This window comes from Coptis chinensis, chromosome 7 (assembly GCF_015680905.1).
Source record: "Coptis chinensis isolate HL-2020 chromosome 7, ASM1568090v1, whole genome shotgun sequence".
Lineage (NCBI taxonomy): Eukaryota > Viridiplantae > Streptophyta > Magnoliopsida > Ranunculales > Ranunculaceae > Coptis > Coptis chinensis.
This window is the reverse complement of record NC_141462.1, coordinates 16,150,117-16,294,295: the sequence shown is the minus strand read 5'-3', so window position 1 is coordinate 16,294,295 and position 144,179 is coordinate 16,150,117. Positions and strand designations below refer to the sequence as shown.

The window sequence follows — 144,179 nt, the reverse complement described above, 5'->3', positions numbered from 1 at the left end:
GATTTTCTTAAAGGACGAGGCCTTTTTAGCTATCTTCTCTATTATTTCGTAGCCCACCTAATTTTGTCCCATCCAACACCCGCATTACTCACACATTTGCTTTTGTCCACTAATCAATTCTTCTTTTTTAACATTGCTATAATTTTAATATAATCACCATCTAATTAAGCAACCTAGAGTGTGACAGGTCACTAGTTTCTTGTATCTTACAACTCTTTTAAGTACTCCCACTAATTGACAATTTGACATTACTCCCACAACTGACAAACAAGTGTCACACTTCCGTTTTTGGAACTTATATTCCACTAGGGTTCAGGACCCACATTTCAACATTAATTTCTCAATAAAATTTTCCCAGTAAATCATATTAAACAGAGTCTACACCAGCAATGTTTAGATTATTTCTCATTACAAGGACTCTTCTTTTTTGGTAACATATTTAGAGCTACTTCTTACAATCTTTTGAAAGACAACTTAATAACAGATTAACAGTAGAGGATAGTTTACAATAACAGTATTATCATTCTTTCCCCGTCTTTGTCATAATTAGTCGATGCCAATTTAAGCATTGTCGGTGAAAATGACCATGAATTCATGATGTAACTCTCAAACACTAGTCTTTTGGTTGTATCTAAACGGATGTGAACTGTGAAGTCGATTCTTAAGCATGTATACAGCCACTACACAGGTAGTGGACCTGTATGCACAAAACAGCAATGCAATAGCAAGCTTGAATTCACAATTTGAAACAGTACATATAGCAGATTAGCAAAAGAATGCACATGAGGGAAGTAAGTCAATACAAACACGAAAACAAATTAAGAACTATATACCACCGACCATTACTTATTGGAGTTTATACAGTTATACGCACAAGTTTTTTCAAAAAAATAAATTCATCAGCAAAAATATAAAATCAATGTAATGCTAAAGAAATACATTCCACGTACTAAGAGATGATCACCTAGGTGGGCCTCACCATGTGGTAGATATACACCATGTGCAATAGTAGGATCCATGACAAAATTATTGGAATAAAACGCTTATTAACTTATATATATGATGATAAGATTTTCGTATATAGCTGTATATATTCAGGAAATAATACTGAAAATATTGTTAAGGAACATTGCAGACAACACAAGATAAGGATATCCTCTTGATGGGATTTGCTTGGTTGATAGAAACCTTAAAAGGTAACTATTTTGCACTTTGCAGGACTACAATATAATACCTCACTTGAATATTTTCAACAATGCCTAAAATAATTTTAAATGTTTTCATCTACATCATATTTTGTATTTTGTCAAAATAAATAAAAAATTGTCAAACGCGAATTATCTGCAAAATTGTCGACCAAAAACTTTCGTCAATCTCGTTAGTTTGGCTAGGGGACCCTTCATGTTGGACTAACTATTTAGAATAGCATCTTCTATGGCATCTTCAATGAAAACTTAATTAAACTTATATAATCATATATGAGTTTTGTAGGATCGTTGTTAGATTCACATATTGCAACTTTGAAAATGCTGGAAAAGGTTTGCTATGCAATTTGCAGACTGCACAAGGCACAAGCTAAGGATATTCATTCAACTATAATTGTTGTCAAGAATCCAAAAAGGTTTCTTTTCTAAGCAAGTTAAGCTGAATTACTTTGTCACAAATGTCATAAGAAATCTTCATATGAATATCAGAGTATTAGGCTTGATACCCTTGTGTATCAATATTCAAAGTAATTGAAAGGGACAAAATTCAAAAGTGAAACAGAATAAAGTGCTGAAAAATATATAGCACACAGATTCTAAAAGAAGAAGATCCCAGAGAAAAAGTTAATAGTAAATAGGGAGAGAAACATTGAATGCGAAAGAAAGGGATCCCTTGGAATCAAATAAACAAAATAAAGAAAAAGACCGAGTCAATTACTCAATTAACAGATCAAATATGGTTTCGAGAGCTACCTGAGTACAGAGTGAGTGAGGTATCAGTAGTGGAATGTGGATGTTTATGACTCATTTGTTTGCATTATACACGTTTCAAAAAAGGAAATGGGGAATTAGTGATGCCAAATAAAAGAAGAAGGATGATACAAATCTACAAGGAAATTCTTAGATAAGGTTATTCCTTACTGTCCTACATTTATAACTTTGCTCAAGCAATGGAGGGAAGTGATAAGAAGATGGACTACTTTCCCTTTACTCATTGTTTTTTAAGTGCTTAACATTCTATTCACTTATTTGCGCCACACTGCATATCTATTGTCTGCATCGAAGAGCAGAATCCCACACCTGACACCTCTCGTGTAACGGATCAGACTTCAGAGGAGAAAGCAGACATTCCCTGCACCTTCCTTTCTTGAACTAAAAACAAAGACATTCAAGTTTTTAAAAAATGACGATGGAAAGGTCTGTTAGATAGGGATAATCTCTAAAACCAATTGTAGATTATTCATACTTCGTTGCCCACTTCGCTAACTCATAGGCTTCTCTATTACTAGAAGTTCTAAACCGAAAAAAATTCACATTAAATAATGGAATATCATTATATTCTTCAAAATGATGTTGGATGCTCCTGTAGGGCTGTAGTTTTTTCAGAGTTCCAACGGATGCTCCCCTCCTCTGTAGCCCAGTGCTTTCATTAGTTGTGTAGTTGTGGATTGTCACCTATCCGAAAAGTAGTCTTTGATCTATGATACATAACCCTAATGTATTGATCCTCAAAAGAGAAAGCCTCGTATAACAGCAGTGCACCTTGATGCTATGACACATTGTCACCCTCTTCTAAGTTCTAACCATACCACAAAAATATTTAGCTTGGGGGCCAATCTTAAATCAGAATGCACCAAAAATTAGATTCCAATGAGATCTGAATTTACATTGCTTCAGAAAACTAATTTACAATTGAATCTGAATTTGTATTTTCAGAACAAACGAGTTTATTGTGATCCTTGATTACCAGAAAAAAGAAAACTCAAAAAGAAGAAAACAAGTCATTTTCCAAGAATTGTAACAAAATCAAGTTCGATGTCCAACACTGTGATTTAGGAAAACAAATCAGACATCCGAAATCGCAGTCAGATGAATATAACCTTTCTTTGTTTTTTACTTCATTTGTGGTTTTGAGGGTAGTTTTCCATTTCAACTATTAAGGTTGGTAAAAGGATTTGAATCCATACAGGTTGTTACTGCTGTTTGGGCCAGGCTAGGACCTCACATTTCGAACAGAGACTTGCATTCCGAAGCCTAGCATTGGCCAACCCCATGTCCCAAACTCCCAAGTCCCAACCCCAGGCAAACTGTCTTCACGCAGCGATCCGTCGAGTAGAAACCAGTTGCCAGAGAGTTTAGATGTCACACAATCAAGAATTGAAACTAAGGTGCAGGTCTGTGTACAAGGATGCATAACCAGAGAACCAGTTACATAATTGCAGTTGTAAACTGTTCCTTAATAGGTGAGTTAATAGTTAATACCTCTGAAAACCGAGTACCATCAAGTATTGTCGAAATTTAATTGAATGCACAACTATTTAGAAGGCATTGGAGGCTTACACCATGACTTGCGAGAAGGCAAAGCTTATGAATCTCCATTAAGGCTTCAAGGAAATGCCCTTCAACGGCTTACAGTCACTCCGATATGAAGGCAAGCCTTTTAATTTATCTTATTGGTTGTTTGTACAAATTTACAAATAGTTATTTCTTCAAATAGTGAAGCTATCACGAATTATATTAACAACCGAAAACAGAAGCTATTACACACTTTCCACCAAGCTTGAACACTTCATAATACACTTACTATTTTCTTTTACCATTAATCTCTACAAGCGATACTCAAGTGAACCACAACAATCTCAGACCTCGTTTACCTAGTTCATTTTACAATTTTTATTCAAGCTTGACATACTCCTCTGCTTCGTCATTCTTGAAGACAGTGATATACAGTTCTATTTTTGACTGGAAGCATTTGATGGAATAGCAAAACGCTTTGTCATTCATGCAGACAGTGCAGCACACTTTTACTTAACTGGAGGTTATATTTACTCACTACTCCAAAGAGCATCATCCAAAATTCAACTCTCCCCCGACTTACAGACTGAGTGAAAATCCAAAGAGCATGACTACTATCCAAAAGGAATTCCTGAATAAGTTTCTAAAACTGACACAACACGAGCAAGGGCTCAAAATGGTGGCAGTAAGTAAGTAAATAAGAGAAGGAGCTTTCGAAGAGCAAGAACCTTCTAGCCACCTGACACCTGTACAGTTTCACTACACTAGCAAAATGGTGAAAGTAATTAGAGACGGGGCTGATGAGGAAAAACCTCCTAGCCACCCCAATCTGGCTTAGCTATCGACCTACCAAGTGTTCTGTTTTAACCTTTCAAAACAGGAACAAAAAGCAAAATCATCGCTGTTTCAAAGCATTATTTTCAGATCTGGATAATTAACACAGCAAAGCAGTCCTTCTAACAACCCTGATTGAAAACAATTGTTGCCCAGAAAAACAATTTCCCAGTGTAAACTAATATTTGGAGCCCTGACCATATCATTGCCCACCTAACAAACCATCCCAAAAGAGGCCTCCTAGCCTCTGTAGAATTCAATCGAAAGGCCTGAACTACAAGACATGAACAAAGTCGATACAGAGGCCCTACCTGAACTCCTCAAGGCGCCAGTCCAATTAAACATATTTCTTTTTTTCTTTTCTGGTTTTTGCACATGCCAATCCTTCCCTTCAAAACTGACAGCGAATGCCTTGAAACGACCCAAGCAATAATAATTGACATGTTATAATTCTTCCAAATTTACCTGATAAACCAACTTCCATAACCCACATTTTCACTAGGCGTCAGCAGGTATATATACTCACTAACATGCCACTAAAACTTCTCCTACCAAAAAGAACAAAACAGGTTCGGAAAAGATCAAAGAGGATACTCCTCCCATCAACCAGATAGAACACATTGCCTTCAACATCTGGCAATTCGGGATACAAAGGTACAATCTGTTATGTACTCTACTTCTACTTAAGTACAGTCGAGCATTATGAAGAAACTCCGAAATCAATCAGGCCCGTGAACCCTACCATACAAGTTGCTATCTCCCTGATCTCTTCCTCCAGTCCTATGAAATTCATTTGAAAGATCTTTCACTCTCCAATAGAATCAAAATCTACTCCAAGCTCTAAAACAAATCAACCCCCTAGATAAATAAACTTCCTCAAACTGTTCTCTATCGAGCATTAACACTAGAAACCACTCACATTGGAGGATCTGCCAAGTGCCACCCATCTAAAGGATCTGGTGGTTTGATTTCTAACACTGGCATTCCATTAATTTCATACTTGTTATGACCAAAGCCATGAACCAAAAATAATGAGAAGTTTGCTAAATCAGAAGTAATAGTTGGCCTTTCATTCTTTGATATGCACTAGTTTTCTTGTGCCTAACAAATCCAACAAATATATCCTCATCCAAATGAATTCCCACAAAAAGTTTTTCTGATTCGGGTACTGTGTCTTTACTACACCATCTTCCAGCAGATGTAATCAGGCATAATGACAAGGACATCTAGCCCATTCCTCCCCAAATACCTACGGAAATAAAGCACCCATGACTAATCTACATTCCTTTGCCACTACAGTTTACTCCATGCTCATTTAATACTGTAGTCAGGCTTCGCTACTTGTGCTTATTGAGACACCCATCAGGGTTTTTTCTTTTTAACCCATTTTTTTTTATCAATAGCATTCTCATCAAAGCAAAACGCTTAAAAAATACACCTCAATGCTTCACATTATACAACTCCATTCTTTCTGCACCTAGCCAGTAAGTTTGTGCATGACAAATTAATAACGTGCAAATTTTAAAGGATAAACTCCAAGTTTCTGAAAAACATTGGATGCACAAACAATAAATCTATATACACATACCATAAAAGTATTACTGAAAAACAATGTGTTTAATAGTTCCTACTTTTAACCCTATTGGAATCCTGAATGTACACAACTGGCCTATTTTAAGTACTAGACAATTCATACCAAACTAAGTAACAACTAACAAGAGATTATTCAGCAGAGGCATCCTCGTATCTATTACTTTTTTTTTTGGGATAATGTCATTGTCACTACTACAAAATACAGAGACTTGAAAAAAAAATCATGTTTCAGATTTGGAGCAGCAAATGCTTTTTTTCTTCTAAGCCTCATTCTTTTACAAATATTTGACCTATTCTGTAAGCAAATTTCCTTTAAAGTAAGGATTGCATCCTAGTATATCTCCAAATTGCTTCTCTTTCATGTAATGACATAAATAGATTCGATATATATATAAACCACAAAGTGAAACTCTTACCATTCTCAGGTACGCTATCTATTGTCTTGTTCTTTTTAACGCAAACCAAAATTCATATAATAGTAACTATGCAAAGATTGGTAGTAATGCATGCTACATTCAAGTGATTTCTTATATTGTTAGATAATTATGAGAAGAAACAATACTAGTTGTTATACATATACCATATTCACAAACTAGACCACTTATGGGCACAAGCAAATACGAATGAAGTAATGAGACCACAACCTTCTAAATCATGCTTATAACGGCTACCAAATTGTTACTAATAAAGAACAACACTACTATTGGAAACACATCCTTGTTGGTATCTTATAGCACATAATACATTTCTAAGTATTTTCTATTTTTAAGAATATAATACAAATCTTTAGTGCTTATCCTGTCTTAAATAGGTGTCAAACAAAACACGGTATTGTATCGTAAAATGCATTCTGCATGTTACTTTACGCACTGTATCATCATATGGCACAAGGAACACTACAACTTCAAAACCTCGACATGCTTGTACTCTTCTCTACCATCTCGAAGGGTTCTCTTGGACCGCTTTCGCTCTTTTGGGTTAAAAACCTACTAACCATTTCTATATGGAGCTTCTGTGTTTTAACAAGGATGTTACTAAGAAGAAAAGTTTCATTTTCTCAATAGTAATCAAAAATCAAAATCCATGCCTTAGACATATCAATTACATGCAACTGTAGAAAGGTTTTTTCGGATATGCAGAGCGCCATCAAGACAATGCGGAAGATGAGTTCAATGAAAAGTTCATAGAAAAGGCAAGTACACCTAGTGGCGCACACGACAATGACATAAAACATGCAAAAATATCGAGAAAGGGGCCTCACTTTCATTATCTCCATTGATTCTTTTTGTACAATATTAACAATTCACAAACACTATGGAATTAGTGCGTATATCGTGTACTCTTTTGTCCATCGATTTTGATACCAAAACAATTTGAAAAAAATAATACTTCTTTTTCTTGTATCAAATAATGCAATGACGGAATGACATACAAGCCCTAGAAGATTTTTTCATATCAATTACTGTTATATGACTAACTGATACTAGTTATACTGGTTCAGTATTCATGTTTTTAAGTGGTTGCTGACCTGAAGGAAACTTTCAGTCTGACGCAGGCTTAGATTTGGCATAGTGGCATTCTAATGTGAACAGCATAAAAGCTGGACTCTGCCAACCTCAGATAATTGGGATGATAATTTATTATTTTTGTAGTTGTACACTTAGAAAGGCGTAATACAAGCAAAAAGAAAAAGAAAAACCCCACGAATTTTAGAACACGCAAGATCTATTGTAGATGTACTGGAAAATGAATTAAATACAAAACAAACAGTAATATTTTGACTCATTAATAATTTAAAACAACTAAAAGTTAATGATCTGATGGTCTGACCCAATTTCCTAGAAGTTGTGGTATTGGGAAAACATTTATCTGATAGGCAATGCAAGTAATAATACTACGTGTTAGTATGAAGTACTAAGACTCACAGAATGAAACAGTTTTTAAATTGATCTGACTAAACCTTCCTTGTTCACTCAGACTTAGGACTGGCATTCTAGTACAAAAACACTCTGGGGCTATAGAAAATCCACGCGTTTTCCATTTTACAGTGTTCATAATACGTGTACTAATTGTATTTACTAACAATCCACGTTTTTTCCAATTAGATGTTTACTTAGAGAAAAATGAGATGAAATACATGACAAACAACATTTATCCAAGTTATTAAAAGTTTAAAACAATTAAGTGTTACTAATCTAACCCACTTTTCTAAAAAAAGAAAAGTGCAGTTAGCAAAACATGTACCTGACAGCTCAAACCAAACAACACATGCATAAAAGAAGTTTAAGTTGATTCAGTGTATTCCATCACACTGATAAAAGATTCTATCTCATAACTTCTCAGTAACCCAGCAAACATTATAAGATTCCAATATAAATTCCTAAATAGGCATAACATTGCAATTAAATCCACATGTTATATTGAAGAAACATGAAATCCTACTACCAAGTCACCAACCAACATCCTCATTATAAAATTTACATAACTACTAGTATCCTAGAAAACCAACATTGCAAACATAACATGATAAAAACTCATTATTTGTCATTACTCACAGCTTAACATCGCATTTCTTGGGTCCACCAGCCAAGGTCCCCAATCCAGAATTAGACGTAAACCCAATACTAACACCTTCACATAGAACAGACAACAAATGAACTCTAGTCCTCCATGTGCTAGACCTAAACTTTACCAAACCTTTCAACCTGACATTAAAATTGACAGTCCCCGATTTCCTCTCCCGATCCATTTTCTTACTGAAAAAGTCACCCACATAAGCATCCGAAGACGCAAACTTGGCCCCAAACTTAGTCTCATTGAGCGTCCCTTGATAAAAGGGTGCGAGTGTCGTTTCACTCAATAACTCCCTTCCATAAAACACACCACCCTGAATAGTATCATAGTAAACATTCAGTTTCTTGTTTGGGTTTTTAGCTATAAACTCAATATCCCAATTCCCACTAACTTGTGAGGAAGATGTCGAGACATTGAATGGCGAAACGGTAGCGGAATTTATTTGAAATTCCGGTATATGGGGGCGGAGAACTAGCCATAGTATTAAACTTAATGCACCAAAGATTATGCAAATTGAGACGAATATTATCAATACGCGCCGGAAAAGCGCGGCGCGTTGGGTTGTGTAAGCTGGGTGCGTAGGGGTTTGATGTGTAGTAATTGGCTGGGGGTGGCGCAGTATAAGGGTAACCGGAGTTGCTAGATTGAGCCGCTGGTGTTGGGTATGGGTAACCGGTTACCGGCTTGTTGTTTTGTTCTTCGTTTCTCATTTTTGATTGATAACAAAAGCCTAAAGGAGAGGAGAGCAACTTTAAGTTTATTTAAGTTTATTTATTATAAATAAATGAGAAATGTTGAGAGAGAGAAAGTTGGTAGTAAAACGCGTGAATGAGCGGACCGACCTATTTTTAGCTTTTCTTATTTGGGGGAACAAGTCCACCTAAGCTACTTTTTCAATTGACGTATCGTCGATATTTTCTTTTCTTCTTCAGTAAGATTTCAAGTGTTGAGTCAAATGGATTGGTGCCCGGGTCTTAACCTAATAATAATTCAACCATTTTAACACAATTGTACATCATCCAATTAAACCTAGACATTGCCCCATCAAAGGACAAAATAAAACCATCTCAAACCATGACAAGTATATCTATACACACTTGGGAAAATGAATTTACGGAATGACAAAATTTTACTATATAGGTTGTTTTTTTTTATCTCTGTTGGTAGAGTTTCAACTGTTACACCGGCTGATAACTTCCTTCTTCTTTTCATTTAGTTTGCAAAACACATACAACATATACAACTTCAGAACAGCGAAGCCATCGGAGCAACAACAAGCTTCAGACTTCATTATGGAAATCTTCAGTTACTAGTTATGCCCCAATTGCCTAAGCAAATCGCTTCTTAAATAGGCTATGTCTCTTTGATGGATCCTTTGGCTTACTTTTCAGTTGTCCCTGACCAGGACGTCCACCACGACCAGTGCTGCAAACATTCAAACATTAGAAGAGTCAAAATCATTTCAAAGTTGGAAAGAAAATATCAACTAAACTGAAAAAATTAATGCAAAACAAAAGCAACCGTGTCAAATGAAATATGTTGTCCAGGTAAATCTTACTTGTATTCCATGTAAACCATTCCTTTTGCACCAGACATAGCACTCATTGATCCAAAGGAGCGACGGGCTTTTAGCAGGGCTATATCATCTGCATCTTCCTGCAACTGCTCCAAACCAACCATATCATCACCTGCACTAAGCACCTGCCATGCAAAACACTTCCATCACAAATTTCATTCATCTAAATACTGTGCCCCAAAACGAAGTCATGAAGCTAGGAGTATACCTTGTTGAGAAGTGCCATTTGCTCCTCGTGTCTGCTATAGCCCAGATCGGCTCCCGTATCAGGAGGAGGCAAGCTTGTAATAATCTGTAAACATTTGACAGCAAGAAAGTGATGAATCGTGTCATGCATTAATAAGATGAAAAATCCATAAGCCATGTATTCACAGAATCATGGACACTAAGTGAAGTAGAATACACACACTACAAAAATATTGCTTCCCTGTTAAGCAAAGTGGCAACCTTGAACACAAAAATGAAAAACACCTTGGGAATACTTTAAGCAAGATGGCTATAAACCTCCTGATACACCCTGTACGCAGAGGAGTAAAAGTTCGTTCTATTGAATCCAACAGAAAGTGTCTCTCTATTAAATTATAGGTTATCAAGAATCAGTGGACAAAAGTTGAGTATCAAACATGTTCTGGTAGCAAATATTGACCTTCATTTCCGGCCTTGTGTGGGAAGTGGGAACTTTGTTTCCCAGAAGTAGATGGTTGTAAAGAAAAGTTCCGGCAAGAGAAGTGCATGCCAGGTGGTATTTACAAGCGTAATTCCCTCTATAACTAGAAAAGATTGAATCCAGTACCTCATATGTGATCATTATATGCTTCTTTAGTGTACTAATTTATATATATGCAGTAACAGAAGAAGAGATCCCGTGAAGATTAATTTCTCCACACTGAGTTTCCAATACGGCAATACCAGTCAAAGCTTGAATACATCCTTAAAAGGTCAATGTTTGAAAAGAAAAGGGGAAACAAGCCAAAGTGGATAATTACCCATCTCGGCCAGAAATCCATAAAAGTATAGAGAGACCATAACTCCAAAATAGTTCAAAACTTCAAATTTCAAAATATGAAATGGTCCACCAGCACCAAAATGAAAGAGGCCTCAATAACACTAACAATTTCCATGTAAATTATCCATACCAAAAATAAATCTGAAAAGTGAAACAACTAATCGAGGTTATTGTAAGCTTTCACACCCTTACATTGTTTTAATTCGACCAAACATATCACAGTTAATGTTATATTCTTATGTAACCTATTGCATCTGTTTTATTACATTGTTCCCCACAAGGACAGAAAGAACATAAAAGTTGTACCTTAAAGCTATAACCTTGGTCAATCAAAAATTGCTGCCTTTTCGTAGAGTAATACATTTCCTGCATCCGACAAAGGAACAAATGAACAAGCAAAACTACATAAAACAAAGCTTCAATAAAAAAATTCAGCTTCCTAATGTCGAACTTTACTATAAGATACTTCAAGACAGAAAATTTATATTATGTACTCAACGTAACCAAAGACAAGCACATATACAGTACGTAATGAAGTAAAACCATCATTTAAACAAAATCAACAAAAAATGTAGCCATCAATCACCTGTGTATCTGTAGATACTAGGGAATAGAAAAAAGCATTGTACTCTTCTTTCCCTCCAGCCATCCTATCCTGAAGCCGACCCTGTGCAGAAGATAAAAACATATAGTCATATATCAAGAGTCATAATCCACACACTTTCCAAAGACACTGATAGACATCTACATGTATTACTACCAAGTATTGTTCCTCTACATACACGTGAGAATCATACGCTAACAGTGAAGATCAGGTAGAGTGGCTTTCTGTTATATTCCATTTATTTAAATCAATTACACTAGCAAACATTGATTAGTTCATTGGTACATGCTGGTGAAAGACATGAGCTAACAAGACACAATACCGAAGCCAAAAAAGTTGCCCAGACTATGATAGCTAAGGCTACTACAAGAATGAAGAAAGACTTCAGGGGTATGGATTTAAGCCATTAAGGTAGTAAAACCAGTCAACTTGATCTATCGAAGAGTGTCATTGCATGGAGCCATGGAGGGATAATATTCATCCAGCAGATGCAAGATACTTGCTTAAGCGGCAGATGTGGATGTTAATATTGACGTTGATATTTACATATGATTCATGACCATGAATGCAACCATGTACTTAATTTAACATGTAGCCAAATATTTACAGTCGATGCAAGTACACAACTCCCGTAGCTCAAACTTCAAGTAAAAGCAAAATAAACATTAATATAAACCTTTGCTCTGAGAATACGCCCCAATCGTTGGGCTTCCTGACGTCGTGAACCAGCATGAGACGAAATCTGGATTATGACATTCGCTTCAGGGATATCTATCGAATTATCCCCCACCTAGAATAGAGAAATGAACTAATAATTACATGTGTCACGTAACAAATATCTCAAAAGTGACGCTAAAGTATTTTTGGAGAAATATCTAATAATCAAGGAGCCATACAATGAACGTCCCAAATATGACAAAAGGTCGCTCATGGAAACATCAAACTATGATTGATACTTGACCAGTTTGAGCCAAACAGAGATGGACACAAGAAGTCTAAATTCGCCTAAAAAGGTATTGAACATGACATAAAATAAAGTACCTTTGAAAGGAAAACTGTGTTTACATCTGGACTATTCTTAAAAGCATGCAGAATTCTTGTTCTCTCCTGATGGCTGAGCAAACAAAATGCCTATTAGCATTACAAACGTCCACAATACATAAAGCAAAACTCATACAAATGATCTGCCACACGGATGGAAACCTGGTAGCACCATATATCATAGGTTTACGGAGCTTCATGGCATACTCAGTAAGCGCAAAGAGGTTATCAGCAAAAACAATAATTTTGTCACCACGCTGCTGTTCATGAAACCGAATCAGGAACTCACAAGCCCTGAACTTATTTGGATTCATCACATAAAGTGCCTGAAGAAGGCAAGAGAACGTGTGAAACATGAGAGGGGGATATATAATAACACAGGAAAATATATATGTGCCAACACATGCATTTGTTCCTACTTTGTTATGGGAAAGTCACATTTTTTTTCTAACTTACACTGACACAGATACGTATCTCTGTGTCCGACAAGGATACGCAAGGTCCGACACAGAGAAAAACCAAAGTGAGGTATACCGCATACAATATACGTGTGTGTCGTGCCCGACAGTGTCAGAGCCAGGAATTCCCTCCAGGTGGGCACGTTGTTAACCTGATTTTTTTTTTTCCTGAAGAGTTGAAATTTTAGTAGTCAACTAACAAAAATCGTAATTACAGGGTCACAAAATAATGAAATAATTTTTAATTAACACGTAGAGTTAGAATTTCATGGCGAAAAAGTTTTTTTCTTAATATCACGTTCTTTTTAAGTGTAATAAAATTCTTTTTAGTATCACTTCAATTGGAGGTTATAGTTGATAATGAAAACCAACATTTGAGTCTGAATACACGTCTATAAAGCCTACCAGGATAGGAATATACATGTATCTTAATTTACTGAATGATTGTGGATGGAATGGCGGGCTTGTGGTTCAGGGGATCATGTGAGAATTCCATGTTTTTGAGTGTCTGGGGACATAAAGACTTATGTATAGATAACTTAATGTTCTTGTAACATTTAACTAGGGGCACGCCGTTGGTGCCCGACATGGATACGGAACATGTATCTGACAGATTATTTTTCAATATGGCGTGTCCATGTAAAATAGTTCACTTCTAATCAACATTCAAAACAAAATAGGAGGCCAAATAATCCTGATCACATAAAAAAAGACCATATACCCTTTACAATCTAGCAACATTAACAGATCTAAAATTGAAAGTAGATGTCCACACCTAACATAACGATTTCAGAGGTATGAAACATATCAAACAATTTCAATAGGCTCTTATCTACTTATTCAAAATGAATAGATAAATAAATTGGAGCAGAATAACATATATATATGAACACAGACCTGCTTTTTCTTTGAATTTTCTTTTCTCAGATATTCAGCAAAGAACTCCTTTGTCATTGGGCACCATACTTCAGCACACTGAACATTTGCAATGAACCCACCTTTTACCAAATCCAACCAGTTCGCTTCATATAATTTTGGGCCAATAAGGAAGTTTAGATCAGTGATACGTTCATCTTCTCTCACCAGGGTGGCTGAAATTCAAAGTGGTCCTAGTGTTTAGTTCTGCTTATAATAATTGTATTTAGCTATAAGCACAATAAAAATTAACCTATAACTGTAATTGTTAGAATGTTCAGACTAAACATACCAGTGAGCCCAAGTTTACAATGAGATTTAGTTATGTTAATAACTTTCCTGAACATGTGCGCAGGAACGACATGCACCTGTAAATTCAATATGGACAAATGACATCAGGAAAAACTGGCAGACCAAGGTGAATATCTGATCGTGCAAATGAAATTTCTAGACAGTAGACAAACGAAATGTCACAAAAAGTCCATTCCCTTAAAGATGTCTTCTGATGCTAACAACAAAAGATTACCTCATCCATAAGAAGCAAACCCCATTCTCTATTTCTGATCTCTTCAATAATTTTCTCAGACTCTTCAGATCGTTTTCCACCAAAAGCAACCATGTTATACGTGGTGACAACAACGCCAGCATTCCCACGGAATTTTTCTTTGCTATCAGATGTGAAACGGCATATTTGATCCTCTCGGATTGTAGACCAAAGCTGGAACTGGAAAGCCCATTGATCCACAGAAACAGCATTTGTAGCTAGGCAAAGACAGCTTTTACGTATTCGACAGGCTGCAGAAACACCGACAAGAGACTTTCCTGCTCCACAAGGTAGAACAATAATTCCAGATCTTGCCCTGCCTGCAAAATGCAAAAGAAAGACCTATAAATCATAACCAACTTTAACAGGAGGAATACCCTTGCATAATGCCGACCCAGAAAAAACCTTCAACGTGGAAATTGATTCACCACAAAGTATCTCAATAAGTAAACTAAAGCAAAAACAAGATGAACAAGAAAAACAGATAATCTCAAAGTCGCAAAGACTTTAGAAATAAAGGGTCTTCAAGTAAGGAACCTAAAATAAAAGTAAGCAAAACAGGGGAAGTGGCAAGTTAATCCATAGACTGCCACTGTGCCAATACCATCGACTACACACCCTGTCTGTGCCATATTACATAAAAATTCTTTATGAATAAAACTACAAAGCATGCCATATTATCTGCAACCAAGTCAGTGGAACATTTATTTTCTTTACCAATGGAACAGAATTCACAGAGAGAAAGAATGCTCACCGAATTTGGTTGAGCATGCTATAACAAAAGGGGGCACCTATATGAACTCCACTAATACAAACCCCAAATGAACTCCCCCAATAGAGCAATGAATAAGAGGTTGTTTTTTGGTGGAGATGTTCTCCTCACAATTGAGATTATCCTCATAAAAGATAAGCTCATTTGAAGATGTCTACCGTTCTCAAAAGTTGTTCAGAATGTCATGGATTTATCCAACGGCTTAGTTTTTTTTACCCAAAACAACTTATGACAAGGTCAAACATATCCTATTGAGCTGAGTTATGGTGGGAGTGTTCTCCACTATAAGAAGAATATCTTCACCAAAGATCAACCCAATATTCATCTTATAAGTCCACCTTTGGGGGTGGAGTTCATTTGGAGACGATCTAAGGTGGAGTTCATATAACCATCCCCACAACAAAATCCAATCAATACGGTGTCCATTCACTCACGAGAATGAAATTTATTCTTACGGAAAAAAAAAACAATTAAAAAACCATATAGAGCCTTACCATTGCCAAACATTTTACTCAAGCTCTTTTCCTGGTACGGTCGTGGCTGCGCTTGAGGCTTGAGGTCCATGATAAGGTCAGGGTTAACCTGCATTCACAGACAAGGACGTTATCCAAGAACCAACAAATTCTTTTACATATCATTATCCAGTCCTACATCTTTGTTTCATTTTTCAAGCACCAGATGTATCACATTCAACTTAAGAATTAATGAGCATCCAATGCCTAAAGTGGAAAAGTAAACTATGACTAACAATAATAACAATAAAAAATAACAAAAGAAGAGAGAATTCGGTGAAATATAACTCACTGTGTCATTCCTGAAGTCGTACTCCTCCAACATTGGATAATTTAAATGATTTGGCAGACAACGTTCCTTCACGTTTTCAACCTATAGACAATATTTCAAACAGTAATATGAGTACTCAAGTGAATATTCCAATGATATGCATAAACCAGTGGTTAAGAGATTGACTTGCCTTAGCAGGGTCTATTTCAAAAGAATGTGTTTCTTTTTCTTCAGCAGCAGCAGCCAACTGAATTCCAGTCAGCAGCTCATCATGATGACCTTCTATTTCTCCCACTGCTTTGCTAATTGAGAAAGAATCGCTCCCATCTGCACCCTGAACAAGGAAAGTGATAAAGTTTCTTGGAGCAAAGAACACACCAATAGATTATTCACAGTAAAAGATAACTAACCAGTTGTCTTACATGCTACCAAGAAACATTACAGACAAATTTAATCACCAGTAACAAACCTCTAAAGTAATCCTTGCACGGGCTATGGTCTCATCTCGCAACAACGTCCTTAACACCTGTAAATGTAGTAATACAAAAACATTACAAGTTCATTCTCACAATCGCAAAATAACTATATATGATATATGGATGTGATTCTTACCTCAGGAAACGGAGACTCAACAAAATACCGATTCTTCTTAAGAACAAGCTTCACTTTCCCATAGTTGGCAGTAGAAGCATGAATGAAATCAATCATCTCCTTGGGCAACTTAGTCTTAGACAATTTATTCAAAACGCTAATAATAGTCTCCGTCTCAAGTCCAACCGACACAGCAGCATACAACGAATGTGGTGTCAAATTATACTCATGCATCGATTCCGGTCTACATACCACAAATACACATAAAATATTCATTTATTCCAAAAAATGTAGTCAAAATTAATAATGGTATAATTAATACCTGCAAACGGGCTCGGCAATTGCTATAAGGAAATCATAAGCCTGTTTATATAAAGGTGAAAACGTCTCGAGAAATATACGACCGTCAGCGCAAGCCCATAATGGACGGTTTATGTGATCGGGTTTTAATTCTAGCTTTGTGAAGTCTCTTTTCTTCCCTTCTTTATCACCTTCATCAAAATTTCGAATTATTTACATAAAATTATATATATATCGAAAATGGATATATCGAGACTTTACCTTCACGGGGATCTTCTTCGAAATCTTCTACATAATTTACTTCTTCTTCTTGCACGTGTTTTGAGGATTTGTGTTTTTTGCTTGGGCGGCTTTTTTCACCTGACATGATAATAGAGGTCTATTTTTATTTTGTTTTTTTTATAATAAGAGAATGAAGAAAGGAATATAACGTACCATGTCCACCACCAGCCATTTGAGTGTCCCGGTTTTTTCTTTGTGATAGAGAGAAACAGAAGCGAGTTGAAATGAGAGACTAATTGAGCCGACTCTGATATTCTAAAACCCAAGCCCAGAGTTTATATTTTGTCAGAGGCCCATTCCAATGGTCTTAAGTCAAGTTGTAAGAGGTCGCCCTTAGATTATCTTCAGGGCCTATTTGTTTTTTTGGTTTAAGTTATAAGAGGGTCTTATAAGTGGGTCTTATAAACTGGTTTGTTTTTATTTTATTTGTTTTTTTGGGTTAAGTTATAAGAGGGTCTTATAAGACCATGTGTTATAAGAGGGTCTTATAAGATGGTCTTATAAAGTGGTTTGTTTTTCATTTTAAGTTCCTCTTATAAAGACTTGTAAAAAAAAAAAACAAATACATAACATCTTATAGATGGTTATTTGACAAATATAACCCTACTTTACATCACATTTAACATGAATAGATTAATTTGAAACAAAGATATAGTTTGATTTTCGATTTCAAATCAATTTTGATAATTAGAATATCGATTTTAGAAAACTACTTTAAATGGCAGTGGTGGTAGTGGTCTTAATAGCACGGTGGTGGTGGTAGTGGAAGTGATGATATTGGTCTTAATAACACGGTGGTAGTGGTGGTAGTGGTAGTGGTAGTAGTAGTAGAAGTGGTGGATATCTTAATAGCACGGTGGTGGTGGTGGTGATAATCTTAATAGTACGGTGGTAGTGGTAGTGATAATTTTAATAGTACGGTGGTAGTGGTAGTGGAGGTGATGATATTGGTCTTAATAACACGGTGGTAGTGATGGTGGTGGTGGTGGTTTTAATAGTACGGTGGTGGTGGTAAGAGTCTTAATAATACGGTGATAGTGGTGGTGGAGGTGATGGTGGTGGTGGTGATGATGGTGGTGGTAGTAGCGGCAGTGGTGGTGGTAGTTTTAATAGTTTGGTGGTGGTGGTGATGATGGTGGTGGTAGTAATGGTGGTGATGATGGTGGTGGTAGTGGCGGCAGTGGTGGTGGTGGTTTTAATAGTTTGGTGGTGGTGGTGGTGGTAGTCGGTGGTGGTTAGGGCAATGAAGTTATTTGGAGAAGAAAATAATGAAAAGGAAAGAAAAGATAAATGAGGTTAGGGGTATATGGACGGGGGTGTTTGAGTCATTTTTCAAATTGTAAGACTTATAGAATTGAAGTAGATCCAATTTTGGTACTTATAGAATTGAAGCCTCTTATAAGACATTTCTAGTAGAATGCCTCTTATAAGAGGCAAAAAACAAACCAAAAATATGTCAAAAATCACTGGGCCACATCTTATAAGAGGTTATAAGACCTCAAGGTCTTATAAGAGGCAAAAACAAATGGGTAAGTTTCTCTTATAAGCACTTGTAGAAAAAGAAAAAACAAATATACAACATCTTATAGATGGTTATTTGACAAATATAACCCTGCTTTACATACCATTACATAGCACCAATTCACGTCTAATTTCATAACCATTTCACATACAAGCAACATGTCAAAATAGAAATTCTTACATTACATTTAAATCCAAATACAACATAAAAATAATTTTGCTCAACACTCATGATGTTTCTAAACCCCAAACTCAATTCTAATGCTATGAAATGACAATGCATATAACAAAAACATTCCATCATAGTTAAACTCCCATGCTAACCAATCCTGTGAGAAAAATCTTCTTATCCTCCATATCCTCCAATTCAACTAAGGCTTTCCTAAACTCCTTATTTTGCAAACAAGTTTCACCATTGCACCCATATACACATCCATAGTCATCCGCTCATTTTCTTTTTAGATAATTCGGAATACCCATGCATATAGACATAGAATAGGACTCCATGTTTTTCTACACTTCAATCCTTTCAAGCTCCATATGTGTCACTAGATTCTTCACCACACCAATTAACTCTTGCACACCATCAGATTCCTCTTCATCAACTACCTTCTTCCTCTTCTTTTCTGAACCATCACTAGCAACACTGCTAGTTCCACCTTATTCAAAGTGGGGGTGCTAGGTTGGCGCTAATAGGAGGAGTATTGATGTGTACATTATCCCAAGAGGAATCGAGTTACCTCCACATCACGGGATTTGGAATTGGAATGGTATCATCATTCACCTTATTTGAATCATCGTCATCAATCACCACGTGATCATCTGGCAACCCAACCTCCCCAGTAGCATAAGCAGCATCCCCCGTCGCCAAAGTGCCCTCAAACAACTTGTATAACTCTTCTGCATTACTCAGAGGCTTCTTCTTATAGATTATTGCAGCCGGGTTCCTCTATATTAATTTGGACCAAACAAAATAATTCAATAACATAATTAACACAAAAATAAAAACATATTTGAATTACTACAAAACAAATTATGCAATATAATAGCACTTGCCTGAAGAACATCAGCCCAAACTTCTTCTGGCCAATTAATACTCCCAAGTGCAAAATTGATTCCTCCACCACTCTTGCCAACACAATTCCTCCAAGCTACCTACTTCTTTTTCTGCGCATCCCACCTATTTTTGAAAGCCTTTTGCTCAAGGTTTAACTTAAACTTATCATTCAAGGTATCCCTTACGCGTTTCCAGCTAATAGGTTTTAGGGATGAACCTTGGTAACCCTCTTTCGTAACTTCTTCCAAACACAAGTCTAGGAAAGCTTGAGCTAATCCAGGGACATTGGTAAATACATGGTGAACCTTGGCCGCGCTACTCTCAATACTACCCTCAGTATTGCCCTCAGTCGCATTATCGACATTATTAGCCATGATATATATGTTCTAACATAAACAAGCAAGTACCTTAAAAAAAACAAAAAAGAAAAACAGTTCATTATAGATTATTTCAGTACTTTGAAAATCTAAATAACAATGCATATAGTTCATACTTCAAGGCAAAGTGAATTCAATCTCCAAAAGCTCTTTTGTAATTGGAATTTGGAAACTAAATAACGTGGGCTCACACTTAACTGTTACAGCCACTTATAATTTCTTAGCTATAGGAATATCTCCTTCCAAGTGATAATATGATTAACAAATAAATTTAACGAAGATAACAATAAAGTTATGATCTTTCACACTTGTACTAACAAACCACACCCTGCCCAAATGCATTTCAACCCACTTTAGCCTACTCCTAATCTTAATTTCCATTTTACGAGTATGCAGAAGTCAACCATATATACTACTTTTTAAATACTTGAGTTATGAGTTCAGTTAAGATTAAAAAGACATTGAAAAACAAACAAGATAAAAGATGCCCATTGGTGAAAGAGAGTTACTTGGAAAGGGAAGAAAAAAGTGTTGGTCTCAGAGACGTTGTTGTACAAGGAAGTGAAGATAGAGGAGAAAGGAATCTAGACAAGGAGAAATATGCTATGCTACTACAGGACACATTCAATGCAAGCCAATGTAAAGAAGACATTCAATACGGTGACATACAAGGAGAACATTGAAGCTCCAAATAAGATGATGTAGAAAACCAAAAAGAACCAAAACCCAATATCTTTGAGGAATATTCAACTCAATATCTAGAAATCATAAGAAGCAAATAGAAAACAGGTATCATCATTCAACCACTCACATGCTATTTTACAATTCACTACTCACAATTCCTCACTAAGATGAAAGAAAGAAAGGCAGTAGCAGGATCGACATACCAGCACAGCAACGGTTGGATCGACAGCAGCAGCAGTAGCAAAGTGCGAGTGTGAGTGCGAGTGGAGCAGCAGCAGTTGAAGAAAATAGAGGCAAAGAAGAAATGAGAAAGAGAAGGCAGAAGAGAGAACGAGGGTTTAGGGGTAGTGTGTTTGGGCGTTTATGTCTTTTTTCAACTTACAAGACTTACAAAATTGTAGTAGATCTAATTTTGGTACTTATAGAAATCATGCCTCTTATAAGACATTTCTAGTAGAATGCCTCTTATAAGAGGCAAAAAACAAACCAAAAAAATGTCCAAAATCACTGGTCCACATCTTATAAGAGGTTATAAGACATCAATGTCTTATAAGAGGCAAAAACAAATGGCCCCTCATCCTCCCTACATTAATATCTATATTCTTCCAAGATGCTCATAGTGAGCCACGTCAGCAAAGTTTTTTAAAAAACTCATGGTTTTAGAATATTTAATTTCTTTCTTACGAAAAATGCCCTTAAAATTGGTCTATTTTGTAATTTATAGAAATATGTTAGGTCTTTTCACATGTGGTGAGAAAAAAAAACCAAAAACACGCTTCATTTGAATTGTACGTTGGGGGGTAAGAAACCTAAGTTGTCGTCAAACACCCAAACTCTCTCAAAGATCCAGATCAAGAAAAAAAAAATGGAAACCAAATCTCACCCTCACCTACGGGTTCTTCTCTCTCTTGATTCTTCTTGGAACTCTCGCAAAATATGGTGTATATACTGGATGGTTACATTGACGGGGTTTGATTTGTAAGTGGTAATTCTTGATTCTCTTATTGCGCCATTGATCTTTTCAGGGTGCTTCTTTACGACCTCTGGTGGCTTGCAGAGTTTTGAGCACCCTTTGAATGAAGGGAAGGCAATGCCAAAGGACGAGGAGGAGTTACAATTGGTTCCACCCGAAGAAATAAATGAAAATGCGGCAGGGGTGATGGCCGAGGAGGAGTTACAAGTGGAACAAATAAATGAAAACCCACTTGAAACTGTAAGCTGTCAACTTTGTGATCGTCCTGGTCACACGGCTCCATTTTGTTATTTTAGATTTGAAGGTTGTTTTTGGCTTACGTGATCCTCCAAGTATCCGCGTTCTTGCTCCATCAAATGATCCTAATTGGTACTTTGCCTCCGGTGTCACTTTTCAAATGATTGCTGACATGGCCACTCTCTCTGTGCACTCTTAGTATCATGGAACTAATCCAATTCGCATCGACAGTGGAACAGGTATGCTACTGTTCATTTATCCAGTGGTTATTGTTTTACAGTCAAGAACCGAATATATGTTAGCAAATTTATTAGAGAAACAACTGGAAGTAAATGTGCATTGGAATGATGCATCTGCATAAGCATTTCATCGTTGAAAAGTTCAAGTTATCGTAGGTAGCTAGGCTTTATAAGGTTGCTTATAGTTAGCTTAAAGTTACCTTGGCTATCTCTGAAGGAAGCACCATAGCCAGCTTACAAGGGTAGACAGCTTAGGGGAGGTCTGTGGTGCTACATACAAGGTTGATGTGGATTCTAAGAAGGAAGTTGGCATGCCTAATGTTGGGAGTGCTGCAAACTGGTCTTCACACTACTGACCCAACTCTTCATTGTATTCTGACATTAGTCTACCTTCAGTATTTTTGTTGTTTTTATTTTCCCATCTGGATGACATTGCTTCTTTAGTGGGTAATAGTTGCAGATTACAATATCTTTTGAGCTGTGATCTATAACACAAATATTTGAAGTGTTTCTTCATAGCCTTTTAAAACACACACTTTATCAACTTCACAAGACAACCAAAAAAATCCAAAACTTTGGTTCCTCTTTGCAATTGTTCGATCTAGAGATTACCACGTAAGATTCACTCTCCCACACTCATTTTTCTTCAGTCACTTTTATATATATATTTGATGTGAAGAACTACACATGAATAGTGGGTATAATGCGTTTATGTCTTATTGGTTATACATATTTTTAAATATAATTAAATGGGCATGTTTTAAAATTATTAATGATGTTTTTATGGTTTATTTGAACTTAAGCTCCAAGTGAACCGACTTTTTTTTTATCTAATTAAATGGTTGGAAAAAAAAAAAATTAAATTTTGAAAAGAAATGGGTATTGTACAAAATTGTGAGAATGTGAGTCAGATTTTAACAAATTGAGACCATGAGTGGCAACTTGGTATATGGAACAATGATTTCATCATGCAATTTGATTCGTGTTTGACCGATGTTTGTTATCCCTCTGTTCAATTTGTAATTGTTGCAGGGTTCAATTACTAATAATCACTTAATGAGTTTATCAATTGAAGGTGATAATAGTTTTGCTGCAATTTGAGTTCATTCTTGGTAACTGGATTTATTGTGGTTACTCTATTGAATCATTTCTCTTATTTTGATTAACCTTAGTTGAACAATGTCAAACTCTTTTGGGCTCAATTTGAATAGCTTGTGATAATCAGGTGCTTTTTTTAATTTAGCACTATATATTGGGAATTCGATACTGAGAAAATATAGATTCGAAAAACAACATTCTCTATTCTTGGAGCTTTGGCAAGTTTTTCTTGCCATTTGTTATCGATCATATACCCCATAACCTCTTTTTGCTCTCAATGATGTTGATTAAGTTCTTATGTTCACTTGGTGTCAAAGCAAAGAAGGTTAGAATGGAAGATTAGAATGGTAGGTGATCATGAGGTACAGAAGTAAGAACTGTTTCATATACATAGTGATGTAGCTTTGGATTGAATTTCATTTTCCAGGTTTAGGATGGACCATTCTATGGCTATAAGACTGCCGACTTTCTAACGTTAGTGCTTATTTTTGTCATGACATTGGCATTATCTTTGGAAGGTACATCTCAATCTCCATTATGTTATTAAAACATCATTGATACCAACAAAGGCATCACCTTATCAGAAATGTTTGCACATATATAACCGTTTATTGTTCATTGTTCATGACCATTTAAATATCTTATTCATTGTTTATGTTAATGTTTGTAATGCATCATGAGAACCTCAAGGCATTATTTATGTGGAATCTGACAACTACCATGAACTCTCATCCATGCAAAATGTATGTTTTGACACCAATGCATGTTCTAATTTGTGGTATAAATATTACAGGGATTTAGTAGTGTCTTTGAAAAATATTATGCGTTACAAATGATCTTATATACCGCACATGAAAAGAGGAAGAGGATGATCCTCTAGCATTATCAATATTTTATAGCCCATTGCATTTGGTAATGATGGTCATCGTTTGTAAATATGGTGTTTTAATGTCCTTTAATCATATAATATTTGTCTTGCATTATGGTTTAGACACACATTAAACGGATTAAAGCATATATTCTTTTATATGCATGGGGTTACGCACTATGCATTCTATGTGCTATTATAATATGATATGAGAGTGAGACTACAGCTTGGGGGAATCAACTATACGGAAATGAGTTTTAGACCTCTTAGACTGCAGTTTTAGATAATGACTCAAGTAGTAAGAATGTCTAGCGCCAAATATTATGGGGGTCTTCCACTTATAGTTTAAATTTTTTTGTACTAGCCCATATATTATTAGATAAACTATTGTTGTTTCAGGTTTTCAACTTATGCTCGGCAATAAGCACGAAAGTAGCAGAAAGGTGTTCGGGAAGAAAGATTGGACAAAGAGCAGAAGAAACCACTAAAGGAAATACTATTGCAATCAGACAACAACACAGAGAGAGATGAACCAATGCAGTATGAGTGTCTGACAATATGTCTAGATAGAGAGAGAAAGAGAGAATGATTTGTAATAAACAACACAATCAATAGTTATGTACATCATGCTCCTAATACCTGAATGAACACTACAACAGAATTACCTAAGAAAGACATGTACAATGAGTCTTTTATCCTAAAAAACCACGCACAGAAACTGTCGGATGGTGACCCGTTTATAAGCATGTCTTATATTTTAAACCACACTCTGCAAAGCGTCTTTTTCCTTGGAAAACACACTTGCCACTTTACGAAAGAACCACTCCTTTAGGCAGTAGTTTTTGAATGTGATCACTTTTGGGGCGTGGTTTTTGGGTTTTAGTTTTTTTTAAAAAACAGACATTTGACTTGGACATTCAGGCTCAGCAGAGCTTCCTGGTGTCACCCAAGTACTCAACTGAGGCCCTATTTGACCCACTGAATCTGCAGCACAATTCAACTGATGGGGAGTAAAGAAAACAACCGTGGATGTTCAGCTTGGTGCACCTTCCTGCAATCCTAGTAAAGAGAACCTACACTACCATTCAAACACAAAGCAAGAAGAAGACAAGAATCCATGCAAAACTCAAAGTAAATAAAAGATTTCATTACTTCAAAACAATGAATACATTCAATATATTAAAACCAACAACAATAATAAAAGAAAATGACTTTTTTTTCATCGCGACAACTAGAAGATGACCATTGTTTTCTATGAATCATTCTTAGTAAAGTATCAATCTTTACTGTTACTCTGCCCACAAAAAAAAAAAAACTAAGTAGACGATTTCCCACGACGAATAATAAGGTCCCACCTAGTCAATGACCTGCAACATTAAAAAAAACAGAAGAGAAGAAATTGAGTAACATTCCAAGACATAACTGTATATGAACCATACATTAGAACAGAAGAATCACAAATCAATTTAACATTTTATCAACTACTCACACATATTCACAAAACCTTCAAAATCATTAGTGCAACATAAATGAATTATTGGGTTTTATCCATGTAGCAGTTGCCCCTCCAAGCACTCCAGCAGAAATCTTCTTGTTCCTCCACAAGAAAACATCAGCAGCTGCATAAAAGATCGAACAACAAAGTAAATAAAAGTCAAGTTCCCAAGCATACTATGACCCTTTGCTGGTGTCGAAGGACTTAGAGCTTATTCACAAAACCATTTACAGATTTGTATTCCATTAATATACTTGAAAGCCAGTTTACATCAAAAACATTAGCAACCATACAAACTCCATATACAACCATGTATTTTAGTACACTACGAGATTTAAACACATACATTCTAATTACTAGAGCACTTTCTTCTTACGACATATGATAAGATAATATCTAAAGAACCGTGAAATATAATAATCAATTGCCTACTTGATAAGCTAATGTGTGCTTGGTTGTCATATTATAGGGTCAAATCTAAATGGTCGTGTACACATGTACCTGCTATGTCATTCTAAGGACTCAAAAAGTTTAAATTTCCTCAAATTTTACCTTGTATAATTAGCTATCCACGCATGGCAAGTAAATCTCCACAATATGGCAAACATCTTTCCATTCATTTTGTCAAATTTACAACAGATTAAATCGCTCTAAGTTTACTCAGGTTCACTTACAAACTAACATAAAGTCACTCAATTGCAACACGGTCTTCAAATTGTAATCTAATCACTTCCATTACATTTATGTTGTCTAGATGAAAATTGCAAAGAAATCCTATGAGTACATCTTATATGGTTTCAGGTTTTTGATGACCAATGCGTTACCATCGAGCGATATAGATGTAATTTAGGTTGAGCATAACAGACAACTGTTGACATCATCAATGAAATTTAAACGCATGTCAAGCCAAAATCAACTTGTATATCACTTCTCAAAATCAACCAACTTATTTTCCATCCACTACTACTTGTACTAAACAAAAGATAACTCGTTCCCACTATATCAACATAACTTGGAAAAACAGACCAAGGCATGCAAGACGAAGAAACGAAACACCAAGACCATACTAACAGTGCAAGCTACAAATTAATTAATTAAAAATATATCCCACGCTCTAGCTACAAATTAACAAAATTCACATTAATCATCAAATCAATGTCAAAATTAACAATCATATAACAACCTAGGGTATAGATATCAAAATCATAATCAATCAAAATCAATCAAAATCATTTTAAATAAGTAGCTATCAAAATCATATAACAATAATCAAAATCAACATCGAAAGTATAGATATCTGCTTCGATTAAATAAATTCAACAACCTAGGGTTTTACATTAGATTGAGGAGACCGAAAATTCACCTTATTGACCAAAACTCCTTTGACAACGAAAAAGGGAGTGGAATCGCCTTAATCGATAGACAGAGAGAGTGGAATCACTCTTTTTTCATATTTTTTTTGGTTTTCTGAAAAATGAATTCGCCTTTTAATCGAGGAGTGGTGTCCTCTTTTTGGAGAAATGGAATGAAACAAAGAGCTTCCATTTCTTTTTTTCTTTTGTGAAATGCGTTTTGGGTTTTGGACTTCTTTTATTTCGTTTTGGGCTTTTCTTTTCGGAGTGTTTAAAAAAAAACGAACTACGTTTGTGAAAGAAACGGCGCTTGTTACGGCGTCCAAAGATTCGGCATTACTATCGCGTCTTTTAAGGTGTCTTTCATTAGCCAATCTGGTGTAGTGGAACAGGTTTATATATATTTTTTTATTGGATGGTGTTGTATTTATATTTTTCTCTTTGTTCTGTATTCAATGTGTTTTGATGGGTTGTCCGTCACTATATATATAGGGGTTTGCTTGAGTACCATACCACTGATTGTTTCATTTGTTTTCTTCAATATATGTATTAATTATTTCAATATAGGTGAGCATCCAATGTTCTGACTTATCTTATATATAGTTTTTCCTTTTGAATTTTGCAGCTTGGTTGTATTACCTTACATTCAACAATTTAATAGAGTTGACATATTTAGCAATTTTTTAATAGGATTGGACTGACATCTTACGAAGTGGAAAGGGACCTTTGTTGTAGGTTGAAGTGTTAAACCAAGTAGCGCCCTTTGGTGTTTCTGTTTTAGTGTTTGAGATTTTGACATATTCAAATCAAAATTTATTTCACATTTCTTCATATTTCTTATCGCTTATTTCTGATAAGTATAAATATAGTCAACATGTCCAAGAGAACAATACATGTGGCATCAATAATAAATTAGCAACAGTACATGTGGCGTCGATAATAAATTAGCTAAAGAGAGTTACAAAATTAGTAGTACACATTGATAAGGAATTAGGTTCTCATGTAGTAGTTCCTTAAATATCAAGCTCGCAATGGCAACAACCAAAGAAGAGTTTAAATGGAGCAAAGTTGAGCACAAAGTCGATTAACTTGACGTCAAACACACCCACATGATGCATGACCATCACAATTCCAACACACAGACATTGCCTTACGAACCCCAGCTATAACTACTATTACTACTAATCTAATCCATATGTAGAGTGCGAGATATTGGGGAATAATTATCTACATTTGTGAATGTTCTTGGTGTACTAAGTTATATCTGATGCTGTAGTCATATGAGTAATTTTAAATTTTAGAATTTTCCTTCTACAGTGGATTTGTATGTGGTGCTGCTAAAGCAAGTTTGATTTCACTCTCATATTGAAATACACTTTGTTTGTTTTTGTAATTTGTTGTTTGACATTTTGATTATTTTGATATCAGTAGTAAGTAATAACACAAGTTTTAGAAACCATTCATTCTTTCTTTTGATAAATATAGTTGCTCAGTCTCTATACTTCAAACACTCAAGGCACTATGAGTACATATGTGCTTCATAAATTTTAAGATGAATATTCTAATAGTGCACAAACAAGGATATTATGAAAGTTTGAATGGACCCAGTCATCCAAACCTTTTAAGTAAGTGATAGAAAAGCCCAAAAAGATTCATTTTGGCAGATATTCCTCATTTGAAACCCCAAAATTATGTTAATCACATTTTTCAACAAAGTTCACATATCTCTTTTCCATTTTAGTTTAAATTAAATGATTAGTTGATGGTTGTTACAATCAGTGTAGTAAAAGGTTAAAAAGCACCTAAAGGCTAACACCTTCCCTTGCCTTAGGCATAAGGCTGTGGTGTGCCACCGATCGGCGGAGGCGCCAGAGTAATAAAAAAAAATAGATATATCAAATAAAAAATAAAATAAATATTAAATATGACATGAATTATTACTGATTTGTTTAGCCAAACTTTAAAATTAATTTTATGTGATTGTAAACATAAAACCATTGTAGTCATTTAAAAGAAAAATCTTAAGCAATAAGTAAAGAGCAAAATAAAACTCGTATCTCTCAATACAATTTAGCTCAACTTCAAAAAACTAAAATAATGAACCGATAGAATTGAGTCAAATGAGTTTTTCATAAAATAGAACATGTGATTCAATTTTAGAATCCCGTAAAACTTCATTTAAAATTTAATCCATCTTTGTGTTTTCTCTCAATCCATACAACTTAACATAAACTAGTCAAAATTAAGTTTAAAGTGTATTCCACAATGAAACTTACTAAATTTGTACAATTTCTTATATCATACAACAATTGGATCGAGTGTAAATGTGTCACGTATAGCAAAAATTGTAAAAAAAAACAAAAAAACTGTAAAATTGATAAGGCGGCGCTTTGTGCTTCAGCATATGACAAAAAAGCAAAAAGTGCAAAAAGCGACGCCGCTTTATATTACCTCTCGCCTTGGTCAAGGAGGTAGGCACTAAAAGCTTTAAAGCTTGACTACACTGGTTACAATATTTAATTTTCATATCTACTAAGAAAAAAAAATCAAATTAACAAGTAATAATGTAACAAGCCCGTCAGAAGGGCTTTTACCTATGGTTTTTGTGTTTATTTTTCATTTATACTAAATGGAGAAAAAAATAAAAATGAAGATAGTAAGCCCGGCCATAGGACGGGCAGATTAGCTAGTTCTAGACAATAACTCAAACATCAACACCAAATCCTTGAAAATTTACCGTAAAAAAAAATCCTTGAAAATGAATGAAAATCATTTTTAGTGTTTCACCAATCATTTGTCAACATTAAAAAATCAGCAACTTTGGCACCAAAATCATTTATCAACATCAAAAAATCAGGGGTAGATTTTGGTCCTCCTAAATAACAAATTTTGGGTTTAATCTCCCCACCAAAAAATCGTTACATAAAATCTTTCCGTATGCGAACAAACTAGGTCATATCTTCACAGCTCGTACATCACCAGGTCGTACCACGCCACCAGAACGTAACAACGACCCAAATTCAAGTCGTCCCAAATATCAAACACAGCCATATATAGAAGCAAATGATCTACCACAATTCTGAAGCTCAGTCAACGCACCAATCAAGGAGACATTTACTTTGTAATATCAGAAATAATGACGAATCATCAAGATAGCACAAAATATGGATCTACACTTGACAATGTCTTGGAGCAAATAAGGAAAGTCAGCTCAAACATCTATAAGTAGAGAGAGATGACTACGTACGTAAGACTTGATTCAAGTTTACCCAAGAAACTTGATACGTAGGCAACTCTTATCCCAAGAAAGAGTGCAGTCATTCCCTATCAAACTCAACATCAGGTCATAGGTACAAAATCCACACCTCTACATCGAGCGTGCACAATAACTAGTAGTGAATAGAGGAAGATGACACTAAAGACACAGGCAATGCAGCAGGGAGAGCAACAGACATCTCACCGAGTCACGCATACCTATCTCACATCTAGGAAAAGAGAGGTTTCTTATCTTATGCAACTGTGCCCTTTGCCCGCTTCCCTGGCAATGTTCTGCTGTTGCAATGGTTTATTGAGAGGCCCAAAGTCGAATATAGTTAGCCTATTAATTAATTAAGCAACAACTAGTACCATAGAGAAGCGGCCGTAAACAGGAAGAGCAAGGCAAGGTGTCCATCCGGGGATTCATTCCTATCTGAGAACCGCTTCACCGGGAACATATGGCAAGAGTAGTCTTTGGCGGTCGGGGGGAACGGCCTTGGAATTGTTTTATGGTTTGGTTGCAGTCGGGTTCGAGGGTAACTGGGTAAGCAGGTTAAGTGTTATAGGTGATCTGATATAGAACATCAAGGCTCAGAGCAACCACTGTTACCATGAAAGTGCTGCCGGGAAGACAAGGCTTTACATAGATACGATCTAGGGTCATTTAATATATAGACTAATAAATAGTACTAAAATATAATAGAGAATCATGCAGCTACGCATTTCGACAGAACTACAAAATTATTTATTCAAACAATTGAAGCCAAATGCATTTCCGTTTATACTATAGCTATGTGGATTATGTACTGGCATTGACACGCCATGGCACCAAATTCTATAAACTTATTAACTTCGGTAGAACTAATTGAGATCAACTTTGCATTTTTGTGATCCACCTATGTAACTCCCCACTCCAGTACTAGAATTGAACCTGACCTTTACATCCACACATACAACTTTCAAATGTGTCTGTGTCATCCAAGGATTAGGCTTAAACTTGACCCAACCCAGCAGCTTCGCATTCAAACTAACAAACCCATGCTTTACATACCCTTTGAGGGAATTAAGAACACTCTCTTCTACATCATTGAACGCCGCAAACAAAACTGTCTCATTCTTCTTCCCTTGATAGAAAGGCAAAGTAGTTGTTTCACAAAGAAGCTCTTCTCCATAATCCACATAAGATAGTGAAGTATCCATAGCGTCGTAAGAGATTTTCATTTTCTTGCTACGATTTCGAACATTAAAACTGATTTCCCAAGTGGGGAGTGTTTCTGAATTGGAAGTGTTCAAGGAAGGGATCGACACAGAGTTAACATAGAACTCTGGAAGGAGAGGTTGGATAATTAGCCACATGATGCCATATGCTATGCCAAAGGTAATACTGAAGCTAATAGAAACTATGATAAGACGACGGACAAAAGTGGAGCTACGTTTGACTGGAGGCGGGTTGGAGGATGGCTCCGTGTAATGAACAGTTTGCACTGGGGGGCTAGGTCGCACGTAAGTTCGGGTATACTCATATTTGAATTCTTCCCTCATTGGCATGCTGTTACAATATATGCAGTGGGTCATGGGAAGTGACGAGCTTATATTTTGAAGTGTTGCGGAGATCACATGGCACTGATAGATAGAATTGAGGAAAGGATGACTTCCAGGAAATTTTCATTACCAATTTAAAGTTACGAAGGATTATACTATACTGATATTATAAACTAAACGGTGGGAAACCATTTGGACAAACAACATTAGGACAAACAAGTAACTCTCCTATGATTATCATTGTCAGTTGAGTTAAAGCATCGGTACCTCGTTTATCTCTAATGCTTTAGTGTAGTAAGATACTTTCAGGCTTTACAAATGAAAAGCATTACGGATACCACACATATACCAACATCATATCCGGAACGCTAAAAGCATTACCGATACAGAGTATATACAAATAATCAAACTAGGTACTGTGATGTCTAAGAACACCTTTTTTAAATGTTCTAAGATCACACAATCTTATTAATGAACAGAATGAGATGACGAATGAATGAAAAAGATGAATTGAATCAAAGTTTTATTGATTGACTATAGAAGTTTACAATTTCTCTCTCTCTCTCTCTCTCCTATTTCTGAAGTTGTTTCTGATTCTCAACTAATGAATCTTATCTTGCTCTTCCAGTATTTATATAGTATCCTGAATTAGCTTTGATCTATCCAATCTCTGACACGTGTCCCCTTGTCTTCTTCCTCCTCTTTCCTGCTCAATACCTGCAAATGTTTAAACTTTAAAACTCCGAAATATACCGAAACATTGACCCTTATGTCAATGCTTCAAGTTTTAAAATATCAGTTATAATATCTCTAGGCACGATATTTGCCCACTATATCGCCCCTTCTCGAAAATTTAAAATTTCACTCAAAAATTTCAATTTTTCGAGAAGCGGTTATATCAATCTGGGCCCAAATATCAACCCAGTCCATATTATCAGACAAAAATTTAAAACAAAATGTTTAGCTTTCCCATAACTTCAAGCTTCTCCCATACGCTACATCTTCTCCAGAACGCGATTTTCTTTGCTGCATTCTTGCCTTCAAATTCTTAGACAGAAACCCAACTTTTGTAGGTATGTTTGTAACCTTCTGCATTTTGTTAGTTTTGCTATACCATATCTTGCCATAACTCACACCAGTATAATCATCTTGAGGGTTTTTAAAGATTGTTAAAATTTGAATGTCGTAAGCTTGGCTATGTTCGTATTTACACTACTGTAGACAACACTATAGAATGTTTGATAATATTTAAAAGTTTATATCTTTACCATTTTAAGATTATTTACTTAAATATTCCTCATCGTACTGTTTTGCCTATCGAATATATCCATTGTTGAATCCCATATTTCGCAATTTTCGATATAAGACTATTTGTATCGCAATTTTCGATAACTTGATAACTGTATTGTTGATAATATGATATATATATTAAATTGACTATACTAAAAATACATTTGTCCTCGCCTCTTTGTTTATAGTCCTCCTAATGGCTAGTGAAGATACCCTCTCTGATGATAGTATTAGTAGTGAAGGAACTCCTTCTTACAATAGATTTCATAGTCATAATCTTGCCTCTACTTCTTTGAGGCCCTATCGACCCCAGACTTCTTGGGATTTGTCTTATGTTGTAGAAGGGATTTCTTGTCATCCTTTTGAAACCACCGCCTCAGAATCTGAGCGTGAAACTGTTGAAGATACAAGTCAATGGAAACATGGACTCAGCCTTTTCTTCATCAAAAGACCCAATCTAGCGTTAGTTCAGACTGCTTATCAAATTCCCCCATCTCTTTATCTGCAACACTATGCTGGTACTCGGACTTTTACCAAATGTCAAAGTGGCACCAAACGAGCGATCATTGTCACCGTTGGGCAACTCGCCGCTGGATTGAGATTTCTTCTGACCAATCTCGATCACGAAATGTTAAACCATCTGAATATTTCCCTTGGTCAAGGTATGGGGAATTTCTGGAGGTTAATGTTTATCTACAATTATTACAATAGCCACCTTCCCCCAGAAAAGTATGAAGCCGATAAGATAAAATTATCCGATATCCTTAGACATTATAAATTTGGTGAAAAATTTCCTGGATATTTTTACCCTATAAAACATAACAAATCAACCATCAAGGGTACTATCTGTAAAAATTGTAAAAGCGACAAGGAATGGACCAAGTATCCCATCATTGTTTTGGGTGACTGGGAAAGAGCCGATCCTCCAGCGAAACCTCCTCTGAAACATCAAGTCTTCAATTCTTCAGGTATACCCTCCTTTAATTTTGACTTAACTTCGATAATTTCGATATTTATATATATCGGAATTCCACTTTGACCCTAGCCTTTCTGTATATTTTAAGTACTTCTCCCTCATTTTGAAAAAGCTCGCGGGAACTCAGACAAAGTGCTTAAACTCTTAGAAGTAACTGATGAAGAAATCGATGTCCGAACTGGGGCTGACAAATAAGAGAACCCTCGCCTTACTGTTGCTCTTCCCGACATCAAAAATTATCGAGCACCTCTTTATGTTCTTCAAATTTGGGCTCTTCACAAAATGGGTCAGTCGTCAATTCCTACTCAATCCCCTTCAACAAATCCTTTAAACGATCCTTCTTTTCTTATGCCCTCCTTCGATTTGCATGAACTCCCTCCTAGTCTTCCCCAAAGTTTCTTTGATTACTTAGATAACAATCTTACCATGACTCCAAATCTTTTTCCCCATATTAAAAAAGAAGTTCCTGATTTTTATGAATATCCACTTTTACAAAATATAATTGACCAGCATCGTTTATTGTATACAAATATAGCCCCTCGATTGTCAGTGAACCCAAGTGTTAGTCGCCAATTTCCTACTAAAGGAAAAGAGAAAGCTACTGATACTACATCGGCCAAAGCTCCACAGGACAAACATCCTGCTCCACCCTCAGACATTCGGACTTCTTCTTCCAAAGATAAGCATTCTGCTCCTCCTAAAGACACATCTCGTACTTCCTCGCAAGATACCCATACTCAATCTAGTTCCAAGAAACGCAAAAATTGGGGGGAGAGTGGGCTTGTTGAAGGACAAACACTCGAATCCATTCCTTCTGATACCTGTGAACTTTTCAAGCCTGTATTCCATCTATGTGATGGAAACTATATTCCTTTGACCGCCTCTCTTTTTGATGATAATCCCCTTGAAGATTTAGGTGTGTCCCTGTCTTCCAGCTGTGTTCTTCCAAAAGATAAGCTTGCTATGCGCGCTGTATCTCCTTCACAATGCTTAACAAACTTCTGTGATGTTATGGAAAAGGTATCCATTCTTCTTTCTTAACTATATATCCTTGATTTTATTTCCCATTTCTATCTGCTTATCTATTTTCGTTACTTTTTTAGGCTAAAGTAGCTGCTCTAGCCCAATTTGACTCTCACTGTCATCAAGACCGTAGCATTGGTCGCTTGAGAAAAACAGTTGAGAGTCAACAGTTGGAAGTTGAGAAACTGAACCAAGAAATGACTCGCTTGAAACGAGAAAACAATCAGCTGACAAGCGACTTGAAACGGAATGCCGAAACTACTGAACAGACTTTACAACAAAAGATTGCAGCTCATACCGACATTCTGAAGAAAGAACATGCAGAACATCTGAAGAAAGTTACCGAAGACTTTGTTATCACAGAAGCAAAGTATAAAAAAGCTTTAGAAACTGTCGATAATGAATTTAACAATGTTGTTACATCTTTAAACATTCTCACTGATCGGCTAGAAGCCTTCAGAGTGTATGTTCCTCCTGCTATTCTTTTAGAACATGGGCTTAATGTCGATAATGCTCCTACCAAGGAACTTCCAACTACCACTCCATCTATTTCTGCTGCTGCAACTACAACCACCACTTGCATTGCTGCTGATACCACCCCTCATATTGCATACTACTGAGTTTAGTGACATAGATGATTTGCTTAATACCCCTCCTATTTGATTTCTATATCATCTGTGTAATGCTCTGTAATATTGCTACTATTTTCTTTTATCCTTGTCAAAATTTTCTCTGCTCAACCATTTTTGTACTACTTTTTCTTGTAATATCTTTTAATGCCTATGGAACTTGAATCTGTACCATTTTTGCAATATACCATCCATTTTTATGTATTGTAAACAGAAAATTCAAAATTTTCAATACCCTCATCCCAAAACAGAGTATCATCTATACATATATACTTTAACACACTTAGCAAAATAATTTTCTATACTTATATTACCAGAAAACAAAATTTTCGATACCCTCAACAAAAAGAGAGTATCGGCGATATTTGGACTTGTATCACCAGAAAATGTAATTTTTGATACCCTCAACACAAAAGAGAGTATCGGTGATACTTAGACTTGTATCATCAGAAAATAAAATTTTCGATACCCTCAACAAAAAAGAGAGTATCGGCGATACTTAGACTTGTATCACCAGAAAACGAAATTTTCGATACTCTCAACAACAAAAAAGAGTATCGGCGATACTTAGACTTGTATCACTAGAAAATGAAAATTTCGATATCCTCAACAAAAAAGAGAGTATTGGCGATACTTAGACTTGTATCACCAGAAAACGAAATTTTCGATACTCTCAACAAAAAAGAGAGTATTGGCGATACTTAGACTTGTATCATCAGAAAATAAAATTTTCGATACCCTCAACAAAAAAGAGAGTATCGGCGATACTTAGACTTGTATTACCAGAAAACGAAATTTTCGATACTCTCAACAAAAAAGAGAGAATTGGCGATACTTAGACTTGTATCATCAGAAAATAAATTTTTTGATACCCTCAACAAAAAAGAGAGTAGCGGCGATACTTAGACTTGTATCACCAGAAAACGAAATTTTTGATATTCTTAACAAAAAAGAGAGTATCGGTGATATTTAGACTTGTATCACTAGAAAATGAAATTTTCGATACCCTCAACAAAAAAGAGAGTATCGGCAATACTTAGAATTGTACCACCAGAAAACAAAATTTTCGATACTCTCAACAAAAAAAAGAGTATCGGCGATACTTAGATTTATATTACTAGAAAATGAAAATTTCGATACCTTCAACAAAAAAGAGAGTATCGACGATACTTAGACTTGTACCACCAGAAAACAAAATTTTTGATACTCTCAACAAAAAAGCGCGATACTTAGACTTGTATCACTAGAAAATGAAATTTTCGATACCCTCAACAAAAAAAAAAGTATCGGCGATACTTAGACTTGTATCACTAGAAAACATAATTTTTGATACCCTCAACAAAAAAGAGAGTATTGGCGATACTTAGACTTGTATCACTAGAAAATGAAATTTTCGATACCCTCAACAAAAAAGAAAGTATCGGCGATACTTAGACTTGTATCATCAGAAAATAAAATTTTCGATACCCTCAACAAAAAAAAGAGTATCGGTTAAACCCCTGTATTACTTTTAATAACCATAAATCAACAAATTACTTCAAACACCAACATGCATTAAAATAATACTCTATTTAATTTTATTAAATAATCATTAAATGACTTACTACTTCCCAAAATGTCCCTTGCACAAATAACCACAAAATTACTTTTTCCACTGACTTTAGTTACCAATTCCTCGTTTTCCTACTAATCTCCCTTAATTTTTCTTGTTTTCATGCTAAATACCATTTATTTTCCTCGTTTTTATCACCTTTTTACTTGTATAAAAACCCATTTTTTACTTTATGCTTCAACTTACTTCTTACAAACTATTCTACTGAAACACGACCAACGTAAAAACATAAAACACAAATGCATCCTTTCTCCATCTATCTTACCATTCTTGCTATTTTTATGGTTCTTCCAGAGTGGCCCGATTGGTCAGATTGCCCAACCACAGAATACTCTGATGATGATGAAGAAGAAGAAGATGATGATGAGTGGCTCCGAGATCCTTATTGTTATGACTATAACAATGACGGATCTTCCACTGATGGAGACGACAGTAATGATGAGAATGAAGATGAAAATGATGATGAGGATAATGATGAAGATGAAGACTGACTTTACATTTCTGTTTATCAGCTGTCTATGTTATGTATCTGTGTTTTGACAACAACTGTTAAGAATCCACTACTATCACTTATATTTTGACATTCTTATTGCACTCTAATTTATTCTTGGGACACGCCCCTTTTTAAATATGAACAACTACAATTATACATGCAACTGTCGCCAAAAAATAAAAATTTAAACAACGCACCTTTATCATTAATATGGTATATGATGTCGCATTCTTGCTGCCGATATGCCTGGTATCGATCATCGCCTTTTATGCATAGATTCTTGACGATATGCCTAATAGCACTATTGTTGATGATACTAGGACTTTATATGCCTAGTATCGGCCATTGTTTCTGATATCAGGACTTTTGACAATATGCCTAATACCAACATTTCTATTGATATTAGGTCTTTATGTGTCTGGTATCGGCCATTGTTTTTGATACCAAGACTTTTGACAATATGCCTAATAACACCATTGCTGATAATATTAGGACTTTATATGCCTGTATCGGCCATTGTTTTTGATACCAAGACTTTTGACAATATGCCTAATAACACCATTGCTGATGATATTAGGACTTTATATGCCTGGTATCGGCCATTGTTTTTGATACTAGGACTTTTGACAATATGCCTAATACCAACATTTCTACTGATATCAGGACTTATGTGCATGAACACAACACGTCTGTTGGTGACAGAGCTTTTGACGATGTGCCTGCTATCAATACGTCTATCGATACTAGGACTTTTGGCAATATGCTTGATACCAGGACTTTATGTGTCTGGTATCTGCCATTGTTTCTAATACCAGAACTTTTGACGATATGCCTAATACCAACATTTCTGTCGATACCAGGACTTTATGTGCCTGGTATCTGCCATTGTTTCTGATACCAGGACTTTTGACGATATCAACATTTATGTCGATACCAAGACTTTATGTGCCTGGTATCTGCCATTGTTTCTGATACCATGACTTTTGACGATATGCCTAATACCAACATTTCTGTCGATACCAGGACTTTATGTGCCTGATATCTGCCATTATTTCTGATACCAGGACTTTTGACAATATACCTGATGCCAACATTTCTGTCAATACCAGTACTTTATTACATAATATTATAACATCATTGCATTATGAATCAAAGATTTTTATTAAAATGAATACTCTTGATACATAGCTTATTACTTTGATGAAATTGAAAAAAAAATATTTATTGACAAAATGCCTTCAGATTATTGACATTCTGAGGTTTTGGTAGTAACTCGCCATCAGCATTCTTCAAATAATATGCTCTATTTAATCCAACTTTATGTATAATATAAGACCCTTCCCAGTTTACTGATAACTTCCCAACTCCCTTCTCTTTTGTCACTTAAGTCTCCTTCTTGAAAATTTCTTCCTCTAACCTTCTTATTGAATGCTTTCCTTAGTTGTCTGTGATAACGATCAAGCTGAATTCTTGCTTGCTCCAGTTTTTCTTCTAAGTTTAAAATCTCTTCATGCATCGCTTTTTCATTCAATCTTTTTTCCACAAGTAATGTTCTGGATGTAGATACTACCATCCCAGCTGGAGTTACTGCTTCCATCCCATAGGCCAGAGTAATGGCGACTCTCCTATAGCTACTCTTGGAGTTCTTCTGTATGCCCATAGCACACTATTTAGCTCATCGACCCATAATCTTTTATTATCCTCTAACTTCTTTATGATATTATCTATAATAGTCTTATTTGTTACTTCAGCTTGCCTATTCCCTTGAGCGTAATAAGGTGCCGATATGAAGTGTTTGATCTTATATGATTCTAGGAAATCTCTCACCTTGCTTCCAATGAATTGAGGACCATTATCCGATATGATGGCATATGATAAACCATATCGACATACCACCCTTTCAAACAAAAAACCGATAATATCATGTTCTTTGATATGTTGCAAAGCTATAGCCTCTACCCATTTAGTAAAGTAATCAATCATAGCAAGCATGAACCTTTTCTTGCCTCTTCTAGGTATTAGAGGTTCAACAATGTCCATCCCCCATAAAGCAAACGACTATGGGTTTGACACACAATGGAACTCCTCTGCTGGAACATGAATTGCATGACCATGTTTCTGACACTGAATGCACTTCTTTGCATATCAAAGGCAATCCCTTCGCATTTGTGGCAAGAAATATCTCTGCCTTGTTATCTTGTTAGCCAAGGATCTCCCTGCTAAATGATTTTTGCACTCCCCTTCATGTATCTCTACAATGATTTGATTAGCATCGATCGCCGATATACATTTCAAATGCGGTCCACTAGGATTCTTCCGATACAAGTTATCCTCAATTAGCAGATATCTTTCAGCTCCAGATTTTACTCTTCTGGCTTCATTTTTATCCTTGGGTAACTCACCTTTGGACAAAAATAAAATATAACTGCTTAACCATGATGCCCCCAGCGTATCTACCTCTATAATCTCTGAATGCTTTGTATCGATACTTGGATTCTGTTGGACACCCACTTGCAACATACGTCCTTCTGTATTTTCCAGCATAGCAGCGACATATGCCAAAACATCTGCATGTCGGTTTTCTCCTCGATCGAGGTGCTGAAATTTGATTCTGCTTAAATTCTGAAGCTTCTTTCTAACAAAATTCAAATAATCAATCATATTATCGCATTTAGCTGAATATCTTCCATTGATTTCGCTTACCACTAGCTGAGAATCACTTAATACAAATAATTCCTTGACATTTAATGATGTAGCCATTTACAATCTTGTAATCAATGCCTCATATTCTGCTTTATTGTTGGAAGCATGGAATCCTAAGGTAACTACTGATTCCAATCTTTGATTGTCTGGTGTTATTAGAACTGCTCCGATACCACATCCCTTTTAACCTGATGACCCATCGACAAAAAGTCTCCACCCATTTGTACTAGCCAATGGATCATCCTCATCCATCACCTCATCAGGTTCTTTAAACTGTAAACTAATAAGTTCTTCAATATCCCAATTTTCATCTTCAGCTGGAAAGTCTGCTAGAAAATCCGCTAACACTTAGCTCTTCTCTGAAACCATATTCCAATACTCAACTCCAAATTCATTTATAAGAACTGACCACTTCGGCATTCTCCCTAACTTGGCTGTTTTGGCTAAAGTATGTTTTAACGGAAGATTTGTCATGACAATGATTGAGTGGGCTTGAAAATAAGGTTTCAATCTTTGAGTGGAATAAAGAAAAGCTAATGCATATTTCTCCAACATCGAATATCGAGTTTCAGCTTCCAGCATGGTTTTGGATTGAAAATAAATAGGTCGCTCAGACCCATTTTCTACTTTTACTAATACCGAGCTAATAGCAAAATCCGATACTGCTAAATATAAAAATAAAGTATCACCTTTCTCTGGCTTTATCAAAGTTGGTACTTCTTGGAGATACTTCTTTAAATCTGAAAAAGCCTCTTCACATTCTTCCTCCCATATGAACTTTGCATTCTTCTTCAGCAACTTGAATAACGGTTTGCATAAGTAAGAAGTTCTTGATATGAATCTATTTAAAGCTGCAATTCTTCCTATCAGCTTTTGTTATGTTTCCTAGTACTCGGAGAAGGCATCTGCTGAATAGCTCGAATTTGGTCTGGATTCACATCTATACCTCTTTTTGTGACTATATACCCCAGAAATTTTCCTGAACTGACCCTAAAAGTGTACTTCTCTGGGTTGAGTTTCATATTAAACTGTCTGAATATCCGAAACACTGTATCGAGGTCTTTAACATGATCTTCTGCTTTTTTCCATTTGATTACCATATCATCGATATAGACTTCCACAATCTGTTTAATCAAATGCCTAAACATTTTCTTAACCAATCACTGATACGTTGCTCCAGCATTTTTTAGACCAAACAGCATTCGAACAAAATAGTAAAGACTTCCTTCCACAACGAACGCTGTTTTTAACTGATCTAAAACTGCCATGACAACTTGAAAATATCCTGAATGCCCATCGCAAAAACTCAGCAGCTCAAAACTCGCTGTTCGATAGACCAATTTATCAATCCTGGGCATCGGATAATAGTCTTTCGGGCACTCTTTGTTAACATCGGTAAAGTCCACACAGATCCTAACCTTACCATTCTTTTTTGGGACAACAACAATATTTGCCACCCATTATGAGTTATCAATTTCCTTGATGATTCCACATTCCAACATCTTTTTTATTTCATTTTGCACCGCATCTGGGCCGAACCTTCCTATGCTTCTAATGCACAGGAACTGCTCCTTCTCGCATATTTAACTTATGAGAACATATAAGAGGGTCAATACCTAGAAGATCTACCATCGACCAAGCGAATATATCTTTATTTGTTCTTAAGAAATCTACCAAATCTTGTATGACCCCCACACTCAGCTCTGTTCTGATAAAAGTGAAACAACTTTCATCATTCTGACCGATATTAACTTTCTGTACCTCTTCCATTGTTTTGCTTGGAACTACTTCCATCTCTGTCTTCAGCTCTGACGTAAATCTAAAATCCTGTTGATGCTTCATGGTACCGGATTTTAGAGATAAATCTTCTGCTAATTGCTATTTGGTGTCTTCTGAGACGCCCCCAGTATCTATTTTCTTTTCTTTCATCATACCCTTCACAGTAACAAAATTGCATTTCTCATATTCGGACTGATCACCTCATATCTCATGTGGTCCAAAAACAGTCGGAAATTTGATAACCTAATAAAAAGTACTGGGAACCGCTCTCATAGCATGTATCTATTTTCTTCCCATTATAGCATTATGATCCGAGTGATGCTTGATGACTATAAACTTAGTCATTATTGTTTGTAGACCTGCCCTTACTGGCAATTTTATTTCTCCAGCTGGTCTAGTTGAAGTTCCATTGAAACCATACAAATTAAACTGCGGTTCCTTCAGATGCGACTCATCAAATCCGATACCTGTATATGTTTTCCAAAATAGAATATTGACCGAACTTCTGCAATCCACCAATATTTTCTATACATCATAGCCAAATATTCTTAATGTAATTAACAATGCATTATCATGAGGTAACATCACCTTTGACAAATCATCGAGAACAAACATAATAGCTCCAAGTATGCTCACTACACCATAATAAGATATTTGCAACACGGACTTTTTTTGCTTTGGTTATAAAGTGTTACTTTATTTCAGTTAATTTCAGGAATTAATTGCTAATGTTTAAAAATCGTTTGAGAAGTGTTGCAAATTAAAAGCTCGAAATATAAAACATACTTTACTTTCTCTCCTCTCTCTCTCTCTCACCGCCGCTACACTCTCCAGTCTCCTCCCTCTCTCTCTGCCCACACACACACTCCACCAACTCAGAAGAAGAGTTTTCAGATCCAAATTATTCAAAGTAATAATTTCTTAAATTGATTTTGATTAATTTTTTGTTTTATTTTGAATTGGTTTGTGGTTTTGATTTTTTTTGTCACTCATTTGAAAGGGACGATTTCAGGGAGAAAAGCTCAAAAAGAGAATTGAAGAAGCATGAGGTGATGATTTCAAGGTATATTTAACTCAAAACCTATGAATTCCAAATCGTTGAAGCTAGATTTTGTTATTTGTGCTTATTTTAACGGATCTGAGAAATAAAAATTGGATCTTGAAAAGTAAGTGGTCGGAGGAGATGGCCTTGTCTGGAATGAGAGATCTCTCCGTATTTATAAGTGATGTAAGAAATTGTCAAAACAAAGAACAAGAAAGACTTAGAGTTGATAAAGAGCTCGACAACATTCGTACTCATTTCAAAAACGAAAATGTTCAATTTCAGCTTTTGTTTTTTTAGTTGTATAGCTCTACTTTTGAAGCTGTAGCCGTTTGTAATTGTTATGGCATTGTAATTAAAACAAGCTAAGGTTCAAAAAGCATAGTCTTGACTTTGGTATGAATTAGCTGTTTCTGATTGTTAATATTGTCAAGGTCTATCACCATATGAGAAGAAGAAATATGTTTGGAAAATGCTTTATATATGCTGGGGTATGATGTTGATTTTGGGCATATGGAAGCGGTTTCTTTGATCTCTGCACCAAAGTTTCTAGAGAAGCAGGTGAACTTGAGGATTGTCTTCTTCATTATGATGATTTATCCATATCATCTGTATTTTTCTTACTTTTGTGTGCTAGTGTGCAGGTCGGGTACATAGCAACATCATGTTTGCTAAATGAGAACCACGACTTTCTAAGACTGGTCATCAATTATGTACGCAATGATATCATAGGATGCAATGAGACATTCCAATGCTTGGCAATGACCATGGTATGAAGTTAACAAATCATTATTATTTAGTTATCTTCAATTTTTTGATTTTATTTGTTCTTCTTCTTGGTCAAAGTTTTGATCTTTCTTTACCTGTTCCCCTTTTTAGTTTTTCTTTCCTTCATAAATGTTTATTTATTTATTATTAGGTGTAATGAGGTTTATATTCGATAAGATCGTAAGAGTCTAATGTAAAGTTGTGTAACCTATGAGACTAACATGCTATTATATTCCATAGCTATGTTACTACAGCTATAAGGACATAAAACTGGTTGTTGATATTCACACCTCATTTATGGCTCCGAACCTTGGCATGAATTTTAGCTATCTGTCTAATCTATAGCAAATGTTTCAAACTTTGGGTTTGGAAGTGGGTATTCATGATTTTTCCTTTTTACTAGGCCCTGTTGGGGGTGGATCAGTGGTTCTGAAAAGTCTCATCAGGAAATTTGTGATTTCTAAGTTCAGAGAGATGCATTATGGGTGGGCCAGTGATAATGTGCCATGTCCTTGTTTATTGGTGCCTTACAGTTGTGGTGTTTGGAAGGGTATTTGAAATAAGTTTGAGTTGTAGGGAATAATTAGACATCAGTTGGGAGGAAGGAAGAATTCCTTAGAGGCAAGTAATGCATAACTGTGAAGAACACCACCTATTCCCTGGGTGCCTAATTTCAATGGTGATTCTGGGACAAATTCTTTTCCTTCTCCCCTTCTTTGGCTAGAGCCACTTGAAGTCATCACTGCTTTCTCTTGCCTATGCCCCGACATCGATATTATTGTTCTTACATTAGATAGTGACTCTTTGGGCATTGTGTGTCATTTGGAACGAGAGGACTGGTAGAATGTTCAGTTTGTCCGAGCATTCTATAAAAGACTTCATTTTCATTGTCAAAGCAACTCTTTTTGATTGGTCAAGGGGTTGTCCCATGTTTCAGTATTATTATCAGAATTTAGAAATGTTATAGGCAGGTAGAACCGTAGGACTATATAATTATTTACATTTGTAGCTAATTTAGCTTCTCGAGTATATACCATACTCAGCATCTTTGTTTTTTAGAATTGAGCAGTAAAATCATTTCTTTGATGTCCAAAATAGGCAAGCATGCACACAGATAAATCAGGTTTCAAAATAGGCAAGCGCCTTGTTACGTGCATGTTTCAATGATTATACTTAATCCCATATATAATGTATAGGTTTTAGACATAAATTAATATACTTTCGTGGATTCATTGCATTGGTCATTTTTAGGTGTATTCTCTTTTAATATCTAAATAAACAGGGAGTGGTATTCGGTTTTCCTAAACCCTTCTACTATAAGTTCTTTATTAAGCATCTTGTTATGTCTTCTGTAATTATGTAAGGGTACCCTTATGTAATTCCTTCCTCATCATGTTGGTCACATATTGTCTATTCTCGAACTATTTTGTTGCAACAGGCCAGCACTTGAATTTACAAGTTCTAACATGATTTTTTTTTTCAAAATCTTTATAAGATCAGGCCCATTTTTACATGAAATAAATGTTCAGTTAAAGTATTTTCTGTATGGCGATGTCTGACCAAGTTTTAGACTACTACTAGTTTTAGCTATGAAACTGACTGACTTTTTCCTATGAGTAAGGAGTGTCATATCAGAACGTACTAACTAGGTTTATCGATCATAATCAGAGTCCTTGTTTCTACTAGCTCCGTGAAGTCTCCACAGCAACCCAATGCACAAAAGTTTTACTTCCCTAGGTTATAGTGTATTGATTGGCTTATTTATACAATCAAAATGCCATTATATCTTCATACTGGTGTGTCATTATTAAAAGACCCTTCTCTTCCAGGGTGCCTTCTTTTGGCAGTTTTTCAGATCTATACGCAAGTCCGACTACCTGGCTATGCGTCATGGATTCATTAGTGGTGAGTTTGTCTACAACAAATCGTCAGGTTCCTTCATTTTTGTTTTGTATTGTGCTAACTTTTTATTCTTATTGGTTCATTTATCCCCTAGAAGTAAGTTCAACTTTCAAAAATATATCAAAAGGTCATTAGAAGACGATTTCAAGATAGTTGTTGGAATTAGGTATGACATTACTGGTTGTGGTTATATCAGAAAATTTTCTAGTTGTGTTGGTTTCTGATAATGGATTTCTAATTATGCATTTTAATTTCGTAATTGCTCAATGATGTCAACAGATCCTTTGCTATGGGCTTCGATTGTGGTATTTTTTTGCTTCGAATGTTCTTTGGTGAGCTCACATGTCTTTAATCAAACATTTTTCTAGTTATTTATATTCTCAATTCAAATTCAATTTAAGATGCCGTCTTTTCATTGGATCATATTGTTATTTCGGGATGGCAGCGTTCTTTGTGGATAGCCGTGTTTCCTCTACTTGTAAGCAATTTTATGTATTATGGTAGTAGTTTTTCTAACTAGTCTTTGAAGTTCAATCTCACCCCCCGAACCGCTTGCGAGGCAATCTTTGGAGTGGGAACAAAGCTACAAGCTATTATAACACGATGGCTCTTGAAATCCAAGAAAGACATGCAGTTGTTCAAGGAATTCCCCTTGTACAAGTCAGTGATGCCCACTTCTGGTTTGGTTGGCCCGAGTTGGTTCTGTATCTCATCCATTTCACTTTGTTTCAGGTATTGTCTAATAATCATCTTATACTGCTGGCACCATCTAAGATAATATTCGTAATGACAATCTATGAACTGTTGAAACTGCCTCTCAAGGCAGTCTAGATAGAAGATGGCCTAGTCCGAATTCATTATCTTCAATTTCCATCACATTGCTTAGGATTAGGGCAGGGATCGGGTCGGGTTCGGGTCGGATATGGCTATATCCGAATCCGAATCCGAATAGCTTTATAATATCCGAACCCGAATCCGAACCCGATTATATTCGAAATTTAATATCCGAACCCGACCCGAACCCGATTATATCCGACTAACCCGATCGGATAACACTAAAAATTCAAAAAAAGCCCAAAAAATATATCCGAATTCGAATTCGAATCCGACAGACCCGAACCCGAACCCGAACCGAATAAATAAACGGATACAAAAATCGACCCGAACCCGAACTATTCTGGTTCGGGTCGGGTCGGGTTCGGGTCAAACCCGACCCGATTCCCTGCCCTACTTAGGATGTTTGAGTTGTTTTCATCTTTGGTGGTCTCTTCTAGACGTATCCGCTATTTAGGTTGCCACACCATTGATTCTTCATTTCTTTGAGTTTGGTACAGTCTTTGCATTAGTTTATGTCCTGATTTTTGTTGGTGGTTGTATTTGTTCACTTCGCTTCCTTGGTTTTTCGACTCAGCGTTATGAAATTTTCAGTTGAATTTAGTGTGGTAATCTCGCAATTGATTTCTCTAGTATGGTGATTGTTCCTCTTCTTTTAGGAAGGGAAGAAAATGATTGGTTACCGAATGGTATGCCAATTCAGTTGCAATATCTCTGTTGATGGGTCTAGTTGTGTTTAGCTCTGTATAAGTCTGAAAAGGTTATCTATACTCTTCACTATGTTAAATGATGCACATGACTCATTTAGTAGGTACCTGTGCTTTCCTCACAATCTGACTTCCATTCACAATTTTAAAGGTTTCCTATGATAATCGGAATGTAAAGTTAAGGGGAAGAACTAGTTATAAGGTTAGAGATTGGGTCGCTACAATTAATGATGCTGGATTAAGGCCACCTGAAGGATGGTGTCACCCCCATCATTTTGGTTCTTTTGCTCCACCGAGGGGTTTGACTGAGGACGGTAGTGAGGCCCAATGGTTTGTGGATGGTCAAGCAGCATTTGGAGCAATTGCTTCAGCAATTGAGGAAGCGAAGTCAGAGGTTTGTTTCCTTTAGCACTGAGTGTTTGAATTAAAAACCATTCCAATATTTATCTTTTTGTTTAATCAGAAAAGTTTCAAATGTTTGAACGTTTATTGCAGATATTCATTACTGATTGGTGGTTGTCTTGAACTGTATCTACGACGTCCTTTTGATGCACATGGGTCATCTCGGCTCGATGCTTTAATGGAAGCAAAAGCTAAGCAAGGGGTTCAGGTGCTTTTTACTCCTCACATCTTTAGACCCATCCTTTTCTATATGCTTTGGATATTAAAATGTATTGCATCTTTTTGATAAAAACAATGGTCATATATGTATATATGAGCTGCTAAGTTGGCTACGTGGTACGTTCATTCAAAAGGGTGCCAAATAGGAGAGTGGGGTCAACAGGGCTTCATGTTTTATATAGAATAGTGGATACTTAGATAGGTGTCACTCTGGTGTACACTAGTCTTTTGGTGAAGCCTTGAGAGTCTGGTCCCAAGGTCTTGGGATGGAATGCCACCTTTATCAGGTTTTTTTTTTTAAAGGTTTAGGGAAAATAAAATTGTAACTTTATATTTGTAAAAAAGTTTGTTTCAATCAATAAGATCTCGCGCATGTCCATCTCAGAAATATCAGATTTCGTCTACATTTGAACATCACGAGTTATGAAATTTAAAAAGAATGAAGGCAACAGTTGTTCGCACTGCTAAAATAACACTCTTTGCCCCATGAGCATTGTGCCTTGTTCTTGCATGCTTTCCACCTATCACTTGCTTTGTCTGACAGCATATGCTAATAGGCTGTTTAACCTTGATTTTGTTATAGGGAACAAAATAGTCTGGTTTTTGTTTTGTTTTTCCGTAAACGTTTTTATGTGGTTATGTATACACGATGAGGAAGAATTCAAATATATGAAAGCAATTCATTGGCCTTAAAACAGATTTTCTCGAATTCTGTTGTCTTATGTTACTTAACTAGAACATATAAAGGTTGCACCCTCCATTTTCTCATTTGTTCAACTACTTACTTCCTTTAGATGGATTTTCAAATATTTAATTAATTGCATGAGTTTAATTAGTACTATTGTATTTCTAAGTTCATTATTTGTTTTGTGAATTTTTAGGAATTAGATGGACTTTGTGGAGCCGCACTAGGATTTATAGTGAGTGAAGCCATTACCAATACTTGGTATTGCAATGATTCAAGATTGCTTGGGAAATCATATTGAATATGTTACCTTTATTTGTAAATATGAATTTGTAACTCTTAGAAAATATTTTGAAATTATATTGCATACATGGTTTAACGAATATTCTATTTTTTTTAGTCTTTTGCTTGTGTTTGATATTATTTACTTGTCAAATGGTATGAAAAAGCAATGGGGATTTTCTCATGGAATAGAGATGTTTGTTTCAATATAGAACAAGTAGTGTTATTTTTGCAGGTTAAGTGTGTCATAATAAAATGGGGCAGGTTTAGTTGGTTGCTACAAAATATGAGTTTTTTTTTTTTATTTGCAACGGTTCATAACCGTTAAAAATTGTAAAACGTTGCTAAAATTTTGTACGAAATAGGCATAAACAAGCGTTACAAATAATATTTGCAACACTTAAAAACCATTGGAAAGTTTTTCTTGCAACGCTTAATAAGCGTTAGAAATTTATGTTTGCAACATTTAATAAGCGTTGGAAATTTCAGTTTGCAATGGTTAATAACTGTTGGAAATTTCTGTTTGCAACGCTTATTAAGCATTGCAAAAATTTCCAACACTTTGCCCACGCCATATTTGCAACGCTTTTTTGCCGTTGCAAATAGCCTGTTTTGGTGTAGTGGCTTGCTGCCACTAATGATAGGTTCACTGGTATCGGCTCTATGTTTACTTCTAGCACTTCATTTACTGTCGATATCTTTCGGATTTTGTCCCTTATAATCTTCTTCTGTGGGATAACTCATTTGTATATCATATTGATCACTCCTAAAGGCTTATCATTTACCATAGTTGTTACTTCTGGCCGAGCATCTGCTCTGAACTCACGAAGCTTCCCATCTCGCATTAATTTGTCTACCTCTCTAAGCAACTGTAAACATTTATTGGTTTCATGATTTTTTACCTTATGGAAATTACAGAAAGGTTTATCTGCTATTTCTTTAAGCTTGTGAATCGGATGCTGGAAATAAGGTTCTTTTCCCACCCTCCTTAAGATATCCTCCACTATTGTATTAATGGCGATATAATTGCTAGGGTCTAGCTCCTCTTTCAGTGACCTTTCAAACCTCTTTTTCTGTGATGGTTGGTTTTCCACCTTTGCATAAGAATCTACCGTCTTCCTTTTATCAGACTTGTTGTAGTTATCCTCTTTAGTAGACTTACTTGATTCCACTACCTGTAATACTGACTGATTCGATGTTGCCATAATTCCCTCCTTAACTTGCACATCTTTTTCAGTTTTATCATACAACTCTCTCAGAGTTTTGATCTCCTTCCGAAGCATATACTTGTGCATGTCAGAACCTGGAATAAGTCCTGTATGAAACGCCATTACTGCTGTCATTTCCGATTGATCTAAATGCTCTACTAACTGTGCCTCCACCTTGAACCGAGATAAGAAAGTTTTTAAAGATTCCTTCTTTTCTTGCTTAAGCTGGAACAAGACTGACACCTGCTTCGGTTTTATTCGCTGATGACCATAATTTGACAAAAACTTCTTTTTAATCTCCCGATAACATGATATCGACCCTTCCGGTAGAGAACAGAACCACTTTAACGCTTTCCCCTTCAGGCTTGTAGAGAAAGATTTACATAATAATGAATCCAGATAAGTTGTACCTTTGTATATCGAAAACTGATGCCGATATCCGAATAGATGGTCCATCGGATCTGACGTCCCATCATATTGGGTGAACTTCGGAAGTTTGAACTTTGGTGGAATGGGCATCATCTCGACTCTCTGATTTATCGGATTTCTACTGACATCGTCTGCCAGTTTCCTTATCGACACAGAAGTCTTTTCAAGAAGCTAGTTTTGCATCATCTCCTGTATCATCTCTTTAGTGATGGGTTGTGGTATCAACTTTTCAAGTATCGGGGAAGCTTCTGTAGTTCTTTCATGTCTTTCCGATGCTTTTTACACAAAATGACTACCTGATTTTGAACTCCATTCCTCTTCCTCGTCTCCCTGGATATCCTTTACAACCACAATCGGACTTCCCTTCTTAATTTCTTGGTTCTCTTTTAGCAATATCGTATTTTGCTGTTCCACTTCCCTCAACCTTTTCAAAATTTCTTAAATTGAAGTGTCACCTTCCATGTTTTCCTCCTGGTATCGCCGACTCACGGAAGCTCTTGTATTTTTTGTTTGCGATTGATTATCGTTATCCACTCGTTTGTTGTTTGTTTTCTTCCTTGGAGCCATTATGATTCAATGCTCACTATATTACTCACCTTTCTTCACCCTTATGTTTCTCAAACGTAGAACAAAACTATGGATTCTAAATCGAAGAAGAAGAAAACTTCAAATTTTCTTGTTCTCGACCCACAGACAGAGCCAATGTGATGTCTAAGAACACCTTTCTTAAACGTTCTAAGATCACACAATCTTATTAATGAACATAATGAGAAGACGAATGAATGAAAAAGATGAATTGAATCAAAGTTTTATTGATTGACTATAGAAGTTTACAATCTCTCTCTCTCTCTCTCTCTCCTATTTTTGACGTTTTTTCTGATTCTCAACTAATGAATCTTCTCTTGCTCTTCCAGTCTTTATATAGTATCCTGATTTAGCTTTGACCTATCCAATCTCTAACATGTGTCCCCTTGCCTTCTTCCTCCTCTTTCCCGCTCAATACCTGCAAATGTTTAAACTTTAAACATAACCTTGAAATATACCGAAACATTGACCCTTATGTCAATGCTTCAAGTTTTGAAATATCAGTTATAATATCTCTAGGCACGATATTTGCCCACTACAGGTACTATTACATACTACACAAGTTATAGCTCCGACAGCATCTAGGGAAACCTCCTGGCCTACACCTTCAACCCGGAACTATCACCCAATTAATCAATTTATCCTGCAAAAGAACTCTCCTGCGCTCCTCCAGGAGGCGAACACCCCTAAACTGGAAGTAAAATGTCCATTCCATAGGCTTTCACAAAGTATTCACTATACTAGAGGTATACCAGCAACACTTACATATCAATAAGAGAAATACTTCAATAAATCATGTCTTCACTGTTAACAAAATTGTAGAGAAAAAGGGAGGAAAAAAGGGTGTTTGCGTTTTTCTTACTTAGCCAAAATTTGGGTCGAGAGAAAGAAAAACAGTATTGGACTTTTCTCACGAAAATTTTGTCAGGCGTGCGCGCTCTACTATGCCTGGCTCAAGGCGCGCCCGCGCTCCACTGCATTTGTAGAGCATTCGATCTTTTTCGGAAACAGTATAAACATAAGTTTTTTTTTTTTCTAAAAACTTAACCTAACCAAAACCAGAAAAAAAAAATAGAGATTGTAAGAGAGAATTCTTAGTGAGTTGAGTGTTCATTCTTTGTGAGTGAATTGAGAGCTCTTGTAATCTGTTACTCTGGACATCTAGTAAAGCTTGGAACTCATCGGTAGACGTAGGCACATTGCCGAACCACGTTATATGTGTGTCTTGTGGTTTGTTTTCTTTTGCATTAGTCTATTTACTTTATATGCTAGTTAATTGATATTAAGAAGTGTTGGGATAATACTTGAAAGGTGTTGAAGTCTTGTCTAGAAAGAAGGATCAAACCTTGTATAGGGTTGATCTATTTTGAGTGAATAGCATTGATTCCGCAGTTAGTTATTCACAACAGAAATGATAGATAGCTATGTTATATGCTTCTATATCGTTTGCAACATTTTTTCAAAAATTCATTTGTTAATAGTTCAAAGTACTTTTTGTTAATATCTGCTTTTTATGCTCACCAAGCCGCAACTAAGCAAGGTTCCGACATCAAACTGCATCATTAATGAAAAGGGACATTACGCAAAGTGTGTTTCTTTCTTATGAGTTGGTGAAGAAGACACGAGTTGAGAATAACATTGATGCAGGACAAGGGCTAGTGGCAAGAGGAAGGTCGTATGAAAATGCCTCTACAAGAAATGAGAGATCTAGATCCAAGTCAAAGAAGCCGATGAAACATGTGAAGTGCTACAATTGCGATGAAAAGGGACATTACGCAAGTAAATGTCCTCACCCGAAGAAAAGTGATAAGAAAGATGGTAAGAAGAAAGGTAAAGCTAAAGTTGAGGCAAGTTTTGCTTCGGGCTCTAAAGGGGACGATGTGAGTCTCTGTGTCTATACAAGACTATATGGCCGAAAGGTGGATTCTTGATTCCGGGTGTTCTTAGCATATGCGCCTGAATAGAAAGTGGTTTACTTCTTATGAGAGCATTGATGGTGGTTTCGTTTTGATGGGTAATGACCATGCGTGTAAGACGGTTAGGAATTGGAACTATACGGGTCAAGATGCATGATGGCGTAGTGAGGACTTTAACTGATGTGAGGCATGTTCCTGAGCTAAAGAAAAACCTTATTTCTCTTGGTACCTTGGATTCCAAAGGCCACAAGTTTGTAGGAGAAGGTGGAGTCCTAAAGATTGTTAGTGGCTCTTTAGTTGTAATGAAGGGTCAAAGACATAGAACCTTGTATACTTTGATGGGTAATACGGTGACTGGTAATGTAGCAGTGGGTGCATGAAGTGATGATTCTAAGTGCACTAAGATGTGGCATATGCGTTTAGGGCATATGAGTAAAAAATGTTTGTCTGAGTTGTGTAAGCGAGGGTTCTTGAAAGACTTGAAGAAGCCAAGTATGGGGTTCTGTGAGCATTGTGTCTATGGGAAGCAGTGCAGAGTCAAGTTCAGTTCAAGCAAGCACACGACAACAGGCATCCTTGATTATGTGCATACAGATGTTTGGGGACCCTCAAGCTAGAGTGGTTTCAAAAGGAGGTAACCGTTATTATGTCTCATTCATTGATGATCATACTCACTATGTGTGGGTGTATATGATGAAAATGAAAGATGAAGTGTTTGAGATATTTAAGAAGTGGAAGGCAAGGGTTGAGAATCGCACAGATAGGAAGGTGACGACTCTAAGGTCTGACAATGGTATTGAGTATACTTATGGGCCTTTCCAAGAGTTTTGTGCGCAACAGGGTATTGCCAGACACTGGACAGTCAGGAGCATGCCTCAGCAGAATGGGATGGCAAAGAGGATGAATAGAACCTTGCTTGAAAGAGCAAGATGTTTGTTGTCTAATGCTAGTCTAGGCAAAGAGTATTGGGCAGATGCAGTGTCCATGGCGTGTTACCTGTATAATAGGTCACCAGTTTTAGCTTTAGATTGCAAGACGCCTTATGAGGTGTAGTCAGGTAATCCAACTAATTATAGTATTTTGCGAGTGTTTGGATCGACTGTTTACTACCATGTGGGGGAAAACAAGCTAGATCCTTGAGCTAAGAATGCATTATTCTTGGGCTTCGCAAATGGGGTAAAGGGATATAGATTGTGGTGTCTAGAAAACCACAAGTTCCTAGTCAGCAGAGATGTTACCTTTGATAAGATTTTCGTGTTATCTTTTAGTAAGCCGGAAAAAGCTGGGCAGAATGGTGAGTCTATAGAAGTTCAAGCTACTGAGCTTAAGTTGTCTGATGCAGCAGATGACTGGTTGGTTCATGATGAGGTACCAGATCATGGAATCATACAGTAACAGGAAGAAGAGCATGAGCATCCGCAACTTGTAGTGGCTGACCTTAGGCCAAAGAGACAAGTTAAGGAAGTACACAAGTATGGGCACGAGAAGCTGGTGAAACACTATGGTCAGGTGGATTTAGTGGCATATGCACTGAATATTGAAGATGATGAGCTAGATAACTTCAAGGAAGTTGTTAGAGATGCTCATTATAGAGATTGGTTGGTTGCTATGTAGGAAGAGATGGAATCTCTTGATAAAAATCACACATAGGACCTTGTTTTATTGCCAAAAGACAAAAGGACTATCGGCAGTAAATGGGTGCTCAGAAAGAAAGAGGTCTTTCCTGAGTCTGGTAGTACTGGGTAAAAGGCAAGAGTGGTAGCAAATGGTTTCTCACAGAAGGAAAGAGTCGACTATAATGAGGTATTTTCCCCGATGGTCAAACATATTTCCATTCGTGTGTTATTGAGTTTAGTTGCTCACTTCAACTTGGAGTTAGAGCAATTTGATATGAAAACTGCTTTCTTGCATGGAGACTTGGAGGAAGAGATCTATATGAGACAACTTGAAGGTTTTGTTATTGCTAAGAAAGAAGATCATGTGTGCAAGTTGAATCGGTCATTGTATGGTTTAAAGCAATCGCCAAGACAATGGTACAAGCGCTTTGACACGTTCATGATACAACATGAGTATACCCGAAGTAAGTATGACTATTGTGTTTACTTTCGTAGGCTTCGTGGTAATGACTTCATCTATCTCTTGCTTTATGTGGATGACATACTTATTGCTTCCAAAAGCATGGTGGAGATAGACAAGTTGAAATCTCAACTTAGCTCTGAGTTTGAGATGAAGGACTTGGGTAGAGCCAAGAAGATATTAGGCATGGAGATTGACAGAGATAGGAAGAAGCGACGGATAGTTGTATCTCAGAAGAAATACCTTCATAAAGTAATTTCTCGATTTGGTATGGAGAATGCAAAGTCAGTTTTTACTCATTTAGCTAGGCATTTTAAGCTTTCAGTTAAGTTCTCTCCTAGTTCGGTGGAGGAACAAAAGCATATGGCTCATGTTCTTTATGCTAGTGTAGGGGTGTAATACGGGGCGGGTCTAAGGGATACAAATCTAGTGGTCCCCGACGGGGCGGGGCAGGTTGAAGTGTCATGTCTTAGTACCATCACCCGACCTGTTGGGTCAGCTTACGAGGTAGGTTTTGGGCGGGTCATTCGGGTCGGGTGGAAATTATCATTTTAACCCAATTTCACCCAAAAAAAACTTTCTAATTATGCAACTAATATATTTCCAATTCACAACATAGAGAAAAAAAATATAATCAATCAATAAAAAATAAACAAAAATAAAAAAAACTTGAACTTGAACTTGAACCCAAAATCATATCTGTAAATTTGAAACTTTTTTCTCGTGATTTACCATTTGTAAATTGATTATTTTTCATAGCATGATAAAATGAAGATGGGAGCGAGGATCTATGGTACAAAAAAATAAAATATAAACTAAAAGAATTCGAAATTAATAAAAGGATGAATGATTCATCTTCTCAAAAATTCGAAAGTTGAATTTGAACTTCTGATATTTGCCCAATGTTAAAACTTAAATATTTGAAATTGATGTTAAACTCATAAGTTTGTGTTCATATCTCCCAAATTCATACAAAAGTTAAAAGAAAATATAAACAAAATACAAAAATATTAGAGTTAGAGTCTTGAAATTATGTGGGTCAATGGGGTTGGGTCAACGGCTTTTGACTCGGTAAGGGTTGGGCGGCTTGACGGGTCGGGTTTGAACATAGAGCCGACACCCATAGCCCGACCGCGTAAAAACGGTGGTGGAGTGGGGTGGGTCTGTTTTCGGGTCGGTGCGAGTTTGGGTGGCAGGTGAAGACCGAGTATCCTACCGGATGATGGGTCAACGGTTTTTTTTTACACTCCTATGCTAGTGCAGTGGGCAGTTTGATGTATGTTATGGTGTGCACACGCCCAGACATTTCACAGACAGTCAGTGTAGTAAGCAGGTATATGGCAAATCTTGGGAAGCAGCATTGGGAGGCAGTGAAATGGGTATTGAGGTACTTGAAGGGTACCTTGGATGTGGGATTATTTTATGGTGGATGTACTTGTTATGTCAGTGGTTATGTGGATTCAAATTATGCTGGTGATCTAGATGGACGACGATCTACTATTGGTTATGTGTTCATGATGCATGGTGCACCGGTTAGTTGGAGGTCTATACTACATGCTACAGTTGCTCTATCTACTACAGATGCAGAGTATATGACAGTGAAAGACACACTATGGCTTTGAGGTCTTCTGGATGATATGGGTATTGAGCAGAACATTGTTGTTTTGTATTGTGATAGTCAGAGTGCTATTCATTTGGCGAAAAACCAGGTTGATCATGCTCATACCAAGCATATTGATGTCCGCTATCACTTTGTACGGGATGTCGTTGATGATGGTGATGTAGCACTTGAGAAAGTGGACACCTATGATAATCCTGCTGATATGCTGACGAAGGTTGTCACAGGAGTTAAATTCTAACATTGTTTGGAGTTGCTCCAAATTCTACATGTTTGATTAGAGCCCTTTATAGGCATGGCCCTTCGGGGCAGACGACGAGTTTCGGGATATGTTTTGAAGACTAATGCTTCTTGCTGGATGTGTTCAGCTTGGTTTTATGTGTTAAAACCTTACCGAGGTGGAGAATTTAGAGAAAAGAGGAGGGTAAAGGGTGTTTGCGTTTTTCTTACTTAGCCAAAATTTGGGTCGAGAGAAAGAAAAACAGTACTGGACTTTTCTCACGAAAAGTTTGTCAGGCGCGCGCGCTCTACTATGCCTGGCTCAAGGCGCTCACGCGCTCCACCATTTTCACTCAAACTTCGATCTTTTTCGGAAACAGTATAAATATAAGTTTTTTTTTTCTAAAAACTTAACCTAACCAAAAAAAAAAAAAATTGTAAGAGAGAATTCTTAGTGAGCTGAGTGTTCATTCTTTGTGAGTAAATTGAGAACTCTTGTAATCTGTTACTCTGGACATCTAATAAAGCTTGGAACTCGCCGGTGGACATAGGCACATTGTCGAACCACATTATATCCGTGTCTTGTGGTTTGTTTTCTTTTGCATTAGTCTCTTTACCTTATATGCTAGTTAATTGATATTGAAAAGTGTTGGAATAGTACTTGGAGGGTGTTGAAGTCTTGTCTAGAAAGAAGGGTCAAACCTTATATAGGGTTGATCTATTTGGAGTGAATAGCATTGATTCCGCAGTTAGTTATTCACGATAGAAATGATAGACAGCTCTGTTATACGCTTCTATATCTTTTGTAACATTTTTTCCAAAATTCATTTGTTAATAGTTCAAAGTACTTTTTGTTAATCTCTGTTTTTTATGCTCACCAAGCCGCAACTAAGCAAGGTTCCGACGTCAAACTGCATCATTGTGACACTTAGTTTCTTCATCGTATTTCATGACTTTTAACCTTGAGTTGTACTTGTTTAATGGCAATGAGGAGCAGATCTTTAGTATTAAGTGAGACATTCTTACTACTGAAGGAAGTATGAAACAGGTATTTGGTATGTGTAGCAATCGATATATGCATGCCCGAGTAATTTATAATTTTTATTATGCCTGTCCCAATTATTTGCTGCCTGCTGAATTGCTCACTAAGAGCTTAACACCATTTTGATTATACACAATAAAAGTTGCAGATGTACAAAAGCAGAGTTTTATTTTGTGGTAGATCGGAGCAGAGGCTGAACATTGGCTCGATCAAGTATCGAGGTGGAGATGGAAGTAACATTTTTCATGCCATGGTTCAGAATGATTAATCTAAGTGCATAGTTGGGAAGGTATTTATCCAATGAAACATGACAAACACAAGAAGTTTCCAACATAAGAACAATAGAAAAGCGCCAAGAAGATTATCATTATGTATGCATAATTGCTAATATATCTTCAAAACTTCAACTATATCTCATTGAATAGGAAGCAAACAAATTATAATGACCAGACCTATAATTAATATCAAGTATCAACTCTACACTTTTCATGTCCTGCCCAAGCTCCCAATCCAGTACTAGAATTGAACTTAACCATGACATCCTTGCAAATAACTTCCATCAAATGGTGCTTTGTTTTCAAAATTCTAGACTTTACTTTAATCCAGCCACTTGCTTCCACATTCAAACGAACCATCCCACGCTTTCGATCCCCACTAATAAGGTTCAAAACTCTGTCCTCTACAGTTTTGAACCTGACCTTCAAAAAGTTTTCCTTACGCTTCTCTTGATTGAAAGGACTAAAATATGTGCCACAAAGAAACTCTTCTCCATAGAAGAATGAAATTTCCATAACGTCGTAGTCAATGGTCATCAACCTGTTAAGATTTTCACTAAGAAATCAATTCCCCAGTACTCTTGAGATATATCAGAAATGGAAGTGACGTTTAAGGGAGGGATGGATACTGAGTCCATTCGGAACTCTGGAAGGTGAGGTCGGAGAACAAGCCAGCTGATTAAAGATATGAAGCCGAAGATGAGTAGAGTGGCGACCAAACATATCATCAAACGGCGGCAAAAAGTCGTCATTGATTATGTAGATTAATGAGAGGTGAAGAAAAAGGGGGATCAGCTAGCTGCAAGTGCAATGAAGTAGAAAGGCCTTGGGTTTATAATGTGAAACGTTCTAGAAAATGAAGACATTGCATTGATTTGTTGATAGAAACGAGGACATGAGGGTGTCTAAGAAATTCATGAGTATCCACGTTTTGGCAGTGACAACTGAAACATTTGGATATAATTAGCCAATCACATGATTGGTTATAGAACATTTTTATGAGAAACGACGAGACAGACAAACAGTTGCCTGTCTAATATAAATCACTATCACAACCTGAAAACATAACTTTTATGTTAAGAAAACACGCTTATAATTTCCACAATATTTGTAGCACTTGTCGAATAGAACATCTGAAACAAATTTTGGAATCTTTCAAGCAAATTCAGGTCAAGTAGAATGAGACAACTCACAGAAAGTTAGAACAGGCCGGATAGGCTTAATAACATATAACATACATTCAGGGTACTTAAACTAAAAAAGTATATCTTTCAAGTGTGTTAGAGGAAATCTAAAGAAGACAATGGTTCTTAGAGTTGAAAGTCCTAATATTGTAATTAGCACTTATAGTTTATAGTACCAAAGGACTAAAAAGTACTATAAATAATCCTGAGAAATCCTTCAAAACTCTGACAGTAATGAAACCTTTACTGAATAAGTATGAAACTAAAGCACAATTACTAGAAAATCAGGTTTTGATTAATTGCATTTTTTCTAATTGAGTCAGACTTGTAAATTATTATCAAGATACTGATACCAAGGGCAGGTGATAGGCGTTCTCACCAACAGGGGCAAAATTTCCATATAGTCCTATATAACAAACTCAAGAACAGCAAGCTACAGAGGAGATGATACAAGTACTCTTACACGTTTCATACTATATATACACTACCACTTTGATATGGACGAAACACTTTGTGTCAAAACTTCACTTTATTCCTCGTAATTATATATGGTAGAACCTCCCACAATTTTGCCCCCGTCTGTAAATGGGTATTAAAATCGTGGATGAACATTGAAGTGTGGTTCATTTCGGGTGGAGAAAACTAAGAAAAGTGTCACTAGGATATTCACAAGAGATGTACGTCAGACACAAAGTAAATAAATATGCAGTATATGTGAAAGCAAGAAATTTTTTCATTAACTAACTAATATCTAGTGAATTGCTATCTTTGCAGATGGACGTGACAGATCAAAGTTCTGCACCTAAGTCAAACAACAACTAGTCCAGAATTCAAACAACTCATTTTGAGAAATCATCAGCAAAATATCCACACCTTTCTACTTTTCAGGTTCTCAAATGAAATTGCTCCTAGATTGCATATCTCAAACTAGCACTTTAAAAAAGTTGGTCCAGCATTAAAGAGTTGTGATATTTCTTCAACTATATGAACATTGAATGATATAAGAAAATTGATATAACTATTGAGTATCGACCCCCACGTCTTCAATTAACGTCAACTTGACACTTTTCCAGTCCACTCGCCAAAGTTCCTGATCCAGATACAACAGTGAACTGCACCCTTACATCGTTGCACACGACTGTCATCAAATGGAACCTTGTTCTCAAACCTCCATGCTTTAATCTAATCCAACTAATCAGTTGCACGTTAAAACTAACCATCCCACGCTTTCGATCCTCACTTATAAGCGTACCAACTGCGTCTTCATCTACATCCTTAAATCTGGCTACCAAAGTTATCTCACTTTTCTTCTCTTGGTCGAAAGGCTTAACATCTATGTCGAAAAGAAATGTTTCGTTATAGAAGAATCCAGTGTCAACTTCGTCGTAGTAGAGACTCATCTTGTTCGGGTTTTTTACTACGTAAATAACTTGCCAGTCGGAAAGATAACCATTGAGAGAACTGTTTATGGGCGGGACATATACCGAGTCGATTCGGAACTCGGGAGGGTGAGGTCGAAAAGCAAACCAGCTAATGGAAGAAATGGTGCAGAATATAAGTAGAGCGGCAATCAAAGCTATGAACAGACGACGGCGAAAGGCTCTAGCGTTGGGGTTGTATGCAGGCGCATGAGAAGGATTCGGGTTGGGGGGTGGTACGGGGTAAGGGTACCCGGTGCAAGTGTTGGGATCACTGGGATTATAGTTTGGATGTGTAGGTGGATAGGATGCTGGATAACCTGTTACAGTTTTGTTCGGGTCGTCATCCCTTGAAGTACTCATTAATGACAATGGAGGGAGAGAGGGATTGAAAGAATCTGCAAATGAAATGAAGTAGGAACATAGGATGCTTGGAGTTTATAGTTGGAAGTACTGCGGAGAAGACATGGCAAACGACCAAAGGTAGATAAAACCGATGAGATGAAGGTGCAATAAGTCCAAGAAACTTATGAATTAAAATATATCCACCATTTGGCTGCTATATATGATGCATCGCATTTGAGTGTAATAACTCAATCCTAGGAAAATTAGTGCTTCCAATTTGGAACTTAGTTTGACAAAGAACCATTCCAAGGAGTGCTTTGTGTCAAACAAACGGCATGAAATTATGTTGTGATTTTTTTATACAGACGGCCAGTGTGAAACACGCTTATATAACTCAACATATGTAGCACTAAAGTGACTAAACACATGCATGTAGCACGTACTTGCCTAGAACACTTGAACAACCCGTTTCTTTTTGTTTTTTTTTTGCATCAAGACAATTCACATGCTGTTAGCTTAAGCTTAATAACATTCAGGGTACTTGAACCAATTTCCTCTCAAGTATTCCATTTTATCTATGACTAAACATTGTTTATCTTGAGAAAGATTATGAGTAAGTGGCAAGTGAGGGAGGTTCTCACAAACAAGGCCCAAATATCCGTATCGCGCATAGAAGACAACACAAATATTGTTACAAGTATGATGCACCATCCCAAGCTTGGAGTTTCAAGCTCTTCCTTTCGATTTCACATAAAACTTGTACCCCTCCAATTAATACACCTAAATCATGAAGACAGCAGTGGCAGAGCCAAGAAATGTTTTCACCGATCAGCTGTGGAAGATGAAAAGAGCAAAACTTAACGAGTTTACTTGTGTCAATTGAAATGTTTGTTCACTTATTAAGTAAAATTTGTTTTCATACTATGGAACTTCAATTCTTTATGTTGGAGCAACAAGCCCAGACATAATGTTCTTTAAATTTCAGTAGCATAAACTAAAACGAGGATATACAGTAGTTCAATCTATGTAGTTATTCAACCTGAATTAAGGATCATTTTTCTACAGCTTTTAGTCTAAAACTTGTACATTTCGCCCCAACCTGCAGGATCATTGCCTCGCTCAACTTGGTTATGAATTATGACCGGCAAGTTGCAAAAGAATTTTACAGCAGGAGCACACAACGAACTATAAGTTAATTTGCAAGTTGAGGGGGTTGCACTTTGCACGACTTCCTCAACAAAGTTGGGCCTTAAAATCGCCAAGTAAAACTAATGGGAGGTTCAATTCTGGTGGAGAAAACAGAGAAATATCTAATTATATTTTTCACCAAAAAAGAAAATTTTACGGGAGATATAAGTGAAAACAAGAAACGTTTTCATCAAATAGCCAAGCTTGCAGATGGCGGGGGGTGACATCACATTTCTAATGTATTGCTATATCTTTCCCATTGAAGACTGCAAGATAAGTAAATCGATCTGAGTCCTAGCTCTGAGGAACTACAAACAACTACTAATATGAAAGCAGAAGCAAAATATCCACAACTGCGCGCTACTAATATATATACGTATCGCTTATTCACCAATCACCACACCTTCAAGTACCACCAACGCGACACTTTTCCAATCCACCCGCCCAACTCCCCGATCCAGAGGTAAAAGGGAAATGAACCCTTAATTACATTGGGTTATTTAGGGATTGGTCCTACTTATTTAGGGGTATTTAGGAATAGATCCTAAAATTATCGATTATTAGGCTTTAGTCCTACTTTTATCGATTGACCTTGAGTCAACTCAATCGACCGTGGTCAACCCATTTTATAATAATATAATTTTTGTTTTTTATAAAAATGGCCAAACTACCCTTTTCTTTCTTCTCAAACTTTTCTTTTTCTTCTCAATTGACCTATTAATTAATCAATGATTCTTGAACCCACCAGCAAACAAAGCAGCCAAAAGATTTTGAAAAGTGATTATCAAAGCTTTGCACTCTCGCGTTCGAGAAAGACGTTGATTGGAGTAGAGTGTATCCAAAACGAGAATCTAGTGCAAGCACAATAATGGAAATGGAATTCAAGGCATCAAAATGCTTATTTTTCTTTTGCTGGGCGGCTTGTTCTCTCCAGTTGTCAAATGTTTTGGAGTGGTGCCTTATGCATTCCGATGTATATTTGTGATGCCATTGACAGCATGTTCAGCAAGTTTCTATGGAGTGGTACATCGCTGTCCAACAAGATGCATAGCATAAGTTGAAAAAAGACATATGTTGCCCGGTCTCAGGGAGGTCTTAATATCCGTGAATCGAGAATGGGGCGGCATGGGCAGGTTAAAGCAATTCGGTTCATTGCTTCGGGACATTCTTCTCCTTGGACAAGATGGATCAAGAGTCGCTATCCGAAAGACAATTCGATATGGACTTGAGAAGTGAAACCGACAAACCGAAGCTTTGGAAAAGGATAAAAAATCCGGAGATATTGCGGCAAAGACATTATCCACTTAATTGGGGATGGAAACCGCGCAAACTATGGTCGGACCCGTGGCATCCGCTTCGGTATCCTTCTCAATCATTTTGGAAATAGACCGAGAGAAAATATCAGCCCCAATGTGAACGTTAGCTCTCTTATTTCAGTCCCAAATGGTCTCCCCTTGTCGTTACTTCTAGAGATCTTATGGAGATTTTGACTCAAGAAGTCAATGAGAAAAGAATTTGATTCTCCAAGAGGTCAAGGACAAGTCCGCGAATGGAAGAAAGAAAGGGCCCTTCGAGCGTGACAAACAAATTTGTAAATGATATGGCCCGAATCGCCGATCAATGATTGCTTTCAAGCCGAGGCGAGGACAACAACCGGTGCAGGGGATGATGGTTTTGGGTGTTGAAGTTGGGTTGTTGTTTTTGTTCTCTTTTGGATTGGATTGCTAAAATTTGATTTCGACTCATCATTATACATAAAGTAGTCTTCTATGTCTTTGTTGTTGTCGCGACGATTTGGATTGGATTGGATTGATATTTTCATTTTTATTTCACTCTTTGAATTTGATGTTTGAAGGTTTATTATTGATTAATTAATGGGTCAATTGAGAAGAAGAAAGAAAGGGTAGTTTGGCCATTTTCATAAAAAACAAAAATTATATTATTATAAAATGGGTTGACTACGGTCAACTGAGTTGACTCAAGGTCAATCGATAAAAGTAGGACTAAAGCCTAATAATCAATAATTTTAGGACCTATCCCTAAATACCCCTAAATAAGTAGGACCAATCCCTAAATAACCCAATTACATTATTACAAACTAATGTTACCAAATGGAACCTTGTTCTGAAAACTCTATTATTAAAACTCACCCAACCAGCCAGTTGCGCATCCAAATTAATCATCCCACGCTTAACAACTCTCTCTTCTACATCTTTAAATCTGGCTATCAAAAGCATCTCACTTTTCTTCTCTTGTTTGAAAGGCCTAATCTCTGCAAGACAAATAAGTGTTTCTCCGTACAAAAATGCAGTTTAAATAATGTCATAGTATGCGTTCATCTTGTTCAGGTTTCTTACCAAGTATACAATTTCCCAGTCTGGGGAAAAACCAGTCAGGGAGCTGTTATTTAAGGGAGGGTTAGATACCGAGTGGATTTGGAACTCGGGAAGGTGAGGTTGGAAAACAGGCCAGCTAATAGAAGAAATGGTGGTGAATATGAGTAGAACAGCAATCAAAGTTGTGATCATATGACGGAAAAAGGTTCTGGAGTGATGGTCGTAAGTTGGTGCGTGAGAAGGATTTTGTCAAATTGCATGTTAGTGGTGATGCTTGGAGAGCTGCGAAATTGATATATTGAGAAAAACCAAGAAGAAGAACAATGGAGAAGAATAGAGATTGATTGATTGAAAGAGAGAGTTGATTAGGGTTAGGGTGATTTTGGTTCTCTGAGAGTTACATATTTATACTAACCTATCTTAGGTGTGAAGTAACCCAAAACATGATAATAGAAACTACTAGATATGGATGTCTACACTTATAAAAACGTAGAACTTTACATATATGACATATTCTAATACTCCCCCTCAAGCTATAATGCCGCAAACTTGCAAATTACAGCTTGAATGACAGAAATAAAAGATAAGAATACAGCTCCCCTTTTCGCATAGAACTACCTTTAGTTAAAGAACTCAAACAACTGTTGAGACGAGACAGTCTGGAAAGTGAAACTGTCGATGTAAACAATGGCTTAACCTGAAAACTGAAGTTGTACCATAAGCACAAACTGGAAACAGAACACCTGTGTGATGATTGCAACTTGAGAGATGAATCTGAATAGTGCAATAATGATGTGACTGCAGCCTGAGAGATCGATGAAAACTGAATAGGCGTTGATGATGTGATCGCGAACCCGAGAGATTAATACCGAGTACACGCATCACCGCTTAAATTATAAAATGAATCAAAACCTGAAAAGTTGAACCATCAACGACAGCAGCATATGAGAAGCTCTTCAATAAGAAGGCTAAAACATAAATCCGGTGAAACACCATAGAACTCAGAACCATAACATGAAAGGGAGTCAAACCCTTATAAAGGAAAGAACTTATCAACCAGCCAATAATCAGGAATTCTACCAAATCATATTAGTTGAGACAAGAAGAAACTTCTGAAAAATACGAAAAACTGGACCTGATATGTTTAGGCAAGGGCGCGGGCGCGCCTTGAGCAAGACTAAATCAAGCGCGTGCACCCCATGCAACAATTTGAACAAACTAGTCGCAGATATAGAGAGGAGGGGGCGCCGCTTTGACGAAGGCAATCTTGTAGCTGGGGCGCTATAGCGAGTGTGTGATCTGAGAGAGAAGAAGAAAAGTGCCTTTGACGAAGGTAATCTTGAGTCGTGGCCCTACATATATAACCGATTTGAAACGAGAGATTACGGAGTCAAAGAGATTGCGGAACTTGAATACTGACTTCGAACCATGGAGAATAATGAAACGAGAGATTGCACAACCTTGAAAAGTGCCTTGAACATGATGATGAACAGTACTAGTGAACAGTAAATCCATCCAGAGAAAGATTGAAACTTGAATCAAGATAGAAAAACTTCTTCTTGTAAGAAAGATTGAAACTTGACTTGAATTGAATATTAAAAATTGAAAAGAAATTGATTTTTTGATAGATATTGATTTTGAGATATTCCTCTCCTAACATACCACTAAACTTTGATTTGATTTGATTTGAACCTGACGCTCTGATACCATATTAAATTGCATGTTAGTGATGATGCTAGGAGAGTTGCGACATTGATATATTAAGAAAAACCAAGAAAAAGAACAATGGAGAAGAATAGATATTGATTGATTGAAAAAGAGAGTTAATTAGGGTTAGGGTGATTTTGGTTTTCTGAGAGTTACATATTTATACTAACCTATTTTGGGTGTGAAGTAACCCAAAACATAATAATAGAAACTACTAGATATGGATATCCACACTTATAGAAACGTGGGATTTTAAATATAGGACATATTCTAATAGATTCGGGTTGGGAAGTGGTGCGGCCTGTGGGAAGTGTTATATAGTTTGGATGTGAAGGTGGATAGGATGTTGGATAACCTGTTACAGTTTTGTTCAGGTCGTCTTGTCATTCCTTGATGAATTCACTGATAACATCGGAAGGAGAGAAAGAATGAGTGAAAGAAGCTGCAAAGTAGAAAATAGGAAGCCTCGAGTTTATAGTTGGAAGTGTTGCGGAGAAGACATTGCAGAGGACCAAAGGTAGAAAAATGAGGACAAGAAGGTGCAATGAGTCCAAGAAACTTATGAGACTGGCGGCTACCTATGAAGTGGGATTGATCATTATAAAACTGAGTGTTTCTCACTCCGAACTAAGTTGGACACAGAAGCATTCCAAGGAGTACTTACGTCATTCAATCGGCATGAAACTAAGTCGTGACTTTTTTTATAAAACCGTTGATGATGTCGCCATTATAGAGGTTGTCACACTTGAAAATCAGCTCGCTAGGAAATTTCTAACACTGTCAAATTTAACTTGCAATATTCAGTAACTTTCAAGTTTTCAACACCATGAACTCGCAATATACACAACATTTAGCGCCTTTATTTTTTTCTTGTTGAAGTTGAGAAAACATCAAAAGGAACTGGTTTTGTGGTAAATTAAACCGATCTTCATACACTGCGTCTATTTTCTAAATACAGGATGTGTTCCTATCCTACATTTGTAGCACTTGTCTAGTACAGCATTTAATTTACACTAACAATTCTTATACACATTTACTACTATCACAAGCAAGAAAAATTATACAACACTTGGCAATTCTAAATAGTAGTTCAACAAGTAGATGATTTTGTAAACGTACAATTCTTAAACTCTCCGTCAATTCCAACACAACAAAAATAATCTTTTAAGTCAGTTTTTGTAATAATTTTTCATTAATGTCACCTTCTACAACTACTAAGTTGCAGGAAAACCCATCCAACTTATTAAGATTTACCGCACACCTTTCAAGACACAAATCGGGAACCAATAGATGTCCCTGATCAGCTGATATTCCGAATATCTCAAAGAGATCCTATTGAACCAGGTAGACTCCGTAGACGACCAAGTACTTATAGCTCTCAATAGTTCCTGTAAGTGTATGTACTTCTCAAGAACCAGCAGTGATCCGCCAATTCACACATTGAGGCCTGAGATTATTTCACCCTTTCTTCGTTCCCAGTCTATTTGAAACTATCTTCCAGAAGGTTGTAGCAAAAAAACTTTAGAAAGAGCTGAACTGCTAATATACTTCTTGTTTTTTTGTATACATAGAGAGGGGTGTAACCCTTTAGAACATGACTCAAGTATATAATTAAGTAAACCTAGAGTCTGTACAACGATGGCATTCCACATGCTTTGACAAAATCAAACCTCGTACAGATATAGCTGAATTGCTAATATATAGATATCTGCCGGTGAGAAACCACAGCATATACATCGATCACACTTATAAATTTTAATTACTACCAACTTGACACATTTCATTTCCACCAGCCCAAGTTCCCAAGTTAGTACTAGAATTGAACTGAATCCCAACATCCACACACAAAACTCTCATCAAATGAGGCCTTATTCTCAAAGCTCCAGCCTCGAATCTGATCCAACCCATCACCTCCACATTCATACTCACCATCCCATGCTTGCTATCCTCACTAATAAGGTCAACTATTTTCTTTTCTACATCTTTGAACCCTGCCCAAAGAAGACTCTCGGTATTCTTCCCTTGTTCGAAAGGTGAAACATCTGTTTCACAAAGAAACTCTCCTTTATAGAACAAGGACACTTGCATGACATCATAGCAGATGTCTGCCTTCTTATTAGGATTTTCTACTAAGAAGCCAAATTCCCAGTTTGGAGATATGACTGATGCCGAAGCATTTAAAGAAATGTTTACCATGTCAACTCGGAATTCGGGAAGATGGGGTCTGAAAACGAGCCAGCTGATGAAAGATATAGCGCTAAAGATGATCATCACAGCAATCAGAAAAATGAGAAGACGGCGGAGAAAGGTGTTGCTACTGCGGCTGTAGGAAGGGGCAGGATAAGGATTATGGTTGGGAGACGGCGCAGGGTAAGGGTAGCCGGTATATGTATTAGGCTCATAGTTAGGATGCCCTGGAGGGTATGCTGTTGGATAACCTATTACGGGCTTGTTCCGATCATCTTCCCTCAATGAACTCATCGAAGATATCAATTTTAGAGAGAGAAAAAGTTGTGAAGAAGGAAAAAACTATATGACCATAAGAGCAACTATTCTGTGAGCACTAATGAAGTAATGAGTATATCTTCCGAGGTATTGCGGATAAGACATTGCCTATATAGATAGAAACGAGGAGAGGAAAATATAGAATATCACAATTTTTGGCATGAAGTCACGAATGCTTATTCATAGTTTGGCTTACAATCAGTCACCCCTAGGAAAATGGTATAGGATACTTAATTGATAGTAATAAAGAACAACAATCACGACACACAACAATCAAACAAACAGTGGACATTATTAAAAGTTTGGATAATATTGTAAACCCCCATCTGGACTGCTTAAGTTTTAAAAGGCTTTTTCCTTTAAATTCTCTTCACATCATTGGAAGACTTGCCTAGATAGAAAGGCAAAACGCTTCAGAAAGAAGCTCTTCTGCAAAGTCCACATGTTTTTTATATTCTAGCTTCACAGGGAATCCTACAGAGAAACTACATTGTTAGGTAATATATGGTCATGGCAGAGGTGGCAGCACCATGGCGGTCAGTGATGGTGTGCGGTGGTGGCCTTAGTTGTAAGGTGGAGATAGAAGAGGGAAGGAGTTGGGAAGATAGAAAATTGGGGAGCCCTTTCAGTACCATTGCAGGGCCTGTTTGTTTTGGCGTTGGTAAAATTTAGTGGCTTTTAGGAATTTATTTGAACAAATTGCCATATTTGTTATTCACAACAAACTCCTCATGAACACAAGACATTTCTTAATAGTAGTTCAACCAGTAGACGATTTACAGTAAAAGTACAATTTTAATTTCAAAACTCTCCGGCAATGGTCACCACACAAACAATCATCGTTCACTTATTTCTGTTTAACTTTTTTCATTAATTTACCTTTTACAACTTTTAAAATGTGAGGAAAGCAATCAAGATAAAAATTTATAAACACTTAAGCTACAATCGAAAATTTTCTAAGCTACTGCTCTTTTCTAGATGAACACACACTTTCAATATACAAATCGGAAACCGCTAGATTTTCCTGTATCTGCTGATATTTTGAAGATTCCAAAGAGTTCCTATTGACTGTAAGTCTGTAATAGTTCTCAAGCTGCATGCTTGCGTACTGTATGAGTTTGGGCACATATCGAGAACCAGCATAGATCCACCAATTCTCGCATTGAGACCTGAGGTTCTTTTTATAATCTCATCAGGTCTACCTTTCTACATTCCCAGTCTATTTCAAACCGTCACTCCCGAAGATTGTAGCAACATTGGATAGGGTTAAACTGCTAATATATCCATATCTGGTGATGACTGATGAGAAACAACAATACATATATGTGTCGATCACGCTATCACACTTTCAATTACTACGACACTTCACACCCTTCAAGTCCACCAGCCCAAGTTCCCAATCCAGTACGAGAATCAAATTGAATCCCCACATCCATACACAAGACTTTCAACAAATGGCGCCTTGTTCCCCATCCAGCCTTGAATCTAATCCAACCTGTCAACTTTACATTCAAATTAACCATCCCACGCTTCCGATCCTCACTAATAAGCTTAACTACTCTCTCTTCTACATTTCTGAACTCTGCCCAAAGAAAACTGTGGCTATTTTTCAATTGATCGGAAGGCAAAAAATATGTTTCACAAAGGAACTCTTCTCCGTGGAACAAGGACACTTCCAATGCATCGTAGCTGATGTTGATCTTCTTATTGGGATTTTCTACTACGAAACCGAATTCCCACTTTGGAGATATGACTGAAGCAGAAGTGTTTGAAGGAGGTATAACTACAATGTCAACTCGAAATTCTGGAAGAATGGTTCGAAAAATGAGCCAACTGATGAAAGATACAACGCTAAAGATGACCATAGTGGCAATCAAAGCAATGAGAAGACGGCCGCAAAAGGTGGTGCTATTACGGTTGTAGGAATGGGCGGGATAAGGATTGCGGTTGGTTGATGGCACTGGGTAAGGGTGGCCGGTATGTGTATTATGATCATAGTTGGGATGCCCTGGAGGGTATGCTGTTGGATAACCTATTACAGGCTTGTTCCGGTCATCTTCCCTCGATGAACTCATCGAGGATATCAATTTTAGAGAGAGAAAAAGTTGTGAAAGGAAAAAACTAGAAGACCCCTACTACGTGAGAACTAATAATGAGTATATATCGAGGTATTGCGGAGAAGACATTGCCAAGATAGATGTAAACGAGAGAGAAAATCAATCGAATATCCTATTTTTGGCATGAAGATTCAAAGGCATACTAATGGTCTGCATTTTGGGTTATTATAAAGTCAATCCTAGGAAATTTGGTTATAGGATACTCATTCGGAAAACTAATGGTAGTAAACTAGTAATAAACAATAGAAATCATGTAGGTAGCGTTTGTCACATACAACAGTTAGACACACAATATCCATTATCATATCGTTAGATATTATAAATCACTGTCATTAAGCTACTAATTTCTTCTTTTTCCCTCTCTCTCCTTTTTCTAAATTACAAGAGATCGAAAACCTTTGGAGGGAGTTACAAAATGGTGGTCAGGTGGAAGTCGATTTAGTCTCAGGTCAGTGCCTAGAAGATGATATCATTTATTATATGTAAATCGTTTATAGGTTAATGTAATAATTTGGAACAGAATTCCATGATATACTATTTGAGCACAAATCAGGATACAGAAGTACGGAAAGAAGGTCAAGCTAAGCCTGCATTCGAATGTCCATTTTTTTCCATAAATTGTTATCTGTAATCATGATATTACTTATGTGCTAACTGCAATCCAGTCTAACTAACAAACCCAAGGCTGTGTTTGATTCAAGGAAAGTAAGCAAGACAAGGAGAAAGGAAGATGAAAGAAGAAGGGGGCAGAAGAGAAAGTACCTACCCCACTCCAGCCATTTATGTCCTCTCTGGTTCTCCTAACGGTCTACCCATGAAACTATTTATAATACAAACTACGCATTAACTTCAGTTTTGTGGGCTATCATTAGTATACACCCTTGATTTTCCAGGAATCTTAATTCCTTACAATCTTAAGCAAGCATTAAACCACTGGATTCAGAATGAGCTCTCAGGTTTTCAAGTGCAGAGGGAAGTTGGAATGAAAGTGAAACCACAATTTCTATTGCATCACCAGCAAGTAATACTTAATAATTCGATCAATACAATCATCTCCTCCTTTTATTTTCCTTTTCTTTTCAGCAAACAACATTGTCAGCATTACGTTATCAAAATATCAAGCTCCGTTCTAGAAAGATCTTAATTGTGATTTAACAGTTAAAACACCATAGCAATGTGTGTATTAAATGTTTTTATGTTGTAAACTCTGTGTGTATACCCGAGTGGGTTATGTTCATGAGCTTCTCATGATTGTTAGGCTTAGAGCCTAGTATTATTGTAGTGAAGATTCTCCCTCTAATGATCATACTCTTAGGGAGGTATGTAACTCTTTGAAGTTTAATCAACTGGTAGGAGTCTGCCTCAACCCCGTAACTTTTTCAAAAAAACAAAACCATAGCAATGTGTTGATTCGCCATGCTCCTCAGCATCTTTATTTGGCCCACTCAACTATTGTGTGGTTGAGTGACACTTAGTTATGATGGAGTGCGAGCGCACCAATTGGGTGAACAAAGACATTCACCTCATGCATGTATATCGCATTAAATCAAACTTGAGAATGAAAAATGAGACCAAAGCAAGCAGCGCAGGCAAGAAAAGAAGACCCGCATTTTTATTTAATATTGTAAAAATTAAATTACAAATCTAGCATATGAACTAATGAACACACCACCAACCTTTTTAGTATTGCACAGCAGTTCTACCGCTTTGGTTCATTCCAGGTTTTCCCCTCAAAAAATTCACCAAGCATGTGGTCAAGATCCTCTGGCGTGTGGCGAATATATTTCGAAGGGTTCTTCCCACTTTCGACTAGTGGTCTGCAAAATCATGATTTAACAATCTTTAAAGTCGCAAACAAAAAAGACGTGATGAACAGGTAAAATTTCATTTTTGAGATAACACACCCAAAGCGTTTAACAAAAGATCTATATGCAGGTAATAGGACTTCAGCAACTGCCAGTCTTAGCGATTCCCGCAGCTCACTGTCAGGCACCGTCCATTGAGACTGCCTCTGATGAAGCTCCTCAAACTGCATGTTAAATGCCTTGAATCTGATACAAAAACCAAATCTAATTCAGTTCCAGAAAATATAACAAGGGAAACTGGGTAAGTTGCCATGGCATCCTATTTATGAAACCCTTCTCGCGACTTTTTAGATGGCGGTATGGAGATGAGTCATTAAAGAATCTTAGTGAATTTGATCTCCTCATCTGGGAGATCATCCTCGTAAAAGTCGATTCCTCATGATCGTTCTGACAATAGCAAAAGTGGATTTTAAATTAAAAAATAATGCCCATGCTGGGCAATACATTTTATCTTATGGAGGGAAAGGAAAATGTATCAACTAAAATGAATTTATGACCTGTCCTTCACCATTGCTCTTGAAACCCCACTGCTATTCCCTCCGTCAGCTCCCATTCCACTACCACCCCCTGAAGAGGTCAAGCCCTGAACTGAAAGAGTTTGCAGAATCTGTAGCAGAAGATACATAGGTTAAAACTACCATAATAAACCATCATAGTAACTTAATTTTCTATTGTTATTTCAAAAACGACAGAAAGGAAACCAGGATATGCCCTGAATAACCGATAGGAAGGTCCATAGACACTAATACAACAAATAGCCATGAAACTAAACAAGCAACAGCTTCGAATATCATAGGCCTGAAGCCTTAATAACAAGTCTCACCTACTATATGGCTGACTAAATATCCCAGCTCTTCCTCTTCTGCATATTGTTATGGGGTCCCATAGACTGAAGACCATAATCATTCTGACAGACAACACAACACTACACAAGGATAGGTTATTGCGAAAAAATTCTCTCCTTAGCACGGTTTTTTATTTTAAAAAATTGTTGTTCAGTACCATGAACTTTGCTCGTTTTATCACTTTGGGACATGAGTAAAACTAAAAAACACATGGCATCATCTAGGCCATTAAGATGAGCAAATCCAATAGCAAACACTTTGTGAAGTCTTCATCTTCTTCCTCCTCTTCCCACCACCCCTAAGTATACTAATCACGAATCTAGTTCATTGTTATTTATGAGAAGTCAATAAATATTTATACGGACAAAATGGATTGAATTTTAATGGTTGGGGGAAGGTTAAACTAATCAATTAAAGCATTAAAACCCTAACAATAAGCACTAAAACTCTAATAATAAGCACTATATCTCTTCCACTTGAGCCTTAAAGTAATGGATAATTCATTTCATGAATGTTTTCACTTCATCTTTCTTCATTTCAAGTTGGTTATTATAGTTAGTAATGGTGGAGGAGGTGGTGGTTGGGAAGAAGAAGGAAATGAAGATGAAGATGTGCTTAGATATTGACCTTTGGATTGGATAAATCTTAACGGCCCAATATGATGTCACGTGGACATTTTTTTTTTTTTATTTATTTATTGGTAAGCATGTTTTAAATGAGATAAGTAACTCTTTGATGCTGGCTCTGGTATCATCACCCAAAGGTTTTACCAACTTTGCTAGTCGGCACCTGCCACGTGGACATTTTGATGGTAGGTGCCCCTCAAATGTCCACTTCAGCGCCACATAAGCTTCCATTAGGACACCCACACATCCATTAGTACGCCTAAGCATATCTTGTACAGAAACCACTGGTAACCCAAAGTGAAATGTCCAAAAGCTTGATGGCCCAAAATCGATCGGCAAAAATAAAATAAAACCATGGCCCAACTTTTAGTTTTTATCTTATATATAAAGCGGATACTGGGTTTTCCAATAAGTTCCCGTATTCCCAGTTTTAGACCAATGTTTTAAATCCAAAGAGTACCGGAAAGTTGGACAGCCACTTTCTTTTTACTCTTCGCTAAAAGGGTAAATTGGTAAACACATTTCACCCTTTCATCACTTAAATTACAACAGAGAAAAACCGAAACAAACGTACCCATTCCATCGGGAAAAAAACGGCACACAAATTCGAATTTGGGGAACAACACACCGCTTCGAACTCTCCCAATTAAATGGTAAAAACGAAAAGCAAAAACTGATTTGCTCCATTCCTGCGATTCTCCTCTTCACCCACTCTTTGCTGCCTTGCCAATTACTTAATCTGTTATTTCTCGGCAATATCTCTTCTCCATCTCAAAAACCTCTTGCACCACTTTGGACGCATTGATTCGCCATGGAAGAGGTTATAATATATTTTTAATTTTTTCCAGTCATATTCATCTTAATTTAACGTTTTTATAGTAGTGTTCGATTATTGTTTCATTTGATAAGCGATAGCCATTTAAAAATTTTCATTCCTTTATGGATCAATCTTCATCTTTGAACAAGCTTATTGCTTCTGATTATTGTTTGAGTTAGCATTTCCTTTCAACTGTTGTTACTTTTGATTTTGCATACTATTGTTACTTTTTTTTCATCGTTTTATAGTTGGTATAGCTCGCTCTGTTATCTGTTGTTTGTATACCAATGGCAATAATTCCCAATAAATGCACAATCATTTAGATCTGATACAAGCCATATGCTTTCTTCCTTTACAGTGATCGATATAGTCAAATTTTATGTATCAGGTTGGATCTCAACTGTCAGTTCCATTGCAGAATCGAGTAGAAAAAGAAACTCTTCTCACGAAAAAACAAATGGCTCGGTACTTGCTACTTTTATACTTCTCTGACTTTGGCAATTTTGATTAACAATCGGTTTTATACTAGAAAATTGTAAATAGATAGCATTTATTTAATGGCACATAGCACTTATAAAAAACTGCTATAAAATTTTGGAGCATAGCGCGCTCTGTTGTCTGTAAATCTCATCTTTAATCTTCTTCACATGTGTTGAACTGTAGTTTACGTCAAAGTTAGAGAGTTCTCAATGTAGAAGATACTTGCCTCGCCTTTTGTAAATTTGGATAAAACCATTCGCCGTATGCCTAAACTCTAAATAAATTTAGAGAGTGCCTATACACAGATTTTCCAGTACATCAAATAGGTTCCAATTAATAGCATGTCACCAATGCCCCTAGAGTCTGATAATGTTGTTCCTTTTTAATGTATATTTGGACCATATAGAATGTCAGATCAGTACTTTTTATCATAATTGGTTCCAATTCTCACCACAACAAACATTTTGAGATAATATAGTCACCAATTTCAATCTTCTGATTCGTATACTCTTCATTTTTATTGCCCTGCGTACTGTGTCCACATATTGGTTCAAGTTCATTATGAAGATATTCTAATTGACTGTATTGAGGGAAACTAAACAAAAATCTAAAGCCCTAACATAGCATATATTACTATACCATATTTCTAGATTACCTGTATTAGCAATTGTTATATGGTAATTGCTTTGTAGTATTAGAGATACATTGTAACTCAACTTTTTAATGTGATGTAATGAATACTTTGTACCCCATTTCATGATTTTCAATGGTTTTCTTTATATTTTTGAATTCATACTGAACTTTAAAGAGATTGAGAACTTGAAAAATAAATAGGTTAGTTGAGTAAAGTCTTCTGTGATCACAAGAGAATTACCAAAAAGAACAATAGGTATGACAAAACTGCATATTCATCAAGTTTAAATTTTTCTCACTTGATTTTTTTCTTGACCATCGCCATTCACAGGTTGATTAGAAGGCAAGGAATTATTGTGCTTTGTTGCTGTATCAAGCGATAAACACCTCTACAGTTTGTAGTTTACTGCGGCTGCGCACCCAAAATATCCGTCAAATGGGATTTTATACAACTTTAAAAGGTATGCTTATAATGAATTTCGACTTTCTTTAAATTTCATATCTGTTTGTGTTTATTCATTTGTCATGTCGTAGTTATTCACTGCACACACACACAAAAAAAAAAAATCTAAAATCTAAAATCTAAAACTTTTTATGATTTATTCAAGGGTTGTGGTTCTATTACATTTCATCTATTTGTTTTGAGCACATGCCCGACATAATTTCTTTATTGAATATAGTACAATGCACTGAAATGGGTAATGGATATAAGTCTTGCTTAACTATCTTTATGACTGTATTCATTAAATATCTTTATACTTTGATTTAAAGTCATTTATTAAAGTTTTATTCAAGATTTGGAAATTACATTTGCAAAAGCACATTAAAGCTTCTGTCTCACTTTATTCTTTTACAGTGGTCTTTTGGTTCTTCATTTTTCTACAATTGCTTCCATCATAGTCCTCATTTCTCCTAATATGCACAGCTTTTCGAAAGAGGGCTCTTATCAATTCTGTCAAGTAGGGCAAGGAACTAACGGGTCGGGTTCTGGTCGAATATGGGGCGAATTTTTTCATGGTATCCGAATCCGTATTACTTCAAATATTTCTACCGAATCCGAATCCAAATAAAAACTCAATCGGGTAATACTAAAAATTTGTATTTAATTGAAAATAATATGATATTTTATTATATCCCCGAACCCGACCTGACCGGGTGTATCTGAATACACAAACGGATATATATTTTTACCCGAATCCGACCCGAATTGGATTCAGTTCGGGTCAACCCAACCTGATTCCCTGCCCTGCTAGCAAGTATATTACTTATTTTAGAAAGAACTTCCATTTTCTTAATCAACTATGACTTCATGTTTTCTCCTCGCTCTTATAAAATCCAAATTATCTTAATTTTCTTTAACAGATGATTTTCAAGATTTCTTTCACATACCAATCTTAATTATATCATTCATTTTGTACCAATTATTTGCATTGTTCATTTAGTTGATTTTGATTTGGCACTGTGATCATTTCAATTTTGTTGTTGATAGGTAGTTCTATAATGAACTTTCAATTTACAATTTTTCAGAGATAACACTTCAAAAGTGTAGATGACTTTACTAATTCTATATGTTAACATTAATTTATATGCTATGTTATGTAACTTTCCAGATCCTCAATGTCATAACATAGGTCTAGCTCCAAGTTATGTATCTTTTGTGTTTTATTGTTGGATACGTAAAACCAATAATATTCAAATTTACATGTTTTACAATATTTTGATTCCCTATGCTGGATGAAGGTTGTGTTCTCCACTTATTTCTATAATTTACTACGTTTAAATCTATATTTGACTATGTTTACAAGGATGGTTAAGTAACATGATGTGTGCTGTTGTTAGCATCTACTAGGACTGGTATATACATTTGGAAAAACTTGTGATGCAGGACATGTGACCCATAGAATCTGGGGAGAATGAACCATTTGATTTGGTGCGTTTGAAGTGAATTTCTCGATCCATCAGGGGTTCAATGTGTAAACACCAAAGAAATGAACCAACAACGTTACTCTTTCAGAGAGGCTAGGAAAATTTTCGGCAGGTCCTGATTAGTCAGATTCAAGTGCTATATCTACATCCTTGGTTTCCCGTTTCAAAAAAAAATGTCAGTTCCACATTTTAAATTTCAGCAACACCAAACTTCCTTAGATGCGTGTTGTTATTCAAATATGTGTTATGTTTGTCATAAATGGAGCTTGCTTGCTGTGTGGATAACAACCATTGTTGTTTTGCTATATGTGTATGATGATTTTTTTAATAAAAGTGGCATTCTTAATTCATTTGTAGCTCAATTTATCAATGCATTCACAAAGGAACACAAACTACATAAGGACATGTTCAATGTCTAACACATGGGGTAAAAATGTTACTAACAATTGAAGGATATATGTGTTAAAAACTTTTTTTACGACAAACTAAAGTACTAAACTAACACTGATACTCTATTTACAGGTAATAGATGTTTTCTAGCAAGGCGCACACACCCGTACCTATTGTGTCTACTAGCACCATTTGTTGACCAAGAAAATTTACTATCTTCGTTACACGTGCAACGCACGTGCCCATTTACTAGTTTTTATAAATCAAACATTTGCCCAATAAATTAAATCAAGTAAAATATGCCGACCAGAGGAATCCTTGAAATTATGTCACACAATAGAACCTATCTATTGCCAAATTAGACTCTCTATCTCAGTTGAGATGCAATAAGAAGTTAATGATAACTAATGATACATATAAAAAACATGTTCCAGACAGTTCTTAATTTACAAGAACAGGATTTAATATAAAAAACTGAAGAGATCATGCATAAAGGATTTGAGCACTACAATATGAGATATGATGATGTCTACACACATAATTTCAGAGACTACCTTTCCCCAAGAAACCCTCTTATACTGATTTGCATGCTGCTGCACAATCCTCCGATGTATTTGCACCCAATCATCCCCTAACAAATCCTTGGCCTCTGACCTGAGAGAAAAAAAAAAGGGTTAAGAACCATTATCTCTACCATGTATATATCAGAAAAACTCCCAAGTCAATTATCAGTGACTGTCTCACACCTTCTCACAGATCTGACCATATAGTGAATATTGTTCATAAGAAACAACTGGGTCAAGGCTGGATCTCTATATTGCTTAGATTTTCCGTCGAGATTAGTCTGAAGAGCCTGCATTATCCTTATTGTTACCAATGCCAACTGGGATTTCGTTTCACCTCCCTTTTCAAACTCTTGGAAGAGCTGCTTCAGCGTTGATTGATAGCTGCACACATTTAGTGCAGGATAATGTAAGGTAAGTTATATCTTGGATGAAACCTCATACCAAGCAAGCTACCAACATAAATAAGTAAATCTACTTGAGAATGCAATAACGTGATAACATCAAGGAAAAGAGAGAATGATTTTGTAATAAACTAAACAAAGGAGTATAGGCTCCCCTGATCTGTCTCTTTCTTCATAAAATAAACCAACAGAAAATAAAAACAGTAGATTTCATGCTGTGTTTCTGTGGCCAAAGTTTTCCATATCCAGGCAGACATGAGTGGATGCTAAAAAAAGTTAAAAATGTAGAACCTAAACCCTCAATGCAGATTGCATTTTGTAATGACTACAATAAAAAGAGACATCCTAAATCATGAAACTACAACCATGTATTTGCATAAAATGATACATGATGAGATGCAAGATTTTACCAACGCAACATTTAATCTATTAACTATTAAGACACAGCCCCATCAAATATAAAGACTGCAGATAACTATAGCAAAAGGAGTGGCCAAAGTAGAGTACTCAAGACAAACTTACTCAAATAGAAACTTCACATAATTAATTACATAGCTTGTCAAAGGATGTACAGTCCCATCAAGAACAGCAGTTTTTGTAGCATCTTTCTCAACTGCTTCTTCAAAATCTCCAAAGGTCTCTTGGGCTGTCTGTGCTAACCTCTTTGTCAAACTCAAAGCTGAATCCCGCATTTCAGTGCAAGCTTTACCTGCAAAAATTGTTTGAATCTGCCGCAAGAAAATAAAATTTAGTGTCATTAAAGATAGAAATATATGTGAATTGTTAGAGTTCTAAGAGAACATCTCCCAAGGGGACTTAAAGACTGGGCCGCATGAGGTTCGGGGGCAGCGCCCCTGGCCTGGACTTTTTAGGAAGTTTCTATTATTAAAAACGCTATTAATTTCTTACATATATAGAAGCGATGCAAGGCCGAAACTAAGGCCTTATCCTCTTTTTCTCTAAACTTCTTCTCCATTAACAAAAATACAATTTTACTTGTTTTATATATCAGAATGACCACCCTTTGTGTCAAGGCACCTTTTAATACTTCTGAGCATAAGTGTACTAAAGGCCTAAAGACTTACAATTTTCTCTTCACCAAACAGATACTCATGTCCTTGAAGGAGGTGTTATGAATGTCATGGTTGTCTATGTTTCACTACATATACATTCATGTAACATGGGATACAGGTGCTTTCCTTTGTAGTTTGTACCATCTCGAACTTTCCTAATAGGGGATACATATTATGCATTCTTCAGAAACACAATTGTAAAATTTGGAATATATTCTGTCAAAACCAAATTAGAAAATGAACTAATGAAGAATTTAGATGATTTTCTATTCATTCAAAAACATAAAATGAAAAATAAAAAATATAGAAAATAAAAAATCATTCTTATTATCAACAGATATAGAAAGTCGTCAGTACTGATAATTGATAAATTTAGCACTGGAAACATTCATGTTACCTCGGACTGGAGTTCACACATTATCTCGTACATGTCCAAAAGAACAAACAGCTTTTCTGGAGATCTTTTACTTTTGGCAATAGCATCTCCAAAACTGAGAAGCATGGCTACACTATTTACAGTAACTTCTGCAAAAGACTGATCCTTAAGAGAATCACTGCCTTCAAATATTTGATCGCAAATTTTCCACTCCCCTGCAAACAGCAGTTTAACCTGTTTCAAACACAATCAAATGTTGGAAGAACCAAATAAAGACAAAACCTTGTTTCTTACAGAAATCTAAAACAAAATATACATCAAACAGAAATCCTATTTCTTACAGCAATCCGCATGAAATGAATCCAATTCCCAATCTTAGCCTCCAAAACTTCCCACTGCATCTTCTGCACATCATCTTTACTAAGTTTTTCAACACCCAGTTTCCGGAGGCTTTGTTCCAAAGCCGAAGCACGAGTATCCCTGCCAACAATATAACACATTGCCACCTATGTTCAACATTTAGGGGAAAGGGATAAAGAGACATCACTTTACATATTATGGAAAAAACATGTTTGGTTTTCCTTACTCACTTCTTTATTCTAAATTATAAAATTACAAAAAACATTTAAAAGAAAAATCTAGACATACATGTTGCTATTAAAAGCATGTCATAAGACGATAGATATTGATTGTGTTTCTAAATGGTTGCACATTTTCAAAATGGATAACCTGGGTCAATTCATTGTAGTATATCATCTTTCCCAGAAGATTGATTACATTTCATGATCCATTCTACAAGAAAAAAATGTAAAAATAAAACATAAAAAATTAACCTATTCACAAATGCAAGGTTTGTTCTTCTGAAATTCGTAACAGCTCTCTTAAGGCCAAACAGTGATCTGTATAACATCATAGAAGGGCACAGATGTTCTGTAGCCATATGCTGATAATGGCATACAGGATCAAAATGTTGAACAGTGCATATTTTTCTGGTCACTTGTCCATGTGTTCTATGCCCATATCACTAATGATGCTATTTGGCACAGCCTATTCCATTTATTTACCTTTCACTCACAGGCGCTATTAGAGTTCTTTTCTTTATTGGACATCTCCCAAGGGTGTCTAAAGTGCCAATGCCCAACTCCCAACCTGCTTGTGATTAGCTGTGGGTTCATGGTCTCATCCATGATCTAGCCTAAGAAACATTGAACGGGTATGTACGTCAGTGTCCGACACGGCGACCCATATGAAGTAGGGCAGGGCAACATGTCTAAGTAAAATAAAAAGTGTTACTATTCTTTACAACTATCCTGTGAGGATTACAACCATTTATTGGGCTCAAGACCTTACAAAGCGTCTCCTGTGCCTGCTTACATATAAATTACTATGCAAGTCGCATATCATGGACTTGTGACTTTGTTAATAGATTGTGTTCTTAATCTTTTAGTGTTAAAATAAACACTCGTTTGAATTGTATGCATAATATGTCTGTTTTCCGATACTGTCAAGTATCCTGCACGTATGTTTTGAGATCACGAAGTGTCCACATTACGTAGGATCTAGCAAAGTGGTTCCGTTTTTGTTTTGCTTTACCATGGTTGGGTGCATATGAGGAATGCTTCACCTGTAAATTTTGAATAATTGTTGCTGGTGACCAGCCTGGACCATTTGCTGCGCCAAATCATTCAACAATGGCAGAATTCTTGGTGGAATCAGAGTCGGAGGTGTATATACAGCAGTTTCCAAGCTTTTGTTTGGATGCTCCGGATGGTTGGTGGATGATGGATTCTTGCCCTGGCCAGGTGACCCTGAAGGTCGAAGAGAATTAGGAAGGCATTCAAAAAGACGATCAGGCTCCACGGGTTTGCTGAAATTTAGACAGATATATTTACATTAGAAGGACCATAACAGTTGCATCATTCCAAAATATAATACAAATAAGGGGAAATATGAAGATGAACTGGAAACATAATATGAGATAACATGTATCACATTAAGATCATCATGGTGCTGGCTTAATTTAAATATATAGAGAAACTGGAGTTCACTACAAATATTAAAAACAAACACAGAGATTCATGCAATCTTCAGCATGCCAAAGACTTAGAGACCAACTCCCTCAGGTGGTTATGTTGCCTATCATTCTTTCTTTCATATATATAAGCAAAACATATTTCATCAATTCTCAATACCCCCTTAACTAGACATTAAGGAACGCAAAACTTAAAAGGCCAAATACAACTATGCCCAAACACAGTCATAGGATGCTTGAAAAAAATAGATTGGAGACTCTAAATATTGGGTTTGAATTTTGAGATATGGGCGCTGGACCATAGAGCAGAGGGAAAAGACAACCTTAGAATGAATATTGGGTCCAAAAATCCTCTGTGCACCCAAGACCACAGAGAAGCGACATAATAACCCTAACATACTATCTAATGAACCAGATCCGTCGAACTCCGCCTTGTCTTACAAACAAAATAGTACTAGATATCTGGAAGGGTAGCAAGACTCATTCTTTCCAGATCAATAAGAAACTCGGACAGCCCGAATGATTACCATAACTTATAGTCATGAAGTCAAGAACTGATGATGCTTAAGGTCTAATACTGCACATAATACAGATAAGAACAGAGAGAAGGTCTCTTGTCAGTTGTTTTCTTATTCAAATAATGGAAAATAGATAGCGGGCTTTCTCGACATACTACATTTCTAATGAAAATCTTTCGCTTTGCCGATCCAAGAAAAAAAAAACCATGTGCAATTTGAGAGATTGGACCTTCAGCTCAGAAATTTCAGTCATACGTAATTTGTTACAGCTTTGCAGAATTTATAGACTGTACAGCAATGAGTAATGGTGATCTTTTCTTATGGAAACGTAAAGGCATATGCTTGAGGATTCAAAGAACTTTGGGGAAGATCAAACCTGTAGGATGTTAAAAGCTGCTTAAACTCATCCTCCAACTTTGAAATGGCCTTAGCGAGCAAATTATTTGCATGGTTGAGCACGCCATCGCTACTCTTAAAGCTTTTGTTGCTGCTGAAGAAACGGATATTACTTCTCAATTGGGCAACTGCTTCTAAGTAACTTTCTAGGTCTTCATGTGGCCCCCTCAGGATTTTCGCCTCTGCCTATGAGTTACAAGGGTTTTAGTAATCAACATCATCATATTCCCAACACATTTACTACAACAAATTAGCAACCTATTCAAATAAACAAAAGTAAATGCAATGGCGGCCAGCTGTGGTGTTTGACATAGGACATGTGTCATCAACTTCAATCCTCACATTGAATGGAGCTGAAGATAATGTTGTAGAATTTTACGGTGTCATTCGTCATGCATTATAAACTTGTTAAAATTAAACCTATGATGACACATCCTTAAAAGTTATCAAAAAATAAACGAACCTGGCGTGACAGATCGAACTGACTTAATATAACATCAGCAGCCTTCAATGTCTTGTCAATATTCTCATGTGCTCTTCTAATCGAATGTGTCCGTATCTACAAATTTGAAAAAATTTGTAAATCAGCCTCGAAATAATTAAACTGGGTCAAAAATAAATAATAAAATAATAAAAGAAAGTGACCTGAGTGGGACGCATTGCGGTTTCAAGAGCAGAAAGACGGTGATCAAAGGAGCCAAGAATTGAGACCATGTTGTCTGTGATGGTTTGACTTTTCTGTAGAGATTCTCTCATGAATGTTACTCGCTCACTAAGGCCTTCCATTGCTAGAGGAACACCCATTTTTTTTAATTCTCTCTCCAGAAATTATCTGGGTTAAATAGTTTAAGACTTTTACAGGTGGCAGTTTTTCGACAGGAGATGGAGAACGACGGGAAAAAACTAAATGAAGAGAGTTTTGTTCTAGTAGTCCTAGACCCACACTTGCCACTTGGAAACAATTGACGCCGTTCGAGGCCTACGGATCTACAATCTCAGAGTACAATTCTTTTGAATTTTACTAGTAAACTGCATAGCAGTGGGGCGTGAGCGGAGAGAGAGGAGCGGAGATTGAGAGGGAGAGAGGAGCGGAGATTGAGAGGAGATTGAGAGGGAGAGATTGAGAGGGAGAGGGATGAATAGGAGAAGATGAGGACAGACAGAAACCAACCAAGTAACATTTTGGGCCACTTTACCCCCCTCTCCCAAAATGTTCGCTCCGCTCACGGACTAGTTTGTTCTAGTTTGTCACACTTTCGTGCCTTCACATTCAGAAAGAGTTGCCTTTTTATTATATTTGCCTACCCCGACAACTCGTCGCGCAAGGCCTATCCGCGCGCTCCAGTGCAAAACAACTCGTTGCGCCTAACAACTCATCAGCGCAAGGCTAGCCCAATTGCTCATTATCTATAAACCCAATCATAGTACAAAATATCTCGATATATTACGATATTTAGAGATATTTATCCGGATTTCAGATAAAGATATATAAATATCACGATATGTTATAGATATATACGACTACAAATATCAGCGATATTTTAACGATATTTGTGATATTTGGAGATATTTTGCGATATTTTGTGTATATAATAATTTTATTTAATATTTACTATTATATTTTAAATAAATATAAATAATATATTATGATATATCAAAAAATATCTACAATATCTATGATATTTATCGATATTTTATATATATTTACGATATTTATATGTGAAACAATGTCAAATATCTCCAAAGAGAGAGATATCCACAATACATATCCAGAAATTGAATATCGATAAATACCCATATCCTGATATTTTGTACTATGAGCCCAATAGCATCAATTGGCCCAGCAAATTGTGCAGTAACATATCAAATTTGGAGGCCTAAAGTTTATAAGTCCAGTTTCAATTGTTGACTTTTGGATAGATCCCATGGTATTGATTGCACTTAATAAAATTGCACAAATCCTCCAAATACTTGGATCTGCCAAGTTATATTTTGGTGATAATGATTATCTACCTTGGATGGGGTCTTTTGGGCCCACATTTCCCTATTTTGTTAGATAGAAGAAGAAGATAGAAAGATATCTTACTCAATTGGCTTGGCTGAACAAATTAACCTGGATGGAGAATGAAAACCAGTGCAAGAATAGAATTGTAGGAAAGAAACAAGAAATAATTCTTCTTAACTTCTGTACTTAGAGCTAACCGTAAAGTAGCCTCAGGGGAAAGTACGTCCTTTCTCCCGGGACCAACCGTAGTAATGTAACATAGAGCTCTCTGAATACAGCTATAGCAACGGAAAATTGGAGGTAGCATACAAATTTAACACATGGTCCCGTAAGGTGAATATATCCTGGACATGGAAAAGAATATGTAGATTCAAGTAACGTAATATCTGGTTTTTTTTTTCACATCTAGACTTTCTTCATCCATAACAATATATAACAACAATAAAGAAACCCCAATTGTCCAATATAAATACCCAGAGACACACGAGTTCTTAACATCTAGTTCTCTAGCTGCAGAAAGGAGACGTACACAACCACCTACTACTTATAATGGCATAAAAACCTCAACGCAACCAGACGAAATCAATATCTACAACGAGTAGAAAGGAGCTTACCCAGCAAAGACAATAGAAGTGATCTAAACTAAATCATTTACGGACCATAAGCAGAAATGAAGGAATCAGCAAATCCAGTGGGTCTTGCGGGTCTGCTTCCCTTGCTGCATGTCTCCAAGATCTACATCACATTCTGCCTCTTGCCATCCGTCGATCATCTGGGTGAGAGGCAGACCAAAATCAATGCCTGGATATTCTTCAGTCTCATCCTCATGCGGTTTCCACTTCTCACCAAGTTGGGACAGCACATTCACTGCATGACCCATCTCAGGTCTTTGACTGGGATCACTGGCCGTGCAATGGCGAGCTAGTTCAGCTACAATGGAGATGTTATCTAATGTCTCTTCATTTACATGAAGAGCCTTGTCAACCGCAGCCATGAGCCTCTCCTTGCTGGAATTGATTTGCCAGAACCATGAAGCCAAGTTTCGCCTATCCTCACACCGCCTCACATCTAATGCAGTCAACCCAGTAATTAGCTCCATCAGCACCACGCTGTAACTAAAGACGTCTGCCTTGGTTGTAACTTTTCCCGTGGCTGAATCAAATTGACAAGAAATACTTATCAGTAGAGTCTTAAATTTATCAACGGACAAGAATGAGGTGCATACAGTCTTGCAGGCTAAGAAAGACATGCTTTACATGGTACTAGGCAGTAGTGAAAATGATAAAAGTTAAGGTTAAAGGGGGTGTTTGGCAGACCCCTACCAGTTTACTAAATCAAATTAATGATAAAAGGTTACAAGGGGAGACATCAAGCATTACCCACAAACCAAACGAAAAATACAACCAAAAAAATCTCTCAAACCATTTTGATTAAATGCGTATCTTTCCAGTACCGTATTTATCTAAAAATTAAATATGAGGGTTCTTGATATCTCTTGGCAATTCACGCATGTCATAGGAATAATGGCACAGATGATTTATTAGGTCACAATATGACCGTCACAGGAATGAGTTCAGTTTCAGCTTAGATCGATGACCTCCTACTTATAGGTCATCGATCTTCGAATCATACTTGAATACCCTCTTCAAACTAAGAATGATCTTTTACCTTGACTTATAAAATCCCATAGGAAATTAGAATACATTATAAATAAGGTTCTTAATAAAATCAAATAAAACCATTGAGCATTCTTAATCAAGAATGTGGGTCTATTCCCAGGAATCTTCTTATTGACACATATTGACTAGATTATCAGTTCGCCAAGTCAAAAGCAAGTAACAGGTATTTCTATATTTCTATCTAGCAATCATAAATCAACATCTGTGGGTTATCACTCCTTTACATAAATTGAACTCTTGGTCTCTCTTTTAATAAATCAATAGGCATACATCTTCTAATGAATCAATGTCCTATATATGACATGCATAACAAATTGTACATGATAAAAAGAACAAAATGAAGAGACGACTGTGGGGAGGTGCGGAGGTGGAATTGCTTACCTGCATACTCTGGCGCCAAGTATCCAAATGTCCCGGCAACCCTGGTTGTCACTGAATTCAATCCATCCGCTATAAGCTTGACAAGTCCAAAATCTGAAACCTTAGCTCAGAAATCCTCACCAAGGAGGATATTTGAAGACTTGAGATCTCTGTGTGTGAAGATTTCGTGGGCCAGAGAATGCAGATATTCTACCGCCCGAGCAACATCTAGTGCAACAATGAGCCTCATCTTCCAAGATAGAGGTTCCAACTTCAGACTCTCCCAGTGAAAAAGATGCCTGCTCAGGGCTCCTTGAGGCATGTATTCATAATTCATATACAAGAAGTCTCTCACTTCCTTCAATGCAGTATCCCTGCAGAATTACGAGATGTCTATGCTGTACCTTCGAGAGTACAACAGTTTCAGACTGAAACTGATCTAAGGTGTTGCTGGTAATTATTCCCCCTTCCATTCTCTTAACTGCTACCCTTGACCCGTCCTCCATCTCCCCCTTGTAAACTTCTCCAAAACTACCACGTCCGAGCTCATTCTCTGGAGCAAAGTTCTCTGTAGCCTTACAGAGAATCTGCATTTGTATGACTAATTTCCAAGACTCAACCACGTGTGTCACCCGTCCCACCACTGATACTGTCTGAGCTACTACTCGTTGCTGTAGGCGCGCTTCCATCAGTACTATTTGAAGCCACAATCTTAACCAAATCAGGATCAGATGGTTCTCTGGGGTGAACAACAAAGGAGCTCGGGGCCTTAAGGGTGCCTTTCTCTTCTCTAGGCAGTACATAAAGAGTGCAAGCAAGCAAAGAACAATTGCTACGAAACTAGTGAGTGAGGTAACAATCACAATAACCAGGTTCGATTTCTTGGAATTCTTTTCCTTTGATGGTCCTTGTGGGAAATAATTATGTGTGTCTGGTGAGGAAGATGCTGAAAGATTACCACTAGTTACAAGAGGATTTCCATCAATAACAAGCTTCACTCTACTATTAAATGGTGGCAATAGGGGTTTCAATATTGTTCCCACTTAGATCCAACAATATCAGCGACTTCAAGCTTGTCAAACTTTTGGGGACTAGACCCGTAATATTGTTGGATCAGAGTCTAATTTCAGTTAGAGAATCTAGTTCCCCAACTGAAGGGTCAATAGTACCATTTAGCTTATCATTAGGCAGATTTAGAATCGAATTTTTTTGAACTGAATTGTAGGTTATTCCCAACCAGGAACCTCCACATTGGTCATTACCCTTCCAGGAAGAAACGTATCTCGAGGGGTAGTTCACAACCCCAAGAAAATTTATAAGTCCAGTAACTTGTGGGGCACATGGAACCCCTGGAGTAGATTGAGATAGTGAATTATTCGCATAAGAGAAATTACCAGATAACTTTGGTACTGCACCCATGAGGTTGTTTTTGCTCAAATCCAGCTCCGTTAGAGAAGGCAGGGATCCAATACCTGCCGGAATGGTGCCTGTGAACTGATTTCCATGTAGCCATAACTGTGACAAAAAGGTCATCGAGGCAATTACGTCTATTGGGCCAGATAAACCGTCCCCAGCCTGATTATTTAATCATAGAATCCACAACTGAGACTGCTTAAAACTTGTCGGGATTCCGCCAGAGAGACTATTATAAGCCAATTTCAAAATTGACAGAGAAGACATGGTCCCTAAGAAATCCGGTATTGCTCCAACCAGACCACAACTCTGTAACTGCACTGAATTCTGTAACGCAGTAGGAAGCAACCATCCCTCAGTCTTGTTCAACAGATTGCCATCTAAAGACAATACCTGTATATCATCAAGGCCTTCGAAGAAATCCAAAGGGAATGTGTCAAATTGATTATACTCCAGGCCAAGAAAGCATACTGTAATTTAGACAAACCCTTAAACGTCGGCAGTTTTCCACTAAATTGGTTCCTCTGAAGCCCAAGTTAGAAAGTTTGGTTAGATGATTGAAGTCCTGAGGTAAAGGTCCCTTCAAACCCAGATTCTGAACATGAATTCGCAACACCCTATTACCGGTGGGCCACATGTATCATCTCCATTATCAGGCCATTTTAGCCACTTGGGATTTTCCAACCGTTTTCTGAACTCATTCAGTATTCTAAGATCATTAGGATTTGTAGCACTTAAAACCACAGAAACAAAGCTCAGAACCACTGTGAAAACTAGCTTCCACTAAACTTCTACCATGTGATAGTCCATCTCAACACTAGTTATTCTTGACTGCAAACGAATATAAGACACAAAAGAAGATTAGAAACCCAGATCCTAATGAAAAGAATATAACAAAATTAACAAATCCCATTTCACTTCAAACACACTCTAGACCAAAACAACATCACAAACCATTCACTTATGTAAGAAATAAACAAACCCCCAACACTAAAAAAAGCCGAAAAACAAGTGTTTAATGTTGTTAAGGAAGTTCTAAGTTCTAACTGATCACTAATGAGTAATAAATGGACTATATTTTGAAAAACCCATCTCAAATCGTATACGTACTAAACACTAAGTAAAATACCCAGAGAGCCAAAACTCACTCATAAAAGCAACGATCATCACAATGCATAATCAAATATACAGAGAAACAGTACTTACTAAGTGGGAAACAGCAGCTCTTGTGAAGAAAATTCGAGTAGCCAGATGAGAAATCTTTATATTTGGAATGAGACGAAAGAAAAATTATGTGCTATTAAGTAATGCCTCTCTACAGAGGCATCTTATCTGTCACATCATACCCAACAAGATCACCATTTTCTTTTGCTCACTATTTATTTCCCCATTTTCTTTTCTTTTTTCATTTTTTGTTTGGAAGAAGTAAAAATGTAATTATAATTCCATTTAAAATTAGTATGAATCTTGACGGATAATCTCTCTTTCTCCACTTCTCTTTGGGATATGATAAATGCATGCCGGTTCACTTCATCGTAAGCGAGTTGCATATATAGAGTGCAACCCTACAAAATGCCTCCGTCGCTAACTTTATATTGTCGGCTTTTGAAGTGACGGGTAAACAAGGAACGAGAGCATAATATTTCAAAAATAAATTACACCTGCGTACGAAAAAAACATCAGTTTCTTTTCTCCGGATGCATCATCATCAAAATGGCCCGCCAGTTGTTGAAAATAAAGTGAAGTACACAGTGAATGAAGAATGATTTTGATAAGTGAGCGGAGCGAACTTTTCAGCGAGGGGTGGGGCACGTGGCTCAAAATGTAGTTTGGGAGAGTTGTGTGTCCTCAATCTCTCACCTTCTCTCTCCCTCCTTCTCCTTCACTCTCCCCTCACACCCCTAAAGTATGACCTCTGGTATCATCATCTAAAAGTTTTACCAATTAAGTTAGAAGACACTTACTACATATACTAAGATATAAGTGACTACTTCATATATCTCTTGATAAACAATGAATGATCTGCTTCAGATGTGGTAAAACCAATAGCTAGCAATGCTTGAAAGAGTTCTTCATACCAAGCACGAGGTGCCTGCTTTATGTCATAAATGGATTTTAACAGTTTACACACATGATTTGGTTTCATGGGATCAACAAACCCTTGTGGCTGTTTCATATATACTTGCTTCTTTAAATAACCATGAAGAAAGACACTGGAAACATCCAACTGCCTTATTTAACAGTTAAAATTGACTGCAAGAGATAAAATGAGTCTGATAGTGGTAGGTTTCACCATAGGACTGAAAATTTCTAGATAATCAAAACCATACTATTGATTGAAGCCTTTGGCAACCAACCTTGCCTTTTATTTATCAGTTGTACCATCAGCCAATTGCTAAACACCCACTTATTGTCAATTATATTATGAGCTGAAGAAGGAAGTACTAGTATCCAAGTTCCATTTTTCAGAAGTGCATTGAATTCATTTACCATAGCATCCTTCTAATGAGAATTTTTAATGGCGTGAGAAAAACAAGTTGGAGTGGGAGGAATGTCAGAAAGAGTAACATGTAAAGCATGAGGTAAAAGATGTTTTGGTGTGTGAAAAATTTTAGGTTTGAATATACCTTGTTTAGCTCTTGTTTGCATCTGATGAGTGTTTGAAACATTGAAAGGAATGTGAAAAGTAGTATATGATTGAGAAACAGTAAGAGAAATGGAAGATATAGTTACTTTAACAGGCGAGGAGTTAACAAGGGATGTATTAAAATTAACATAAAAAGAAGAAACAAAAGTAATATAGTTGTATGATGAAGATACATAAGGGTTAAAAATGATAGGGAAAGTAGAGACAGGTTGTGAGAAAAGTTGAGACAAGTCAAGATCATGAGATGATTTGGAAGTTTTTGATTTAAAAGGAGATTCTTGTTCATTAAAAACCACATGTCTTGAAATGTAAACCCTACCAGAATCAATATGAAGGCATTTGTAGTCTTTATGGTTTAATGAATATCCAATGAAGACACATGGTTTAGACCTTAATTCTAATTTATTGTTTGTGTAGGGGTTCAACCATGGATAACAAGTGCAACCAAAGGTTTTAAGCATTAATCTGAATAGTTTGGTTGTCTGTTAAAATTCTTTTCCCAATGTGAGATGAAAGACAAAGAAGGAAAGGTAGTCTATTGATAAGATATACTGCAGTAGAGAAAAGATCTACCCAGTATTTTGATGGAATACTAGACTGAGATGTTAATGTTCTAGACATATCCAAAATATGTTTGTGTTTCCTTTCCACAACTCTATTTTGCTCTGAGGTATATGGACAAGTGAATTGATGAGCAATGCCTGAGGTATATAGAAAATTTTCAAGTTGGTCACTTACAAATTCTCCTCCATTATTATATCTAACAATTTTGATTTTATGAGAAAGAAAGTTCTCTATGAAGGATTTAAAAGATTCAAAAATAGAACTGAACTGAGATTTATATTGTAAAGTAAAAATCCAACAATACTTGGAGTAATCATCTATAATAGTAGCAAAAAATCTGTTACCATTGACTGAAACAAATGGAGATCGATGGGCTCCAAAGATCCATATGTAACAATTGGAAAGGAATAGTAGATTTACAAACTGAAGATACAAAATATTGTTTTGTAATCTTTCCTACAGCACAATCTATCATTACAAAATGGAAATTTATTAGACTGACTTTGAACATCTATGCACTTTGTTTGAGCAAGTTTGTGAAGAATGGGAGATGCAGGATGTCCAAGTCTACTATGCCAAGTTGAACTTGATGCTTTATTGGAAATGAAAGCAGTTGGGGACTGAATGAACTGATGAGAGGTGGATGTCAGTTGCAAGGGATAAAGACCATTCTTCGTTTGTCCTTGGAAAAGCATCCTCGCTCCCCGATGCCATGTACTTGACAAAAAAGGCATTGGGAGTAAAAATAAGCATACAATGATTGTCAGAGACAAATTTACGTACACTAAAAATATTTTGTTTTATAGTAGGAACATGCAAAATATTTTTAAGATGAAAGGTATGTTTAGAACTAGAAACATGGAAAGAAGTGGAACCAGTGTGAAGAATTAGCAAACTTTGTCCATTGCCAACAAGCACTTTATCTTTGCCTTTGTATTCTGAATGAGAAGCCAAATTGTTAAGATTAACAGTAAGATGATTGGATGCTCCAATATCAGCATACCAGAATGAGTCATTATATATGCTGAGAAGTTGAAGCTTGATGTGAAGGTATGATGTCATTCTGATGTGAATCATTATACTGATAAGAATCAACTTGATGAGTATTGTAATATTGAGAATCATTGAACTGAGGTTTAATATCATTGAAACTTGTTAGCATGACAAGTTTTGCAGGTGGTATCCTCCTAATGAAGCTGTGATTCATTCTATTGTGACAGTCCAAAGCTATATGGCTAAATTTATTACAGATCTGGTACTGTGGTCTTGATGACCTAGAAGTTGATGGAGAAGCTTTGTTATAACCTCATCCACTGTTGTAACCAGATCCATTGTTATAACCACTTCCATTGTTATATCCATTATTATATCCTCTTCCATTATGATAACTTGAATTGTTTCCAATACTATTGAAATAACCTTTGCCTCTATATTGTCCATTTTCTCTTCCATTCCCATAACCTCTACTACCACTACCACTACCACTACCATTTCCATTTCTACCAATTCCTCTATTAGAATTATATATAAGCTCATATGTTTGAAATATTGAAAGCTACAAATGCTTGGTGTATTTGCTCAGCATTGATGAATAACCCTCCGGTTATTTGAAGAATTGTAATTTCCTCATTTAGGATTAAACCATGTAACTCCTCAGGCTAAATTGGATCACTGTTTGATCTAGTTATAATAGATGTGGTAAAGGAATTATGCTCATCAGGCAATCCTCCTAATGTATGATATATCAAGTCAGAATCTACAACAGGGCGGTGATCCTAATGCTGCTAAACTATCAATGATGATCTTTATATTCTGAAGATACTCTGCCATGGATGATTCCCCCTTCTTTAAATCTTGTAACTAACTGATTCTTCAACTGCATAACATGTGCTACAAAAATTGTACTGAGTCGTTTTTCTAATGTAATCCATAAATCTCTAACATAAGGCAAAATTTCCTCAAACAATGAGCATTGATCCAAATTAACAACATTTGATCTCGTTTAATCCAAGCAACATAATTGGGATTAACAATATTCATAACATTTCCAATATTACTTGTAAGAAATTTGGGTGGACATAGATCAGTACCTTCAATGAGACCCATAAGATCATGAGTTTTCAATACTGGTAAAAATAACTGCTTCCACATCAAATAATTCTCACGTTGGTAACTAACTAGCAAAGTTGGTAAAACCTTTGGGTGATGATACTAGAGGTCTGGGGTTCAAACCCCGTCGTATCAATGAGTTACTGATCTCATTTAAAAATAGGTTTGCCAATCAAAAAATATAAAATAAAAATTCTCACGTTTGAGCTTGAGAGGAACCATGTTTGAGATGTTTTGAAATGAATAAGAGCTCATTGACAGTGGAACAACCATTAAAGCATTGAAGCCTGTGAAATTATAGCTTTGATTTGGAATTGAGCCATAATAACCATGATTTTGATTGAATTGATAAGAATCTTGATGTTGTTGATGATGAAAACTTTGATTTTGATTGAAATTGGGCTGAGAACTTTGTTCTTGATGATGATTCTAAAGAATTGGTGAAGCAACATTGAAATTATTCATAAAGTCTTGAATCTGATTAGAAGAAGCCGAATTGATAGCATCGACATTGGTTTGATTTGTTCTTGTCATCTTGATTGTTTGATTGAAATTGTAAAATGAGAATTAATAATTTGATTATTTTATTGAGTTTACGCAGTGAGGTAATTTTTGGCTCTGATACCAAAATAAAGTGAAAAACACAATGAATGAATAATGATTTTGATTTCTTAAGAATGAAGTTATTACATTCTCTGTTTATATACTAATCATAATTCAGTTACGAAATCTGCAGAGCTGTCTAAGTTGTTACTTGTCTTGACTTGACTTCTCTTGAGATGCCTTAATAGTTGAAACGTAAATGATGCTCATTGCCTCATACTCTATATAGAAATTTGATCTAAAGGCTTTGGCATAGTGAAAAGTTAGTGATTCACAGCTTCAAACACGATGATGATTAAGTGCACGAACTACAGAATTGGAGACACACTTACTAATAAATAATGCCATTTGCTATTTACTTACGCACTCGTTTCTCCCACTTTTTTTTTTAGGGTTTGTTAGACTTACCCCCCCCCCCCCCAATTTGAGTGATCTAACGGTCAGATTTCTTCATCTAGAAAAAAAAATTCATCTCGTAACCGTTGGATCTTGCAATTGGGGGGGTATCACTAATATTTTTTGAAAAACGGGTAAGTCTAACTAACCCTTTTTTTTATGGCAAAAACAGAAAGAAAGAAGAAGAAGTAGTGGGAGAAAGGACTTTCTCCCACTTTTCTTCTTTACTTTTCTTCCTTGCTATGATCATAAAAAGAATTTTCTTTTTTGTTGATTGTGTCATGAAAATGTATAAGCTTCTTAATCGAAAAGATGAAAAAGTTGAAACTTTCTGCTATCTCCATATTGTTTCTTTTTAGCTTCCTATGTATTTAATTTTGTCATAAAGTCATACCTTGTGCTTTCTGACCTTGGAAGTAACCCAACGAAATGAATATATGAGCATATGACTATGACTCTTTTTTTACACCCAAAGTTAGTTACAAGCCCACTTTCCATCTTTCTTGTTCCAATGAATGTTTGACATACCTTTTCAGTAGGGTGGCTTTAAAATCCTCATTTTCATAGTCTACTGCCCATCACCAATTCCATCTTCAATTGATAGTGGGTTTGTTTCATGCCCCATTAAAAAACAAACATTAACAAAAAGCGAAGTACTAATTTGTGTATAAAGATTAACAATTTTTGTTTCAAAATGTGACAAGTGCCCTAATATTCTCACCCCGCAACTCTATAACCTCCCCGCCCCAAAACGAAAATACCCCATATACCTTTCTAGAAAACACCAATGCAAATCATTTTCTCCTTTCTGTTGTCATGCCCTTGGATGTCAATTCAATAAATTAGTAAGAGCAAGTCTAATGGGGGCTATATGGGCTACTAAAGGCAAATATAGCACTCCAACTACAAAAGTGTCATTCCAATGAGGCTGCTAAAAGGGTCTTAAATTTGGAAAGAGTAAAAAATCCAGCCAAAGTTAAGACCTTCGCTAGCAGCTGCTATAATAAGTTCGGGAGACGGACAACATAGTTTATGCCGTCTGTGTGTTAAATTTCGACGGACGGCAGAAACTGTGCTGTCCGTCCAAAAAAAATTCAACTTAAGTTACAAAATAATAGACGGAAGGCAGAAACTATGCCGTCCATATCATTTAGCACTTCAAAATAGAAAACGCAATTGGATTGATTTTTTGATTTTGGGGTGCCAAATTTGGCTAGGCAAGCTAAAAAGCCTATGTGGCACCTTTTAGCAGCCCTATTTAGCAACTCTCCATTGGACTTGCTCTAAAAAGCTCCCAGTACACTATAATGCACTCATTATTTTGTTCAGGGAGTGACTTTCCAGGACATCGGGGGAAAAAGTAACTCTCATAACCAACTTTTTTTTTAATCACTCACAAGGACGGGGTAAATAAAAGGTCAAGTATACCCTTGACGCAAAATTAAAAACCGTTCGGGTAGATAAAATGTCAAGTATACCCTTGACACGAAACCCAGCTTAACCGAAATGGCTCGGTATATATAGTATAAACAATCATTGTTCATACTTATTTAGAGTTCATACCTCAACATAATGTGTGGTTAGTAAGAAGTATGAACAATCATTGTTCACACTTATTGGAGTATGAACAATCATTGATTGTTTATATCTCGAATAATCACTATTCATACATCAACATGAGCTATGAACAATAATTGTTCGTAACTTCAATTCATACCCCCAAATAGAGGTATGAACAATGATTGTTCATATTTATTTGAGGTACCTAAACATAATGTATGGTCAGTAGGAACACCTATTAATTGTTCGTACTACATACAACATGAGTTATGAACAATCACTAGTCATATGAACAATCATTGTTATTCATACCTATTTGGAGTATAAATAATTATTGTTCATAAGTTCATACCTCAACATAATGTATGATCAGAGCAAGTCCAATGGGGTGTTATATAAGCTGCTAAAGGGTCATATAACATCCCAACCACAAAAATGTCATTCCAATAGGGCTGCTAAAAGAGTCTTAAATTTGGAAGTTGTCAAAAACCCATCCAAAGTTAAATATACTAGAAAATGGGCACGTGCATTGCACGTGCTATGAAAATAGTTAATTGTTTGTCTGGGATGAATGATGTCAACAATGGTTCCTATAGGCAGAAAAACTCAGCCAAACAATACTATCATACATACACTTATAAATTTGCTTTCAAGTCCGAAGGAGAATGACTGCTTTCTTATAAATCTGTCACAAAATTGCTAGTATTTATGTGATTTGGGTTGAAATTATTTAATTGGTGAAAGAATGAATTGATTTTGCCTTCAAATTGTACAGTCATGACAAATAAATACAGATAAATGTGCTCGGAGTTTTCAAAGTATAGGCAATATATAATTAAACCTGTAATGAATTTCAAAGAAAGATTGTGAAACATAAATAAATGACATTAACGAATTGTCTTGGAGAGGTAGCATAATATTTAAAACCAAATCAAAACAGCAAGAACACCCTTCATACAAAGTGGAATATATTAGCTGAAACATAGATGCATATACTTGTGAGAATTTCCTGAAAAGAATTTGTCATACCCTCACATAAACAGGAAGTCAAGATTGATGGTATTCGTACCGTTCCAGTTGGGCATGATGATTACTACTCCCACTGGGCTGATAACATTTAGTCTCTTGGGATGCATCATGATGGTATTCTACGAAGGATGTCAATCGTTGGTTTGCAATATCATTTTCCAAAGATGGATATCTAGTAAGGCCTCATGACCTTGAAATGGTAAGTTCTTGAAGAACACTAACACTGGGTTTTGTGAAAATGATTTCCATTCGGTACAGGATGGTTACTTTCTCGAGTACCTTTTCCTTAATTGTTTTGGTATGAGTCGATGTGTGAGGTAGTTTATGTGGGAGTCATCAAGATTGCATAGAAGATGGATCAGAGTGTGTTATACGTCTACCTCAAGATGTTAGTTCGCAATTCTCCCAACCAAAAAGTTCAACCATGTCATGAATGTGATGCTTGCAATAAGATTACCTGTTAGTAAAGGACGAAATTCTGCTGTAATGGTTTAAAGTGAAAAATGATTAGCTATTCTCCATGTTCTGCCAAATGATGAATATAAACTTCCACATCATGATGCATCTCATACCACAACTTGGGATACTTCTAAGCAACATCCTCCCACTCGAAAAACTCAAACGGTCACAATAAGAAATAACAAACATCTTCCCGCCAAGCACTTTTAGTGTGTTCACTGAAAAGAGAAAATACTAAAAAGGTTAAATTGTAAAACAAAAAATCTCAATCCACTCCTTAATATTATGTCATTTTTTAGCCATACTCCTTATTTTGCTCTCCAAGCTGCGCATGCACATTTGGATTAATCTTCTCTCGTCTTTTTCTTATCAAAGTTAGTTGTATATTTATCACTATTTTGACTGAAAAAAGAAAAACTCAATTCACCCTGTTTCCAACTTAAGTTTAAACATGAAGATGTGTAACTATTTGGACAACAACTTCTTTGGCTACATAGAAAATTAAAATCACACCGCCGGTTAAATAGAAGAAAACTATTACACTACATTGCTAACAATCAAACCTTGTTGAAGAAAATTGCTACTTAAAATGATCAATTCCTTTCCATCTATTATTACTGCAAATATTGTCCCCACACTAGTAGAAAAAAGGCTTTTTGTGACTGTTTTAAAATGTTATTTGTGACTGTTCTGTTCGAAACGGTCACAAATGGCAGAAAAGGGTTTTTGTGACTGTTTTAAGAAGTTTTTTGTGACGTGCGTTTTTGAAACGGTCACAAATGGTTTTTTTTAAAAAAAAGGTGTATATGTGTGGAGAACTATTTGTGACTGTCATATCCAGAAGTGTGACAAATGGTTTTTTCTAGGTTGTGGAGTATAATTTGTCACTGGTCTTAAAAAACAGTTACATATTCCCAGACTTTATGTGAAAGTCCTGAATACTCAGGTATTTTTCGCTCCCCCAACTGCAAGAGCCCACTAAATAAAAGTAGTTAGAAACCTAGGGCTCGGTTTCCCATCCTTCCAACACCTCCGAAACGTGGGGGGCTCGGTTATTCCCTACGCGGACTCTTAATTACACTTTTATATCCTTCGCTTTTGGTATAATTTCTGGTCCTCTCACTCCTTAAACATTTTCGGCAAGCACCAGGTAAAATTAAATTAAACTTATACTCAAATGTTTTGACACTAGCAAAATATTTACTCTCCTCGCGTCCACGTCATTAATTACTGAAATGTGTTTTACTTTTAACAAAATTTACCCAATTGTTTTCTCTTGTATCATTTATTTTCAAATATTCTTTTTTGCAGAGTGTGAAGTAGAACAATGGAGAGCCGCATGGAGTGTGCCGTTGAAGGAATTATAGAGACACAGGTGTAATTTTAAGTTTATCATATTTCTTCTTGTTAAATTTTATTACCGAGCAAATTAGTTTTACTAGTTTGACGCTGTAGTAGTTGTTGGTTCTTGCAGTATGTTATTTAGTGATTTTAACGTGTGAGTGTTGACTTGCAGCATGTAGAAGCCCTTGAGATTCTCCTTCAAGGTGATCTTGGTAAGTATCAACTTTCTTTCTTTGTTTATTTAGTTATATAATAACTACGAGTTCGGTTCAGCTATGTTGTTCGACGCAATCCCCTTGTAGAAAGTGAAACCTGCAATAGAATTTCTAAATACCATTATTACCATTTCTTCCAGGATTTTCCTTGCAGGCAGTATCCTTATTTAACACGCACCTTCCTCAAAGGGACTTACATATGACAAAGGTATGCTCTTTAAGTTAGGGTGGGGGGAGGTTTCTAGAAATGTTCGTACTTCTCATACTTGATGGTTTTGCACTTTTGGGTGGAGGTTATGGTCAAATATCTCTATGCTTCCATCTGAACCAAAAACATAGGACCAAGGTGTGGACAGTATAGAAGGTCTATTCTCTGTTACTAGTAAATGTCTCAACTCGTACTGGTCGGGTTATGATGGAGCAATTCCAGAACGGAAATAAGATTTGTGAGGTACAATGTCGGGAGAGTTTTCGGTCAATTTTCTCTTTGCTGATTCTCTGATTTTTTTTTTTTTTTTTTATATATTTTCCCATCTTCAGGATATTGAGCTTAATAAGGCCCAATGGAGAGCTTTGTTTGAACCGTACCTTTTCTTCGAAACATACAAAAATTATTTGCTTGGTGTTGACATCGCATTTTGCTTGGTGATGGTGATGATTTACTTTCTTGGAAGGGCTGGGTTGAATCCCGGTTGAGGCAGATGACTTTGATGGTAAAGTTTGTGCCTGTTAGAAGAAAAAGAAATTACTTACTAACTTACAGTAACATGCTATTTTAAATTAAAGTTTTAGATTTTATGCTTGTGTAATTTTACACGTTTCCCTATCTCCTATGCATGCATTCCATTTGATAATTTTCATATTGAACGAGACACAAATGGGATGTTGCAGTGTCATCCATACCCTAGTTAGTATGTAGACACTTCCAAACAGTCCCCGCATTGTTCATTTTTCATGGGTTTGCAAAGGGAACAGGGGGTCTCAGTGTAAGAAGGACAACAATTGAGTATACTTTAAGGATAAACGATTACTGTTACTATATATGTATGTACTTGATGTATAACATCGCTAATTCAATTTCATATTTTTGCAGGGCCCTAGGCAACCAGATGGTAAACAATGTGGTATTTATGCAATGCGCTTCATGCGAGACATAATGAGCGATCCTTCTCCTTTGCCATTGAAAGTAAATAAAATCTCTCTCATATTTTAATTTAATTTATGCTTGATATATTTAACAACTGTGTTTTTTACTTTTTTTTTCCTTTATTTTGCAAAATATTAAACTTGTTGTTTCTTATATTCCAGCTAAAAAATCTTAGCCATAAAAAGGGTTTCATCGATAAAGAGATAAATGAAGTTCGAATGGATTTTGTTATGTTCATCCAAGAATGCATTATGAACTATCCTCAAGACGAAGATGAACTATAAGGTTGAAGACATATATGTGGGTGACCGACTTTGACGAGATTAGGTTATTTTTTTCATTTGGATTTGGATTTGGATAAGGCTGATTATATTTATATGAATTAGATTGGAAATGTGTTATTTATTTCATTACGTTTTACGATTAAGTACAAATATATATTGGTTATCTAATGGGATTGGAATGTTTCAATGAAATTAGCAATATATATGAGTGTTACTTGAAATTTAATGGATCATATTTAGATATGTAGTTTATTCAGGTGTGTAGTTTATTACAGGTCCCTAATTTTGGGGGGTTTTATATATATATTCACATTTTTTTTCTTTTTTTAATAAAAAAATAATAATATATACATATCACTGTTTTATCCAAACCGTCATGACTAATGGTACTTTTTATGACCGTTAAAAAGGATGAATCCATAACCGTTTATTTAAAACCGTCACAAATGATATGATTTGTTGTGACGGTTTTTGAGCAGTTGTTACCGTTTTTTATGGTAGAGAGAGGCTAGTCTGGAACAAATATTTGTGACGGTTTTGGAAAAAAAATAAATGACTCTCACTCCGTCACGGTTTTGGGAAAAAAAAAAAACAGTGACAAAAGACTTTTTGTGACTGTTTTTAACAGTGATATAAAACTTTTTTTCTTGTAGTGCCAGTCGCAACCCTGCACATAGACCATAAATTAATAGATAAGAATTTGAATGCATTCAGACGAAAACATAAGTTGGAAAAATACCATGCACCGAGCACTAAAAAATAAAATAAAACTCCTCAGTAAGCAAATAGGATGCCCAAACAGATCAAAGTAGATACTTAAGGAACATGAACAAATAGATAGGTTCATAACTCTTCTGCCTTAGTGTAGAAAATCTTATTCTCATCTATAGTTCATAGAAGAATATGACATATAGTCAAACCTAAAATATTAGAAATAATGTATAAGACTGGAAATAAAAGTACTATCGATCATTACCTATCACAGTAGCTGGTCTGACGTCAAATACAATGAAACACTGAACTCATTCATACAACATTGTGATACCACCACTTCTTTCTCCATTTCTCTAGGCTTGAGATTGACAAAGCAAGAATGGGCATTACATTTAACGGATTAACATTAGATATCGATAAAAACAATAACCTGAAAGTGGAAAGTAATACATGGATGATGATCCTTGTTTCTTAACCTACATTTATGTGCGTTAAATCTGTAAGTTTTTGAAGACATAGCAATTCCGTCACACTGCAAATGAAATTCAAAGTTCAAACCAATGGCAATCTTAGATAACTTACGTTAGTTAGGGGATTGTTCTTCCTCAATTGTTTTTTGTCTTCAATGTGCCATCATGGTTCGACAATTCTTTTTTTAAATTGAGAACCAATAACATGACTGGTGACACATAGTTGTGTGAAGAAATATATTAATCAATACACAATAGTGAAGAACGCATTTTAAACCTAGGAAAATCCTCCTAGTAGTGATCAATGCATAAAGAATTTAATTGTAGCACAAAACATTGAATTCATAACATAGAACTACATTACAAATTTATGGCTAGAAACAAAGTATGAGAGAAACTAAATACAAAAAATCAATTATTTATTCTCGGCGAGATATAAAATTGATTATTACCAATAAATGAAGAAAAGAAAGAAATCATATTTGGCATCGTGAGGTATCGAGTTGTATTTATCTGAGCAACATACCTTCAAAGACACAAATTGGACGATTGTGAATCTGTTTGGTTGAGAAGCAAGATTGTGTGCTCAAATGCAGACTTTTATGTAATTCCCAACCAGGGTACAATTCATGATTCGGTTCTAAGTGACTAACACTTTCCGAATAAACTACGGATTCATAAACTACTGTTGAGGCAAGAATTTTGGAATCCTTAAAAGTATGATTGAGAAAATTCGAAATAAAACAACAATAATTGAAGAGCATATTAAACATCTAGTTAAAAGAACTCTGAAAATGAGAAGATTGAAATAGGAATTCTAAGCATAACAAATAAAAACACTGAAAGTAGGAACTGCAAGAACTAATTTAGTAACAGAACTTACCTCTTGGTTGTAGGGGATGCACGGTGGAGAGAGAATGTGATTTGAACCCGAAAAGTAAGATTAATTTCACATAAAGACAATGAATCAAAGAGAGTGTGAGTGTAGGACCGAATTAATTTAGCAAAAAAGCCAAAGAGAAGGAGACAGTGGGAGGATGTTTTTGTTGTTAGAGATAGTTAATCCTCCTCTTTAATCTGCTAGTAAAGTAGGGGAAACCGCGAAATGGTATGTTTGTTTCGTGAATAGTTTTTCTTTTTAAAGTCGGGAATAAGCAAAAGTACGTATTTACCCTCGGAAGTAGTACTATCCGAAAATTTTATGGGTGAAACTTTTGGGTACCCTTTTGATTTAAAAAAATGGGATAAAAGCGAGAATACACCAACTAATAAACGGCGGCAAGTTTTTCCATTATATATAAAATAAGATATAGCATTATAGTGAATGTGTGTTGTTAAATGCATATTTTATAATAATACGTTAAACAAATATATAGATGTTAATAATAATATCAACGTGTATATTATGAATTAACTAATACATTTGATATTTATTAATTTATTTACGTATATATTTAAATAGGATACAAATACTTAATATATTGTGGTATACGTATTTATTATAAGCCAATATGTAGTGTTTATGTTAAAAATCAGTAATGAGATATAATTATAAGACGCATGTACTTGCATGTTCGATTTAAAATGCGAGTTAATACATGTGTACAAATATATATGTATGCACGTAAAATATATCAAGATAACAAATATATGTGATTGCACATGTACACGATTTAGTTAATACAAGGAAACAAATATATGTGTATGCACGTAAAAAAAAATTAAAATTTTGGGGCTAGATATTTGATTATTTTAATTTTTATATCAAAGCTTGAAATTATCACATGAATGGTAAATATTTTAACGTATATGATTGATATATGTTCATAGATTGATGTAAATATGATTGTTAATACATCACTTACATAAAATATTATCATGTAGGAAAAGAAAAAAATAAAAATAAAAATAAAAACAAGTTTTAGTGTTTAAATAATTAAAATTGTTTAATAATCATAATAAATAATAAAGACCCGAATTAGAATCGAAATCGATAAAAAACCGTGGATTTTGATGGTTTTGGATTGGATCTTATAATTCTCATATTAAAACTGTTGAAAACCGAAACCGATAAAACTGTACATAGTAAAATATAGTAAAATCCAAACCGAAACTGTTAAAACCCAACCCAAAACCGACAGTTATCACCTATCGGTATTTAGATTATGTATGTACCGGAACTTATACCACGTGTCCGATTAGCTAAAAAAACATTAGAAACTTCCATTGAAAATCGAAAGAGATTGCACTAAAACAGATCGAGTGTACTTACGTGCAGATCTGTTTGTACAAGTGTACACTAGTTTGTTGGTGCAATCTCTTTTTGTTCAAAACCACTCAGAGTGACGACTGACCCACTTTATATGAGACAGCTGCCGACGAGAGAGAAAAAAATATCTAAAACTGTGAGCATTCCAAATTTGCAGCCACACAAAAGATCCAACCCATTTTTTGTACAACTGTACAACTAGCAAAAGAAAATATCTATGTCGTTGACTCAAAAGCCTCCACGTGTCTCAATTACCTAACTTTCTTAGCTATCCAATAACTGAACTCTCCTTTTTCAGTCTTCTCTTTTTGTCTGGTGGTGGTGTCTAGGATAACTAAAAAAATGGCCATTAACGAAGAAGAAGCTTACTGTGCTAACGTGACCCGGAATAAGAACTGGGAAAGAGTTGAAGCAGGAGGAGAAGAGCATCATGATCATGACCATCATCATAACCGTCAAGTAATACGTTGGGAAAGATTCTTACCAAAAAGAGTTTTAAGAGTTTTGTTAGTTGAAAATGATGATTCCACTAGGCATATTGTTTCTGCTTTGCTTAGAAATTGTAGTTATCAAGGTAACTAATATATATTACATACATCATCAGTTAAATTATAATGAATTAAGATTTAATACTCTGTTTTTCTAACTGGCCTGAGCTGTTTTTACAGTTATAGCAGTTGCAGATGGAATCAAAGCTTGGGAAGTCTTACAAGAGAGAAATTACAAATTTGACCTTGTGTTGACTGAAGTGGTGGTTCCTTCACTTTCTGGAATAAATCTACTATCCCAGATAATGAGCAATGAGATATCTAAAAACATACCTGTGATCAGTAAGTGATATGAATATTTTTGAGTAGTACATTTTATTTTTGTGTGTTATTGGTGAATTATAATATATGTTAATGTTTTTAACAGTGATGTCATCACATGATTCCATTAGCATAGTGTGGAAATGCATGCAGATTGGTGCGTCAGACTTTCTAGTGAAGCCAGTTAGAAAAAATGAGTTGAGAAATTTGTGGCAGCATGTTTGGAGAAAGCATTGTGTATGTTATGTTTTATACATATTTTGAAGTAGTTAAAATTACTCATCGTTGTAGTCATTGTTGACATTATACGAACTAAAATAAGGCGCTTTAATGACCCTTTTTTTCAGTCAAATAAATGTGAAAATGGAAACTTAGAACGGACGAAACTTGAAGCTGGGTCTGACAATAATAAATCTGCCGCTGCTAGTAATCATGGAAGCTCAAATGCTGCAAACAGAGTTGAGTCTGCAGACAGTTCCTCTGATGGAGAAAGTTGTGATACTCAGGTAGGCATTCTGCTTCTGTGGTTCCTCCCTTTCTTTCATTTTTAGTACAACTTATCCTAATTCGATACTCCACTAATTAAATTGATCCCCCACACACAATTGCGCGACCTTGGTTCTCCCATTTGATCAACCAATTATGACTGAGGACCTCTGATCATAGTAAGAAAATGTTGACTCGAGTATTTAATATGAATTACTGAATTAGCTGATTATTGTAAGAAATGTCCATGCATTGGTCTTGTCAATGAAGTCTTTTTGTATGATGAAGACACTTGGACACGAGTAGTATGATCAGATGATAGCATAGTTTTCAACTAGTTCATCATTTGGTGTCTTCTAAAATGAAAAATATTTGGATGTGATCAACGTCTGTCAAATGATGTTACTTTTGCAGAGCGCATGTAGCAAACCAAAAGTATGTCAAACTGAATTTGGTCAAACTGAAAGTATACGGAACCTGAAGGGGTGTAGTAGCTTTTTGGAGGAAGCTGATGCTAACATAGAAATGAATGGAACTTATATCGCTAAGGTGGAGGCCTCTTCAATTCATGACATGGGACAAGCTAAAGGTATTTATTTCCACTTAGTGCTCTGGTACAATATGATAAGTGGTATAAGATGAGCCCTTTTGTTGCAGATAAGTCGATGGATATAGAATTCAAGCTAACTCTCTCCATACACAAAGTTGTTAACACTGAAAAAGTTTGTGACGAGAATAGATGTTCTGTCAGATCCTCCTACAGGGACGATCACCCGGAGTCCATGAAAAGTAAAGAGGGTGATAATATCTCCTCCAAGCCTCTTGATCAAAATAATGGAACAAATGTACCTCCAAAGCTGTCCAATGTAACAGCAACTAGTAGAAAGGTTAATTTTCAGGGATTGGGTGAATCTGAAAAACTCTCTCATGTACAAGTACAAGCATCTAACACTGTTTCTTCACCGCTGTTTGGACTCTCTTTAAGATCACAACTTAAAAGCCAGAATGAGGAACCTTTTCAGGCAAAGCATGTGTTGAAACACTCTGAAGCCTCTGCATTTACAAGGTGAGCTTTCCTGCCTTCGAGCATAGCCATTTGCCTGTTAGTTTGTTACCAGCAGTTCTATTTCCGGCTATTCTGCACTTCTGCAAGTAGTTGGCACAACATTCCTCCCCCTTCGTTGCTGCAGTCTATGCACTTGGATCAAATCTAGTTTTGAACATTAACTGCTAATTGTTATCTTTTTGCACATTAAATGCTATTGGAAAGTTAGGGACTACTGGGATATCTCTGATGAGAATTGAATTTGTTTTTAGTGCATAAATGGAATGGGTTGATGTAATTACTTGATTTTCAAGCATCCTTTTTTTTTTTGTTTCTTTTTTCCAACTGTTCTAATTAGGACTAGAATTTTAATTATGAGGATGAACCAGAACAGTGGTTATTTTGTTTCCACTGGTGAGATATTCTGTTAATAAGACACTGTATGAGTTTAAGTGGGGAGGATCCAGGTTTTTGAATCAAGGGGGTCTGCTAGTACACATTTTAACTACTAATTTGGGGAGGGGAGGGAATGGAATGGAATGGAATGGAATGAAGTAGTGGATTATTATAACTACTATTTTTTTTCGACGGAAAAGTGTGTGTGTGTGTGGGGGGAGGGGGAGGGGGAGGGGAACTTGGTACTTCGAAAATATCTTTCTTCTCATAAGATTTCTGCTTTTATCTATACCCTCCCTCTTCCCCAGGAAAAGAAAAAGGAAACTAAAGAAAGAACACGCACGCGCACGTGCACATTTAGCTTTCTTTTATTTTTTCTTCTTGGCCTCGTCCGCCATGTTAACATGATTAGTATTTAACGTAGAATCTTATCCCTACTAGAAAGAAGAGTTCAATTGACTTTGGATACATTATTTGCAGGTATGGAAATACAAGGAGCTGTCTTCCCTATCCAGATTCATCTTCAGCTAGTTTATGGATCAAAACTAATGGATGTGGCGGTTCAAAATGCTCAAGTGAAGTTAATGGGAACCCCCCATTCCGCCCTATTAATATGTCAAGCACTTCACATATCTATGGGGGTGAAGCTTGTGTATACAACAAGCATTCATCTGGTAACAAGAAGGAAGATGCATATGACTACCATTCTTCCGTAGAGAGAGCAGTTTCTCATCCGATTCATTTTGGAGTTGCAGCATCCTCAGTTTCTCTAGCAGATATACCCTTCCAGAGCTTGTCTGCTGAATATGGTGCTATACTTCGACCATTTCCTTATCCACAACCTTCTGGGTCCCTGTGCGGTCCAAGTGCAGTTACCATAGAAGCAGTTGTAGTTCCTCCCGTACCATCTACTGACAACTGCAATCAGGATAACGATAAGGCAGAACCTGTTAATTATCTCCTCCACTATGGGAACCACCTTTCTCAACCCTTGGTGCATGGCATGGAGCATGTCCAATCCATTTGTAATACGATTGCAGAAGTCGATCAAAATGGAAATTGTGGTACAACCATTGCAAGTGATAGAAATGGTAGTTATGAAGACACAGGCGATGGCGGTTATGATGCAGGAGTTGCTCTAGAAAGAGTGAACAAAGATGGTGTACATAATGTCAACACTAATTGGTCCGACTGTGACCGGTCTCGACGTGAGGCTGCGTTGATTAAATTCCGACTGAAAAGAAAAGATAGATGTTTTGAGAAAAAGGTAACAAAACAAGCTAAAAAACCTTTCTTATTTACCAAGCACTGCAGTAGGAACACAAGGCGAGCTCTAATTTCCTTTTGAAATTAATTTGTGATTTCAACACTTACTTAATGTTCTGATAAAATCTTCATAATTTATCTTGATACACCTATTGTTAGCAGTAAAATTGACTACAGATGTTGCCACTTTTACTCATGGTTTTAACCTTCTTTAAATCAGATATGACGGTTTTGCACGTTATTGTTGTAACTTGGTAAAGACCCCTTTATCTCTGCAACTGATTATTTATTTATTTATTTTCTTAATCCAGGTTAGATATCATAATAGAAAAAAACTGGCAGAGCAGAGGCCACGAATGAAAGGACAATTCGTGTGTCAAGCATTGCTGAATCAACCTCTATAGCCACAGAATCAGATTGAGCTTGAGGTGGTCACCCAATTGTAAGATTGCCGTAATACAAGTTAAAGCTGTGTACAGGATTTTGAGCAATTAACAAAACTGCTGTTTTAAGAGCAATTCTGGGTGTGACAGAATTGAAAATGTATCATTTCAGAAGTGTCTAAAATGGAAGAATTTGGCTTCACTTTGCGAAGGTCTTGTTTTCATACATAATCTTTCAAATAGAATAGCTTCAGGAGTCTATTGTTTTGTGCTGAGCCTCAGAAGATTAAGGGTTGTCGGGTGTTACTTAAACTGGTTAAGAGTGTATTTCATCATGGATGTTCTATCAAGTCCATCTTTAGTTAATCGTCTTGGTAACTATATATATTGACAAACTTATTCATAAGGTCCAATGGTAGTAGCGATTACTAATTCAATCTATCAAGTAAAAATCCCTGCTTTTTTATGTGTGGGCAAAAGGAAATAACAACTTATACTTATCTATATTCTATTTACCACTCAGAGTTAAGCTATGTAGTTACTATTAAACATTTTTGTGAACTCTCTTTGTTGTGAATAGTACAATACAGAAATAACGTTATCTACAACAAATAGATCAATTCTACACAAAGATCGATCATTCTCACTAGACAAGACTTCAACACCCTCCAAGTAATATCTCAACACTTCTCAATGTCAATAAACAAACATATAAAGTAAAACAATTAATGTAAAGGAGAACAAACCACAAGACAAAGATATATTGTGGTTCGGCAATTTGCCTACGTCCACACTGTGAGTTCCAAACTTTCCTTGATGTCTAGAGTAACAGATTACAAGATCTCTCAATTCACTCACAAAGAATGAACACTCAACTCACAAAGAATTGTTATCTTATAATCTCTCTTTCTTGGTTTTGGTTAGATTAGGTTTCTACAGAAAAAACCTATATTTATACTGTTTCAGAAAAAACTTCCAAAAAACAGTCGTTTCTGCTAAAATACGGTGGAGCGCGGGTCGCGCCTTGTCCAAGCATAAATAGAGTGCGGGTCGCGCTTAAATCACTGGAGGTCGCCAAAGGCATGAGCGCGGTGCGCGCCCTTTGTCAGGCAAAGTCGAGGGCGGGGCACGCTTGATACCAAAGAGAGAAAACGTCTTTTTTTCTACATTCTCCACCTCGGTGAGGTTTTAACACATAAAACCGAACTAAACATATCCAGCAAGAACACATCCTTCTGGAACTCGCAGTCAACCGCCTCGAAGGGCCATGCCCACAAAGGGCTCTTTCAAGCATGTAAGATTTGGAGTAAGTCCAAACAGTGTTGGAACTTAACTCTGGTGACAACCTTTGTCAACATATCAGCAGGATTGTCATGGGTATCCACTTTCTCAAGTGCTACATCACCATCCTCAACGACATCCCGTATAAAATGATAACGAATATCAATATGCGGCATGTTTAATACGTTCCGAAATTTCTAGGGGTTAAAGTTCTTTGCAGCAAGGAGCTGAATACTTGGCCTGACGATTCCTCTATGTGCAACCATTGTTTTGTGTTCACCTCCTTTCTAGTTTCTACATAGAAAAGGGCTTCTAAGATAGAAAAATTTCGAACGTATTCTTCTAATCTCTACACACTTATCCAACTACAAGCCATCTGCTTAGGAAACATTTCATTAGTTTCACATAAAAACAACACTATTAGGATATATGAGTACAAAATGCTGTGTTCACCCAGTATGATCATCTGGTATACCTGTTTAACTACAACAAAATGTATAAGCACCACGGGTGATGAAGTCCAAGTATTATTTGTATATTCATATATACAGCATACTTTGTATTCAAATTAAATACAAAGATATAAATGAAGCTTGACCTGTTTTTTATGGTCAAATTTAAATAATAAGAACACATCAAAATAAAGAAATGTGAAATTGAGAAAACTTGCAAGCACCATAACTCAAGCAGTGCGCCCTGCCACATCTATATCATTCCTTTGAGACTCTTTGCCAACCAGATTGCAGTCTCCCGTGGGGAAATCTTTTCCTTCCCAAAAGGTTTCAAAATGATTGCAAGTTCTTCTAATCTATTTTGCTGCATCAGCTCAGCGGACAGTTCCAATAATTCTTCAAGTGCTTCTGCCCTCTGCCTAAACGACTTAACATCCAAAACTTCCTTTGCTGGAGGTTCCTCTTCCTTAGTTCCAATGCTAGCATCAGAAGAAGTGGATTTTGTTGGGTCAGAATGATCATATATTTGAACTTCAGGGCTACCATTTCTTACATCCATTTCCATAGTTCCAGGACCATCAGACAAATTTGACTTTGCTGTCACAGCTTCAGAGCAACTTGATGATTTTGTCGATCCTGATGTTGCTGCTGCCTGTCTCATTTCTTCCTCCTCCCGTACAACATTGAATAGCTTTCCCACATCCATATTCTGGACCCCCTTCTCGAGAGTTTCCATTCCTGGCGCCTCAGTTCCTACACGAAAGCTACTGTGACGTATGACATGTATGACGTCATCAAAAGCTGGTGGTAAATGGGTGGCTGCCTTCTCAACTGTTGGACTTGACATGTTAGGTCCTTTCTCTGGTGGTGAACTCATCACAGTAGATGTGAAGGAAGATGATGATGTTGTAGCTTCAATGGATGGTTCAACCTCTGTTATGGAGGACACTAGCTCCCTTAGAGTGAACTTCTCTGCACTGCCCAGTGAAGAGATGAGATTTGACTGAGATGTCATATCAAGTCTGCTACTCGGCGCAGTGAACTTTTCAATGCCACTAGATGTCGAAGTAAGGCTTGACTGGGGATTCAGGTCACCCCTACTACCAGGCCTACTCACAAGAATGTCATCTTTACAGACATATTCCTGTTCCGAATTTGGAAACGAGGGCTCTCGACCCGGGCTTGAACTCACTTCATCATTACTGTTAGTACTCTTCTGAAGATCGACATGTCCCTCAGAGGTCTCAACTGAACATGATAGAGATCTATAATCACATCCATGGCTTCCCATTGACAGATTTGTGGGCCTGGTAGAGTGTGGATATGAAGGAATTAGGCAGCTTGGTTGAAGAGATTCTAAATATCCAACCTGTGTAATTTCATCATGATGATGTACAGAATTTAAATAATGTAAAGTTTTTTGTTCCGTCAGATTTGTTGAAGGCACTGCTATCTCACTGTCAAGTTTGTATCCTTGAATTGACTTCAACGACGACTCTGAATTGCTACTATCTGTCTGTATTCCTCTTGATGGCCCAAACGAAGTCCTTTGGGGATTGTGTATGACGATCTCTCTTGAGACACGCTCAAGGCGATTGTGCGTCAAAGTTGGAGTTCGACCAGACTCTTGAGTTATCTCGCTTGGGACTAGCTTTGTTTCATTACTCGCTGGGTTTGGGGTATCAGGCTCAGGTCTCATATATCCTTGAAGGGAAGATCGTCTAGCTACATTTGGTGGTGGAGGGCGCTGTTTTGGCTTCACAGGAGTTCCATCTTCCTGAACTTGTTTTACAGGAGCAGAAGGCAATCCATCATATTTGGTTTTTGGTTTTGGCAAGGAATCAAATGCAGGAAACTGTATAAAAGAACAAATGAACGTAATTGAGAACCTATATTCTATTGATTTAGTCGGAAAAGAGAGAACAGGGTTGTGCTTTTACCTGAAGTTTCAAAGGATGCAATCCTTGGTTCCGCTTCAAAGATTCACCATTAGCTTTTGCAACTGCAACAGTGGGTGAATCTACATTAGACTTTATGCCTGAAAGTATAGGGCTCGTCTTTTGGTGCTGCTTCTGTGTTGCTTCTGTGTTAGTTTTCTGACTTGATAGACCCCCAACCTTTAATCTGTTTCCTCTTAACGGTGAACTACTTTCTCTAGCTTTTCCCTCTTCTTTTAGAGCCATAAATATATTTTTGATGGTTTTTGGTTGCTTATATTCGTTCTTTGGTTGCTGTTCATCATGGAAGGCTCTCACATATTGTTCATCCACCTTAGTGGCGCTCTGTGCAGAATTGGAAATAGGCTGATGACAGTCATGTTTGTCATCCATTAAAGCAATATCCACTGGAAGAGCCTTGTGATCAGAACTGGACAAAGGCAGTGCATTGTATTTCTCACTTGAAATTAAACCGTCTTTCTCACTACTCGAACCACTGCTACTTTGACTTTCAGCCATGTTTTCCCGAGTGTTATATGCATTTGACACCGGCTTTTCTGGGGATCTGGCTGTAGGAGGATTGGAGGATTGACGGTATTGATCAACATATTGCTGCAAGTATGGGTGCCTTAAAACCTCGGACGCCTGATCAAGGTTTGACATCTGGATTGTTAGAGGATGCTCTGACGGGAATAATGACAAAGAACCAAAATAGAATTAGAAGCTTACATTTGGCCGATGCTCTGGGTTCTTTCTCAGCATGCTCTTGATAAGTGCTTTCCTGTGTAAGATAAGAATTCCCCATTAGGTTATCCATAGAAAGAACAAAATATGTGAAAATCATTTTCAAGAAAATGATTTCAATATTTGCAAGTGAAAATTATCGATCCCATAATCCATTACTATTGTTGCAATAAATTCAAACTTACAAGGAAGACGAATAGCAAGGAGGCAGAGGGCCAATCGAGGAACGGTTTATCTTACTTATCAGTCCTGCCATATCCTGGTGACGAGTAAAAAAAAAAGTAAAAAAATCACATAATCAATTAAACAGAAAGGGTATTCAACCTAGAGCATCCCACTGTATTAATTTATAAAAATGGCTTCAACAGTCCAACTAAAATTATTAACTGCAGTCCAACAAAGTTGAGGATATGCAGTATGCACTATAAGGCTCAAACCAATCAATGACGTGGCAAAGTTGTCAATGAGATTAAGGCATGCATACGACATTAGTCCTTCGAAATAAAGTAATGCAAAGAATGCAAAGAAATGATGCAGCGAAATTCAAGATAATTTTTAATCGAAAATAGTGTGAATTACAAAGACCAACTGCAATGTCTGCAGGTCTTGCAAGTTGCAACACACAATTTTCTATATTTCATTTGCCCCTCCTGAATAAAGGAAACTTTACATCTGCATCAAATCCTCCACGGGATTGAGAGATGTATTTTGTAAGTGTTTTCCATGCCAGAGATATCTTGAATGCTGATGCTATATGAAATTACGAGGAGTGTTATAATATAACTCTAAGATATACTACAAGAACATCTGCATCTTAGATGGGCGAGGAAGGTCTTACAAAAGCTTTAAATGCAGGACGACGAGCAGCCATCTCATAAATACAGCAACCTGTACAGTTGCAAGTAAACAAAGGTTAGAATCACACAGGGATTACACAGAAACAGACCTCTGCAATAAGGTAAATAAATGTCATACCTAGAGACCATATATCAGACTTGAAGCCATATGGAATATCGGAAAGCAGTTCTGGGCACATGTAATTGGGAGTTCCAACTACCTGAGCACAAGATTAACAAGCCAACAGTTAATCACGCAACTATTTCTTATTCATACACATGTAGTGAGAAATATATATTATATATATATACCGGTTGGCTACGTCGACATACAAAAATGACATATGGAATTTGACCTACGCAATCCTACCTACCTACAACATGGAGATCATTTCCAAAGAAAATCACCTCATTTGAACATGTCTAACCCTACCAAAAATTGAGTTCAAGTTTGAAATTTATCCAACAGTCCAGAATTTTAACACTCTTTTGACAAGACTAGACACATCCAATTGAGCTGATTTTTTGTGGAGATACTATCTATGGTATGGAGGTCATCTCTACAAAAAATCAGCCCCTAGTGCAATGTGCAAATTCACTTTTGGATTGCGTATGTCAATTGCGTATGTCATTTTTGTATGTCGACGTAGCCAGCCCGATATATATATATATATATATATATATATATATATATATATATATATATATATATATATATATATATATATATATATATATATATAGTCCCTCTCTAAAAAGGAACTACTTAAGTTAACTTTAAAATAAGTACGTAAATAAACTTCACCTACAAAATGAATTCAAACTTATTTTTGTGTGGATATGATATACTAAATATTAAGATCATCTTTACAAAATTTCAGCTCATTTAGAAACCTCTAACATTGGCAAAAAACGATTATAAAAACTCAATATTTCTGGATCGTTAGAGTTTTTTTTAAAGATGTCAACAAATTTTATCTATGTTAGAGGTTTTCTAATGAGCTGAAATTTTGGAAAAATAATCATTATGGTGAGTGCTTCATAACCACAAAAAATTAGATTTGAATTCATTTTGTAGATGAAGTTTTACGTACGTACTTATTTTATGTTAACTTAAGTAGCTACTTTTTAGAGAAGGATTGACGCTTAGTCCTTTTCTAAAAAATAGTTACTTAAGTTAACTTTAAAATAAGTACGTAAATAAACTTCACCTACAAAATGAATTCAAACCTATTTTTTTGTGGATATGATATACTCAATATTAAGATTATCTCTACAAAATTTCAGCTCACTTAGAAATCTCTAACATTGGCAAAAAAAAAAAAAAAATTACAAAAACTCAACATTTCTAGATCGTTAGATTTTTTTTTAAAGATGTCAACAATTTTTATCTATGTTAGAGGTTTTCTAATGTGCTGAAATTTTAGAAAGATAATCATTATGGTGAGTGCTTCATAACCACAAAAAATTAGATTTGAATTTATTTTGTAGATGAAGTTTTACGTACATACTTATTTTATGTTAACTTAAGTAGCTATTTTTTAGAGAATTATTATGTGTTAGTCATTCTCTAAAAAGTAGCTACTTAAGTTAACTTTAAAATAAGTACGTAAATAAACTTCACTTACAAAATGAATTCAACCCTATTTTTTTGTGTGGATATGATATACTTAATATTAAGATCATCTCTACAAAATTTCAGCTCATTTAGAAACCTCTAACATTGGCAAAAAACGATTACAAAAACTCAACATTTTTGGATCGTTAGATTTCTTTTTAAAGATGTCAACAATTTTTATCTATGTTAGAGGTTTTCTAATGAGCTGAAATTTTTGAAAGATAATCATTATGGTGAGTGCTTCATAACCACAAAAAAATAGATTTGAATTCATTTTGTAGGTGAAGTTTATTTACGTACTTATTTTAAAGTTAACTTAAGTAGCTACTTTTTAGAAAATTACTGTGCGTATATATATATATATACTTCATTGCCATTTGCCCATTTGTAATTTGGGCCCATTTACAAAAAATCTCCAAAGTGAGTTGGTAATTTTTTGTGGTATTTGTGGGGAACCCTAATTTCCCATCCTGGGGATCCTAAGCTCATCTAGTAGGGGGTAACATTTAGGTTCCCCTTTAACTTATACACTAAACCTTTCAATGACTTGTTAAAAATGTTGGGAACTGGCAAAGTGAGTTGGGCCCTATTTTTGGGATGTGTATTTAGGGGATTGTCCCCCTTAACCACCCATCTTGGGGATGGCCATGGGTGTGGGGTTTTATCTAAAAGTAGGGTTAGTGAAGTTCCACCCTTTTAACCCTTATTCTAAACCTTTCAAAATGTGGGACTATTTCTTTTTTCGGGTCCACACACTCTAACAATCTCCACTGGACCCGAACTCCAAAGGAGTATCTTGTTCACGGTCGTGTGTAATGCGGGCCATCGAGGGAGGAGGCTTTTTCTCAACCCAGCCTACTCCACCTCGAACATCATTCCATGTTGCTAGATCCAACTCGAGGTTACACCCTCGAATCTCTACAACATCCGGGGCACCAAATCTTAAAACGGCGCTTTGAGTTCCGGCCAATGATTTTTGTCTCGATTCTCTCTGATTTTTTCATGTCCCTATATCATTCTGCTGTCACATTGAACACCAACGGGCACCCAGGGAGGAGGCTTTTTTCAACCTCGAGCCTACTCCACCTCGAACATCATTCCATTGTAATTAGGCCTCAGCGCCAATGGGATAACTTAAGTACCGATATTGTCCCCCCACTTACACCCATTGGGCTTTGGGCCACATCTTGGCCATGGGTGTGGGGTTTTATCTTAAAAGGCACCGGTGATTAGTTAGTGAACTTCCCACTTTATCAACCCATGATGAACTCCTTTCTTGTTCAATGTGGGACTATTTCTTTTTTCGGTCCACACACTCTAACAACATATCCATCTTGTCAACTGGTACCAGTTCTCTCAGTGTGACTTAAAACAGATTTCATATTATATGAAACGTTATTGTAATTACAATCAACATAATAAAATTATAAAAATAATGAATAGAATTTACTTTGTGAATTTGTGAGAACACACGAGTTTTTTATCCAAATTTGTGTCCACAAATTGGAATTGTATTACCTTTTGTAATGGTGTATATGAGTATATCTAATGTATCCTACCAATTACCACGGACAAAACTTCTGAAATATCAATATTCAAGAGAAAAATTAAATTAAATGCAGACAGGGAAAAACCACATACTGAAGAAGCCAGATCATCTGCCTTCAGAGTTTTAGCTAGACCAAAATCCCCTGTAACAAAGAATATATTGTGAGCGAAACATATGCGAATAACAAAATATTCAATGGATCATGTACAAGAAACTACATTTAGCTTGTCAAAATTTCAAAAAACACCTACCAAGACGGATATCATGGTCCTTAGTGAGAAAGATGTTGGAACACTGTTGAGGATTTTATATAAGAATCAGTGTATATTCTCATAGTTATTAGCCAAATCTGGACTGCTTTCACCAAAAATTACAAACCTTCAGGTCTCGATGAAGAACATATTTTGAATGCAAGTATTCAACGGCCAATAGTAGTTGTGTGAACCATTTGCAAAGTTTCTGATCAACAATAACTCAAAATCAGAAGAATTAAAAACTAAAAAATCAAATTTGTCAGTGAAAATCTCACAAAATAATCCTACTACCTCCTCTGTGAACAATACCCCATTCGACTTTTTCATCAATTCAGCCCTGTGAAAAAGAAAGAAAAAAAATCAGTAGATACATGTAGATTTTTATTCCTTTTAAATATAATTTTAGTAAGACTTACATGTCGCCCCCTTCACAGTAACCCGTCACAATGCAAACATAGCAACCCTACATAATACAATCTCCAATTCAGTAACAAATTAATGACAAAAAGTTAATTCTATGAAAAATTGCGGAAACATTACTCACCTTCTCCACCCATGCTTCCTTAAATTCAACAATGTAAGTGTGCTGAATTCGAGCAATAAGAGCCATCTACATACCAAATTTGCCAATAAGATTAGTAACTAAATTCACACTAAACGCAAAAAAAAAAAAAAAAAACAAGATCTAGTTATTGAATCAACCTCTTGATGAGCAGATCTTCGACACCGTTCAGTCTGTCTAGCAAGTCTAATCTTCTTCAATACATACCTGAAAATTCAAAAAAAAAATGTCATAAGTTTCCGAAGAAGAAATAAAAGACAATACTGAAACAGAGAGAAAGAGAAAGAGATTATTACTTCTTCTTTTCTAGCTTGTGATTAACAAGAATAGCAGCTCCAAAAGCACCACGTCCGATCTGTTCCATAAGCTCATAATGATCCATTCGTGACTCCATTCTTAACAATCCGATCCGTTAAATTTTCAACTAACAAAACTAACTTCTTCTTCTTCTTCTTCCTCCACACTTCCACTCCATTTCTTTATTCAATGAATCATTACTCTACTTAATAGCATTAATAGTTTCCAACTTCAGTTTCAGAAGCTAGTTTAATTATAGAAATGAGTATAGAGCTTAAAATGAAGTTTTATTGGAAAGAGAGAGAGAGAGAGAGAAAAAAATTAAACTGGAGAGGTAGTTAAATAGTAGAAGAGGAGTGAGAGTAGTAACGATATTCCTTGGGATTTGTGTTGGATGTAGAGATGACTGTACGATGTATAGGTGAGAGAGTGATGGGAGTTAAAGAGTTGTAGTAAGTAGACATCCAACCAATTCTCCTGAAATGAGGAGGGAGCAATTAATTGAGTTTTGGGTCTCATGGTCAGATGGTCTTGCTTCTTTCTACGCCGACAATACCCATTTGGGCAAATTATAAGGACTACTGGACCTTGGAATTACACGCTCTGTCTTTTTTCTAAACATTCATCTCATGCATGCTACCTCATAGGCTCATACATCTTACATCTACGATCTAGTGATTCATCGTTCAACTGTGTCGCTCATATAATTATTTAATTTAATTTAACAGGCTCATGTGAGCAGTGAGCAGTTCATATATTTCAACGAAATATAATAGTACGTATGGTACACTTAAATACTTATACTTTACCCATAGAGAAATTTTAATTAGTTACTCTAAGAAGAGTGTATAGACTATAGTGCGACTCATAACATGTGAGGCTTGCCGCCCAGCATTTCTTATGGCAGAGCTCCCATTAAATATTTTTTTTTTAATGAGGTGTGCTAATCTTTCAATGGTTGTTTACTTGTGTTAGACTTAATAGTGACTAATCTAGCTAAATGGAAGAGGATTGTAATGGCTCACCACCTTTATAATTTCATGGCTAAATGTGCTTGCTTCATGTATTTCATGGCGAAATGCCCCAAATGTGTTTCCTGAAATTAGTAAAGGCTATACTACTACTGCTTGTGGACCTTGCTGGCCTGAACCCAGGCAGTGGTCATACACTATTTAATAATAATTCTGACAATTAAGTGTATTAGAATTGAACATAGTATTTTGGCCTTGAAACGACCAATTAATTAATGAGTTGTCGCATTTGAGTATTTTGGTGGATGAACCACAGCAACTTCAACATCTAGTTGACTATTTTCTCAATTAATTCATAATTATTATTGTGGATTTGTGGTGTATGAAACGCAGCTTCTTCTCTCTTGCATTATAGAGCACGTGCTTGCTAGCCCCTTAAGTCTCGCTAACATGCAACATTAAATCATTGCTGGCGCTAGGCGCTAGCTATGTCTTCTACGTCGGTTTTTTGTAGCTGTAGTATTGGCTCTTTGCTGGATCGTATGTATATGTAGTAGAGGGTGAATTTTTACTATAGAATGAACCCCGCATTTCGTAATTACAGATTATCGGGAAAAAAAAATCTAAATCACATACTACATACTATAGTACAAAATATCAGAATATGAATATTTATCGATATTCAATTTCTGGATATGTATCGTGGATATATCCCTTTCTTTAGAGATATTTGACATTGTTTTACATACAAATATCGTAGATATATCCAAAATATCAACAAATATCGTAGATATTTTTTGATATATCACAATACATTACAAGAAATGTGGCTCACACCCCTGCCTTCCTAACCCATTACTCAAAACCTCCCCCATGTAGGCCTAACCCATTACCCCCCTATTTTTAAGTTTTTATGAAATAAACTCCCTCTTTTTGCTAAAGTAATAAAATTTCGGTCTATTTTTAAATTCCAAACAAAATTGATTTCCCTTTTTACCCTTTTTCTTTTCCAGCACACAACTCTGTTTTGGGGTTTTTATTCTCGCCATTTTTAACCAACAATGACACAAAGAACACACCGATTTCAGCTCGGAGTTGAGTTTTATTTTCGCGATTTGATCTCTTCATTCTCACATCATTAAAGAATAAGGTTTGGCATGAGAGAAATCTTCTTATTTTAACTTTTGTTTTAACCTCTTTTCAATACACTTCTTTGAACTTTTGATTATCATCTTTTCAATCTTCTTCTTTATTTTAATTTTACTTATTCTCTTCTTCGTTAGATTCATGTCATTAAAATTTAAATTGGTGATATTGTCATGCTTTAAATGTTGAAAATATCTGCATACCTATGTAAATATAGATTTCTGGATATATGCATTGGAATACTATGATTAATGGATATGCATTGGTTGGGAGTATTAAGGAAGCAAAGATGTTGATTGATGAGATGCCCGAAAGAAATGTGGTTTATTGGAATTCTATGTTGGCAGGGGTATGTTAAATGTGGTGATGTTGAGGGGCACTTTGAGGTGTCTTACAACAAATGGCCTACACACCGACTCGGTGGAGATTAAAAGAGGTAACTATCATCCATACTTGACCTTTCTATTTCGGCTTAAACACATCTTGATTGATCAAGCCTGTGATGCTTATGAAATATTAGTGTATGATGAGTTTGCGAAGATATTCGTGGATTCTCTTAGAGCGGGGATATACTTGCTTAAAGTTAGTAGTATATTTCTCTCCATTACGTGTTTGTTCTATGTAATTGTAAGAAACAACTTCTGCATGAAATAAAATTATGTATTAATCATGTTGATATGCATGGAGTGGATGCAGTGGTCACAAAACAGGCTTGGTTTACACAGATGCAAGGCTATTATTGACATGAAGGAGAAGGAGCGTCCAGTCTACCCAGCTGTCATGAATGATGAAACCTTGCATGAACATGTGGAAATGGTTGGCAGACACTTACTCGGTTCCGAGAATGTCAAGTTGTGTAACAAGGTGTTGGCAAGTGAAGACTTTGCTTTCTATCAAGAAGTGATTCCTGGTGTAATGTTTAGTATTGGAATCATAAATGAGGAGTTGGGTTCAGTTCACTCGCTACACTCCCCTTTTATTTTTCCTTGATGAAGATGCCCTTCCCATCGGGGTCTTCATCCCACCTGCTAGCTTGAGAGATTTTGATTTTCATGTGAAAATTTAAATTTACATAGTAGTTTGACATATGAAAATTTAATTTTACATTGTAGTTTGATATATGAAAATTTGAATTTACATAGTAGTTTGATATAAGAAAATTAGAATTTACATATGAAAATTTAAATTTACATAATAGATTTGTGAAACAAAACATGTCTGACGAAAAAACATTTGTACTATGCAAACTTAAATTTACATAGTCACTAGAGCTATGAAAACTTAAATTTACATAGTAACTTGATCTATGAAAATTTAAATTTATTTAGAAGAGTGTGTTTACATGCAAGTATGCAACACAAATAAGAAACTATGCATGATAAATTGTTTTCACATAACATTTCTTTGAAATTGACCAATCTAATATCTGACAAACGAACTCATGTAATTTTATACAACCTGTTAAAATGTATTTTCACTGAGAACTTATCTATGTAAATTTAAATTTACACAATAATTTGATCTATGAAAAGTTAAATTTTCATAGAGAAAAACAGATCATAACCTATGCAAAATTATTTTTACACAATATATTTTTGAAACAAAACAAAACCAATTTGCTTTTTACCAACCTGAAAAGATAAAACAGGTTCCCATTACATCATTTACCAACAACACATTAAGCCAAATCAGCCTTTTTACATCCGAATTCTAACAATTGTAGTCATTACATCAAAGATCTAATAACAAATCCACCAAGAACTGATTAAACAAAATCAACTCATCATTTCTTGCATTCTTCTTTTAGATCCCATATTCATTGTTGAGATATGGTCCTCAAACTCTAAGCCTTTTCTTAAAATCTGCTACAACCCCAAGCGTAGGTAATGCAGAAGCTCTAAAGGTCTTGTACGACTTATTCTCGTTTTCCTTCTGTTACAATGAGAGAAAACCAATTAATAACAAAGACTATCTATGCAAAGTTTAAAATAACATAAATAAATTAATACGCAAATTTAAAAGTGCAGAGTAAAACTACTATGCACATTTAAGAATGTAGAGTAAAACTACTATACAAATTTAAGAATACAGAGTAAAACTATCACCACATATTACACAAACATGAAAAAACAGAGTAAAAACACTACGCAAATTTAAGAATGTAGATAAAAAACTACTACGAAAATATAAAAATACATGGTAAAACTACTACATACACAAACATAAAAATTCAGAATAAACCCAAACTTGAAATTGCAAAACTATGAAAACTATAAAATACAGAGTAAAATCAATAAACAAATGTAAATTTGTATTTACAAACTAACTTCGCGATATAAAAATTCATTTTTTTCATACAAATTTCTAAAAATAGGATTAAAGGTTGAAGATTCTCACCAGATTTGGTTTGTTTGTCGTAGTTTTGGGAGCAGCCATCTTCTCAATTTCATCTCCATCTCTTCTAGAACTTGAAAGTTTGATTTTTTTTTTTTTTTTTGGATTTTCAATTTTTATTCGAAATTGTAGAGTTCTTCATTTCTCTTTTGTTGATGATTCGTCACTTTATTATCCTAAACTATGTGAATTTAGATTTGCAAGAGAAGATATTTCAGATCTAAAAAGTTAGAGAAAAGGAAGTGAGAAGGAAGAGAAAAAATAGAAGGATTCACGGGTTCACGGATTTGTTAAGTGGGGGTATTTTTGTCAGTTTCCTATTTTCTTAAAAGCAGGGAGATTTTGTGAGTTGTTACGATTTGAGGGGGTTTTAATGGACTGGATTTCTAACTAGGGAGATTAAACTCAAATCCTGCAATATATTATTTATATTTATTTGAAATATAATGGTAAATATTAAATAAAATTATTATATACACAAAATATCACCAAATATATCCAAATATCGCAAAATATCCTAAAATATCACAAATATCATCAAAATATCACTGATATTTACAGTTGTATATATCTCTGAACATATCGTGATATTTATATATCTTTCTCTAAAATCTGGATAGATATTCTCAAATATCGCGATATATCGGGATATTTTGTATTATGCTAGATATCGAGATCTCAATTTTTACCAGTCCATGTTTTTCCGAATTTGGGGTTTTTTTGGAATTTCGGCGAAAGTTAGATGAAAACTTTTCCAACTCATGAATCTTTGACAGACACGTTGTCAAAGTAGGTGGAAAAATATGCGCGATCATGCACTAGGGGTGGGAATTTGGCCCTAACGACCCTAACCCGGCCCTGACCGACCCGACCCTAAGCCCTATAAAGCCCTCACAACTAAAGCCCTCACAGAGTTTAGGGCCGGGCCGGCCCGGCCCTAATGCTTTCTAGGGCAGGGCTAGGGCTAAGATTCTAAAACATAGGCCCGACCCTAACCAAGCCCTAACCAAGCCCTAACCGGCCCTGTTTCATACTTTCACTATAAATACACATACCATAATTGTCCAACTCTTTGTTAAATATTTTAAATTAAAATAACATTGTCTTTTGTAATTTATCACTTACACCCAAGGGTACTTCCAATAACTTGTTTTATATAACAAAAACTTGTCAACTTAGCAACCATGAAGAACAATGAGCACTAGCCTAATAAAAAATAAGACTTTATTCCTTTGATCATCAAGTCAAAGTCCATAACTTATTATTCTCAATTTCTTTTCTCACTTATTTCTTATAAATTATATTTTTATTCACATCCAAGCCAAGTCTAAAACTAAAGGTTTCCTTCCACACCATTAAAGCAAAATACAGAGCAGACATTTGTAACATAGAAACCAAAAAACACCCTTTGTCAGAAAAATGACATTTATAATCTCAAACCTTTCTCCATCACTTGTTCAAAAGCCAATATTTTCATTTCCATATACAAAGCTTGAATCACTTTTAAATTAGAAGAAAGGTAATATTATATTTGTTTGAATCTATTATAGAAATAATTTATGATATTACAAATAGTTTAACAACTTCCATGACCCTTAACCAAAACTATTATGTTTCTTCTTTATATCTATTACTTCTTCCTTTAAAATGATAATATAATTATTTGTCTATGTATTTCAATGTTAAATGTAATTTTAGTGAGGTTTGAGTACAAGGAATAACAAATTCCGAACTCTCGATGTACTTCAGTTCATTAGATTGTGGATGTGCATTTTAAATTTTTGGACTTATACAGGATTATTACTAGATTGGTTGGACTTTGAGTTTGTAGATTATTGTACATTTTTGTAATATAAATGAGTTTTAAAACTGATGTAGTAAAAAAAAAGAAAATAAATAGGCCCGGCCCTAAAGCCCTTAAAGAGGGCTAGAATTGTGGTCGAGGTCTTGAGATTTAGACTTGTGACCGGCCGACCGATATATCTATGCTGACTTTAGGGCCGGGCCGACCCACCCGGCCCTAATATCTGAAGGGCTTTAAATGTTTAGGGCCGGGCTAGCCCGACCCGGCCCATTGCCCACCCCTATCATGCACTGATGCAATGGGAGTTAACCCACATTGTGTTCAATTTGATCCGGCATTCTGGGTACAAGTTGGCAAACGAATGAGCAACGTGTGCGTTTTTATTGTTCAGCTACCTACTAGGTTACCCTTGCTAGACCGATGACGACTCACAATTGCATTTAGCTAAGGTTAGTTGGTGCAAAAGTGACCAACCAATATCATCAAAGAAATAAAAATAAAAATAAAAAAATAAAAAGATTGACCATTGGCCATTGCTTACATCAAACAAGAGTGTTTGTAGGCGTTTTGTGATATCCTGGATTGGGTTTAGTCTAACCTCATCCAGGGGTGGAACCAGAATTTTACTCAAGAGGGGGCTATTATGAAATTGAACTGTAGAATTTTTTTTAGGAAAAGTGTAGGCCTAGATGAAAATAGGTATATAGATCTAGAGTGGGCCTATATGACTAGATCAAGGATGTTTTATTGGGTTTGTACATACTCACATATTAATATGGATAGAAACCTGCATTTTCATAGTATAGGACTATAAATATAATGATTTTTTTTTGGTGGGGAAGTTAGGGGGGGCTATAACCTCTGTTAGCCCTCTCCTAGGTCGGCCCCTGACCTTAGCTAGGAAGCCATCTTGAATCTTGGTTATATTGGATTGACTAGTACGTACTAATATAGAAACTTTATGAGTTAAAATCCCTCACCCATGTATGGGTTTATTTTGGATATGGGCTTGGGTGACGTAAATGGGGACAAGATCAAGACATGTTTATGGTAGTATGGTCGTTACAATTTGTTTCGGATCCGATGACGACTTGTTTCTAAAGTGGTAGGATTGCAATACCTCTAGATTGGGTTTAGACTCACATCAGTTAGGAAGTCATTTTGGATCCTGGTTATATTGGATCGACTGAGGTTTTAACTCAAAAGACAAAGCATATTACTAGGTTTAAAACCCTGAATCTAGAATTAATTAGCCTAAAAGACATTGAATTTGGCAATTATGGCTAAAACCCACCCGGTTATTTTACTTATGATTTAAAGGGGTCCGATACATTAAGTTGCAGGATAAGGTCATTGACCCAACTACCTCATCTTTTTTAGTTTTTTAAATGTCTGTTTTAACCCTTCTTCTATTCTATCGTGATGGTAGCTAGTAGTTCCTCTTGATAGAACCGAAAGTAGAAGAAAATAGAAGATAGAGAGAAGACGAAGGAAGAAGAAGAAGTAGAGAGACCATTGTCGATCATGGAAAAGTTCTCACTCATTCCATTTCGAGAATAAAATCCTTCTCCTCCACTCACTTCATCTCTTCCTCAAATTAATTCATCAATAGATAATGCTTTCTCCACCACTCACTCTTGTGTTTCTTGTGTGTGTCAAAATTACAAAGAGTGGAAGTTAACGTTATCCAATTTACTTTGCATTTTATCAAATTGACATTGAAGTGTATTTGCATTCAATTGAGCTTTGTATTTGAATTTGTTTGAGATTGATCACTTTAAAGATGTAAATGTTAGAATACTCAAGTGTGAATCAATTCATCTTTGTCGAATGAGTGTTGCAGTTGAATCTGAGTTGGGTGTGGAAGTATTACTTTTTGTGTTTTGGAAAGTCAAGCAAAGGAAGATGCTTTTAGGTGTGCAATGTTAGACATCCACTTAGGTGATGCACAGTACAAAGCAGACCATATAATTAATTTATAATCGATCTACATGAAGTACTTAAATATCAATGAGTTATATAGAGTATGCATGAGTAGATGAATTATACCATGTTCCTTAATATCCATAATCGTTAGCTTGACTGACTTTGTTGTTTAAACCTTTTCAGTTCTGAAAGCTATGTCTAAACGTTAATTGTTAATATATATAGAGCCAAATAAACATGTGAACTATGCAATAAATGAAATCTATGGTGACAAGTCATTTGCTCTTGTCCTCCAAGTTCAAGTGTTATCGGTTATTTACTAGTAGATCAACTTAATTCAGTGAGTGTCTGCAACTGTATAAGATTTTCCACGGAATGACATGCATTGCAACTTACGCTTGTGAATTCATTAGATCATTATATATATTAGTTCTTTTGAATTTTGGTAAGTGCAGTCATGGTTGTGTTTTCTCATTTGAGAATAAGCAGTTCATATTGATGTTACAAGTTAATATGGATGTAACCACAAAATAATTATTTAATCATTAACATCAATGTTTAGAATTCAAGCTAATATGTGTGGGTTGACAAAGGATCTATAAGCTCAAAATGGAAGAGCACTCATTAAGTAAGCAATAATACTGCACACTAACACAGAAAAAATGACACAGTGTCGTGGCATGTTGACCTATGTCCACCTAGATGAAAATAAGAGATAAAAACTTATTTTCTCTCTCTAAAAACACTTATTCTCTTTCCATTCATAACAAATCCTCCATTCTACTAATTTTTCATGGTGTATCTTTGATGTTGCAATGATATTTCTCGGTGCAACATTGATGTTGCAGTGGTATTTTTTCAGTGCAACATTAATGTTGCAGTGGTTTTTATTGTGCAACATTGATATTGCAGTCAGTGCAACAGTTGGTTTCATGGTACAACATTGATGTTGCAATGATATTTTTCGATGCAATATTGATGTTGCAGTTAGTGCAACATGTATATTGAGTACGTGGTGTTTTTTTCAAGGTGCAACATTAATGTTGCAGTGATATTTCTCGGTGCAACATTGATGTTGCAGTCAGTGTAGTGCAACATGTATGTTGCAGTGGTGGTTGTTCATGGTGCAACATTGATATTGTAGTGATATTTCTATGTGCAACATTGATGTTGCAGTGGTGTTTTTTCATGGTACAACATTGATGTTGGAGTGCCATGTCATTGTATTGGTTAACCATGTTATTTTTTCTGTGTTAGTGTAGAATTATTGTTAAGTGAGAGGGTGATGGTTGAAATCCATGTAGATCCGGCGAGTTATTAGCACTAGTTTTAGTCATAAAAGAAATATAGTTCAACAGTAGTGTTCGTATGTCATATAATCGAAATTTGTAGTAGTTTTATAAAGAAATTAATGTTATTACTTCTAAATAATAGGATCTAGGATAGTTATCATTTCAATTGCTTCTATGTTGTTTTTGTTGGTTAGGAAGTCAAATGAGTTTGACGTTGTGTATTTGCAATATCAAGTGTACTTGACATTGCAAATTGATTAAGAATTGTGACGTTTTATGCACACAAGTTAGGATAGGTCCAATAAATTGGAATAATAGAGATGATAAATAGATAGCTTAATTATGATTAGTGGCAGTTTGGTTTTGAGTGTGTATATGACTTATTGTGATTGTCAATTATACTTCTTTACCATAGATGATACAAGTTTTACATTCAACACCAATTGATAATTGAAGCATGAGACTTTCTTGGATTAACACTAACTTGGTAGCAATGTCAAGTGCATTTGACATTGCAACATTCATGTTGCAGTGGGATATCCAATTTTGGGGAAAATTTCTCTTGACATTATAACATTCATGTTGCAATGGGATATATAGTTTTGGGAGAAATTTCGCTAGAGAAATCTAACGAATTATTGAAGACAAAATTATTGGAAGAAATTTCACAAAAATTTCGAAACAAAGTTCACAAGTTTTTGAAACAATACAAGCCGGGTTTCATATATTTGATGTTTGTATTAAAGGGCAAACTGGTAATATAACTAAAAAATCAACCGGGTGGGTTTTATTCATAAATAACAAACGGGGTGTCTTTTCTCTATAATTATTTTGGAACTGTGGGTTTTAGGCCCACTCTCTGAAGACAAAGACACATGTATGGGTAGACTTTGGACCTGGGCTGCTTTTGGGTGATGTAACTGAGAACAATATCGACACAGGGTCATTGTAGTATGGTTGTTATATTTTTTTCATCACTCATCCAAATTAAAGGCATTCCTAAACACCATATATAGTTCAAAATTAAACATTTTTTTTTCTTTTTTAGGTGAAATATAGTATAAAATCTCAAGTGGGTTGAAACACTAAATTCCAAATAATAATAATAATAATAATAATAATAATAATAATAATAATAATAACCAAACAAAAATATAAACAAAGTTTTAATCATCCTCCCTTAATAGTTAATCCGACTAACACTTGAAGCACAACAAAACAAGGTTTAACCATGGGTGCAACTTATTAATTACTAGAATAATAGTTTCCAAGTTCGATCAGGGAGTATTAGGATGCAACAAGTTGCCATAGGGGGGGAATAGGATTTGTTGTATGTTATGAAATGACTAGTAGCGCAATTTGTAGCGAGCTTGTCTACTACGTACATTTGTTTGTATGCCTTATTACTGATATCCAATCCAATAAACATATAGTTGGTTTATTATTATTATTTTTTTTAAATGCAATGACATTGTGACATTACCAATTATAAGAAAAAATGAATGAAGAAAATAAGACTTCACTTTGGTCCTCACAATAGAATGTCAAATGTTGATGATACCATATATAATAATTAACTTTCACTAACTATTGAGTTGTTGTTTGACAATAGCCATATTCTTTTTCCTCAATTTAGAGGAAAACCCAATCTTTGAATTGGCATTATATGTTTCTCCTATTCTCTAGGAGTCATTATTAAGAGAATTTTATTTCCCTCTGCGACATATCTCAATATGTCCATTCCTGAGGCAAACATATCTCGGTCGGGGCATCTTCTTCCACATCTTTCTTTCCGCCAACATTCTTCTTGGTCGGGATCCAGCAGTTCTCTCTAGACTTGCCACCTAACAACATCTTAGTGTATCAATATATGTTTTGCTTGGAGAATAAATTTAACATTAAGATAGCAATCAACATTCATTATATATATATTAACTTGTTGGTTGACATTTTCTTCTGTTTAAAACCAAATATGATTTTTCTATTTTATATCGATGTTGTCTCCCTCCTCTAGAAGTAAATGAAAGAATGTAGATTCACATATTCAACCATTCTATATAGTACATTTGGTTTATTTTAAGAGCTAAATGTCCCAAATTTAAATTGGATAATAAATATCTCTTAAGAAAATGAAGCTGAAACAAAAATATGAACTCACTATAAAGTAGACCCGTGCATACGCATCAACTCTTTTGAAAACTTGCTCAACAATCATAACTATACATATAGAAATATTCTAACAAATTGTGATTCATGTTTTTGTCGCTAACCCGTTTTAATTTCCTAACAAATTGTTTTAATAAAGTCTTAAAAATTCATTTTAATTTCTCAATAAATTGTTTTAATTAAGTTTTAAAAACCCATTTTTTAATTGGGGGAGAGATCCCATTTTAATTTAGATGTGTGATTCCCGTTTTTAATAGGAGAAGGATTCTAATTTTAATTAGAAGTGGTAGATTTTGTTTTTTCAATAGGGGAGGAATTCCCATTATAATAGGAGAAAGATTCTTATTTTAATTAGAAGTGTTAGAATTTCTCTTTTTAATATATAGGAGAGGAATTCTTGTTTTAATAGGAGATGATGATACGGAATTTTAATAGAGTTCGAAAAATACCCTTTGTGGGAGCTTTAATATGAAGATAGAGATTAAAACTAAAAAAACTATGCAAATTTCTCAAGAAAAAATAAAATAAAATAGGTACAAAAAGAAAAAAAAATGTGAATATAAGCTAAACCTTGCATTTGATTATAGCTAAATATGGTTTAACCTTTCAAAAAATAACTTAAACCCTCAAATAATTAGTCAAAGAGGGAAAAATAAATAAATAAAATAAAGGTATGAGAATTCACTAACTTACCATTTTGCTTTCGAGCTTCCAAATTTGTACCAACACGTGGTAAGAAAACTCCGGTACCTTTTATCAAACTTGCTCCATTTGCCTCGAAAGGATAAAAGCATCTCAATTGGTTTTGTTGCTTTTGAAGATCTCTACTTCTAACTTGACCAAACATATACCTCTGCAAATAAAAAATACACCCAAAAAACATATGAAAGTGAGTTTTTAATTTAAAACGGGAAAAAAAAATCCACAAAATCAAAAGCAAATGTATAGTAATAAAGAAACACCTCAAATAGTAAAATCAAAATTAGTTTTTCTAAACAATTTGTTTTAGTACTCGTACATGAGTATAAACATGTTCAATAGGGTGAAGCTAGTAGCCAGATGTCAACTCAACACGATAGCCACCTTGATCATTACAATAAACTTTGCCAACCACACTAGTACCTTTAACAACAGAATTATAACCATAATTACCACCATCACGAACCTGGAAACCCAATCTGATTTGATTCGGATAAAATGAACTTATTGGAGTAATTGGATGAATCTGGCAAAAGAAAACATTTTGCAAAAAATTAAATAAAATAATAGTTTGATTCACATAGAAAATGGATTAAAGAGTAAAGTTAAATGAACCTGTGTGTTTTGGGTAGGCATCCTAGCATTTTTGGTATGGGCTTGTTGTTGTTGTTGCTCCTGTCGAGCATAAGTATAAAGTTGTTGCGCGAGTTCCTCCATGTAAGTAAGTTCCGATGGAAGTTCTATTTCTGGTTGCTTAATTTTAGCAGATTTTTCATCTGGAAAATCATCAGATGGAAGCCAAAGTTTCCTGTCATAACAGTTTGGTGGAAAGTTTGCCATTTCCTAAACAGAGACAAAGAAGTTATGGAAATGGTAGAAAAAATAGGAAGAAAAAAAAAAGGACAAAATACTTGATTTCAGGGAGAAATTTAATTTAGATATGATGTTAAACAAGTTTCTCTTACTCGCTATGTAGACGCCACTCAATTAGCTCTCACTATTCAACCATTTTGCTTCCTCATTTCTCAACTATCCCTAAATTTTGTTCCTTTTAAAGTTTTTTAACATCAGACGAGATTATGGCCCAAGGACAAAACTCAATAATAATTTCGCAGTAAGTCCACTTTGATTTTTCATTTCCCCATAATCCCCAAACCAGGCTGACGTCATTATTTTTTTACTTATAATTTCAGCTCAAGGACACATTTTCAATTTTAATTTCGCCATAAATCCTATGTGAATTTAAATTTACATAGTTTACTTTTCATATGTAAATTTAAATTTGCATATAGAAATATAAATTTACATATGCAAATATAAATTTACATAGTTTTCTTTTCATATGTAAAGTTAAATTTGTATATGAAACTATAAGTTTACATATGAAAATTTAACTTTATATATGTATATGAAATTTCATATGTAAATTTAAATTTACATAGGACTTATGGCGAAATTAAAATTGAAGTGGGGCAGGGCATAAATATTTGAGAAACTTAGGCTTTTAGCCCAATTACTAGTTTTAACATTGTCAAATGGCTTAGAATACCCTTTTGACACAAGCCACATTTAGTTTTTTTAGGGTATAGTTCTCATTTTAAGTTATAAGTATGAGAAATTACAACTTTCAACAACGTCTACCCTCTATATATACCATTCCCTTTAACAGCGCACCGAGGTAAGATCAACCCCTTTCTATACGAAAGAAATTCAAGTAGTTGTTGCATGATATGCTCATCCTAAGCATAATCACAAATTCGGAATTCGGCATCAATTCGGCAAAGATGAAATCGTTAATTCATAGAAATTCGTTAAAAAATTTGAAAAAAATCTCCCATAAATAATTAAAACATAAAATAGTATGCAATGCATGATTGTTCATTATGTCAGGGTTACTTTGAGCATATATCAAATTCAAAATTTGCAAATATATATATGTAAAACCTTGTTATATCTTATGATATCCTACAAATAATTGTAATTTAGAAAATAAAATATTAAAATAAAAGAATAGAAAGTTATCTATCATCAAAAAAATCGGAAAAAATCGGTAAATATCGAGAATTAGGAGACTTTTACCGTTTTTATTGTTTATTCATTTTTGAAATTCGGTAACCTGTCAATTCAGAGACTTTTTACGTTTTATTGAAAAAAATCAGAGATTTTTGTGACTATGATCCTAAGCAATAAAAAAAATTCATGCTGGTTTATCTATTATCCAATCCAACGAGAAAATCGAATGCAATAAACAAATGAAATTGATGTCTTCTCTATGTTAAATGGTGGCCAAAATTACCTACTCCAACATAGGGGTGTAATACGGGGAAGGCCAGGTCAATCGCGGGTCAAATAGTGATGGGTCGGTGAGGGACGGGTTGAAGTGTCATGTCTTAGTACCATCACCCAGCCTATTGGATCAGCCTACGGGGCGGGTCATTCGGGTTGGGTGGAAATTATCATTTTAACCCAATTTCACACTCTTCAAAAAAAAAAAAAAAAAAAAAAAACTTTATAATTCTGCAAGTAATATCTTTCCAATTCATAACATAGAGAAAAAAAAAATGGAATCAATCAATGAAAAATAAACAAAAATAAAAAACTTGAGCTTTAACCCAAAACCATATCTGAAAATTTGAAATTTCCTTCTCGTAATTTACCATTTGTAAATTTATTATTTTCCATAACATGATAAAATGAAGATGGGAGCAAGAATCTATAGTACAAAACAATAAAATATAAACTATAAGAATTCAAAATTAATACAATGATGAATGATTCACCATCTTCTCCAAAATTCGAAAGTTGAATTTAAACTCTTGATATTTGCCCAATGTTCAAATTTGAATATTTGAAATTGATGTTGAACTCATAAGTTTGTGTTCATATCCCAAAAATTAAAAGAAAATATAAAGAAAATACAAAAATATTAGAGTGGAGTCTTGAAATTGTGCGGGTCAATGGAGTTGGGTCAACGACTTTTGACACGGTGTGAGTCAAGCGGCTTGACGGGCCGGGTTTGAGCATAGAACCTATACCCATAGCCAGGGGCGTATCCAGGAATATTAATCTGGGGTCTTTGTACTTAAGTTAAATAAAAAAAAAAAAATTATAACAATGTCCCACCAAAAACTATACATGCATCATTTTTGATTTCATATTTTCGACAAACATTATACCAAAAAGTAATCATCTTCATTATACTATTCAAAATGAACAAAAACAAATATTTTCACATAGACACATACTCACAATAGATCTTGACAAATATAACAAAAGACATCCAAATGTTAAAACATGACACTAATGAAATCGTGACTTGCGAGGTTTCTTATCAAATTCATCTATTACTAACTTTATATCAACTTCGTTAGCAAACTCCCTTTCGATGTATATAACCTTGCAATCCGCAAGAAACTCATCATCCATCTTGTTATGGAGTTGTGTTTTGACAAGTTTCATAGCTCAAAAGACTCGTTCAGCAGTCGTTGTAGAGATAGGAAGAGTCAAGACAAGACAAATTAATCTATCAATCAAATGATAAATAGTTGACTTTCTTGTTTCAACTAAAGCTCGACATAACTCAGAAATGGTAGACAATTTCTGAAAACAAGGATGACGAGTCACATCAAGCTTATAATGTTGTAGTTGACTTCTCAAAATAAGTATCTCATGCTTCGTGAAGTCTTCATAATAATATTTCTCAGCGAGCTTGCAAATATCATCAATATGAAAGTGCTTAAAGGCATCTTTCGGGTCCAAATTAAAGCCGAATTAAGAGAAAGAAGCTCAATTGTCTCCTCAGAGAATCTACTCTTCAACTCCACCAACTGCACTACACCATAATAGGATATTTGCAACACGCACATTTTTTGCTTTGCAACGGTTATTTATCGTTAGTAAATTGCCAACGCTATATAAGTGTTAGCAATGTTGTAAAGCGTTACTTTATTTTGGTGAATTTGTGAAATTAATTGCTAACGCTTGAAAATCGTTTGAGAAGTGTTATAAATTCAAAAAACCAAAACAACGTCAAAATTTCGAAAATAGGGAAACAAAAAAGAAATCGCGCTCGGTATATAGAAAACCTCCATTTCTTTCTCACAGCCGCTAGTTTAGGGTTTTCTTATCTTTCTCTCCTTCAACCCCTCCTGCTCTTCCCCAGAACAATCACTTCCTACCTTCTTCTTCCTTTTCTAATTCCCAACAAATGGATTGTGTTGAAACCAAAGCTTTGAAAACCAGTTTTTGGCCTGAGATGTCTGCTTTGAAAACAACAACAACGACCCAGCAAGTTCATCTGGTGTTACAAGTACTTGTGAACTGCAGAGATCTGTTTTAAGAGATGGCCAAATATTAAATATTATTGATACTCCAGGTAGTTTATTGATCTATTTGAATTTGTGTCAACCTTTTTTTGGTTGCCTTTTAATTAGAGTATTTGATAGGATTAGAGAAGAGAAAGTAGTTTTACAAATCATGGGTTGAGTAGCACACCCATTTCTGGTCTTAAAATGCTGATGCAAAAAATTTGTTTGTAGGTCTCTTTGATTTTTCTGTGGGATCTAACATTGTCGGCAAAGAGATTGTCAATTGTATTCGTTTGGATAAGGATGGGATTCATGCGGTTCTTGCTGTTTTTTCTGTTAGGACTCGTTTTTCACTTGAAGAAGCCGCAATTCAAACTCTGAAAAACTTTTTTGGAGAGAAAATTGTCGATTACATGATTGTTGTTTTTACTGGTGGTGATGAACTTGAAGATAATGACGAGACCCTATAAGATTATCTGGGTCATGAGTGCCCTAAACCTTTACAGGTCATGTTTCATCTTTTTATCCAATACTAAGTACTAAGTACTAACTACAATATTGGTAATTGTTTCAGTTGTCCATGTTGTATGAGCACCTGAATCTCATAGAAAGTGCACTCAAATTTTTTATGACATTGCCTGCATCATTAGATCTCCCAAACTTTTTGTTTGGTGCAATCACCACTCTTCTTCTAGCCACCTTGTCCTTCTGTTTCATCTTACATTGCCTTTTTCGGAAAATTCCCCAAATGAGTACATTACTGTTTATGAAAGAAGATATATTACATGAAAGACTTTAGTATTGATGTCTCACCTGTGTCGAAGTTAAGAATACACAAGTACTTATATTGTTATCAACATTGAAATTTTTTATATGAGTCAAAGTTTATTAACAGTTCAAATGTGTAATCTTGATGCAGGAAATTCTTAAGTCGTGCAAAAATCGTGTTGTGCTTTTCGATAACAAGGCCAGGGATGAAAATAAGAAGGATGAACAGCTTAAAGAAGTGCTATCCCTTATAAACAAGGTCATAGCTGAAAATGGTGGGAAACCGTATACAGATGAGTTCTTTGAGAAACTAAAGGTGAAGATGCTTTTTTACTTTTATATTTATAATTTTGTTTTCATGCCTCTGTCCGTCTTGCGTGTATAGCTATGCACACATAGTTGCACATTATGATTTTGAATTTGGTGTTTTCAAGTGCAGCTTTATGTAAGTTACCTTATTATCTAAACATGACTATTGGGTGAGCTTGTCGCAGTTCAAGCAGTCTGATTTGAATTTTACTTCAGTTCACCCACTTTTGAAGTGTTTGGAATTAGAAGATCCATACTTGGAATCTTTGCAAATTCAGAACCTATGGATTACAACGTACCATTGTTGTTTTGGAGTTTTCCTTATATGGCGCATGATGCCACTATTATGGTCTGTAGGAAATTAGCATCCAAGACTCAATAATGTTTTCTTACTTCTAAATAATGCAAGAGTAGATGTTATATTTAATTCGGGTTGTCCCCTCAGTATGTGGCAAAATTTCTTTGCTTTCCTTTAGGCAGTCATTGAGTGTATATTGGGTTTGTCCAGTTTTGTTGAAGGAGTTGTTGGTTCCTTGAACCTCAAGATACCGCTCTTTGAAAGGAAATAGGATTTTGTTGTATTATTTAACTATGCAATCAATGTGTGTCATATGGCTCTAGAGAAATAAATGGCATTTCAAAGGGTTGGTGATATCTATGGAGGTATATATCGTATTAGTTAAGGGTTGTATTATTCTTCTAATAGTGCTATTTGTTGACTTAGTTCTTAATAAGCCAGTTCATCCTATTCATTATCAGAATCTATTATCATGTCTCTTTCTTTATTCAAAGCTCGTATGTCTCCACTTCTAGGTTCGCGTCGTCCACAGTCTCCATCTTCTAGCGTCTCATATCCCACCTCTCTTTCTTACAACCTACAAAGGTCTACACAGACCAACCCTGTTATTGCTTGGTTAAAAACTAATAAGACTCAGCCAATAGATGCTGCAGCACCCCAACTACCTTTCGGCTTGCAAGGTATCAAGCTTGATGTGGGGCATCCAACCCTACAACCACCAGCCCATCGGCAAAGCCCTATTGATGCACCTATCGAATCCCATCACTTAAGTGAGATGACAAATGTGTTGTTTAATCAAATAAAGCAAGAAGGTTATAAGGAATTTGATCCTCTAAATAGATCGAGTTATAGCAGTTCCGTAGTCCATGCACCCACCACAATCCTTCTTATTCATTATACCACCTTTCAACAGGCTCTTTTACTATCTCTGTTAACTGGGTTTTTAGTATGGTGGATGTTAGTACCAAAGATACAACTTGCAATTCCTAGGAATGCATTTTCTACGAAATATGCTCGCCTGTTCAAGGACGCTGCAGAGGGTAGGGTAAGAACATTCGACTTTCCACATTTCAATGGAGTGTTTCACAACCAACTTCAAAATGACTTTTCAAAAGAGAAGTTTCAAACGGAGATGAAACACGAGTTGGCTATAATAAAAAACGAAGCACACGTTGCAATGAAGAAAGAGACTAAGCCTCTTCCTCCTACAGTCAAAACTCTCGCATTGGCTACTATGGTCGGTGCTATCCTTATTGCTGTATTATTGAATGAGACTGTACTATCGGATGGTAATTAGCTAATTCTCAGATCAAGTCAGATGATGGACTAGTGGTGATAATGAGTGGAAGATAAAGACAAGATTACGTATGTTATCGTTTCAATGTTGTTGCTTTTCGACTATTACGAAATCGGGTGTTGTTATGTCGGTGTAGTTTAGGCTTATAGAGAAAAATGTAATTCACCTAGAATGAGGCCCCGGTAACCACTATGGTATTGGGGAGAGGAAAGTGGGTATGTGGGTTCCTCTCGCTAGAAGATAGACATATATTGCTCGTTAGAGTGATTAGTAAGAAAATCGACTAGTCGCATAGCTAGGTTCCATTCCCTTCCGAAGTGACGTAAAGGGCTTATATTCATAACTGTTTAGAGTTACAAGAGGTCAGTCAGTGAAAATCTTGCAACTAACCGGCCCAGCTGATGGAACATTTACTGTGTTGCGGGCATGAAAAAGTGCTTATTATATTTACAGTGGGGAATATTGATGGACGTAAGACAGAGATTATGAAAGCTATTGATGAGAGAAAGGATCTTCAAGAGCTTAAGAAGGAGAGGAAGGTCATTTATTATTTACCAAGCTATAGTCTGCCGTAGAGGGTAGGAAGGTAGTGACTTACAAGAGGTCAAAGGGAAAGTAGAACTTCTTCGGTAAAGGACTAAAAGCAAGTAGGGGTGGCTGAGGCTATGGGTATAGGTAAGCATCCGGGGCTGGGATTTGCGAAGAGCAGCACCTTACGATGTTCATGATCAAATGGTAAGCATCAAGTAGACAAATGAAGTCGAATTAGCCTAGCCTAACCCTCCTTTGGAGGCCTCTACCTATTGAGTTACCTCTCCTGGGGTTCAAGCAGAGTCGAGGTAAGCCTCTTTTTATCCTATTTCGTTATGCATCTGGTTCTGTTATACTTATCTATCTCAGGCCACTTAAAACCATACGGAAGCATGACTTTGGGGTATAGGGAGAGATTATCAAGATCTGCAACATCATACTTGTCACCACTCAACTTATTGACTGCCCGTTCAAGGCGACTAATCTTCTCCATTAGAGGATCGGACGACTTTGGTGGGACGTATGGCACTATCTGATTCATGGGAGTGGGAGCCAAGTACACGGCCGGTACTGCAAGAGGCTTTTTTCAGATCTCTTTCTCATAATGATCCACAGGTTCAGGAATTGCGGGCTGATTCCCTGAACTGGGTCTACAGGTCTAGCATCTGCTACTCTTGGTTGGCTTTGTGGTTGTGGATCTGTGTCCCTGTCCCTTTCTTATGATTCAATTCCTTTCTTTCTTTTGCTCACTCAGTAATCGTATCAGCCAGAATAAGCTTCCCGTGAACAAAGCGGGCTCTATCGAGTAAGCCCAATCAAAACCAACCCAAGCTCTACCAAGTAAGGGCTATAAATAAACTAGTTTAGCGAAGCCCAGCATAGATCTCCTTTGCTTCAATGCTTAGGATCCGGTTCTGGTATTCGTACTATTAGCGCGAGAGGAACTACGAGATTGATCTCCTTGGGAATCCCTTGCTAGACCCCCTTCCCTTGGGATTCCATACCGACCGCTACTAAGACCGGGGATGCTGTGCCTTTGGGTCCTTTCATAGTGGAGTTGGTCGAACGAAAAGAACCTGCTCGAAGACCCCATTATTGCGTGAACTGCTGCTGTTATGAAATTATCGTGTACTGTGTATACTGGACATTCATTTAATGAATCAACTACGTTAATGGCTATTAAGGCATCCTTCTGATGAATAAAATTGGCGCAGGTAGCCATTTGACTCTTGCGCGTATCCCTATCCAATGTAGGAATTCGAAGAGTTACCCAATGACCTCTTATTCCTTTTTTATTAGAAACCTTTATTTCTACTTTCTCGCTACACATATAGTTATGAACTGTTGTGAAATACTCTATGCTATAGAATACTGGTCTCTTCCAGAAAGAACATGACCAACCGATTAGGTTAATCAATCTCGTGAGATCATATATACCCGCATATTTGCATTGCCAAAATTGAAAATATAATTTCGCTATAGGATAATAATCCTTATAACTTAGCAATGAACCATAAACTTCACTAATGTCATGAGACATTGCTATTATACTCTTACCGTATATCAATGGCATATAGAGTCATTTCACTAGCTTTCTTGTTAACCTTGATTTAATGATATCACTATCCAATTCTTTAGAAAGGAATTCTTGCAATTGTAACTGCAATATTTCATATAAATCAAATATATTATTATTATCGTGAAAGGGCATAATAAGATTTGTTTCCATACCTAGTTCTAGGTTAAGCAAAAAGTAACCCATAAATTGATAAGCACTAGCTGATGTATCTTGAGTCACTGGAACTCTAGAGAAACCCTCAATTCTCTCATGAGTATGTGTGATTTCGGTAGACATCACTTTTGCCATGAACTAAAATGGACAGTCCTAGGTTTATAGAAGTGGTGATTTTGTTTATATATAAAGTGTTTCAAAGCCTTTTAGAATAGCTAGATAGATCATTTTGTTGTCGTTCAATGTGTTGTTCAGTGTGTTGTGTAGGGTATCAATTTGATGGAGGGAAAAACAAGAAGCAGACCAAAATAATTGCTCCCCAATCAAATGATCATGCTACCTCAAGCTCATCGTCAAGGTAAAAGCTTAAAATTCCACCCTCCATTTTCTCATTTGTTCAACTTCTTACTTCCTTTAGGTGGATTTTCAAATATTTAATTAATTGCATGAGTTTAATTAGTACTATTGTATTTCTAAATTCATTATTTGTTTTGTGAATTTTAGGAATTAGATGGACTTTGTGGAGCCACACTATGATTTATAGTGAGTGAAGCCATTACCAATACTTGGTATTGCAATGATTCGAGATTGCTTGGAAAATCATATTGAATATGTTACCCTTATTTGTAAATATGAATTTGTAACTCTTAGAAAATATTTTGAAATTATATTGCATACATGGTTTAACGAATATCCTATTTTTTCAGTCTTTTGCTTGTCAAATGGTATGAAAAGGCAATGGGCCGGGACTTTATCATGGAATCGAGATGTTTGTTTCAATATAGAAATGAGATGTTTGTTTCAATATATAACAAGTAGTGTTATTTTTGCAGGTTAAGTGCGTCCTAATAAAATGAAATGGGGCAGGTTTAGCTTGTTACAAAATATGAGATTTTTTTTTATTTGCAACCCATCAGCAACGGTTCATAACCGTTACAAATTTAAAAACGTTGCTAAAATTTTGTACGAAACAAGTATAAACAAGCGTTACAAATAATATTTGCAACGCTTAAAAACCGTTGGAAACAAAACTTTCCAACGGTTAATAAGCGTTGGAAATTTCTGTTTGCAACGCTTAATAAGCGTTGGAATTTTCAGTTTGCAACGGTTAATAACCGTTAGGAATTTCTGTTTGCAACTCTTTTTTACCGTTGCAAAAATTTCCAACACTTTACCCACGCCATATTTGCAACGTTTAAAAAATGTTGCAAAAATTATTAGCAATGGTTTTTTGCCGTTGCAAATAGCCTGTTATAGTGTAGTGTGGTAATCTATTACAACATTGAATATATCAACGTAGTAGTGGTGCTCAACTATAATACAATCATTCTGCTGGCAAGAATGACGTGTACCCATCATATGACGATAGATCATATTAGGAATATCAATGTCATGCTTCTTGCAAAAAGAAATCACATCCCCAAAGAAACTATCCCAATTTGTTTCTCTAAACTCTTGAAGAAGCTCCTTCATACTTGAGATTAAACCCATGACATTTAGAATGTCTTGAGACTTCACTTGCAAAGCTTTACATGGTACATTTGTGATTCCCATAGTCTTATGCAATAAATAAAACATAAAGATAAATTCAGAGTCTCTCATAGCAACATAAGAACCCTTAGCTACCCCATGCATGGTGTTACTAGATCCATTCTTCATGATGATTTCAAGAACCGTACAAATTGTATCATACATCTCCATCAAGCTACAAATAGATTCATAGTGAGAACTCCATCGAGTTTCTCCAGCTCGTTGCAATGTACAAACTTGATTAGCACCTCGTCCACTATTAAGCTCACCAATTACTAACAAGTTTTCAATTTCCTCTTTTCGAGCTTTCTCTAACTCTTTCTTCCTCTTAGGCAGAACATGGAGATTAACAATGGATGCCAACTTTGAAAAGAATAACCAAACATTGGAAACATCTTTAGAAGCCGCAACTAATGCAAGTTGTAGTCGATGCACAAAACAATGCACATAATATGCATAAGGACACTCCTTAAGAAATAGTTCTTGTAATCCATTCCATTGACCACGCATATTACTAGCACCATCATAACCTTGGCCTCTCATATTTCCAATAAGCAAATTCTTACAAGCAAGAACTTTGGAAATCTCTTTTTTCAAAGTTAATGTATAAGTGTCTTCAACACCAACAATAGCAAAAAACCTCTCTCTAACAAAACCATCACGATTAACAAATCTTATAATAATTGCCATTTGCTCTCTCCGTGAATTATCTTGTGCTTCATCCACAAGGATACAAAACTTTGCATCACCAACATCCTCACGTATTTTCTTTCTTACATTTTAGGCAAATATATGCAAAAGTGCCTTTTAAATACCATATGAAGTATACATGGCATTTCCCGAACAATTACCTACTATTTCAGCAACTTTCTTGTTCAACAATTTTGAAAACTCGAACATTGCAGGAAAGCTTCCACAATTCTTTGATTTCTTTTACTCATCATGGCCTCTAAAAGGAAACCCTTGTAGTGCAAGCATTCGAATACATTGAACAACATTTCGGAGTAGGATCCGATTATTTGCAATCGATTCATTAGAAAGTCTATTGAGAACACTATCTATATATTGAGAAGGATTCATTAGATTCTCACAATACAATGTTGCCGACCTATGTGGAGAACAAAGACCACCTTCATGTTTCAAAAAAGGACATTGCTTCCCATTGTTAACTTTCCTCTAATTTTGAAACCCATTAATGGTAAACACTTGATGCTTCGGAGGATTGGTTTCAAAAAGAAAACAATAGAAACAATATGCTTTATCCTTGTGGAGTGAGTACTCTATCCAAGGAAATA

General features: G+C 35.9%; 11 protein-coding genes, 2 long non-coding RNA genes and 2 pseudogenes across 19 annotated transcripts; 2 read left to right on the top strand and 13 right to left on the bottom strand.

Moving 5' to 3' along the window:
• Positions 1-3,086: 3,086 nt before the first annotated feature.
• LOC147486255 (uncharacterized) lies at positions 3,087-9,403 on the bottom strand. Its single transcript, XR_015201543.1, has 2 exons — positions 3,468-9,403; positions 3,087-3,381 (listed from the first exon to the last, which is right to left on the bottom strand). It is a non-coding gene; the product is annotated as an uncharacterized LOC147486255 (long non-coding RNA).
• A 208-nt stretch (positions 9,404-9,611) lies between these two features.
• LOC147486254 (general transcription and DNA repair factor IIH helicase/translocase subunit XPB1-like) lies at positions 9,612-17,635 on the bottom strand. 2 transcript variants are annotated; one of them, XM_086571696.1, is made up of 19 exons: positions 17,527-17,635; positions 17,353-17,451; positions 17,114-17,282; positions 16,813-17,035; positions 16,670-16,726; positions 16,391-16,534; positions 16,222-16,302; positions 15,912-15,999; positions 14,628-14,965; positions 14,394-14,469; positions 14,084-14,277; positions 12,891-13,054; positions 12,729-12,801; positions 12,364-12,477; positions 11,670-11,750; positions 11,390-11,449; positions 10,286-10,369; positions 10,060-10,202; positions 9,612-9,926 (listed from the first exon to the last, which is right to left on the bottom strand). In XM_086571696.1, the coding sequence occupies exons 1-19, from the start codon at positions 17,543-17,545 to the stop codon at positions 9,830-9,832; spliced, it is 2,304 nt and encodes a 767-aa protein (XP_086427822.1). In that variant the 5' UTR covers positions 17,546-17,635; the 3' UTR covers positions 9,612-9,829. The 2 variants fall into 2 exon arrangements, with proteins under 2 accessions (XP_086427822.1, XP_086427824.1); XM_086571698.1 differs by having other exon boundaries at positions 17,114-17,273.
• An 8,101-nt stretch (positions 17,636-25,736) lies between these two features.
• LOC147486253 (uncharacterized) lies at positions 25,737-27,514 on the bottom strand. Its single transcript, XR_015203255.1, has 3 exons — positions 27,286-27,514; positions 25,917-26,046; positions 25,737-25,794 (listed from the first exon to the last, which is right to left on the bottom strand). It is a non-coding gene; the product is annotated as an uncharacterized LOC147486253 (long non-coding RNA).
• Positions 27,515-31,393: 3,879 nt separating this feature from the next.
• On the bottom strand, positions 31,394-32,080 carry LOC147486252 (NDR1/HIN1-like protein 2). The gene has a single exon (XM_086573694.1). The coding sequence runs from the start codon at positions 32,078-32,080 to the stop codon at positions 31,394-31,396; it is 687 nt and encodes a 228-aa protein (XP_086429820.1).
• An 8,162-nt stretch (positions 32,081-40,242) lies between these two features.
• LOC147486251 (uncharacterized) lies at positions 40,243-40,857 on the bottom strand. Its single transcript, XM_086573693.1, has one exon. It carries the CDS (start codon positions 40,855-40,857, stop codon positions 40,243-40,245), a length of 615 nt encoding a protein of 204 aa, XP_086429819.1.
• A 9,303-nt stretch (positions 40,858-50,160) lies between these two features.
• Positions 50,161-51,147, bottom strand: LOC147486250 (uncharacterized). Its single transcript, XM_086573692.1, has one exon. It carries the CDS (start codon positions 51,145-51,147, stop codon positions 50,161-50,163), a length of 987 nt encoding a protein of 328 aa, XP_086429818.1.
• Positions 51,148-60,685: 9,538 nt separating this feature from the next.
• LOC147486249 (NDR1/HIN1-like protein 10) lies at positions 60,686-61,910 on the bottom strand. Its single transcript, XM_086573047.1, has one exon. The coding sequence runs from the start codon at positions 61,751-61,753 to the stop codon at positions 61,016-61,018; it is 738 nt and encodes a 245-aa protein (XP_086429173.1). The 5' UTR covers positions 61,754-61,910; the 3' UTR covers positions 60,686-61,015.
• Positions 61,911-68,721: 6,811 nt separating this feature from the next.
• Positions 68,722-69,447, bottom strand: LOC147486248 (NDR1/HIN1-like protein 26). Its single transcript, XM_086573691.1, has one exon. The coding sequence runs from the start codon at positions 69,445-69,447 to the stop codon at positions 68,722-68,724; it is 726 nt and encodes a 241-aa protein (XP_086429817.1).
• Positions 69,448-70,826: 1,379 nt separating this feature from the next.
• LOC147486247 (NDR1/HIN1-like protein 26) lies at positions 70,827-71,546 on the bottom strand. Its single transcript, XM_086573690.1, has one exon. The coding sequence runs from the start codon at positions 71,544-71,546 to the stop codon at positions 70,827-70,829; it is 720 nt and encodes a 239-aa protein (XP_086429816.1).
• A 1,630-nt stretch (positions 71,547-73,176) lies between these two features.
• LOC147486246 (exocyst complex component EXO70A1-like) lies at positions 73,177-85,795 on the bottom strand. 3 transcript variants are annotated; one of them, XR_015202393.1, is made up of 13 exons: positions 85,178-85,458; positions 84,996-85,091; positions 84,513-84,718; positions 83,211-83,453; positions 81,928-82,066; positions 81,608-81,820; positions 80,660-80,865; positions 79,917-80,117; positions 79,725-79,824; positions 74,277-74,360; positions 73,951-74,060; positions 73,493-73,639; positions 73,177-73,405 (listed from the first exon to the last, which is right to left on the bottom strand). XR_015202393.1 is itself a non-coding variant. In XM_086573046.1 (12 exons), exons 1-12 carry the CDS (start codon positions 85,334-85,336, stop codon positions 73,288-73,290), a joined length of 1,938 nt encoding a protein of 645 aa, XP_086429172.1. In that variant the 5' UTR covers positions 85,337-85,795; the 3' UTR covers positions 73,177-73,287. The 3 variants fall into 3 exon arrangements, 1 of the variants encoding a protein (XP_086429172.1); XR_015202394.1 differs by lacking the exon at positions 74,277-74,360 and adding an exon at positions 77,154-77,266 and having other exon boundaries at positions 85,178-85,457; XM_086573046.1 differs by lacking the exon at positions 74,277-74,360 and having other exon boundaries at positions 85,178-85,795.
• A 1,153-nt stretch (positions 85,796-86,948) lies between these two features.
• Positions 86,949-94,697, bottom strand: LOC147486245 (receptor-like kinase TMK2; annotated as a pseudogene). The gene is made up of 4 exons (XR_015202760.1): positions 94,449-94,697; positions 89,971-90,772; positions 88,598-89,522; positions 86,949-87,689 (listed from the first exon to the last, which is right to left on the bottom strand). The product of XR_015202760.1 is annotated as a receptor-like kinase TMK2 (transcript).
• An 11,388-nt stretch (positions 94,698-106,085) lies between these two features.
• On the top strand, positions 106,086-110,550 carry LOC147486244 (two-component response regulator-like APRR5). 2 transcript variants are annotated; one of them, XM_086570732.1, is made up of 8 exons: positions 106,086-106,373; positions 106,468-106,629; positions 106,715-106,845; positions 106,956-107,114; positions 107,509-107,683; positions 107,752-108,160; positions 109,016-109,802; positions 110,113-110,550. In XM_086570732.1, the coding sequence occupies exons 1-8, from the start codon at positions 106,142-106,144 to the stop codon at positions 110,203-110,205; spliced, it is 2,148 nt and encodes a 715-aa protein (XP_086426858.1). In that variant the 5' UTR covers positions 106,086-106,141; the 3' UTR covers positions 110,206-110,550. The 2 variants fall into 2 exon arrangements, with proteins under 2 accessions (XP_086426858.1, XP_086426859.1); XM_086570733.1 differs by having other exon boundaries at positions 106,097-106,258.
• Positions 110,551-111,976: 1,426 nt separating this feature from the next.
• NEK6 (serine/threonine-protein kinase NEK5) lies at positions 111,977-119,988 on the bottom strand. Its single transcript, XM_086570848.1, has 14 exons — positions 119,714-119,988; positions 119,558-119,624; positions 119,400-119,465; positions 119,272-119,318; positions 119,147-119,192; positions 118,980-119,060; positions 118,853-118,895; positions 118,694-118,743; positions 115,574-115,655; positions 115,437-115,486; positions 114,784-114,857; positions 114,584-114,635; positions 113,858-114,499; positions 111,977-113,772 (listed from the first exon to the last, which is right to left on the bottom strand). Exons 1-14 carry the CDS (start codon positions 119,809-119,811, stop codon positions 112,171-112,173), a joined length of 3,000 nt encoding a protein of 999 aa, XP_086426974.1. The 5' UTR covers positions 119,812-119,988; the 3' UTR covers positions 111,977-112,170.
• Positions 119,989-134,467: 14,479 nt separating this feature from the next.
• LOC147486242 (immune-associated nucleotide-binding protein 9-like) lies at positions 134,468-142,088 on the top strand (annotated as a pseudogene). Its single transcript, XR_015202758.1, has 6 exons — positions 134,468-134,471; positions 136,368-136,487; positions 136,651-136,925; positions 137,339-137,503; positions 141,622-141,712; positions 141,859-142,088. The product of XR_015202758.1 is annotated as an immune-associated nucleotide-binding protein 9-like (transcript).
• A 517-nt stretch (positions 142,089-142,605) lies between these two features.
• On the bottom strand, positions 142,606-143,574 carry LOC147486241 (uncharacterized). The gene has a single exon (XM_086573689.1). The coding sequence runs from the start codon at positions 143,572-143,574 to the stop codon at positions 142,606-142,608; it is 969 nt and encodes a 322-aa protein (XP_086429815.1).
• Positions 143,575-144,179: the final 605 nt, after the last annotated feature.

Excerpts from the sequence above, each read along its gene's own strand:
- LOC147486252 (XM_086573694.1), bottom strand. The coding sequence starts at position 32,080 with ATGCCAATGAGGGAAGAATTCAAATATGAGTATACCCGAACTTACGTG.
- LOC147486249 (XM_086573047.1), bottom strand. The coding sequence starts at position 61,753 with ATGAGTACTTCAAGGGATGACGACCCGAACAAAACTGTAACAGGTTAT.
- LOC147486250 (XM_086573692.1), bottom strand. The coding sequence starts at position 51,147 with ATGCCCATTCCACCAAAGTTCAAACTTCCGAAGTTCACCCAATATGAT.
- LOC147486246 (XM_086573046.1), bottom strand. The coding sequence starts at position 85,336 with ATGGGTGTTCCTCTAGCAATGGAAGGCCTTAGTGAGCGAGTAACATTC. Across the intron at positions 80,118-80,659 it reads TATGTGAAGTTTCTATTTGA|CTATCAATCAACGCTGAAGC; the intron begins GTAAGTTTGTCT and ends AAATGTGTGCAG. Across the intron at positions 74,061-79,724 it reads AGAGGGTTTCTTGGGGAAAG|ATTCTGCAAACTCTTTCAGT; the intron begins GTAGTCTCTGAA and ends CTTCTGCTACAG.
- LOC147486241 (XM_086573689.1), bottom strand. The coding sequence starts at position 143,574 with ATGGCAATTATTATAAGATTTGTTAATCGTGATGGTTTTGTTAGAGAG.
- LOC147486251 (XM_086573693.1), bottom strand. The coding sequence starts at position 40,857 with ATGGCTACATCATTAAATGTCAAGGAATTATTTGTATTAAGTGATTCT.
- LOC147486248 (XM_086573691.1), bottom strand. The coding sequence starts at position 69,447 with ATGAGTTCATTGAGGGAAGATGATCGGAACAAGCCCGTAATAGGTTAT.
- LOC147486247 (XM_086573690.1), bottom strand. The coding sequence starts at position 71,546 with ATGAGTTCATCGAGGGAAGATGACCGGAACAAGCCTGTAATAGGTTAT.
- NEK6 (XM_086570848.1), bottom strand. The coding sequence starts at position 119,811 with ATGGAGTCACGAATGGATCATTATGAGCTTATGGAACAGATCGGACGT. Across the intron at positions 119,466-119,557 it reads GAAGATCTGCTCATCAAGAG|ATGGCTCTTATTGCTCGAAT; the intron begins GTTGATTCAATA and ends TTTGGTATGTAG. Across the intron at positions 118,896-118,979 it reads TTCTTCATCGAGACCTGAAG|TGTTCCAACATCTTTCTCAC; the intron begins GTTTGTAATTTT and ends AATCCTCAACAG.
- LOC147486244 (XM_086570732.1), top strand. The coding sequence starts at position 106,142 with ATGGCCATTAACGAAGAAGAAGCTTACTGTGCTAACGTGACCCGGAAT. Across the intron at positions 106,374-106,467 it reads TAGAAATTGTAGTTATCAAG|TTATAGCAGTTGCAGATGGA; the intron begins GTAACTAATATA and ends CTGTTTTTACAG. Across the intron at positions 109,803-110,112 it reads ATAGATGTTTTGAGAAAAAG|GTTAGATATCATAATAGAAA; the intron begins GTAACAAAACAA and ends TTCTTAATCCAG.
- LOC147486254 (XM_086571696.1), bottom strand. Across the intron at positions 13,055-14,083 it reads AAAATTCAAAGAAAAAGCAG|GCACTTTATGTGATGAATCC; the intron begins GTCTGTGTTCAT and ends TGCCTTCTTCAG. Across the intron at positions 12,478-12,728 it reads ACACAGTTTTCCTTTCAAAG|GTGGGGGATAATTCGATAGA; the intron begins GTACTTTATTTT and ends TCTCTATTCTAG.